Raw genomic sequence first — 140,147 nt, 5'->3', positions numbered from 1 at the left:
TACACCTAGAGAAATTCCACTGGATTTCACAAAAGTTCACTTGTATTATATATTGAAACTTCCTAATTTCTACCAGGTACTGCAAACCCCAGGAAAAGCCCAAATTATTCCTTTCCATCAAGCAAGCTCCACTCCTGATATGCGTGTAAGGGAGGAGTGCAGACGTGTCAGGGCAAAGGGGTCCTTCTGGGTTGTGTCCTCTCCTCCATGGTGAGGATATCCTTCCAGCATGAGCCAGCAGCTGTCAGCTGGGTGAGGTTCCCATGGGAGAAGATTCTTCTCACCATCCTCTGCTTCTAGAGGGTTGACCCTTGGCTGAAGCAGCACTTCTGCCTCCTGGCAGTGTTGGGAGCGGCTGGAGCCATGGCCAGAGACTCCAAAACACAAAGGGATGGAAATGGGTTTGTTCTGGGCTCTGGGAAGGTCAGGGTTGGTTGGCAAATGTAGAGGTGCTCACCTCATGCAGGTCAACAAGGACTTCCTGCAACCCCTAGATGTGAAGGTCAGCCCTGAAATCCAGTGGATCTGAAAGCAGGAGAGGGAGCAGCCTCTTTGATTCACAAGGTGAGAGTTGAGAGAAGACTTTGGCATTCCAGACTTTGTTATCTCTTCCTCTCCGCTGCAGTTCATGAGCCTTGAGCTGGTTTTGGTATGTGTGACCCTGGTGCCATGAACACAGGTCAAGCACATTATGTTTTTTTAATCTGATTTATACTTTAAAATACTTCGATGAACTGCATCTGGTTTTATTATTAATAGTGGGAGGGGGCTGTTCCTCCAAAGTGTCCAGTGGGGCTTTGGCACTGTTGGCTTCTTTCTGCAGGCAGATTTTTTTCCATGGTCTCCTATCCATGGATGAGGGTTTCTACTTTCAGCCCATTGATGCAGATTTATTTAAAAGTTTGGTGTTTCATTAGCTGCCACAAAGGCTGCGCTGTCCAGGGCTTCCTTGGAGAGTGGATGAGCAGCAGGCTCACGTTGCTCTAGGATTCATGGAATCATGGAACTACAGAATATGCTAAGTTGGAACAGCCCACCAGGATCATTGAGCCCAACTCCTGGTCCCATGCAGGACACCCCAGCAATCCCACTGTGTATAGCCTGGGTTGGGATAGGCCCCAAGGATCATCCAGTTCCAACCCCTTCCCACGGTAGGGACACCTCCCACTTGATTGCAGGCTTAGGAAGGTCACATTGACCCCCTTTTTCCTCTCATCCTGCTCAATGAGCCTGGGGACTCTGACCCAGAGGAGCAGATTCCTTGTGTCCCCCCTACTCCTGTGGTCCCAGTAGGAGTCATCCCAACACGCACCTGAACAGGCTCTCTGAGTGCAGGTGAAACTTCCAGAGCAGCAGAACAGGGCGTTGGCTGCCTAATGGGATGTCCTGTGCAAGCAGCTGCTGCCAGCCCAGAGGGACATCAAGGATGTCTTGGGCAGCTTTGCCTGCTGCTGGTGGCAGTGGCTGGACTCACTGCAGTGGGAACAGGAGCAGGTGGAGCCCGAGCCGAGCCACTCTGAGGAGTTTGTGCAAGAGTTCAGGTGCCACTGAGTGAGGAGAAGCTACCCCTTGGGCAGGAGCTCCAACAGCTGCACTAAGGGGACTCTTGGCTTGGGCTGTATCGATAGACTTCCAAAAAACTGAGATAACAAAGGCTGCGATTCAAGGGCCAAGACTCAAGCAGTTGAAATCCAAAAGGGTGATGTGCAAAAATCTGGGATCCAAAAGGCTGAAATCAAAAAGACGATGCCCAAAAACTGAGATCCAAAAATCTGACACCTGAAATGTTGAGATCCAAGAGCCTGAGATCCAAAAGTTTGAGATCAAAAGGTTGAGATCCAAAAGGATGAGATCCAAAGCACTCTGTTCCCTAAATATCCACTCAAATGAGGTCTCCATTCTTGGAAGGGCCCTTCACTGGTCTCCTCTTTTCCCCACCAGATATGAGCAGGAAGTGCAGATGCACCACTGCTGAGAGTGACTTGGTGTTGCTAAGGAAGGTAAGGAATTGGGATCAATGGAAGGTTTGGGTGCAGAGATCCAAGGGTTTTCCTCTGATCCAATCCTTGCAAGGCAAGGGGCTGGTCTAGAGAATCTTAGAAGTCCTTGGACAGGTGTGGGGTGTGGAAAAACATGCCACCGAGAGAATACTTCATTCTAAACTGGTGGGGTTTTTTTGCTCCTTGTGCTTGAATGATGATGGTTTTTCAGCAAGAACTCTTCAATACTGGATATATTCTTGGGAACCCCTTAGCTGTTGCTGGTCAGGAGATAACTGAGTTTCTCAAAATTTCTTACTCCAAAAATATAATGGAATTGCCTTAGATCCTTGTGTAGGCATAATTTTGACTCCTAAACATCTGGAAACTCTTTAAGGATGTGGAGTGTGTCCATCTGACCAAGGAAGAGCTGGAAGCAAAGGTGGAAACCATAAAACAGGAGATGGAGTTCCTGAAATGTATTTCTGCTCAGGTAGGGATGCTCCTGTCCCAGCTGTTCCTCATGGCAGCTCTTCCTCCCATCTCCTCATTGTCTATATGAATTTGGGCCAGATTAACCAATCAGGCTCTTTTTGGGAATCCCAATCAGGAAGATTTTGAGATCTGAAAAAATAAACCAAACCCCCTTTCAACTCCTGGGCTGTGGCTCAGGTCAGATTCTCCATGGTGGTTTTACTTCCACTGGGATGTGAGATAAGAAATCCAGGGACAGGGATGCTCTGGTGACTTAGGGCTGCTTAGCACAGCTTCTAGGAAAAGTGGGAGCTGGAGAGAAGTCCCTGTGATGCCTCTGTCACTGTGAAAATGGACAACAGCTGAGCCCTGGACAGGGGGGCAGCCTCAGGGCAATAGAGCGCTGGTGTGAGGGTATAGCTTGGAAAAGCAAATCCCAGTTGGAAGCATTGTACTGAGCCAGGGTAGGTCTGGTGACAGCTTCTTAAGCCTCTCACTGTCAGAAATAACAGTGCAAAAGTGGTGGGATTTGGTTCCTTTCTTCAATAAGTGATTTCTGGATCTAATTTTCCCTTCTGATAAACTCTGTGAGTCTCAAAGATGGGAGAATACCCCTGGAACAGAGGTGATGGCATGTACTGGGAATGGGGACTTGTAGGAGAATTGACCATTTTCTGATAGCAGTCTCAGGATCCACAAATCTTTTTCTCTAAACTGAATTTAATTCACTCTGGAAAAAGACTCAAGGCTCCTATCTAAGCCACAAGTATCAACTCCCACCTCTCTCCTTCCTTACTAACAGTTCCAAGAGCTTGAGGAGGAAAAGTGGAGGCACTTCAAGAAGCTGAAGTCCCACCAGCGAGAGATGAAAGAGCTGAGCTTTGTGATCCAGAGGAGGCAATGTAACCTGGAAAACATGAAGGAACAGGTGGGAAGGATGGGATTTAATGTCTGGATCCAATGTGTCACATCCCAAGTTGTGTTTTCTACACCTTTGTGGCATCTATAAAAAAATGGGGACAAATGTTTTAGCAGGGCCTGTGGCAATAGGACGAGGAGTGATAGTTTTAAACTGGGGGAGGGTGGATTTAGATTAGATTTGAGGAAGAAATTCTTCCCTGTGAGGGTGATGAGGTCTTGGAATGGATTTCCCAGAGCAGCTGTGGCTGCCCCACCCCTGGAAGTGTCCAAGGCCAGGTTGGATAGGGCTTGGAGCAGCCTGGGATAGTGGGAGGTGTCCCTGCCCATAGCAGGGGTGGGACTGGATGAGCTTTACTGTCCTTTACCTCCCAAACAATTCCATGATCCCACAATTTCTTTCATCTTTATCAAAGTGAGTTGCCTCACACTGGCTCCATCAGTCTAAGAGAGCTCTTCCCAAAGCTAAGCATGGAAGAAGGATTATCTCCCAGCCTATTTTCTGCTGGATCCTTTTGATTATTGCAAAGAACTAATTGCACCAAATTAGATCATGGGATTAGCTACAGCTCTCAGAAAATTGCTGAAATTGCTTCAGCAGCAATTCTGGCTTCTGACATGGGTTCAAAGCATCCAACGAATGGGTAGAATTATGACTCACCAGTAATTCAGCACCTGTAGAAACTGGTATAATTTCCAGACCATCTAATTCATTATATAGTTTATAACGGGAAGCAATGGGAAACCTTAATTATTAGTTCCAGTTAGGGCAGAATATTGGAATACTCCAAACAAAACTCAAACCCAGTTTAAGACTCTTAAAATAAGCAGATTTTTTTTCTTTTAGAGGTGGGAATGATGAGAAAGAAATCACAAAAAGGCAGGATGCCTCATGTCCCCCCAGAAGGTGTTGTGTTTGCAAACATCACCTGGTGACATTGAGCAGCATGGGGGTCATGCTTTCAGAGATGCCTGGGGGAGGCACAGTGAGCTCCAGAAGGCCAAGGGTGAGCTGGCATGGATGCTGCAGGATTCCCAGGAGCTGTGGAATGCCAAGATAGCCCTGGATATTGAGATTACATTACAAGATTCTGCTGGAGGGTGAAGAGAGCAGGTGGGTTCCACCACAGCCGTGTGTGGGCAGCGCTCAGTCCTTGGGGCCCCTTCAGAGCCCCAGGAGGGGGAAAAGTGCTAGAAATGCTTGTTGCATCATGGATAACCTTGTGACCTCCTTCTCCTCTGGGGTCTGCCTTGGGAACCCTGTTGGAGTATGTAAGTAAGATAAAGGTTTTTAAATTTCCTTACAAAATTAAACCATCTCACTGTGGCTTGGAGGGAAAGGTGAAGAAGGAGGAGGAGGAGGAGGAGGGCTGTGTCCTTCCCATGAATGACTCCCATTATGTTTTCCCACAACAGTGATTTCCATCAGCTCTGGGACTAACCTGGAATGTGGGTCTGGACAGCCCAGAAGATTCAAGTCCTCCTGCAGTGCTGCATCCTCACCCTACAGCATTTGTGCCCCTCATGGAGGATTCAGCTCCAGAAGCGTGGCTGGCTCCGAAGTGAGGAAATTTATCCCTGGTGCTCCTGGCTGCATCCCCAGGAGAGAGGAATTTAGGGCTAGAGCTGGAGACTCAGCCTTTCCAGACACTGGGGCACTTGGGAGGTGTGGGAAGAGCTGGAAGGCTGACAAGAGCATGGGCAGCACTGCTCAGCCATGAGGGATGTGTGGACCAGGGGCGAGGATTTCAACTGGACCACCTTGTCCCAGGAACAGCCAGATCTGAACTTCAGCTGTGAGGGTGGTGACAAGCAGGATTTAAGGGCTAAAGCAGAAAAATGAAAGTCCTGCTCCACTTTTAGTGCTAAAAGTAACCTCAACTCCACCTCAACACAAGGGAGAGGCAGATTGGGTGTGAGAACACTGGAGCATCAGGAAACCACATCAGAAAAGCTCCTCCACTGGGATCACATCAAAAAGGGACACTTGGAACATTAAAAACCCCCAAATCCTTTTGATTTCCACTCTTTCTTTAAAGGGTTGTTGGTTCTGTTGGGACACTTATCATCTTATCACTCAATTCTTGTCACCCTTTTATTTTTCCTTATTAGACCTTTGCTATCTGTGTGCCAAACAATGAGATTTAATCCAGAATCTTTTCCCTAAAGTGTTCTGGGAAGTGTCATCAAAGTCTCTCTGATGTAGCTTTAGGAGACTTAGGAGTTTTGTGGTGGGACACACAGAGTCACGGAGAGGAAGGAAGGATTTTAGTGATGTCCTGGGAATGACTGGTCATGCATGTGCAGGCAGGGAAGCCATAAAGAAAATCTTAATTTAGAATTCCACCTGCTGGAATCAACAAAGATTAATTACTCCACTGGTGCTCCTTGGACACAGATAAATTTCACCAACCTCACTTCTCCTGGGCGGCTTTAAACCTTTTGCTCCTTTTCCAGTAAAATTAATGGAGAGCCAACATGTTACTGTTTGCTTTTAGGCGTTTACCAAAAGTACAGAAATACCCACTCCTTAATTGCACAAGACATATCTAATGATTAGAAGTCTTGATCAAACAGAGGAGGCAGAGCAGTCTGGAGAGGGTCATGGAATCATGGAATGGCTTGGGATGGGAGGAACCTTAAAGTCCATCCAGTTCCACACCCTGCCATGACAAGGGACAACTTCCACTGGACCAGGTGGCTCCAAGCCCCTTCCAGCCTGGCCTTGGAGACTTCCAGGGCTGGGGCAACAGGGATCCAATAATGTAGATCCAGTCTTTGGTTGGTGTAAATTTAAGATATTTTAAGATGATTTGCACCAAATTTGACTCCTACCTGGATTCAAATGGGTGTTCTAAAATGCAGAATTACTTTGTGTTTTTATGTCATGTCTGTCGCAGATGTGATGACAAAACACATTTTTTATAGCTCTTCAAAATCTGCTGGAAGAGGTGATTATGGGGGAAAAAGCCGCATAATGTGCTTGGTTGGTTTTTCAACATCGTTTTCGAGGTCCTATGAATATGACTCAGGCTTTCAAAAAGATCAAATGGGGATCTTTTTGTTTCATTGTACAGTTGAGCAGATTAAAAAAGAAAGCAGAAATGAGTAACATAAATCAACATAAAATTAATAATAAAAAAAGTATTAAAGTGTTTTGTGATTTGACTGATGAAAGACCACAAAAAAGAAATGAACCTGAGGTTGGGCAGATACATTTTACCAAAGGCAAAATTGAGAATAAAGGTCTTTCCTCACCAAAATTATTAGGATTCAGAACTGGAAGAGCTTCCTCTCCCCCCACACTCTCATGTGATACAAAGTTATTTCCCAATCAAATATGAGAAGGACAAAATACGTCAGGTTCAATCATTAATGAAGGAAACCACAAGAAAGATTTGACAAAAAAAGAGCAATCAAACAGGTATAAATATTCATTAGGAGGGCTCTGATTGCCAAAGGTTTCCCACTGGAAACAGACCATCCTCTCATTTTTTATGCAAGAGGAGAATAAATCAGTGCAATGACATGGAATTAGGGTTATTTCTTTGCCTCCAAACTCCCCTATCACAATTTCAAGATGTGATAAGCTAATTTGGCAAGTGTTGAACTTAAACCTGGCCTCTCTGAACATCAGACATTCTGCAGCACCTCCTAAAGCTGCACCAATCCAATCCAATCCAATCCAATCCAATCCAATCCAGTCCAGTCCAGTCCAGTCCAATCCAATCCAATCCAATCCAATCCAATCCAATCCTTTATTTGGGCACTGGACTTTTGGCATAGGAAGGCACGAATATTCTCGTGGCTGAATACACTTCCCACTTTCTACAGGCAGGTCCTTCCTTGGGATGGCTCAGGGAATCTCTTCAACTGGAAAACCATTTCAGATCTTGTGGATTTACAGGGACATTTCTGTAACCTTTTAACAACTGAGGTACTTTTCTCACCTTTTCTAACACTTTTGCTGTGCCAGGCAGTGGGACACCATCCTGGATTCCTGTACATCCCACATTCATTTCCACTGCGGGAGGAAGAAAACAACAGGAGGAAGATCATGATAGGAGGAAGATCAAACCAAGCCTGATCCTTTGTTGGGACCCTGAGCTCTGATGCCTCCAGTCGCAGGATCGGGCGATGCGGCACCGCGAGACGAGTGGATCCAGGAGCGTGGGAGGCTGGGGCTCTCATTAGGACTTCAAAGGTGCTGAAGAAATTTAGTGCCCAAAGGGTGGGACTCATTTCACCTCTCTCAACCTCCCCAAGCAGGCGCCGGAGCCGGTGTCTGGTTGTCTAGACGGCCTCTGGTCTCCAGGAAGAACAGAGGGAAGGAGCTGCAGAGGTGGATTCCTCCCACCTGCCTCCACTGCCTATTTTGGGAGGTGATGAATCACTGTCTGGAGATGCCAGATCTCTTTCCATGAGCCAGAGACGGAGTCTCAAAGAGGAAATTAGAATCTGTGGCCAGGTTGATGGCTAAAGGAAGGAGGAAAGTGCACCAATGCCCAATGTTTGATGAGTTTTATGAGGAATATCCCTTGAAAATTCCAGCTTTGACTCCTCACGTGGATTGTTAATGAGAGGCAAAAACACATGACCAGACTGAATTGCCTTGGATAACTTTGGCTTTAGGATACAAGAGGCTAAACTGCACTAATCAAATAAATCCTCCAACATGTCATTAATAACTTTGACAAGAATCTGCCCAGTCCAAGAAACTGTAAAAATCCATGCTCCAACCGAGTCTTACATGGATCAAATGGCTGTGGCACAGGCAGATTCTTGCCATTGTCCAACCTGACTGTGAGGAGCTCTCAATGGCTAAGGATAATAACAGAGCCCTTTGAGACTATCGCATAAAACACCTTCTGAGAGCTCATCCAGATTCATCTCCAGAGGCAACAAACAAATTAGTGAACGCCACTGTTCCTCTAATGAATTCCCTTTTCGGCAGCACATTCAGGGAGTGAAATGCTGACAAAGGAAGCGATTGCAAGTCGTCAAAATGACTCATCCAATCCCTCATCAAAATATTTTCCTTTTTGATTTCCTCACTTCTTCCTCTCTTTTTTTTTTTTTTTTTGAGTCAAAAAGCTGCAGGTTTTTCTTCAGAGTGCTCTCCCCTTTCCCACATCCATATTCACAAAAACAAATTGGTTATTCTTGAGGTCTTATGTACCACTTATTATTCCTTGGAAAGATCTAAAAGACATTAAATTAAGCTGCCTTCCCACTGGGATCCAGAAGAAACAATAGGAATTTGGCCAACACACACATTTTACCCAATGCTGGGGAACTTTACCCAAGATCTCTTCCCTCTCAGGAACCCAGTGGCTCTCATTAGTTTGGGAACTGGGGCTGCTGCAGTACAGCTGTTTCACAGATGTTTAATTGCAGCCTATGCTGCATTCCAAGTGTCTCCCACACATCCAACTGGGATAATGGGGTGCAGAGTGGGAATGGGGCCCATCTTCAGTCTGATGATGAGGCTGGTTTCCTACACAGGGTTCCGAACAACTGCTCTTCTTTGGAGTCAGATCTGCATTTTGCTTCTGATAAATCTGTTTAGAACTTCAAGGACTGTGGAAGTTCCAAACTGCAGCTTTTGAAGCCTCTCATATTTGTTTAATCTGATATTTCCAACTGTGCTGGCAGCCCAGTTTACACTGTAAGCCTGAACTACTACAAAGGTGTCATCTGAATGCTGTAAATATCTGGAATTACCCCTTTTGGATACAGCAAAAGTAGCAGTTTACACAACTAATTTATACCACTGGCCCCTCAAACTCACAGAAGTTGCAATTACAGGTTCAATTAATGGCTGTGGGGATCCTGGAGCTGCTGTCACATCCCGCAGTTTCCATGTGCATCTTCTTTTCAACCACTTGATGTTAGAAAGTTGCGTGTTTGGAGGAGGTTTGGCATAATTTTTGTCATCCTGACTCTTGGAAAATGTTTTTGGAGGAGGTTAATGAGGATGAAGGAGCATAGAATCTGGGTGCCTCCAGCTGCCATCCCATTGTATAATATGGAGATTCCTCCCAGCATTGCTCCCTTCGAAAGGAAGGACTGAGGGTGTTCAGTTGTTTGAACTATAGTATTCTTTTTTCTCCCAAACACTTCTTCCATGAAGAGCTGAAAGAGCCCTTTTGTTTTGACTTTCCAGCTGCCAGTTTGGAGAAGGCCTGGAGAGGTTTCCTGCCTCACCTCCTTGGGCTGGTGATTAGGAGAGAGAGGGACTCATCTCCCCAGTGTGAGTCAGAGCCTTCCTTGTTGTCCAGCCTAATCTACTCATTAAGACTTCCTCTGTTGATGCAGAAAGCCCAGCCCCTGCGGAGAGCAAATTGCCCCCATTCCCCTGAGCACAGCCCCGGGGACCCCTTGCCTTGGAGCTGTCTCCCCAAGTCTCAAGAACATGTCTGGCAAAGTCACCCAAATTCAGCCGCCACTTGGTGAATGGGGCGGATCTCGCCAAGCTGGAACAGACTATTGTTCCTTTTTTGTTCCCTGTAGAGACTTCCAGGTGGCAAGTCTGAAAGGTCTCTGACACCCAGCCTTGGGAGAAGCTCCAGAATAGTGAAAGCCAAAGAATTAACTGTCACAAATACGAACTTCCAGCATAATTCTAGAAAAAATGGTCACTGATGGCACAGAACATACATCTGTGAGCAAACAGAAATATGTCACAGATCCGGGATGAAACCTGATCTGCTTCACTGGTGTTTCAGGGGAGATCATTGTGAAATGCTGCACATTCACAGGCTTCTGCACATTCCCAGAATTCCCAGAATTCTGTGATTTTGTGCATGTAACTGGGAGATATTTTGAGTCCTTGCATAAAAATCCAGACCTTAAGCTCAGTGAATTTACTGGTGTTTCAGATACAGAAATGATCCATTATGACACAACTTCCAGTGTTTGTTTTTCTACAGTTGACTTTCTTCTTTTATTTTTCCTTTGAGTTCCTTTTCCGCACCCAAAATTGTGAAATTACTCCCACAAAGTGCAAGTCCGCAAAACATCCCATCACACACAGCCCTATGAGACACAAAACCCCAAACGACACACTGCAAACAAATCACAAAGAGTTCTTCAAAAATGTTCCTAAACTATAATTAGCACTAAGTTAGGGGAACACTTCAAACCGTAATGTATTCGAAGGCAACTTGCAAACAGAGCACTTTTAGATTCCTTTTTAGTTCCTCAGTAGTTACTATTTGCTGGGCTGGTTTGCATTTTGAGGAGCATTTATTGCTGCCAGGCAAACCAAACCCTTAAGTACTTAAATTACCGTCCTGATCCTATCAAGGCCAGCTTCCCAAAATATATATAAGGGACAGCATCCCCGCGTCTCTCCAGTGGGATTCCTGTTCCTATCCTGCACCAGAGCAGCCCCATAACTTTGCTATTCCACCTTCAAATAAGCCACAATGAGCAGGCAGGCACCGACGGTGAGATCTGTCCTGGGACGAAGAGGCTTCAGTTCAGCCTCGGAGATCTGCGGCCGCAGCTACGCCGCGTCCGCCAGCCAGCCGGTGCGCTGCGGCGCCTACAGCAGCAGGAGCGTCTGCAACCTGGGCGGCAGCAGGAGGATCTCCTATGTCAACGGGGGCTGCGGCACCCCCTGCTTTGGGGAGATGGGGTTCGGGGGCATGGGTTACGGGAATGCTGCAGGAGGAAGGATTGGCCTGTGCGGCCCCCGGGGATACAGCATCGTGCGGGGGTACCCCGAGCGCAAGGCTGATGGCATCCAAGGGATCTGCATCGACGAGCGGCTGCTGAAGCCCCTCTGCGTCGGGGTGGACCCGCTGGAACATGAGATACGCTGCCAGGAGAAGGAGCAGATCAAGACCCTCAACACGCAGTTTGCCTGTTTCATTGACAAGGTGAGTGCAGACCTGCTCCAGAATTGCTCTCCCTCGAGGAAAACAAAACCTGACCGACCCCCTCCCAAACACATCTTGTGCCACAAGTCCATCGACCTCCTCCAAAGCCCCAGTCCAGCTCTGCCATGAATCACTGAGCTGGGTCCACACAGGGGTCCAGCTTTCCACAGAGAATTTTAAGATAATTCTAACAATTTTTAATAACTAATAATAATTTTAAGACTATGTTGATCCAGACTGGGATTTTTTTAATGGGGCTCATTTCAGCCCTGTCCCTTCTCTCGTATTCCATGGCCTTTGAAACATGGTCATGGTTGCACTGGAATTTCTTGCAGGTGTTTCCTCTTGGACAGTCTCAGTTCAAATTGGATTTCTTGCCGCAGCTTAGGTGGAAGTTACAGCCCTGACAGGTTCATCTTTCTGTCCTGTGTTAAAAAATTCAAATAATTCCCTCTCTTTGGCTTTAAATATAGTGAAAGTTCCAAAAACTTTCCCAAAGGCAAACGTGGTTAATCTTGATCCAGACATGTGAAGGTTAGAGATGAAATCTGATCTGTCACTCAAGGATCCCTTTGTAGAAAAGGCAGAGACAAAGCAGTTTCACTATCTGGGGACTCGATTTTATCCTAAAATACATCAGAGGCACCACCTGGAGTTTTGTTCCTAATACTTCTTAAGAAATGCAGATTTAGACACCAGGCTCCTGGATTTCTAAATAATGTAGACATGGGACTCTTTGATTTCTAAATAATGTAGACATGGCATTTAGATTTCTAAATAATTTACATGTCTGAATTCTAGATTTTGAAATAATTCAGACTTGTGGCATAAAGATCTCTTAATAAGGGCAGTTAACTTTCAGATCATGGTGCCGTCTCATCTCTCACTTCCTGAAAATCCCATTCCTGCACCTGTGGTTAAGAGCAGAGAGTTAAACAGGTGTTGAGTCCCTGCCTTCATCTCTTTACTTGAAGAATTTCTATCTTTTGCCTTCAGGTTCGATTCCTGGAACAGCAGAACAAAGTGCTGGAGACCAAGTGGGGCCTCCTGCAGCAATATGTGCTGCCAAAAAAAGGGAAAAACCTGGAACTGTACTTCGAGAATTACATCTGTGACCTGCGGAAGCGCCTGGACTGTTTGCTGTGTGAAAAGCAGAAACTGGGCAGTGAAGAATGTGCCACAAGCCAGCTGGTGGAGGAGTTCAAGTGCAAGTAAGGACCTTCTGAGCTCCTCTAGCTGGTGGCGTTTTGCTTTTCTGGTTCATCTTGGGCAACTCCTCTTAGACTTGTGGCATGTCCCTTCTGGGAGTGCCACATTCTTCTGTCTCACTGGCAAGCTTTTTGCATTGGTAATGTTGGTTGTTGTTGCTCATGAAGAAGCTTCTGATCTTGAGATGGTTTAATGTTGGTCTCCAGACACTGATCTGGCAGTGCCTGGTGGCAGTCCCAGCATGAGAGAGTTGTCATTTTTACCTGGTGGTTATTGTCATTTATACCTGAAATTATTATAATTTATACCTGATGGTTGATGTCTGAGTGTCTGAGCATTTTTCATTCCTCAGTCCTTTTTTCCTCCTTTTCCAATAGGTATGAAGAGGAAATCAACAGGCGCACAACTGTGGAGAATGAATTTGTGGCACTCAAAAAGGTGAGAAGCTCAAACGACATGAATAGTTTTACCTGTAGTAGATTTTTTTGAGGCAAAACTTGGCTGAAATAGTTAATTATTAGCAAAAACCCACAAAAGTGTTATGATGAATTGGAGGGAGACTTGGAAAGAGGCACAGGGTTGGGAAAAGAGGCAAGTAGAAAGTAAAAATAATGCCTACTCAAAATTTACATCATCACCACTACAGCACCAGTTTTGTTGCCTCAAAAACATTCCTGAAGTGTGGGAGGGGGACAGAGAAGGACAGGTCACACCAGAACACCAGGTTATTTCTGTCTGTCTCTCCACATCCTTTATTCTTGGACATCAGAAAAGCAGGAATCATTTGAAGAATATTAAAAAATTGTGTTTAAATACTCATTAGTCAGTTGTGGGTTTGTTCTTGCGTCCTAAGTGATAAATCAACTAATTCCTGTAAGTCATGTTGGAATGGTTTCGTTTTCCTTTAGGAGGCACCAGGATATCCTGACTCACCCTCTCACACCTTTCTTCTCTTGCAATCTTGTTGAGACACATTTCTGTCTTGTTGGTGTTGCCTCTGTGTGTTTCTCCAACATTTACAGCCAGGCTTGGGCTGGAATGTGTGTGTCTCTCCCCTTGCAGGATGCAGACTGCATCTTCTTAAACAAGGAAGAGCTGGAGGTGAAGGTGGATCTGTTAAGGAGGCAGCTTGAGCTGCTGAAATGTGTGTTTGAGGAGGTGAGTTCCTCTGGTACATCCTGAGACTTCGGTGGTCCTGTCTTATCCTTCAGGTGCTCCAAATTTCTACTGCTTGAAACTCCTCTGGGATGTATCTCATACAAAGCCCTGAATAACTAAAAGCATTAAAGTACAAGGTTGATATAACATTAACATGATTATGTTGGAGATAGGGTGTTTCCCCCTTCCTTCATGCAGCTCCAGGTAGGAATTGGCTGTGTCCTAACTCTACCCTGGAGAAAAGATGAGTCCGTCTCATTCCTCTGGATTGCAGCTGCCTGATTAGAGCTGGAGCAACTCCCAGCTCAGTCCTGTCATTAAATCACTCAGGCAGCAGGAGATGAGAGGATACCAAGGGTTAAGTCACTCCAATTCCTTGCCCTTGATGTGGACAGAATTGCTGCAGGTCAGCACGTAGGTCAGCAGTCACAGGTGGCAACTCATCCTGCCGCAGGATTTTCTGCTGAGCCATCCTGAGGGATATTTCTTGACTTGTTCTATCCCTCAGCCACTCGGTGTCCCAGCCTTTCCCTCCCTGCAGAGCCTGAGAGGTGAGAAGAGCTGACAAAGCCCTTCCCACCCCGCAGGAAAGGGCCCAGGTCGATCGCCAGCTCTGTGACACCTCGGTCATCGTCAAGATGGACAACAACCGAGACCTGGACATGGAAAGCATCATCAAGAACGTCGAGTGCTGGTACCAGGAGATTGCCCAGAAGAGCAAAGAAGAAGTTGATGCTTTCTACCAGACCAGGGTGAGTAAGAGGCCAGCTGGGTTTGTGCCTGGCAATGTCACAGGCCAAAAGTGACGATTGTCCCATTTCTTGGTTCCAGTTTCAGGAGCTGCAGGATAAGAGAGGGAAATTCTGCCATGACCTGCAGAGCAACAAGTGTGAGATTTCAGAGCTGACCCGGATGATCCAGAAGCTGCAGTGTGAGCTGGAGAGCGTCAAGAAGCAGGTAGGAGATGTTTCCAGAGAAGCAGGACAGCTCAGACACAGGGCAAGGTGATGCATTGATCTTTGGAAGACTTTACATCTGCTCTAGGCCCTGGCTGGAAAGTGAAAAGTGGGTGGGGAGGTGGGATGCTGGTGGTTTTTCCCTGTTTGCAATTGGAAGAGCAGATTTATCCAAACCCAAAGTGTCCAAAAACTAGGATAAGAAGTTTTGCAGACACCTACACTGCTGTCCTCCCCTGACAGGTCTCCTGCCTGCAAACCTCCATTTGTGACGTTGAGCAGCGTGGGGATTGTGCCCTCAAAGATGCTCGGGAAAAGCATGTTGAGCTGCAGAACGCTCTGCAGAAGGCCAAGGATGAGCTGGCCTGCATGCTGCGGGACTATCAGGAGCTGCTCAATGTCAAGCTGGCCCTGGACATCGAGATTGCCACCTACAAGACTCTGCTCGAGGGTGAAGAGAGCAGGTTGGTGTCACGTTTCCCTCCTGTGTATCTGAGGCCATAGCAGTTCCTGCTCCCAAATGAATTCTACCTCCAAGGTCTCCCCAGGCTGACAGAAACTGGACCTGGAGAGGTGCCTGGAGGCCATGAAGGCCACATGGGTGCCAGCAAAAACAGTTCCTGTCCTAGGGATAGTGAGGCATGTTGCAACAAGGGACTAAGTGGTCTGGATTGTGGCTGGAAGTTGTGAGTAATGTGCGTTTCTCTTTTCTCCCCACAGGATATGTGTGGGGAACCCTGTGAGCGTGTGTAAGTAACTTCACATTTTCATGAAGATTTCTTGTTTTAGGAGAGATACCTTTGGGAGCGACATTATCTGTCTGCCCCAGGTCTCTGCCTCCCTTTTCCAGTTCTGGAAAGTTTAGCCTCAGAAATCTCAAATACCTTTTTTAAAAAACCCAGATTTTGGAGTGAGGGGAGAAGGTCAAACTCTTTTCTACCCTTGGAGGCAACAGGGAGATGTCCTGGGGACCATGGGATATGTACTGAACCTGGGAGGCACCAGCAACATGGGAAGGGGGAGGATCCATGAGGGGATGTATTGGGACACGGGGGAGGAGTAGGAAGGAACAGGGGCTCAGACACATTAGACAAATCCGGAGGAAATCAGGTTTGGTTGGTTCTGTCACTCAAGAAACAATGTGCCTTATGGAAGTTGTCCAGTTTTCCGCCCTAACTGACTCCCATGGGCTCTGTTGCAGCTGTGGTCAGCAGTGGCTACAACATCCCTGATGACTGCGGGATGATGGCCAACGGGGCCGTGTGTGGCTACGGCTCCCTGGGCAGGCGGGCCGGCCGCCACAGCTCCCAGAGCGGCGGGTTCAGCTCCCGCAGCGCTGGCATCCACCCCAAGAGAGTCCTCAGCTCCGTGGCCAAGCAGTGCATCCCAGAGGTGTTTTGCCAGGCTGGAGGGGTCAGCTGCAAAGCCGGGGGGTTCAGCTCCCGCAGCGGGGGGTACCCAGCCCGCACCGTGGTCAGCGCTGGGAGCGCAGGCATGAATGCCAGGATGGGGCCCTGCCAGCCTGGACAAGTGCTCAGCTTTGGGAACCAGGGCTGCGTCATCCGGCAGCTGGCGGGGCCCCCCGTCGTTGTGTCCAGCAGCCCTGAGGTCGTGGGGTGCAACAACGGCGTGGTGGGGAATTTTGGGGTTGTCAGAGACCCCTGTGTGGTCCCATAGGACAGCGGCGCTCAGACGCGCCGGCCCCGTGCCGACACGTGCAGGGTGATTCCTTTGCTCCTTAGTAGCAACATTTGTCACCAAACCCTTCCCACATTTATTAGCCACAGATTTATCCCCTCGAGCTGTGTTTTCAGAAACCCCAAGCCTAAAGACCCCTCTAGAAATTTCTCCTGCAGGTGCTCAGCACAGTGTGATTTCTGAATCCTTACTTTAGGTTGTCACAGCTTTAAGGGTTTGTTTGTTGCGCCACTTCCTCCTCTGTCTTTTCCCATAACAAGCAGATTAATTAACAATATTCCCCCCCTCCAAGAGCCCTCTTTTTTCTTCCAGCTCCTCCCAAAGCATTTCAGAAAAGAGAGTGAGGATTTAACTGCTTAACCTTCCCAGGAGATGCTGCAAAGAGCAGACTCCCTCTATTTTTATCTGATCTTTTTTTGTCCAAGAAAACCCTGCACTGCAAATTTATGCTTAAATCTGAAACAAAGCAATTTTCAAAGCACCTGCTGGTTACTTCACAGCCATCAGCTTTTTTTTTTGTGTGTGGAATTGGCTTGTGGATGAACACATAGTACTTTTGTTTGCTTCTGCATGTTGGGGTGGCTGGCTCAAGGAGTGCTAATTTTTAGAAGAGATCACCCCCTTCCTTTTCCATCCCCCCAGAATGCCAAGGGAAGTTACTGGTGCATAAATTGTCCATGTTGACATGTTGACAAATGGAGCTGTTCCCACTGACTGCTCAAACTTCCCAGCTTCTCACTGTGTCCTCAATAAACTGCTTTGAAAGGCCATCTTTTGTCTCTCAATTTTTCCATAGATGGTATTTAAAGAAACTACAAAATATGTGAAAAAATACTCTGGGGAGAATAAGAACCAAAGAGACCTTTGGATTGATTCTCTGTGGGCAGTTTGGGACACCTTGGGGCTCAGGTGTCACTGGGGGTAACTGTGGTTTATTTATCTCCTCATAGCATGTCATGTAAGGTATTTTATAGACCAATTAACAATTGATGTCAAAGATTTCTAGAAACCTCCAAAACAATCCTGACCACCACATGGTAGTGCTTTCCAGCCTGTTGCAACCTCCAAACAATGTATTTGGTCCTTTCAAGTCAGAGCAGCTGAATGAAGATGAATTCAGCACTGCCCTTCTGGGCTCACAGGTCTGGTGATCAGGGCTGTGGGACCAGAGACGTGTTTCAGACACAAAAACTTGGCTTTAGTGGCTTTGGTGATGACAAAGTGTTCTTTGAACTGTGTGACTTAAAAGGCACTGAGATCTCTTGGCCATAGTGAAGTGGGATTGACTTTGCCCTGGTTTTGGAGTCTTCCATGTTGAGCTCAGTAGGGTTGCTGGGGATTTATTTCTCAGAAAAAATGGCATTTCCACGGGGTGATTCATCCAGCCAAACACAGGTGCATAATTGAGCATGAAATGTTTGGAGCTTGAGGCTGTCTGCACCAATGAGATCCATCCTGGCTCTGGAGGCAGCCCCGGGCAGGGGGATTAACCCAAACATGGGTGTCCCATGCCAGGCGCCTGCAAATTCCCAGGAATCCTCCCTGCCTCTCCCTGCCGGACTTGCAGACGTTATTATCACAGGGAATTTCTTCCTGTCTCCAGCCCAGGAAGAATTACAGGCCACGCAGCCCCAGTAATCTCTCCACTCTCACAGGGCAACATTCTAATTGCAGCCTGAAAAAAGGGGACAATTAAAGGGCGAGGTGGGGAAGAAGATCAGCACCTTTGGTGAACGGCAGGGGATGTAATTTCTGTGCTGAGAGTGGAAAATGCTTCATCCAGCTCTGACCAGCTGCGGGCAGACCCTGGTAGGGTGAGGTGGATGCTTGTCCTTCACCTGTGTCCTCTCTCCAACAAGGAATCTGAGTTCAGCAGTTTCAATTTTAATCGTCTCCAAGTAGATGGGATGGAGCCCACCTCAGTGAGGAATTCTGCACCTGAGCTTGCTTCATTTACCACTTGCAAATGGAATTTGGAAATAGGAGTCCCTCTCATCAGGTAGCTTCCATTAATTGTGTGAACATCATGGATTCGTAGTGTGGTGTCCAGATGTCACTCAGCTTTGGCCAAGTGTTCAGGAAACTCTGCAGCTCCAAATTTGGGTCTTGTGTCTGTGAGGAGACCTCGCCATCCCTTTACAATCCATACCCAGCATGATTGGTCTTTGCTTTGTGCTAAGGTCCCTTTCTGTTGGGTTTTGCTAAAAAGATGGCTTCTTGAAGAAGAGGAGAGGGAGGAAGCCCTGCTTTGGAGCTGGGGTTTGGTCCTTACCTGGTTGACCTGACCCATTGCTCTTCCCCTACATTCTCTGCCTTTACAGCCTGGAAAAACAGGAACTGGCTTTGCAAGGCATTCCCAGCTCAGAGGGGTGGGGGCCTGGCAAGCCCCAGGATTTCCAGAGCTTTCCTCCTAACCATTAAAGTCAGACACTGAGGCAGCCCCAGGTGAGAAAGGACTCGAGCCTGGTCTGTCCCTGCGGGGCCTTGGGCTGAGCTCAGACAGAAGCCTGAAATATTCGGAGCATTACCAAGGGTGACTCTTCCCGTTCCTGACTGAGGAAGCAGGAGGTGACTGCCTAATTTCAGAGGAATAATTAACTTTTACTGGCCTGAATAATAGAGAGAAGAAAGGGAGGTGATCCTGCCTCACCCAAAACAAGGGTAGCTCCTTTCCTCCTCCTCCTCCTGGAGCCAACACCCAAATATTCTGAGCCATATTAGCAAAACAAAGAGGGAAATGAAGGCTGCATTTATTTTTCTCTCTCTGGCTACAGCTCTTAAAAATTTTATATCAGGAGAAAAGGGAAAAGGTTAATCTCAAATGGTTTTCAAACCATTCATTAAAGATGTAAAACAAGCTCAAAATTCTCTCCTGGCAAGGCATTGCCACCTTCTCAATATTATTATTGTGTTATAATCTTGGGGATTGTTTTGACTTTATTATTTTTATTTCCTTTTTAGTCTTAAGGAGTGTTTTGACTATTTTTCCCTTCCTTTTCAATAGCAACAAGTTCGTTATAACTTGGGGAGCTGGAATTTCAATTAAAAATAGTCAAAGAAAACACATTGATACTGGAGCAATGTCTCCATTAAGTTCTTCTAGCAAGAAAAATAAATATTTAGAAATATCATTCCAGGAATTTTATTCTATTAAATGTCTTTGGTTTGGTTGACTAATTTAATAAAATTAATATCATCCAAACCAAACCCAGGACACCAAACCAAAGCCTACCATGGCTGAGGAGATGAAGAGAATGGGCAGAAGAAAATCCATCCAGGCTGAGTGCATGGTCCAGGTCTCTTCATCATCCAGGGGACACATGGACCAGTCAGAGGGCTCCCCCTCCGAAAAACAAATGTGTGCTGCCAGAAGAGCAGCATGAGGAGAGGGGAGACTCTCCTCCTGCATCAGACCCCTCCCCACCCTTCCTAACAAGCATCTTACAGTTCAACCATCCTGAGCAGGGTGGGAAAATTCTGCCATGAATTAATTTTTAAAACAGGAGAGATTCATGGCACCAACCCACCCAACTTGAGCTTAATTTATAGCCTGGAGAGGTGAGGGTTGGGCCTGGCACAGGTTACTGAGAGAAGCTGTGGCTGCCCCATCCCTGGAAGTTCCAAGGCCAGGCTAGACAAGGCTTGGAGCAACCTGCAGTGGGATGGGCTTTAAGATCCTTCAGTGGGGTTCTTCTTCTCCCACATCATCTCTCTGCACTGATTGCACCAAGAGTGGAATGTAGGAAGAGGAGGAAGAGGCGGGACTCTGACAGGAACAGAGAGAAAGTAATCTCCCAGAAAATCATCTCCCAGAAAATCTTCTCCCAGAAAATCATCTCCCAGAAGTCCTGGCCACAACGTGTCCCTGCAGCACAAGGCAGGAACAGCAGCACAGCTGCAGCCACAGCAGGAAGAACACCCATCCCGGTAAATAGTTGAGCTGGTAATTAACCCCAGCAGAATGAATGGAACAAGGAAATACTCTCTGAGCCAAGGCTGTCATTTAAGCTTTTCCACTTGCTCATTATTCCCCTGTGTAAGAGTTACCAAAATGTTTTTTTTGTGTCAAAAGCTGACACCAACCATCACAGGCCAAACAAAACCAGGCAGGTTCAAGAGACATTTCTTCCATCCAGTCTGGATAAGGAATCCAAGATAAGGAACATTTTCTTATGTCTGCCACTAGACAGGCTCCTTCCCTGGCCTCTGCCCCTTCCTTCTCTCATGACCTGGAACAAGGTAAAGATGCTGAACCTCTGCACTTTAGCATTGAATGAGGAGTTTTTCAAGCCTTTTAGCTCAGGAGCAGCAGAAAAGGGAAAACCAAACTCATCCAGCCTTTGAATCAACAGCAACAGCAAAAATTGGATCAGATTTACAGGAACATGAAGCCTCTTTGGCCTCTGTGGAGATGGTGGTGGTGGAGCACATCAGCAGGAGGCAAGAGGGACTCGAGGGGAGGCTTGGCTTTATCAATCTCAGAATCCGGGGAGTGCAGAGATTTGGTGTTCTGGCAGCAGAGAAGTTGGAGGATGAATCCTGGTCATGGTGATACCCGTTGCTCCCACTCTGCAAAAAAATTAAATAGCTGAAGCACGAGCAGAGATCCTGGGATGAATCACCTGGGACTGTGAGAGAGATATAGAAATCTCAGGAGCAAATCTGCCTCCTTTGCTGACAATGTAGGAGTGGGATTTTTGCTTTACTCCATGGTGAATTCCTTACAGAGTCGAACTAGCAAGTTCCTAGTCACACCACAATGATTTGGTTTGGAATATCTCAGTTTATACCAAATCAACTTGTGCCATTTCAGATTTGATTTTAGGTGTTAACAAAAGGTTTAAATGTCTCAGAAGTAGTTCCTGGAGGACAGAAGGTAACTGGTGAGTTCCCATCCCTGGAGGTGTCCAAGGAATGACTGGACATGGCCTTCATAGCTCTGGTGTGGGTGACAAGCTGGGGATCACAGGTTGGACTCAGTGATTCTGGAAATCTTCTCTAGTCTCAGTGATTCTGGATTCTGTGGAGGGGATGCAGATTTATGATATCTTTTAACCAGGGAATGATTATCAGGAATAATCTGGCCTTTGTTTTCGGCTATCCAATTATCAGTCTGTTTCCAGCTCCTGGGAAGTCCAGTGGTTTTGTTTCCCCTTTCTGACCCCAAATGAGATGTCTGTTCTCCTGAGACATTGCTTTCTATTAATTAACAAACACACCATCTACTACACCCATTACTCCATTGCTGCTAGAACCAAATGGGGGACTTGTAGCTGCACTGATGGGAAATCCAAGTTTGGATTTTCAGTCTGCAGCCCCAGGGAGGTGGGAAAAAACAAGACCCAAAGAACCTGAAACAGAGCAGATTGTGGATAGATAGGTAAGAAATTAGTCCCTAATTAGTTCCTCCTGCACTCATTCCTTGCAGTCAGATGGCTCCACAATCCACACTTTATTCTGAAGCAAGTTGTTCCCTGTGATGTGGTCAGTGTTACTAATGGGAGGGAGGGGGAAGGTTTGGTCAGAGATCTGAGTTGTGAAGGGGTGGATCAGGGCAGGACTCAGATATTCCAGGTCTGTGGCCCAGGTTTAGCATGTGGGGAGGATTCTCCACCTCCTTGGATAAAGCAAAGAGGGATCATGCAGGGATTTTTTCTCTTCTGCTTAACACAGCTTCCCTTTTAGGTGGTTTCAGTGAAAATCCCTTTTTTTTTTTTTTTGATTCTTCAGTCCTGGAACATGGGGAACATTGTACCTATTTCTTTGGTGGGCAAACCAAACATCTGGGTAAATTCTGACCTAATTTTAAAAGGTTCAGGGTTTCTTTTCTACAACCATGAAACCTTCTCAGGAAATTTGCTCTTCCCAGAGCATAGACGAGCAGATTTATCACTGTAAGAGTTGGACTTGGTGATCCTTTTGAGTCCCTTCAAACTGAGAATATTCTGTGATTCTGTGATGCCTCCTCTCCACTTTTTCCAGGTCTGTGTCATTGAGGTGGCTTGAGGAAGCTCCTGACCACAGACAACACCCTCCACAAATCTGCTCAGAAGAAAGGAGAGGAACCTGTGCCCCTGCCAGCCATGCAAAGCAGCCAAGCATGAACCAGTGTCACTGGTCCTGCCCTGGCTCTGGGAGCTGGATGGTGCCCTGGGGCTGGGGGAGGCAGGAGCTGGGGTTGCTGAGATGGGTTTGAAGAGCAGAAATCCCTCCCTTTCTGTCCATAGGGAAATGCAGGTTGGATTTGCTTTTTTTTCTTGAAACACCCTTGTGTTCAGCACAGCCTGGTTTGGTGGTGACAGAGCTGGGCTGTGTTACCCACCAAGGTTTATGGGCTGGCTCTATATGGGAGCAAAAATACCACCAATATTCTTCACGGTTCAGGTGGGGAATCCTCTGTCTGCACCCAGTGCTTACTGGCCATTGCCCAGCACAGCAGGGGGATTTATTAATTTTTGGGATTAAAGGAGGCTTTGGTGGTTTCTTCTGCACTGAATCATCCCAGTCTGGGCTGTAGCTGCAGAAGGGAGACTCCCATTAGATAATTAGTTCTGCATTTCCCCAAAACTGATGCAAATGAGGGGGATTCACTCTGGATGGCAGCTTTTTTACAACCTTTAGGCACAAGGTTTGTGATGCCTCCATTGCTGTGAAAATGGACAATTTCTGGGATACAGGCCCTGTCAGAAATCAAAGGGCACAGCCCAGAGTAGGCTTAGAGACTTGGAACCATAAAGGAAGGAGGAATCAATTACTGAATATTGTTGCACAAGAGCACTTCTGGTTCTGGAGGAGCCCAGATGTTGATCTGGGATAAGGAATGAAACGGGACCTCTGCCAGCTGCCTTGAATGGGTTGTTCTGTACGACAAAAATTAAATTGGCAGTTGCTATGTGAATAAAGTAAGGGGAAAGAAGGGAAAGGATAAAAACCTTTCAGATTTCAAGGTTCTTATTCAATTTTGGGGTCAAAGAATGAGGATTCAGGGTAAAGGAGTGAACTGTGCATCCAAGACCTCTGGATTCAGCGTGGTGGCCAACAGGCTGCTCTGCAGAGCTCTGTGTGTGACAGTGATGAGGGTTTGGGTGGGAAGGAGGTGCTAAACCCGCCGGTGACAGGCACTTATGCCAAACCCAGTAGCAATCTCAGAAGACACGAGTCCCCTTTATCATGGACTCTTGGAGTGACTTGAAAGGAGCTGCTCAAAGGGGCAGTGATGTTTTGGGGACAGCCCAAGGTCTTTGTCAGCCCTTAATGAAATGAGGCTGAGGAAGCCACAGCTGTCGTGCTCAGTAATTAAAGGGAAAGTAAAGCCTCCCGTCTGTGCTTTGGGAGCAGCCTGCCTGCAGACAGGATCAGGAAGGCTAAGCTGAGCAGTGACAGCATTGCAAAAACGCCTGGGAGGAAAAAAAACATGGAATGATTTCCAGGTGAAGCCAAGGAGGAGCTTGGAATACCAGGGGTGCAATTATTGGGATGCCTTGAACACCAAGCTGGCATTGGATCATCGAGATTTCCACATGCAAACCATTCTGCATGGGGAACAAGAGACGCAGGTGCTTCACCCTCCCTGGGATCACACGCAGTGCCCAGCAGGTGGATTTCCCCATGGGATATTAAGGGGAAAAAAATCAACCACATAATAACAAGAACAAAGGGAATAACAAGGCCAAACACTGATGTGTGTTTGCTGCTCTGAGAAATTGCCCTGGAGTTCCCCCAGTGAATGTCCCTAGTGTGTCTATCCTGCCAAGCCAAGGGGGAAGGGGGAACCTGAATCACTTGGGATCACCCAGGTGCTGAGCTGGAAATAAAAATGTGAATTTCTAAGATCCTACTCAGCACAGTTTTCCCAGAAAAGTGTAGGTTTACCTAAAGTGCTTTCTTTGATCCTCTAACAGAACATGTCCAGAGAGTCCTGTTGGCAGGAAATAGACATTCATGGAATGGTTTGGGTTGGAAGGAACCTGCAAAATCATCTAATGCTACCCCTGCCATAGGCAGGGACACCTTCCACCCTCCCAGGCTGCTCCACACTCTGTCCAACCTGGCCTTGGACCCTCACAAGGAGGAATTTCTTCCCAGACCTTGCCCTCTGCCAGTGGAAAGCCATTACCCCCTGTCCAGGCACTCCAGGCCCTTGTCCAAAGTCCCTCTCCTGCTCTCTTGGAGCCCATTTAGGTACTGGAAGGGGCTCCAAGATCTCCCTGGATCCTTCTTTTCTCCAGTCTGACCCACATATGCATCCAGTGCCACCCCCACCTGGGCAGGGACACCTCCCATTCTCCCAGGCTGCTCCAAGCCCTGTCCAACCTGGCCTTGGACACTTCCAGGGATGGGGCAGCCCCAGCTGCTCTGGGCAACTTGTGCCAGGGTCTCCCCACCCTCACAGGGAAGAATTTTTTCCTGATAGCTAATCTCCACTTTCTTTCAGTGGGAAGCCATTCCCCCTTGTCCTGGCACTCCAAATAGTCTCTCTGTATGTTCCTTGTTGTCTCCTTTGGGCCCTGGAAGGCCACAATTAGGTCACCCCAGAGCCTTCTCTTCCGCAGGCTGAACAATCCCAATTCTCTCAACCTTTCCTCACAGCAGCTGCTCCATCCCTTTAATCATCTCTGTGGCCTCCCCTGGCCTCTCTCCAGTAGCTCCATGTCCTGCCTGAGCTGGCTCCCAGGGCTGTGGCAGCTCTGCAGGTGGGGTCTCACCTGAGCAGGGCACAGTAGAAGAACTGCCCCCCTTGCCTGCTGCCCACGATGGGGTCTCAGCCCAGGACAGGATTCACAGGAGGATTTTCCATTCCCATTTCTCTGTGCTGTTTCTCGGCTTTCTTTTCCAGTCACTCAGTGCTGGGTTTTCCTGCAGCCCAGCTTCCCAAGCCTGGTGCCAACAGATGGGCCCCAGCTGGATTTCAAAGCTAGCATGGGCCATGAAAGGAAGAGTTTCCCAAAACAGGAGATTTAGGTCAAGCAGGGAAGGAATCTCCATCAGATGCAATGAAATCAAAGTGTGCCTTTGCACCTCCAAAGGAAGCTGCGGCTGTCCCTTCCCTGGGAGTGTCCAAGGCCAGGTTGGGTGAGCTTGGAGGAACCTGGGATAGTGGGAAGGTGTCCCTGCCCATGGCAGGGGGCAGAACAAGATGAGCTTTAAGGTCTCTTCCACCCAAACCATCCTGTGGTTCCGTGATTCCACAGCCTTGCTCAGTGGGGGAGGGATCATCACTCCAGAGGTGCCGTGACTGTTGCTTTGCTGCATCTCCAGGAACGTGTGGTTTTGTGGCAATTCAGGGTGTTAATCTCTGGAAATGGAGGTTCCAACCCTGCAGGCTTTGATGAGCCAGGGAAATAAAGAGTGCAGAGCCCAAAGTTCCATCTGGCTGCTCCAGGGCAATGGGGCTTTAGGGAACATTGGAGCAGGTGCTCCTGAGTATTAGGGCTGCAATGGAGGTGGTTGCCAACTCCTCCAGGACAAATCCTTTATCTCCACTTATTTCAGTGGAGAAACCCTCACACACAGCACACACACTGAGCTGCCACCGCTGGGGTGACACATTGAGGTTTTCTGCACGTTGGTGACAAAATGAATCACAAAAGTGACTCCAACCATTCATTAAGGTAATAGGTACATCCTCCAGAAGCTCAGCTTTCTGTCATCTCCTTAATCTGAGTGTCCATCTGGGAAGTTTAATGAATAGGAGCTCACCACACCATTGTTATTTCTCCTGCTTCGAATTTGTTCCTTTATTTTGCTGAGGCAGCTGTGGAAGATAAGAACTTCTGCTCTGGGATCACCCTCCATGGGCCCTGCTGACTCGTCTCCAGGTTCTCCTGCAATGGTGGCTTTATAAAACAATCTTTTCCTTGATGATCCCAAGGTCGCTCATTGGCTATTCAATGGTCTCTCTCTTCAACTTGGTGCCTGGTTTTTAGGCATCTGAATTTACGTAAAGGACTCCCACACTGGAAGTGTTTTTATTTATTGGTGATCTCACCTGTGGAGTTGTTTTTACATGGCCTGTGAGAGGCTTTGTTCTCTAACCAATGCCTCTCCTTTGTCCTTCTTCACTTTTAAATTCAGCCCAGAGATCGTTTTGCTGATAAAATCTCAGAGTTCTCTGCTGTGCTGCCAGCAAACAGCATGAAATGTTTGTGCATAATCTCCACTTCGCTTTTGCTTTAAAGAAAACTCTAAAATGAAAGTTTGCAAAATTGACTCTGTTACCTCAAGCACAGAGCAGCTCCTCCCTGTGGTACTGCAGATACTGGTGTGACACACAGACAGATTTCCAGACATATCGATGGGAACTAGTTGAAATTCTAGTTGAAGTTCTGAGGCTGAATTTCCCTCGTCCCACACTCTCCCCTTTCACTCAGCTGCTGGAAGGCACCTCCAGATTCCCCAGCTGGCTCTGTGTATGAAGGAACACATTTTCTGGTTAAAACTATCTGTACCACAGAAGAGACAAGACAGTTATCCTGTGAAACAGCACAGCCCTATTTCCCACCTCCACATCTGATGCACTCTCCATGGGAGATTTTTTGCCAACCTTTCCCCAAAAAACTCATCCAGTGGACACCTTGTGTCTTTGGGGGGCTCCTTCTCTCCAGTGCTCCTTTCTGGCTGTTTTGCTTTCATCCCGACACCACCACTCTGATCCCACCCCATTACATAGAGCCCTTGTGGTCCCTCAGCCCCAAGCACTGGCACAAAGTTGTCTGAATGATGTCAAAATACCTCACAAATTCCTGTGCAAAGGAGAAATGTTACAAAGAAAGGGGTGGACACTTGTGGTGGTTGGTATGAAACCTCTTTGTCTCTTGCAAAAGGTGGCTCCATGTGTTCCTTGTGTGAGACATCACCTTGAGGGGGGACATTTTATGGAATGGAGTATCCTGAGTTAGAAAGGACAGGCCCAAATCATCAGTCCAGCTCCTGACCCTGTACAAGACATGCGAAAAATCCCAAAAATCATGTGCCTGATCTCTGGCTCATGGACATCCAGTCCTGGAGCTCTGGCAGGCTTGGGCCCATGACCATTCCCTAGAGAACTTGTTCCATGCCTGACCACCCTCTGCAGGCAGAACCTTTTCCCAATATCCAACCTGACCCTCTTGACACAGCTCCAGCTGTTCCCTGGTCCTGTCCCTGCTCACAGAGAGCTGAGATTAGAGTTGCCCCTTGAGATGAAGATGCAGCCCCTGATGAGTCTTCCCTCAGTCTCCTCCACGCTGACTTCGTGTGGCCCCTCCAGACCCTTCCCCATTCCCATGTCCTCCTTTGGACCCTCTCCAACATCTTTATGTCTTCCTTATACTGTGGCACCCAAATCTGTCCCCCAAATGGAAGTGATGCTGCCTCAGCCCAGAGCAAAGCAGGACAATCCTCTGGTCTGGCTTGACTAGGCTGGGCCTGGTGCCACCAAGAGGTGGTGTCCCTCCTGGCTGCCAGGGGACACAGGTGGATCCTATTCCCTCATTTTGTTCTCTGAGCAGACTGTCACAACACCCCAACACTGGTGATGGGACCACAGGGGTCACCTACAGTCCAGCAGAAGGAAGGGTGAAGTTTTGGGAATGTTGTGCCTGGAAACACCTCAAATGCAAGCAGTATACATGGGCAGGAATGAGGGAACAGCCTGGAAGGAACCTCAGGAACTCTTTTCCATCTCTTTGCCCCAAAGCATCATAAATGGATGGGGACAACTGAGGCTGAGGGCGAGGAGCAGCTGTGGAGCAAGGTTACTGGTTCCCAGTTTCAGACCATCATCTCTACCCCTGTCCCCACTAATCCCTGTCTGCTTTGATGTGGGAGCCGAATCAAGCTGCACTTAAGAGATGGGGAACAGCCACATTTGGAGAGCAGGACCAGCAAAACCAGTGGGAGGTGTCCTGGGGGCCTCATTAACCCTTTTAATGGTGACTTTGTGTCCCTTCCACAGGGAGCCACAAAAACTGCCCAGCCTGCAGGGAGGGAGGGAGCACACCACCAGCACCAGCCCTGGCAGTCCTGTTTTTCAAGGAGAGGGTCTTAAAAAGAGCTTTTCTCACTGGAACAAAGCAGACTCGGGAGGCTGTTGGATGTTTTTTTCATCCAGAGTCCCAACAATAGCTTGGAAATGGCCCCAGGCTCTCCCTGTCTGCAGGGGTGGCATAGCAGGTCCCAGTTTAGTAGGTGCTTAAGCAGAATGAATTTATCTGGGCACATGTAAATCTCAAAGGTTCTAAAGTCTCATGAAAGCTGCCACAGCTCAAGGAATGTTTAGGGCCAAGCAGCTCAGGGGTTTCCCCTGTAAACCTGGGTGGAAGCTGTAGGTTTAAATCAAAGATGAATCCCTGAGAGAAGCGGTTTCATATCCTCCTTGGAAGGTCGGGTCTCTCTCTGCCAACACAATCTCACCCACAACTAGCCAGGACAAAGTGTGGACACATGAAAAGGTCTCAAGGAAGACGACCAGTGCATGAAAACCATAGCAAACCTTCTCTTAAGCCCAAAACCCATCGGAGTCCTTCCTGCTTTGAAGTTGGTGGAACCTCCACCATGTGACTCTGAACTGGCTTTGTGAAAGCTCAGCAGCTGCAAACCACAGGTGCTGCCCTGGACTGACTTCCTCTGATGTGCAAGGCTGGGCACCTGGAAAAGCCACTTCTTAGGGACAGGAGCAGGAGCCAGAGGTTGAAGATCAGGTTTGTTGTGGAGGAACAGCCCGACAACTCTTCATACACAAGAAGGGATCTCAGGGCTTGCAGCTGGTGGAGCATGATAGTCCCCTGAGCAGCATTTTCTCTGTTTTCCAACAAACCCAGGGGTTTGGAGAGTCTAGAGCCATGAAAGGTGCGTCATCCATGTGGTACAAGACACTCCATGGTGGCTGAGAAGGGATACAGGGCATAACTGGGACCTGACCCCAGCCAGATGCAGATTTCTTACAGCTGGAAAAACTGGAGAGTTGTCCTCAAGGGAAAAGGGCCATGTCTTTCTGGCCATGAAGAGGAGATGCAGTCTGTCTGTGGTCCTGCTGGGCAGCAGAGCTTGGAGCAGCAGCTGCTCCCGATCCCTCAGCTGTGCAGGGCTGAGCCCCATGGAAAGCAGGGCTGGAGCCTGGCTTCTCCCTCTTTTAGGCTCACCCGTGGTTGTGCCAGCCTAAAAAAGTTCATGAAGGTCATGTCTGGACCTCCCTAAGGGCTCAGTGATGCTTTGTCCTACCTGTGAACACCCTGTCCCCAGGCAGTGCTCCATGTTTGGCTTTACACACCCAGAGTCTTCTCCAGGGATTACACCAATGCTTTGGCTCAAAATAAAACTCATCTCCAAAATATTTCTTCTATTTTCACTTGCATGCAAGAGGTCTCAGTGTCTGGGTTACCGCGAAGGGACATGAAGGATGTGGTGCCCAAAAGCTCATTTGATTTCTCCAGCTATCTGTAAATGAGAGTAGTCTGGGATAGTGAAGGATGTTTCTGGCCACAACTGGGAGTTGGAATGAATTTTATGGTCCCTTCCAACCCAAACCATTCCATGATTCCACGATTCTATGAAAGTACATCTCATTGCAAGATGTGCATCTGTGTATATTTAGACCAACATAGCTATAATGGAACAACTACATGATTATAATTAAATATAGTAACTTTTTCATTTCAATCCATTATGAGATCTGTTTAAAAAAATAAAAAATAAAAAAGGAAAGATCCTTCCAGGAAATACTCCACAAATATTCTAAATATCCTGATTCTTCTTCCTGACTTGCTGTGCATTTCACATTGACAACAGCACTGAGTCCTCCTAAACCAGTTAATTTTGCCCCAGCAAAGATGTAAAGATTTCTCAGGGCAAGCTCTGCAATCCCTTTTGTTTCTGTGATTAGACCCCTTTTTTAAGGCAAAAAAGGAACTTTGTTTCCAAGCAAATTCAAAAATATTTTTAAGAATTTTAATCAAGATGGGACGATGCCTTCTCATTACCAGATACTACTGGATAGATTTAAAGTCAAAAGGGTGTGTCAAGGGGTGACTAGGCAAAACCTTCACTCCAGCTGACATATCTCAGCCTGCTTGTAACACTTCCCTTCTTTGTAACTTCTCCTGTTCTCATAAATCTGCTGTGCGCCCCGGTCCCATGTTTGAACTTTAGCACTTTCCCTGGGCATATAACTCAATAATAAATCACTCATTTCCCAGAAATGCCTTATCTTTAATTTCAGGTCTGCTAAGGGGCAGTGGAAGCCTCGTTGGGCTGTGGCACTGTTTGTCTAGAGAAGCTGTGGCTGCCCCTTCCCTGGAAGTGTCCAAGGCCAAGCTGGATGAGGCTTGGAACACGCTGGGGCAGTGGAAGGTGTCCCTGCTCACGACAGAGGGTGGAATGAGATGAGCTTTAAGGTCCCTCCTGGGCCAGATCATTCCATGATTTCACGATTCTGTGAACCCCCAGTTTCCCAGAGCATCCTCCCCATGACCAAACTCATCCTCAGTACCACCTCACACGACTCCTGCTCCATCCATACGGAAACCACCAACCCATCCTGACGGTCAGCACCCGAATTCCCTCCAAGAGCCACAGCCGTCCCCACAAGAGGAAGGAATAAATGCTTACGAGAGCGCTCCCAACACCGTCAGTGCTGAGCCGGGATGGATCCGCCTTCCCTCTCCCTGTCAGCAGCGGTCATTGCTCAAGAGCCCGCCCGGAGCTGGCCGTGGACCCTGGAAGGGGCGGCATCCCCACGACATTTTGCAGGAGGTCCTGAAACGTAATTAAACACTGTGGTGAAACCAAACCGTAAACAAGCCATGAATAAAAACCCCTTGAATTATTTTGCTAAACTATAATTACACAATAAGGAAGCAGATTAATTAAGTAAAATATAAGTCCTGAAACTGAAGCTTGCAAGCAAAGCAGTTTATTTTAATTTCCACATTATTTCATATGAGATAGAAGTGTTTGCTGTGGGTTTAAAATGTTGGAAGCCATTCCTTGCTGCCAGGCAGACCAAACCCAGTGGATAAATTAAATTTTTGCATCTGAGGCACCTCCTGAAATGTATATAAGGAGAAGGGCTCTGCCTCAGAGGAGCTAAAGGAGATCACCTTCTTCCAGCCCCTGCTCCTCTCTTGCTCCTCCGCGTCGCTGTCACTGCCCACCCACCCCAGCCACCATGAGCCGACAGTGCTACACCTCCGGCTCCATCCTGGGAAGACGAGGCTTTTCCTCGGCATCCGCCGTCTGCGCCCTGGGCAGGGCTAACAGCAGCTCGGCCTCCGTCTGCCAGCCCGTGGGACGGAGGTGTGGGATCGGTGGCTTCAGCAGCCGCAGTGTCTGTGACCTGGGCAGAGGGCAGAGGATTTCCTTCGGGGGCAGCTGCCGCAGCGGCGTCTACGGTGGTGCCGGCGTCGGGCGCTGCGGTGTCGCGTACGGCGGGGGCCGCTTCGGCACCGTCGTGGGCTTTGGGAACTGTGCGAGCTTCGGGGGCCTGGGCAGCTACAGAGGCCTGGGGGATGGCGTGGCCATGGGGGGCTACGGCAGTGGCATCGGCATTGGCCTCGGCGGAGGGAGGTCCGAGGGGATCCGCGGCGTCAGCATCCACCCAGAGCTCCTCAAGCCCCTGTGCGTGGGCGTGGACCCCGAGGAGTGCCAAGTGCGGACCCACGAGAAGGAGCAGATCAAGAACCTCAACAACCAGTTTGCCTGTTTTATCGACAAGGTGAGACCCTGCTTTCCCTGCCCCATGTCCCTCGGCTCTGAAGGGTGCATCTCCCCAGAGACAACATAGGGAGATATTTCCCCTGGTGCCCCAGTATTTAGGGTTTCTTATGAGCCACGCTGGTCCTGGCCTGGACACCCTCTGGATTTTGGCCTTTCACCAAGGCAACACCACCAGTGTTGTACCTTGGGATGGTCACCAACCTGCTAAAGGGGTCAGGACCACTCCAGGGATCCTTTATCCAACCCTGTGAGTGATGAGATGAAGCACTGAAGGATAGGGAATTTAATTTCAAGTGTATAATCTGATGTTGTTCTCACTAATCTATAAGCTCCAAAGGACTTCTGCATTCTTAAAATAGTTTGTGTTTCATGAAGGTGATGTGGAATGATGAATTTAGCTAAAATGGGAGGAACTAGTTCAATTTCTCTGTCCTTCCACTCTGTGAACAAAACGATTTTGTGATTTCCTAAAAAGATGTAATTTATCATTGTTTTCATGGCTACATTTAAGGGTTTTCATGACTGTTTAGAGAGCTGTTATGGGAAAAAAATTCCAAACAGCAAAGAAAATCTGCTCTGTCTGATGTGATCTTGATTTTCCTGGAGAGTTGTTCTGCAACCGGAAAAACTGAATCCACCCAGGAGCAGCAACTCCTGCTTTTTCCCATTTGTAAAATGACTTATTCATGACCCATCGAGCTCCTAGAGAGCCCTTTAATCTAGAAGTGGAAAGGCATGATAAGTATCCACGATTGGAGTTTAAATCAGATACATCCAAATGAGGTCCTGGATGGAGCTTTTAGTGCTGAGAAAGACTTTTTACTGCCCTGGGCCCATGGGGAGGCCGAGGATCCAGTTCTGGGGGAGGAGTGGAGGTGTCTGGCTGAGCAAGCGTTGGCTGAACCCAGGCTTGGCCTCCACACAGACGGAAGGCACTGATGTTGCTCAGCCTGAGATTCGAGTCCTGGGTGGGACCAGTTTAGCTCAGAGAAGATGCTGGTCCCACTCAACCCTCTGAGACAGCAGCACCTGACCATTTGCAATTCAGATTTGATTTTCACTTTTCCCTTTGGGAAGTACAGAAACCCTGGGACAGGAGAGCCTGACCCTCCCATCTCTTCCCTGCCCAGGTGCGGCTGCTGGAGCAGCAGAACAAGGTGCTGACCACCAAGTGGGAGCTGCTGCAGCAGTATGTGCTCCCAGCATCCCGGAGAAACTTGGAGCCTGTATTTGAGAACTTCATCTGCAACCTGAGGAAGCAGCTGGAGTGTGTGATGGGGGAGCGAGAGCGGCTGGAGAATGAGGAGCGGTGCCTGCGGGACCTGGTTCAGGAGTTCAAGTGCAAGTAAGTCACACGCAGGGAAGTGCGGACGCGGATGTTGCTGGCTTGGGTGGGGTCCCTGAGTATGAATCTAAGGAAATTGCACTGGATGGGTCAACAAACTGGGACACAGGGCAAGGCACCGCAGCACTGGGCAAATTTCCTGCACTGGGCATCCATTGCTGCACTGGAGATGGACTGGGAGAGGTTTTCAAGCCCAGTTTCCTTAGGGAGCAGGATTGGAAACCACTCTGCCTCCTGCACACCCCTTGTGGTTTGCTGTATCAAATCTCCCCCACCACCTGTGCCTCTGTTTTCCCCAGTGGCATCCATTCCCACAAAACAAACAAAACCCTCAGCCAATTTTCTCCACCCCGCTCTTTACCCACATCATGCTGGGATTCATTCTCTCTTCCCAGAGGGAATGTGGGAGTTGTTTTTTTTAATTCAAGCTGTAGATACTCCTTAATATCTCCTCATGTGCTCTGCTGAGCCACAAACCAGGTCAGTGGATCAACTTTCCCCAGAGTTCACCATCTCAGGTGTTTTTTTCTTGCTGAGCCACCACTGAGCAGGTCCAACTCACAGAATCAGCATCTTGTGAAAGTTCTTTCAGGTCCCAATTACTGATTCATTATGCCCTGACTGTGCTCCCCACTGCACCCTGGAGTTTCACAGGTTGCTCAAGCTCCTGAACTTCCCCTCGAGCATTTTGGCCAGTCTCCCCATAAACACTCTGAGCACAGTCCTGGATGCTCTGGAAAAACATCTCACAAAGCAGAAGGGCTGGAAGCAGCAACCCAAGCTTCCAGCTTTGCATTTCTGGTGGTTTGGCTGGATTTTCTGTCCTCTGACTCCAGCCACCCAAACCACTGGCATTGCTAAAACTGCTGAGTAAAACACAGAGAGGGGGTAAGAAACAGCAATGAAGCAAAAATAATGATAAAAAATGAGGTGCAAAGTGAAATCTCATTTCCCACAGTCTGCACTGGGCTGTTGGGTGATGGAGATGGGACCCCCAGGGCTCAGCATCCCCCTGCTCTACTTTCCTGCAGGTATGAGGATGAGATCAACAAGCGCACGGCAGCGGAGAATGAGTTCGTGGTGCTCAAAAAGGTGAGCCAGGGCCAGAAAAAGGTGGGCAAACCCTGGGCATGGGGTCAGTGGGAGAAGTGGGGGGTCCTGGCACCATGGCACGGCGTGATGCCCCAAAATTGAAGCAACCTAATGAATCTGGAGGGCCCCCCTGAGGTTTTGAGCACATGAAGCCCAAACCCACATAGTGCTAAGGGCTGGAAATAGTGGGGTTTTCTCCTAATCTAAAGAAAACCTGGCATTTGCCACAATCATTCCTTCACCTCTTTTCACCAAATTCCTGGTATCTCTCCAGGATGTGGACTGTCTCTACCTGACCAAGGAGGAGCTGGAGGTGAGGGTGGGTCTCCTGAGACAGCAGCTGGAGTTCCTGAAGTGCATCTACGCTGAGGTAAGAGCTCCTGGCCCAATCTGCTCCCTGGGCGGAGGCATCACCTCCTGCCCTCCCCACCCAAGTCTTACAGCAAGAATGCATCAGAAAAGGTGTCTTTTCTGAAAATCCTGCAATTGCATCCCAAAACTGTGTGTCTTTTAGATGTATTTGACAACAATGCTGTCACACCTACTTTGGGAAGGCAAAGGGTGTCTTGGTTGCTACATTGCTGCCCACAAGGGGAGGAATATTTTGTCTGAGAACCTCTCAAATTCTAAAACAAACCATCCCTGGTCTGGCCAAATGCTTCTAGCACCTTTTTTTTCTTTTGCATACACACCTTTTTGAGTAAAACCCTCTCAGTGGGGGTCTGTGGGGCTCAAAGAACGTGAGGATTCCCAATCCAGGGATTGGATTACACAGCCAGGAATGCAGAAGTGGCTTGTTTCACTAGGACTCCCCACCCTCCCTTAGGGAACTGCACGCAGCCATCCCATGTTGTGCCACCAAAACAGGTCCTAGCTGCCAGGTCTTGCTGGACACGAGTTGCCCAACTGGAAAACCCCGTGTTGGGAGTTCAGGGGAGAACCTCCTCCAACCAGACCCCCCTTGCTGGGGTTGCTGCTGGCCTGGCTGGGGCTGGTTGAGGGAATGGAAGTGATGCTCTGGTCCTGCAGGAGAGGGCTCAGCTGGACTGTCAGCTGTGTGACACCTCTGTCATCGTGCAAATGGACAACAGCCGGGACCTGGACATGGAGGGCATCATCAAAAGTGTGGAGTGCTGCTATGAGGAGATTGCCCAGAAGAGCAAGGCCGAGGTGGAGGCTTTCTACCAAACTAGGGTGAGTATTCCATGAGTTTCTCTGGCAGACCATTTCTGAGACCATTCCCATCCTGCATGATGCAACTTTAGCCCGCCTCACACTGTGTATTAGCTTCAGTTTGCTTAAGACAGTTGTACCAAAAAAAACCCCCAAACACAAACCAACCTTAAAAGTGTGGTTTGAGACATTTCAGTACGAGCAGAACAGATCAGAGTGTTCAGAGATGTCCCCTTTGTGCACTCTGGGGAGCATCATTACTTCCCAAAGGGCAAACCATAGAACCCCAAGGCTGGAAAAGTCCTCCAAGATCACCAAGTCCAGGACTCCCCTGAGACTCTCACCTTATCCAGGCTGAGGCCATGTCTGGGTGGTGCCCTGGGGACATTGACCCCGGTGCAGCTGCAGAGATTTCCAGCTTCCCAGGAAGGTGGGGGCCCTGGGAAGGGGGATTTGGGTGCATTGACATCATCCCCTTCCCGTGCAACAGCTGGAGGAACTCCACAGCAGCCGGGGCAAGTTCTGTGATGACCTGAGGAACAACCAGAGTGAGATTGCCGAGCTCAACAGGATGATCCAGAAGCTGCAGTGTGAGTCGGACAATGTGAAGAAACAGGTAAGACCAAGGGATGGATCCACCTTGGAGTGCAGCTCCTCCATCAAAGGGCATCGTCCTACCTGCTCCCACCCTGTGGAGCTGCAAAGAACCCCCTTCCCCAGATTAGGTCTATTTTAACTTCTCATCTGCTGCTCATGCACACAAAAAAGCAGATTTATTTCTCATTTTGCCAATAAGAAGTTCAGGGGTTTGGCGGTACCAGAATAAGTATTTGCTGTGGGCTCCTACCAGGCTGCAGCCAACAGATCCCATTCCCTTCCTCCCAAATAGCTTTGCCACTACAAATCCAGCCTAAATCTTGGCTCTCTGGCATTTCCTAGCTGAGGAATATATGAGCAACGCTGTGGAGATACCCCTTAATATCACCCTTGACTGCCCTCTTGCCCAGAGGAATTGTGCCTGGAAGTGTCCAAGGCCAGGCTGGATGTGGTTTGGAGCAGCCCGGGCTAGTGGAAGGTGTCCCTGCCCACGGCAGGAGATGGGATTGGATGGGCTTTACCTTGACTGAAGCTTTGTGGAAATGTCCTCCTGTGGCTGTCCCCAGATCTCAGCCCTGCAGACAGCCATCTGTGATGCCGAGCAACGAGGAGACTGCGCCCTCAAGGATGCCCGGCAGAAGCTGGTTGACCTGCAGACAGCTCTGCAGCAGGCCAAGGACAAGATGGCCTGTCTGCTCAGGGACTACCAGGAGCTGCTCAATGTCAAGCTGGCCCTGGACATTGAGATTGCCACGTACAGGACGCTGCTGGAGGGAGAAGAGAGCAGGTAGGAGCAGCCCAGGATGCACCTTGTAAGGATGCTCACCAAAACACAACGGGAGGAGAAAGAAATGCTGCACCCAGGGCTGCAGAGGGGAGCAGGGTCCCTTTTCCCTCCCACGGGGTGCGGAGGGGATCATGCTCTCATCCAAAAAGAGGATGGGATGTTAGCGTCACCGTGGAATTAGGGACCCAACCCTGCAGTGCTTTGGTGGGCAAGTGCCTCTCAGCAAGGTGCCCTTAAAGAGCTGAAGGACATGTCAGGTTTCTAAGGAGGCAGTGGCTGGGCTCTATTTGCCTGTGAATTTGAGGAATATGCCCCTAAATACATCTCTGAAACGTTTCTTTCCTTTACAGGATATGCACCGGCAACCCTGTGAGCGTAGGTGAGTTAATGAACCCCGTCTTCATTTCCTTACAAGCTTTTAAAGTTCGTAACGCTCCTTTTAAGCCGGGTTTTGGCTGCTCTGGGCGTGACCGAGCCTGTTTCTCTCCCGCAGCCGTGGTCAGCGGCGGGGGCACGGTCGGGGAGTGCCGATCCCTGTCTGGAATCGGAGGCAAATGCACCGTGAAGAGCGGAGGGGCCGGCGCGGGGCTGGGCATGGTCTCGTCCTTCGGCAACGCCGGGTTCAGCACCCGGAGCGTGGATTGTGTCCCCAAGGTCGGGGCGGGATTCGGGGCCAGAAGCGCGGTCAGCTGCGTGGGGAGGGAGGTGCTCACCGGGGTGGACGGGGTCCAGTGCGCCGCCGGGATGGGCAACCTGGGCAACCTGGGCAACCTGGGCAGCGTGGTGTGCGCGGGGGTGGAGCAGTGCGGGCCCGGGCCCGTGATCATCCCCGGGGCCCCGGGGGTCTGCGGGAACAGGTTCAGCACAGCCGTGCGCGTCGTCAGGACGACCCGGTAGAGAGTGGCGGGGCCCGAGACGGCAGATTTTATAATAATCAGCATTTCTGCAATAAAACAGTATTCCCCCTCCCTCTGACAGCCACAGGGATCACACAACCATGCGCTAGGACATTGCTCTGCCTAAACCCTTAGCCTGACAAAACCCACCCTCTCCCTGATGTCTTGCTTGGGGGAAACTGCCCCCTGCCCTCCTCAGCCAGGTGAGATTTTAATTTCAGAGACCATCCCTGTCTCCACTCATCATCTTGGCTTTTCAGTCACCCTTCCCTGCGTGACCCCTTTCCAGCAAAGACGTCTAATGCAGGTATTGCAAAAGGCTGAAAAATTTTGCCATCCCAACTTCAGAGAGAGAAGCCACAATTTAATTGTCCAAGACAAAGCTGCAGCTGTAATTTACTTCTTTAATTAGAAAATCCAATTTTTCCTGTTTACAAGAGGGTTGATAATGCTTATGCAAATTGGTCCAGGTTGCTACATTGCGTTTGGTAGAGCAGATTTTAATTACACCCCAACGAGCACCTTATATTTCTGTAGTTAAATGCATGTGTTGTTTTTCCTGTGTGCAATAGGCGGAGTTAAAGCTTTTCATGTGTAAGTGAACAGAGTTATTACCCTTCGCTTACTCCAGACTTTCAGCTGTACCTTCAATAAACTCCATGCATAATTGATGCTGCACTGCCTGGGCTTTATTTCCCTGCCTCATACTGCAAATAATAGAAATTTCCTCAAACCTGAATCTCCAAATGGGTGGAGTTTGGAGCTTCAAGAAGGTTTTGTCTGCTCTCCTTCCTGAAGCACCTTTGCATACCTTTATTCCATCCACTGATTAGTGTGGCCACAAGGAAGTCTGGAAAGGAGGCTATTTAACCATCCATAGGTATGCAGTTTGCTTGTGATCTCTCACAGTGTCTGGGATCTCTGGAGATGGAACAAAAAGTTAGCCAGGCCCTTCTTTAAGGAAATCAGTGAGAACCAGTTTAAGGAGGAACAGGAAAATAATCCCACACCACACCCTTGAAGCCCTCTCACAAGAGTGGGTTGATTCTAGAATAAAGTAGAAGCAAAGTGCAGTTTCGCAAAAGGAAGCACCAGGGGCTTCTTCCTCAACCACCACCTTCCTTAAAATATAGGAACTCCCACAAAGAGCAGGGTCTGGAGATGTGGCTAGACATGTCCCTCCATCATCCCTTCCAGGGAGGGAAAACCCTGTCTCACAATTTTTGGAAACTGTGATTTAGGAGAAATCACATCGTCCTCTCCTTTTGCTCTGTGAGGTTCATAGAATCATGGAATATCCTGAGTGGGAAGGGACCCACAATGATCATCAAATCCCAATCCTGGCCCTGCACAGGACACCCCAAAAGTCCCACCAGATGCTTGAGTGTTGTCCCAACACTCCTGGACTTCTGCAGGGCTCCCAGTTCCCCTGGACAGTAACCCCCTGATGGGTCTCTATAACTGGGAGGGTCTTGCCATGGTGACAACTCAGCCCAGCTGGATGGACAGCTGAAATCACAGGAAAGCAAACCAGCCCTGCAGCTCCTCCCTTCCTGCAGCTGCCCAGGGTACAGCCAATGGCCCCTGAGCCAGCTCTGCATCACCCTTGGAGAAATCCCTGTGTCCAGCCTGGAGCAGCACAGGGTGTGGGCCGGTTCATGTGCCCATGAAAGGCTCACCAAGAACCAGGGGCTGGAATTTATCCCCCATTTCCCACTCTGCTTCCAAGGCTTCCCTGCTGACTCACGGACTCTTTCCCTTGACCTCTCCAGGGCTGGAGGATGAGCTCAGCCCCCATCCCAGACCCTGTCCTTGCTGGTGGCATGGGGAGGAACCCAGCGTGGGATGAGTTCTGGCCTCTGCTGCTCTCCCAGCATGGGGCATTCTGGCTCCCCTCGTGCTGTATTGGATGTGATCAACAGGGAGCAGAGCACTAATTCTGCTTTAATAAATGCCACAGTTCGCCGGGGGGTGATGAAAGCCAAGTAGGTCAGCCCTTGGTGAGAAAGCAAAACTTACTCTGCTAAAGATGTTTTTGGAAACATTGTCTTCATCTTTTCTGCTCCATGAACACGGCTCAGGCTCCATCTCATTTCTATGTAAATACCAAGCAGAAACACCCAAAACAAGAAGCTTCCAGTGCCCCAACAGCTCATAATTTATGTTGATCATCTCCCTGCAAAGCAATACCTGAACACCAAACACCAGCCAGCTCCCCAGGGAGCAAAAGCAGTCTGGCAGCTCTTGCATTTCTGGGAAAAAACCTTTAATCATCCCTGTCCTCGACTCCCAGCTATTGCAAAAGTCATGTTCGCTGCTGCCTGCTTGAAGATGTTCATGTAGATCAGGGAATTTTGGAGAGAAAAAAGCCAGGAATGTGGGTTTGGGGTGGATGGAGGTCAAATCCTGCACAGTGTAAATCTGGACAGACCCTTTTGTAAATAGAGTCCAAAACTATGAATTAATGGAATGGTTGGGTTAGAAGGATATAAACCGTGTCATTCCACCCCCTGCCAGGGAAAGCTTCCACTATCCCAGGTTGCTCCAAGCTCCATTCAGCCTGGCCTTGGACCCTTTGAGGGATGGGGCAGCCACAACTTCTCTGGGAAATCCATTGCAGGGTCTCCTCACCCTCACAGGGAGGAATTTCTTCCATATATTTTACTTAGACTTTCCCTCTTTCAGCTTCAGCCCAGAGCCCGGCAGAGTGGATCTAAACAGACATGAAAATGCCACATCTGGCTCTGGGTTTGGAGCCCCAACCTTTGTGGAGGATCCACACCACCAAGCAGCCCAGGAGGGAAAGGGAGGGTTTTTCAGGTGGCCTTTGTGTCGTTCACATACCCTGTGGATAACGAGCCGAGGGGAGAAGAGTGTGGGAGCCTGAAGTGACAATTCCCTCTTTCTTCTTGGCAGCCCCACCTTTAATCCCATTACATTCATTCAGCTCTAACATCTGATCTGAACCCGTTCTTCAGCTTCAGGACAAGTTGCCTTTACTGGGGTCAAGGAACCATGAAGACAAAATCTCATTTTCCCATCGCACCCTGGCTTTGAATTTTATGCAAATCATGGAGGCAATGGATGCTCATGAATTTCAAGTGACATTCCAGGTTCAGACCTACATTTTCCAAAAAGAAACAAGCTGACCTGCACCATCTTGGAATAATTTCTCACTGCAAAGGGAAATTCTCTTTCAGTGCCCCAGCTCTCCCATTCGAGCCTGCCCAGCAGCATTTCTCCAAGGATAATCAGATATTTGGTCTTCTGTATTCAGTAGCACCTGTTTAAGTGTTCTTCCAGAGATGCCAGAGGGATTTTAGCTCCTTAATGGTTTTGTAGCTCTGGGGCACAGGGATGTGTTTTGAAAGGCAAGTAGAGTCCTGTCCTGTAAATATATTTAAGCTCCAGTCCTGCAGAATTCAGGCAAAGCCACCTGGGCAGCCCCATGCCAAAAAACAGCTGAGGTCTGACATGCAAGGGATAAAATACTCTCAACACTGCAGTTCCACAAAGTCTGAGATGCCATAAAGTGTCACCACACCATGTTGAATTTATCTTTTTTCCCAAGGACTCCAGGAAGTAAAATAAGGAGAATTTGTGGGAGTATTTTTCATCCTGGGTAAATCTGCTTTTGGCAGCATTTTGGATGTAAGGTTCAAAGGTCTTTAAAAGAAATCAGAGCTAGAGAGAGCCAGAAACTCAGGACTGACTACGTCCTAAAGTGGCTAAATGACATCAATCCACAGAGCTGGGCAGAGAGTTTTTGAGAAAATCTGCCTCTTTTTTTGAAATTGTTTTTAGGTGAAGATAAAAACACGTCAATCACATCATCAGCCGGCTGGAGAAATCACAACACAGCCTCTGCATGGAATGGAGTTGTCCTCTGGAAATGCAAATATCCAGAGGAAAAGCCTAGAAAGCCTGCCATAGGCCAAATAATGAATTTAAATGGGCAAAATTTGATCTCTGGAAAGGTGAAAGAGGAAAACTTGATCAGGACCTCTTTGTCAAGTCATCCCAAAGAGATGGTCCCTGCCACCTGAGTAGGAGCAGCAAACTGGATAAATTAGAGCCCCAAAAGGGATGTCGGGTTTCATGAACATCAAGCTGCCTTCTGCCTTCTGGTGAAGAAACCCCGTGAATAATTTTTGTTCAGATTGAACCATTTTGTTCTCACTGTCTTTCACTTGAGTTAGTCCAGAGGACTCTCCACTGATCTCTGTGTTGATGTGCTGCATCTTTTAAGTAGAATTTGGAATCTAAGACATTATTTCTGGCTTTGTAACATTTTAAAAATTATTTTCTTTCACAATAAGGAAATTATAGAATCATGCAAGCCCAGAATGGTTTGGAAGGAATCTCAAAGACCATCTCATTCCATTCTCCCCACAGGCAGGGACATCTTGCATTAACCCAGGTTGCTCCAAGCCCCTTGCAACCTGGCCTTGGACACTTCCAGGGTTAGGCAAAGTAATAGAAAATAAACTAATGCATCTCTGTGAGGAGACAGAGGTTTTGCACCAGGCTGAGCTCTCCCTGCCAGAAACCTGGGTGTTAGATAACTCTTCCAGCTGAGCAGATCCAGCCCCAGGAGGCGTGTTTGGGTGCAATCAGGGTTTAACAAGTCTCAGGGAGACAGCTGCCTCCTGGAACGTCAAAACCATGAAGGCACTAAATTGATCACTGGACTTCCATGCAGCCAAGCCCAGATCCCTGGGGGATAAAAGGGGCACCTGTATTCCCTTTCCTCAGAGAGCTGCAGAGTCTCTCTGGCTGTGCGGGGCCCTTCTCTGCCGCCGCGATGAACCGGGCGCTCAGCATGAGGGCAGGAGGGGGAGGCCGATCCTACAGCGCTGCCTCGGCCATAATCCCAAGCAGCAACAGGGCTGGCTTTAGCTCTGTGTCTGTGGCACGATCAGGAGGAGGAGGAGGAGGCTTTGGGAGGCTCATTGGAGGAGGTGGTGGCGGCGCTTCTGGCGGTGGCGGAGGTTTTGGCAGCAGGAGCCTCTACAACCTTGGTGGCAGCAAGAGGATTTCCATCGGGGTTGGAAGCAGCTTCCGAGCTGCTTTTGGAAGCGGAGCTGCTGGTGGCTCTGGCCTGGGAGGTGGTGGTGGAGGGGGTGGCTGTGGGCTTGGCAGTGGTGGAGCTGGTGGTGGGTTTGGGCTGGGGCTTGGTGGTGGAGGAGGTGGGTTTGGTGGTGGTGGAGCTGGTGGTGGCCTTGGGCTGGGGCTGGGTGCTGGAGGTGGTGGATTTGGCTTTGGTGGAGGTGCTGGTGGGCTTGGCTATGGTGGTGGCCATGGAGGTGGTGGAGGGTTTGGCTTTGGTGGACTGGGGGGGCTGGGAGGATTCCCTGCAGGGCTTGGTGGCGGCAGGAACCCCGCAGGATTTTCTGGGGGCCCGTCTGGAGTGGGTACAATCCAAGAAGTGACTGTAAACCAGAGTCTCCTGGCACCACTGAACCTGGAGATAGATCCAAACATCCAACAGGTGCGGAAAGATGAGAAGGAGCAAATCAAGACCCTCAACAACAAATTTGCTTCTTTCATTGACAAGGTGAGACTTCATTGGGTGCTGTGGATCTGTGATAGAGGGGGAGTGAGGATCTAGTAGGCACCAAAATATGACTTTAGAGATATCCAGTCTTTCACACATTTCCTCCCTGCATGTCTTTGTTAATTCTCTCAAACAATAATGTCCTTCCGAACATTGACAGTGCAGAAAACAAGACAAGAAAATTGTAGTAATGGGATTAGATCCAGGTTTTGTGCCTGAGAAATAACACAGATCATTTGAAATGGCATAAGTCACTTTTGGATCTAGGTCTAGTGGCTCAACCCAACTCAACTCTCTGGGCAATCACAGCTGATGTCTTGGTCTTTGTTGTTTATTGCCTGCAAGACAAAATCCTTTTTATATTGACTCAATTGACTCAACCACTCAGGTCCTTCCTCAGCTTTTAATTGGATAAATATGTTGTATGTGTGAGCAAAAGGAAGGGCAATTAAGCAATTTTAGCATTAGTACTCAGACCTTGGCTTTAATGAAGAAAGATATGTATCTTACAAAGAAAGGAACCCCCGAGGGTGTGAAAGAAGAACTTCATCGTGCGATGAAGAATGACCTGAACCCAAATTTTCTTCCCATTGCTTGTTGGCTTCCAAAATCAAATTACCTCTGAAGACAACTGTCCACTAAGGGTTGATTTGCTCAGCTACAGGTTGGGCTAACATAGCTCTGGATAATCCAGAGGATATTCTCAGTTTGGAAACTCTCACTTCAGGAATCCTTTGGCTCCTGCCGTGCATCACTGCCAGTGTTCAGTATTGGCTGTCAGCTCACAGGTATCTTCTACCTAAGCCTCTTCTGCTTCCCAACGCTCAGGTTCGCTTCCTGGAGCAGCAGAACAAGGTGCTGGAGACCAAATGGACCCTTCTGCAGGAGCAGGGCCAAAAAAACAATTCCGGCAAGAGCAACTTGGACCCGCTGTTTGAGGCCTACATCAACAACCTGCGGCGGCAGCTGGCCAACCTGCTCAACGAGCGGGGACGCATGGACGGGGAGCTGAAGAACATGCAGGACCTCGTGGAGGACTTCAAAAACAAGTAAGTGTGAAATGGGGTGTAAATGGTTCAGCTGAGCATTGAGCAGCAGGAGTTTTCACCCAGAGGGTGGTCAGGCACTGAACAGGCTCCCCAGGGAATGGTCATGGTCCCAAGGCTACCAGAGCTCCAGGAGGGTTTGGACAATGCTCTCAGGCACAGGGTGGGGTGGGTGGGGTGTCCTGTGCAGGGCCAGGAGTTGGACTCAAGGATCCTCATGGGTCCCTTCCAACTCAGCTGAATCTGTGATTCTGTAATACTATAATTCTAGGATTCTGTGATTCTATAATTCTATGATTCTGTGGTTCTATGATTCTGTAATTCCATGATTCTATGATTCATGTCAAAAATTTCAATTTCTGAAAGCCATACATCCAGGCTGAAGTATTAACGGAAATTTCTCTAGGAAAGGGTGAAAAGTGTCTCCAGTTTGTGCTGCAACCCTTAACATAGAACATCACTAATCACCTCCAACAGCCCCTGCTCAGAGGTATCTCTCCCTGCAGGACTCATTTTCCTCAACAGCACCAAAAAAGGTCCATCGACATTTTTCCCATCGAAAAAATGGAGATTCAGCCAGGACATAGCACCTTGTGATAGCTGTTGCAAAGGAAAATCCTCTAAACCAGCTTTACCTTCCTTGCTCCATCTGCATTAAGTCAAAAAGGTCCTTTCAGCCTTTTGAGAAAGGGTAATCTCACACATTGGAGCTGGACAGTTCCCAGGAAGCTGATTTGGAGGTGCCACTCTCAGTCCAGATCACTTTGCAGTCCTGCCTGGACAACTGTTCTGCTTCTCAAGGTCTGATGCAGCACCTCTTTCCCTTTATCCCTGTAGATATGAAGAGGAAATCAACCGGCGCACGGCAGCAGAGAATGAATTTGTGGTGCTCAAGAAGGTGGGTGAGACAGGAGGTGCTGCAGATACTGAGCCAACCCCAATCATTGCACAAACTGGGAATATCCTGAGGGATGGGAGATCTCATGGAGCTCTATCCTCATCCTTTAGAACAGTTTTAAATCACCATTTGATAGTGTTGTTGCGGGAAAGGAATGGAGTAGCTTGTAGGAAGGAAGCAAAATCTCCCGCCACTCTGGTCCCACAACACACACAGGTGCAAAACATGTAGAGACGAAGGGGATCAGTCATGCTTGGGAATCCCAGGTACCGAGGCCAAAGAGCCTCCTTATCCACTTCCAAATTACACATAGCACTTTTCTGGGGCAAGAGATGCTGTCTTGATGCTCTTCCAGAGGGATGTACCAAGCACAGCTTCTCTACCAGGCAGCAGAGAAAGGGGCAGCCTCATCTCCAGGCTTGGCCGTTTCTTGGCTGTGCCAAGGAACTTCTTCTTGGCTGAGAAGAGGATCCAGGTGCCACAGGTGTCCCTACAGCTGTTCTTTTCCAGGATGTGGATGCCGCTTACATGAACAAGGTGGAGCTGGAGGCCAAGGTGGACGCCCTAAGTGATGAACTCAACTTCCTTCGAGCGCTCTACGAGGCGGTACAGACAAATCCCCGATTCCTGTCCTGCCGTTGTCCTTGGCTGGGGAATGCCACCACTCTGAGGGCTGGGAGAGGTAAGTGCAGCTCCCATGTGCTTCCCACAGGAGCTGGCCCAGCTCAGCGCCCAAGTGTCCGACACTGCTGTCATCCTGTCCATGGACAACAACCGGGACCTGGACCTGAGCAGCATCATTGCCGAAGTCAAAGCTCAGTACGAGGACATCGCCAACCGGAGCCGCGCCGAGGCCGAGGCTTGGTACCAAACCAAGGTGAGCTGACCCATAACGCCACATGAAATCCCTGCTACCCCTAAGAGGGGCTATTTGAGCCATGTCTCCTCCAGCCAGACAACTCAGACGGTTCAGGTTACATCTTCCTTCTCACCTCAGTTTGAGGAGCTGCAGGCCACGGCTGGGAAACACGGTGATGACCTGCGCAACACGAAGGGTGAAATCTCAGAGCTCAACCGGCTCATCCAGAGGATCCGCTCCGAGATAGAGAACACAAGGAACCAGGTAGGAATGACAAAAGGAGCCAACAGAGCCCATTCTGTTTTCCCTCAACACCACAGCTCAGCTTTGCTGATCAGGGACCTTTCCAGCCTCGTTAAATGGGTTGAATTCCCTCCTGAAAGAGGCTTCACACTGTAAAATGTAACTATTAAGTCATTCTTGCCAGCCTGGCCTTTCAACTCCTGCCATGTTAGCTCAGCTGGAACATTTTCCATGAACATCCCAGCCAGAATGGGTTTCTTCCTTGGGTGACTCTCACCCAAAGGGAAGACCAGCTTTCCAAGCCCCCCCATCCCTTGCAGTGTGCCACCCTGCAGACAGCCATCGGAGACTCAGAGGAGCGCGGGGAGATGGCCCTCAAGGATGCCAAGGCAAAGATGATTGACCTGGAAGACGCCCTGCAGAAAGCCAAGGCTGACATGGCCCGGCAGCTCCGGGAGTACCAGGAGCTCATGAACGTCAAGCTGGCCCTGGACATCGAGATTGCGACCTACAGGAAGCTGCTGGAGGGCGAGGAGAGCAGGTGGGAGCAAAATCCTTGTAGGGATAATAGTAACTATCACTTTTCCCATCAGAGACTGGTTCCTCTGCCTGTATCCATAATTTTGCTCTAATCTTCTCTAATCCCCCAACAGGCTCAGTGGGGAGGGACTGAACCCCATCAGCTACTGTAAGTATCACAGTTCTGGATCCCAAACTCTGGCTTTTAGAGTAGGGCCTGAGAGAAACTGTGGGGAAAGGGAAATTTTTCCCCACATAAAACTTTTGGAGCCCTCCACTGTCATTATGGGCTTGCACAGGGGATGGAAGTTGGGTTCAAGTCCTGTGGGTCAAGGTCCTGATGATGGTACTTCCTGGAACTGGGTGACTCCCCAGAGAAGCTGTAGCTGTCCCTTCCCTGGAAGTGTCCAAGTCCAGGTTGGACAGGGTGGGGGAAGCAACCTGAGATAATGGAAGGAGTCCCTGCCCACAGCAGGAGCAGGGATGGGATGATTTTTATGGCCCTTTCCAGCCCAGCCCATCCCATGATTTCATGGGATGTCAAGCAGATGTCCAACCCTCTGGTTGCTTTTCCTTGCAGCCGTCATCAGCTCCAGCTCTGGCATTGCTGGTGGAGCTGGCTTAGGAGGAGGATTTGGTGGACTGAGCCTGAGTGGAGGAGGCGGCGGAAGTGGTTTTGGCCTTGGAGGAGGTGGTGGAAGCAGCTTTGGTCTTGGAGGAGGTGTTGGAAATGGTTTTGGCCTTGGAGGAGGCGGCGGGAGCAGTTTCGGTCTTGGAGCTGGCGGTGGAGGAGGAGGAGGAAGCTACAGTTTTGGAAGCGGAGGAGGACTCGGACTCGGGGCTGGAGGTGGTCTTGGAGGTGGATTTGGAGCAGGGAGTGGTCTGGGCACTGCTGGCAGCTACAGCCATGCCGGGGGTGGCAGCAGCACCCTGAGCACCAGTGGAGGGAATTTCAGCTCTGGAAGTGCAAAAGGCACCAACCCAGGTGTGAAAATTGTCTCCAAAACCTCCTCCAGCAAAAAGAGCATAAAAAGCCAAAGCCTGAAGAATGCCACAGAGCCCGAGTAAAGCCAAGCCCAGACCCTCCTCTGTTCCTCCTGCCTACCATTCTCCCCCACCTCCACCCTTCCAGCTGCCCCTGCCCTGCTCCTGCTCTGTAGTTCTCACACATTTGGATCTCGGGTCAAGAAAAGCAGCGGAACACACAGAAACCAGAGCTCTCCAAGTCCCTGGAACAGGAATTAAAGGAAAACACAGGCCCAAGTGATTGTTCTGAATGGGGGATTGGTTTGTTTTCCGTTTGTGTTTAATAAGGCCAAACATTTTGTGATTGTGGCCACCCACAGCCATCAGCTAAAACAGGGCAAATAGCAGGGAAAGTTTTAGCTCAGTTCTGGCTTCTTCATCACAGAAGCCCAGGGACGGGCTGGGAATGTGTGTTTAGCTCATCCTGCTTTGCCTTCACTGCTGGAATGAGACCAACTCACTCCTTCACAAGAGAAGCTCATCTGCATCAGAGGTCTGGGTTATTTTTCTGCTGTCTAGAAATACCGCTGGAGGCTACTCAAAGATCCCGGGCAGTGGCTTGTAATGTCCCTCTTAAAATTTTCTTCATTCTGAGTCACTCTGGTGAGATGGTAAATCCCTCTTTCCTACATTTACAGCCAAGTTTTGAAAAATATGATTCTTCCAGATATTGTCAGGTTTTGCTGCTGAGTCAGCTCAGGCACTTGAGCCTGACTAGGGATCAAGAGCACTAATGTTGGAGCAGCAACCTGAGGTCCCTCCACCCACAGATGAGAATTCAGTGTGCCACGATCTTATCAAAAAGCTTTTCCCAAATCACTCTCCCGTTCCTGTCCTTTCTCTTCTTAAATGAGTTTTCCCACAGTGACTCTTACATGTAACTTTGGGGGTAGTTTTTGTCAGAGGATTCATCAGTGATTGATCCAGAACCTATGAAAAAGGGCTTGTTTTCTAAATTACCAGATTTTTAAAATTCTAAATAATGTCTGACACAATGAGTCCTTCAAGAGCAAGATCAATGCTTGCTGTTAAATGGGGTTTCTGTCCTGTCCCATGCAAGGTGTTGCTGGAATGTCTTCAAAAATTCCCAAATCCTCCAGCAATCCAAGTCTTGCTGTCCTTCCCCATGGCCTTGGTCCCAGCAGGTTGGGAAAGTCTGAGACTGCGAAAATCACGCCAGAAAAAGCTGCCTGAAGGGCCATGTCCACAGCTCCGGGGGAATTCCAGCATCTCTTCTCTGTGTGGGTTCCTCTGCTACAAGAAAGACCTTTGGGAAACTGGGAAGTGCAGCAGTTCCAGCCCAGAGTGTGGGAAACAAGGCAGTCGAGAGCAGGATCCCAAAGGAACTCCAGCATCCCAAATCTATATTCCCCTTTTCTGGTGGAATTTACCCCTCTAGCCTTCCACTGTGTCTTATTTTTGGAAAGCACCATTAAAAAAGAAAATTGCAGCTTTTTATACTTCCGTAATAGTGATGCAACTTCATATTTCCCTTCCTCTCTCTGTTTGGAATATGTCCAATAAAACCAGATTGTAATTTATTTGTTCTTTTTATTTATCTTTTTATTCTAAACCAGAACCTGCAATACAAAATATTTCCAACCTTCATCAGAATGAGCTGGAGGCATATTTTCTTTACTTCCAGGGAAATGCTTTGAAATTATGATTAAATTATAATGAAAATGTTGAGATTGGTTGTCCCAAAATAAATTGAAGAATTAGAAAAAACTGGAGGAGGAAGAGGAGGAAGAGAAGGAGGGTGAAGGTTTATCCATAAGTGACAAGATAATTTATCATCATTCCTTAATTTACCTAGGTCAATCCAAACTATTTTCTTCCATGGAAGGGAGGGTTTGGGGCAGCCAGACAAAACCTCTGGATTCAATTTTTTCTTTCTTAAAAAGCCAGAGCAAGCCCAAGTGTCTGCAGGGCTCTTGGGGAGGCCTTATCTGGAAGATCTGGGTTTGTGATGGGTGCTGGAACACAGCAACAGCACTGATGCAGATATTTCAGTCAATCATTGCAAAAGGAGAATAAAACTAAGAAAAAGTGAAGAAAAAACCCTCAGCCAAACGTTATTGCAAAGCCCTTATTGAATTTCAAAGGTTCAGATTTTTTGCTCTGCCCTGACCTTGCAACATCCTGGCCCTGCATAACTCCGGGCAGAACTTGGGAAGGAGCAGGAACAGGGGAAGGAGCAGGAGCAGACATGCCAGCGTGTCCTGGCAAGTTCAAAGGAGATGCTTCAGCAAAACCTTGCTCAAACCCAGGTGCACCAAAACACAGCAACATCTCATCCCCTTTGCCCAGGAAATCAAAGGAGCCTCAGTGAAAGACTAAATCCAGGGCTAAACCCAGACTCAGAGTCCCAGAACCCTGGAATAGCTGGGGTTGGAAGGGCCCTCTGGAGCTCATACAGTCCAACCCCCCGCCAAGGTACAGACACCTGGAGCAGGTGACACTGGAGGGCGTCCAGGTGGGCTTGGAATGGCTCCAGAAAGGGACAATCCATGCCCTCCCAGGGCAGCTTTTCCAGGACTTTGCCACCTCCATGGAAAGAAGTTCTTCCTCATGCTGGGGTGGAATTTCTTGTGTTCTGGTGTATGGCCATGATTCCTCCCTGCCCAGGGAGGTGGTAGACTGGCCGTCCCTAAAGGTGTCCAGGGGATGATTGGATGTGGCACACAGTGCTCTGGGCTGGTGATGAGGTGGGGATGGGCACAGATGGGATTTGATGATCCCAGAGGTCTGTTCCCACCTCAGGGATTCTGGGATCCTTGTCCTGTTGCTGGGCACCACTGAACAGTCTGACACCATCCTCTTTCCACTCCTTGGAGATGTTCACATGGATTGATGAGAGACCCTCTCAAATGAGATATTTTTATGGATATTTGGACATTCTTATGATTGTTGGGATCCTCTCTCAGTCTCCTCTTCTCCAGACTGACCACTTCCAGCTCCTGCCATTTCTCCTCATCAAAGATGCTCCAGACCTTTCATCACCTTTGTGGCTTCCACTGGACCCTCTCCAGGAGCTCCTTATCCTTCTGGAACTGTAGAGTCCAGAGCAGAACACAACTCTCCAGATGTGGCCCCACCAGGGCCAAGTAGAGGGGCAGGATCCCCTCCCTGACCCCCTGGCCATGCTTTTCCCAAGGCATCCCAGGATTCCACTGGGAATTCCATTCCTTCTGTCATGAGCACTGCTGGCTCATGTCATCCTTGCCTGTCATCCACCAAGACTCCTCAGTCTCTGCTGTCCAGAGGATGTTGCAGACAGGCAAAAAAACCCAGTGAAGGTTAAAAATAGACTCTGAGTCACCTCGAATTCTGACCTCGCCAAATTGCACAGGTTGGGTGCGAGGATTTAACACAGCTCATGACAACCCAACCTTAACCAACCTGGTGAGTTTTTAACATCATTTTTCCAGTCCCTTCTGAAAAAAAGAGCAAATCAGAGCTCCAAGGCAGCTGAGCTCCTGCAGACAGGAGCCCTGTTCCTCCTCCCCTTTCTCTGCAGTGCCCTCACCCCCCAGAGAACCCCCCATGACATGTCCTGCCTCTCCACAGGGAACTGTCCCACCAGAGGGGCCAACACAGCCCCCCTGCAGCCCTGAGCACCTTCAGTGGGACACTGCATGTGAGTGACACAAACCGAGACAGAAAAGTGTGAGGGACTGAGAGATTCTGCAAGAATTTTCCTTGTTTTGGTGCCTTAACCATCCTTTGCTTTGCTCTTCCAGATCCTTTGTAATAGTCAACTTAATTGCCATCGTCTGCAGCAACAGGCTTTCCTAGAAGAGTTGGGGAAGTAATGATTCCCTTCCACATGAATCCTTTCCCTCTGCTTTAATTAAAACCTGTGCTCCTGTTCCCAGGTGTGACTTTGCATAAGCAATTTGGGAGTCAAAGGCAAGTTCCGTGCCTAGTCCCCGTCCACAGGCTCCTGGCACAGTTGTGCCAGTTCACATGGGCAGGCATAGGAAAGCAAATCTCCACGGATCTGCCATGCTTGGAACAGAGTTTATTTATTTTCAGTATCTCTGTGTTATTTTCAGCGCCCAGAGGTCTCATGGCTTAGGTTGCTGCCACTGTGAAATCAGGAGCTGCTGGGTTTGGATGGAGCTAGGGGTGAAGTTTTCCCAGCAAAACGCTGCGTTTCCAGCAGGATATTCCCACATCTCCACTCCCGGGGTGAGAGCACCCCCTTGCTACAGCCCAGCCGCCTCCCAGTCGCGGGAGGGATTTTGGATCAGCCCATCCAGGGACCGGCTCCAATCGCGCCCACGGTGACTCACTATCGGAATCGGGAGGGCTCCAAGGAGATGGGAGTTGGGAGTGCTGCTGTTTTCTGATTGCAAGGAGACAAAACCCAACCAAACCAAACCCAACCAAACCCCTCTGCTCAGGCTCTTTCAAGTTCCCAGACAGAAAAAAAGCAGTGGTTGGAAACACATCAACACAAACAAGCTCTGAGACGCAGCCGATCTGCTCAAACTCCTCCTTTTGGATTGAGCTCCTGCACTTTTTGCTCACGTAGATGAATTTGGGAATTTTTTTGGTTGAGCTGCTCGGGGTCTCATCTCTCTGTCTTTCACTATTACTTCACCTGGCCAAGGTGGGCAGCCTTGGCCAGTGGGCAGAATCCAGTTCATGAAAGTATTTGGGGAGGTATTTTGAGTGGGAATGAGGGGATTTCTTCTCCTGTATCTCATGTCCAGCTCTTCACGGACACAAGAGAAGGATCCCTGGCTCTGAAGCCTTTACACAACCCAGACTCATTGTGGGGGTTGAAACTCCTGCACAAGGGTTCACCCAGAAGCAACATCAAGAGGCAAAAGCTATTTTAGAAAGTTTTTCCAACTGTGTGATCTCAGTGGAGTGAAGGAGGGGCTGGGAAGGAACGTGGGTGAATTCCCCTCCACAGAACATCTTTTAGAGCCAGCAATAACCTGGAAACTGTTGGATAAATATAAGGAGGGGGTGGAGGGAGGCAGAAATAGTGATAAAAATACCACTTCAGATAGAGATTTTGAACCCTGAGCCTCACAAGGAGGTACTATAGAACCACAATAATTTCGGGCAGCTTTTTAGTAGTATTTTATAAGTCTATATTAAGGAAAGTACTATTTAATCTATTTTGATGTGATTTTGGAAAAACACTTACTTGCTGTCTTTCAAAATTGTGTTAACTAATGCCTTGGTTGCCCCTGAAATGAGGGGAGATGATTTTTGGTAAGATCCCAGGAAATACTGCCATGACACAACTTCCACTCAGCTCATCTCCTCAAGCCCATGACCACTTCAATACAGAAAAGAAAAAAATCAAACTTGAATCTTAAAAAAAAAAGCACAATGTCAGCAGTGATCATTAAAACCACCTTCAGAGCCAACTTTCCCAAGCCGACAACAGGACATGCATGGCCAGTTGCAGAGCTGGAAACCTTGGAAAAGCCCCTATTTTTCTTGCCTATCCAACATGTTAAACCTGAAAATGCGACTTGCAAAATCTTCGCTTTGCTCAAGCGAGCAAGTCCTTGCCTGAGGGAAAGCGGCTCCCAGGGTCTTGGGAATCATGTTGCATCCTGCCCTTAGCGCAGACCTCGTCCCATTCAATGCTAATTCCATGACTCAGAGCGGCGGCTTTGGTGGAGGGGGGAGCTCCCTCTTGCCGTTACTTTCCTGCCTGCAAACAATGCATTTTTCAGCGCCTCGCCGTAGCCGAGGTGTGTTTGACAAGGCAAGTTGCTGCAAGGCACGTCAAGTTCTGAATTCCCGTGCCAAGTTTTCCAAGCAGATAAAAGAGGAGGCTCCCAAGCTCTCCCATTACAGGGGTTTCTGTCTCCATTGCCCTCTGCTCTTTTCCTGCTGCGCAGCCTTTTTTTGTTTTCCTCTCTCCTACTCTTTGTCTTCCCAACTGAACCAGCCATGAGCCGTATCTCTTTCAGATCATCTACTGGAGGGGGCATGAGGGGCTTTAGCTCAGGCTCTGCTATCGTAGGAGGTGGTGGCGGTGGGACCAGGAGCAGTTTTAGCTCTGTCTCTGTCTCCAGAGTTGGAGGAGGAAGAGCTGGAGGTGGAGGAGGCTTTGCAGCTGGCGGAGGCTTCGGCAGCAGAAGTCTCTATAACTTGGGTGGAAGCAAAAGAATTTCCTACAGCTCGGTCGGTGGAGGTCTACGGAGCGGAGCCGGGGGCGGATACGGCTTCAGTCTTGGCTATGGTGGCGGAGCAGGTGCTGGCTTTGGCTTAGGAGGAGCCGGTGGTGGCGGTGGCTACGGGCTGGGAAGTGGATTTGGGCTGGCAGGGCCCGGATTTGGTGGCCGAGGTGGCCCCGGGTTCCCTGTTTGCCCACCTGGTGGCATCCACGAAGTGACTGTCAACCAGAGCCTCCTGGCACCCCTCAAGCTGGATATCGATCCGGAAATCCAGAAGGTGCGAACACAGGAGAGGGAGCAGATCAAGACCCTCAACAACAAATTTGCCTCCTTCATTGACAAGGTGAGAGTTTGGTCCGAACCATCAAACCACACATACTATCAGTTGCCTCGGGAAAAAACCTTCAGGAAGAAACTTCATTTGGATTTAGGGACTTGCCTGAACTGATCGCAGCTGACAAACAACATGGGCTTGGCTGAAAACTAAGAACTGTTTTATGTTTCCTCTTAGCAAGGATGAGTTTTTCAGCACCTTTATATTACTGACAAAGTAATTCTCTCTCTTTCCTGTAAAAACAATCCTGGGGTGGATGACTCTTCTCCTCTTCTCAATGGGATACAACCAGTTTAAACCAGTAAGGTGTGCTGAACATCTACTAGGGGGAGAAACATTAAACTTGCAAGTACGGGTGTTTGGCCTGATTAAAACTCCTGAAAAAATCTTGCTAAACATCTCCAGAAGCTTCTAATACTTTTAAGAATCCAATGCCCTAAACTGGGACACTCCTAATAATTCCCTTCTGATTGTCCCAACATCTCTGGACCTTTTCTGTTGGTGATCCCACTTTTTCCTGGCAGTCGTGAGGTTTTCCACACATGTCCCTGGTTTTGTTTCTCCCCAGGTGCGCTTTTTGGAGCAGCAGAACAAGGTGCTGGAGACCAAGTGGACCCTCCTCCAAGAGCAGGGTCACACTGTCACCAGGAAATCCCTGGAGCCCATTTTCGAAGCCTACATCAACAACCTCCGGCGGCAGCTCGACAGCCTGGTGGGAGAGAGGGGCCGGCTGGACTCTGAGCTCCGCAGCATGCAGGACATGGTGGAAGACTTCAAGAACAAGTAAGGGATCCCACTCTGAAGCGTGAGTTGTCCCAGCCAAGAAAATCTGGGCTGGTGCTCATTCCTGCTGGTGCACACTTGGTGTTTGATCTGGGTTCCTCTTCCCAGCATAAAACGTGTTCCCAGAATTACCCTTTGTTACTTTACATTTATCACAGGCAAGATCAGTGTTTAGCACAGAATTCCTGGGGAACTGTGCTCCAGTACAACAGAGGTCACAGTCTGATCCCTGGAGTCTCCTGAAATAATAGACCAGGAGACAAAAAATTAGTAAATTAGTAAATTGTGAGGATAATAGACAGGCAAAACTAGAATGAAATGCAGCCAACAAACTTCCAGCTCCAAAATCCCTCATTTCCCATTCTGTGAAGGAAATTCCAGCCTTTCTAGAGGTCCCAGGTGACCTGGGAGTGCTCAGGCTCACTCAGCTCCCATCACCTGGAAGATGATCAGCCCTTTGCTAAAAATTTCCCTGGGTAGGGCATTAACCTCCTGCTGGGATCCAGTGCAAGGGGGATGGATCATTCTCAGGACACGCCAGACAGCACCTGCTGCCTGGAGGGGATTTTTGGGGGAGGCCATTGACTTTTATTTGGCTGAGAACCTATGTCCCTTCTTGAACCAGTCCTGGCTGCAAATTTGAGAATCACCCTGCAGGGCTGGAATATGTTAATATTAGGTAGTTAAGCATGGGAAGAGACAGATTTTTTGGGGGAGGAACTGGGAAGACAACACTTAGATCCAACAGGAGGGACTGGCAGAGCTGCTGGTGTGGTTTTGGGTGCTTTTGAGGTCGTGAAATGTGTTCCAGGATTTTTGGAAATACTGGTTAGGCCCCAAATGATCAATTCTACAGTCTGGATTTCAGAGCTACCTCTTGAAAAAGAGAACACATTTTAAATCTACAGTTTGTTCCCAGTCCACTGGCTTATTCCTACCTCTTCCCTTGTCCAGCAAGAGATCTGGCTGCAGGGAAAACTCTGCCAATATTGGTGAGAGGACTGGCACGAATCTGCCTTTGAAAGCCAGCTTTTGCCTCAATAGCCTGCATGTTTTGTCTACTTTCTAGCCAAGCCCTGCCCTGATTATCTGATGAGAGAATGTTGCTCAGAGCCATAGAAAGTTCCACAGAACCACTGTCAGAGCTGTAATGATCCCCTCTTGCACAACCATGGAGTTTTTTGTTTTAATTAAATGCTGCAGTGGGTTCTTCAGAGCCATTAGCATTATTATAATATCAAATACCAAATGATTGCTTTATTATACATTTGTAGGCATTGCAGTGCAGCTTTGTTGAAAGTCTTTTGCATAACTTTGCTTGGAGCGAAGGTCACCAGGAATGGCTGCTCCTGCTTCCTGCCAAAACGGGCTCTGAATCTGCACATTTATGTATGAGCTTGACTTTATGGGCAGTGATTAAAATATATTAATTTAACTGGGACTACTCATACCATGGAGTCCCACAGTTCAAAGACAGTAATATTTGCTCTGCGTCTGCTCTGGATAAACATGTGGGAGTAGGGAATATATCCATGAGCCACAACTGATGATTTGGGAATGGGGTGCTCCCACCTCTTCATTCCGTCCAACCCACCTCACTCTTTTATCCCGGCAGATATGAAGATGAAATCAATCGGCGTACAGGTGCTGAGAACGAGTTCGTGGTTCTCAAGAAGGTGACTGGGGTGGGAATTATGGGCCAGGAAATGTAATTAACTCACCTTGCAGAGTTCAAGAAAGACTTGGTGGGAGTTGGGGTCCTGCACCCACATGGCTGGGTCAAGCTGGGAGATCAGCATATCCTGGGTTGGGTCCTCCTGAGGCCGGGAATAGGCACAACCTTCTCTGTGCCAACAGAGCTGCCCTGTCTCTTGTGGCTCAGCACAACTCAGTCTCTGGTCACATCCTTGTGAGTCAGAGCTTTGCCTTCTGCCCAAGAACCTGGTTCTGGCTCACAGTCAATGTCCAACATTACATTAAAAAAATACCTTGGTCACAGGGACATAAAATGAGCCAAAGGAACTGCTGGTAGTGGCACAGGTTGCCCAGCAAAGCTGTGGCTGCCCCATGCTTGGAAGAATCCAAGGCAGTATGTTCTGTGGAAGATGTCTCTGCTCATGGCAGGGGTGGGAATTGGATGAGATTTCAGGTCCCTTCCAACCCAAATCATTCCATGATTCCATGATTCTATGAATAACAGACTTTGAAGTGCACACAGTCCCATTGGTGTCCTGAAGCCCCTTTGTGTTCTGGTTTCATCAGAAACCATTGGTATCTTCTCTTTAGGACGTGGATGGTGCCTACATGAACAAGGTTGAGCTCCAGGGCAAGGCCGATGCGCTGGCAGAGGAAATCAACTTCCTGAGAGCTCTGTATGAAGCGGTGAGTGGTTCCTGGAGAGCATCCCCCAGCTCCTGCCCCATGGATCCCACACCCAGGGCTCTACGGGTCCAGAGGAGAAGGCGGTCCCTGCCTTTTGGAAATGATTATGCAGAAATAAGTTACAAAATGGAGACAGAGTAGGGGAAATGCAAGAAAACATCTTTGCAGAGAGGACTCCCAAATCACCTCATCTCTGTGGTTTCCGTCATGGACACCAGACCATCAACTTAATTTTTTGTATCTTTTGCAGGAGTTGTCCCAGATGCAGCAGCAAGTGTCTGACACCTCCGTGGTTCTGTCCATGGACAACAACCGGAACCTGGACCTCAACAGCATCATCGCCGAGGTCAAGGCGCAGTACGAGGACATCGCCAACCGCAGCCGCGCCGAGGCCGAGGCTTGGTACCAGAACAAGGTGGGTAACCAGGGTGACAGACTGACTTCTGTGGTCAGAAATGATCAGAAATTATTTCCCATCATCTGAGGGAAGACAGGGATGAGATGGTCAAAAGTTTTGATTATGGGCTCATAGAGTCACTGGCAGAACTGGCCTTAAACACTTCCCCTTCCAGGTTCTTGTAGGTGACAACACCTAGGTCCCCTGTGCCATGAGGCACTGCCTTCCCAGCAGATATTGAGAGTTAAGGGCAAGTGCCATTATTCCATGGACAGATTTCAGAGGAATCTTGTTGCCCTAATCCTCATCCAGACCTGCACTTTGTCCCCTGAAGTCCCCTCAACCTTCCCTGAGCTCCGAGTGCTCACAAGTGCTCTCCTCCTTTCCCTGCACTAGTATGAGGAGCTCCAGGTCTCTGCTGGCAGACACGGGGATGACCTGAGGAACACCAAGATTGAGATTTCAGAGATCAACCGGATGGTCCAGAGGCTGCGGAATGAGATCGACAGCGTGAAGAAACAGGTAGGAGGGGGATAGTCCTGAGAGGGAGAGCAGGAGATGGGTGGGAGGTGATGGTGGTCAGGCTCAGTAGGAAGAGTCAGGTCCCATCAGGAGCCCTCAATACCATCCTGGGGGCCACCAGCCACTGTCCACAACCCCCCAGCAACAGAACAAGGTGGGTACCCAGGGTGACAGATTGATTTCTGTGGTCAGAAATGATCAGTGGTTTGGGGAACCCAAATGAAAGAACTGCCTGTTCTCCCCACTCCCAGTGTGCCAACCTCCAAGCAGCCATTGCTGAGGCTGAGGAGCGTGGGGAAATGGCCCTCAAGGACGCCAAGGCCAAGCTGACTGAGCTGGAGGATGCCCTGCAGAAAGCCAAGGCTGACCTGGCCCGGCAGCTCCGGGAGTACCAGGAGCTCATGAACGTCAAGCTGGCCCTGGACATCGAGATTGCGACCTACAGGAAGCTGCTGGAGGGCGAGGAGAGCAGGTGAGGACACGCAGACCTGCTGTGTGCTGATCAGGGACCATCTCCTTGGGGTCAAACAGCTCTTCCAAGGGGCTGAAGCACCAGGGCAGACAGACAGATGGTTGAAATTATGAACTTTGTAGGCAAAGTTTTGTTTCTTCAGCTCTTGGTGCTTGATACTAATAAAAATGAGCACTGTCACCTTTCACCTGTAACACAGACACACCCGCCCTACTGAAGGCCATGCACTCCTAATTAGATGGTCCCACAGATGAAGTTTTGGCATTATTGCTCACTTTTCCCTTTCCCGACAGGCTTGCTGGAGAAGGAGTCGGAGCTGTCAGTGTCTGTGAGTATCACCTCCCTTCCACCTCTTCCTATCCCCCTCCTTCCACCTCTTTGTACCTGCCTCCCTTCCACCTCTTCCCACCCACCCCTCCCCAAGGGGGTGACGCTGCAGATCTCCCCCCCTCGGGGGTCCAGTTGTCCCCTCACACGGCTGCTCCTGCTTCCTTCCAGCCGTGGTCAGCAGCTCCAGCGGGATGGGCTACGGCGGCGGGAGCTGCGTGGGTATGGGCGGGGGGCTCGGCATGGGCGGCGGCGGCAGCAGCAGCTACACCATGAGCAGCAGCGGCTTCGGAGGCGGCAGCGGCGGCTTCGGAGGCAGCGGAGGCTTCGGAGGCGGCAGCGGAGGCTTCGGCGGGGGGCTCAGCTATGGCGGAGGCAGCTCCTTCAGCTCTGGGAGCAGCCGGGGCATCAGCTCCAGCACGGGAGGCAGTGTCAGGATCGTTTCCAAGACCACCACCAGCAAAAAGACCATCAGATAAGGCTGGCAAGCACACGGCCGTCAGCAATTCCGGCCTCCTGCCCTGCAGATCATGGTGTAAATAGCTGCGCTAGAGCCTCTCCTTCCTCCGTCCTTCACCTCTGGGGCAGCGCGGGGGGGACCAGGGCCCCTCCGTGAACTCTGGAACACCTTTGGCTGAAGCACAGGTTGTAACAGGTCACTGGCTGGGCTTTCACCCCGTGGTGCCCCTCTGTCAGCAAGCCCTTGGTCTCTCCTCAAAGTCAGGCGTTCAAAGGGAAATGGAAGCACTATGGAGCAGGGACAACCATTTCGTTCATCCCGTTCCAAGGGTGAATCACAGCCTTGTGCAACCACAGTCCCAGGTCCTCAGCAGTGAAAACACCTCCAAGAGGCTCTAAAAGCCTCTGCCCCCCAATACATGTTACAACCTCCAAAGGTTTTGTCTGCAATTCAAGGTTTCTTCCAGCCCCTTCTGTTTTCTCCGGCACTTGTGGGAAAGGTTTTTGCTTTGTGTGTATAAGATTTCTAACTACAGCCTCCTCACTTCCCTGCCTAACATACTGTAAGGTCCAATAAAAGAGCATTTGTCATTTTTAAGCTCTGCTGGGTTTTGGCTTTTCTTCCCTCCTCCTGCTGTGGGTGTTGGTCTGTGCTGTGTCCCTGCTGCACTGGTGACACCCTGAGGGCAGTTCCTGAGACATAATCGGCTCCTTGAGGAAACAAAATTCAGTTTTAGGACTTGGGCTCTGGGACAAGTCGGGGCAAATGGAAAGGAGGGTGAGATGAGCAACCTTGTCTATGGGAGGTGCCCCTGCCCATGGCATGTGGGTGGAACTGGATGGGCTTTAAGGTCTCTTCCAACCCAAACCATTCCATGATTCTATGGATGGAGAACCGAGGCACAGGGAGGAAAAGCTGTGTCAGAGCCAAAAGCTGGATGAAGCCCCCTGCAGTGATTGACTGAAAAGTTGCCCTTTCTGCCTATCACTGCAGGAGGAAGGAAGTGCAGGGAAGTGTGGAAAAGGAAGGGAATTCCCAAGGGTTTATTTGGAATTCATGGGCTGGCTCATGCAGGGCATGGCTCAGCCATTAGTTCGTACAAGCAGTAGTAAATTGTACATCAGAGGAGCCCACCTCTGGCACTATGGCAAGGACACAGCAAGACTGGCACACAGCAGGAAAGGCCTGGAGCAGGTGGGAATTGCCCTGGTTGGGAAGAGCAGCTGCAGGAGCAGGCAAAGGGCACGGCACCCAAAATCTGCACACACACCATTTGCACTGAGGTTTCTCTGGGATGTGCAAATATCCCATGAAACATCCTGGCTGCTCCTCTGCAAGGGCAGTTTCAGGGCCTCAGGTTCATTTGGAGTGAACCCAAGGTCTGCCAAGGTGCCCACAGCGCTTCACTTTCCCAATTCCCACCCAGCCACCCAGGGGGTTTCCATGACCTGCCTGGCTGGGGGGTTTCAGCCGAGATCTCACACCAGCCCCAGGCTCCCTCCTGTGGCTCCACAGGCATCTCCTGATCCCACTTCCTGCCAGTGCCAGGTGTGGATCCCGGCAGGAATGGGGCAGCACCAGGCAAGGTGGGAATCCAGCCCCCATGGCAGGACAAGAACCATGGACAAGGAAAGAGCCAGGGCAGAAGGGGGGCAGATGAGGAAGGACCCACAGCCCTTTGGGATGCTGGTCCCAGAAGAGGATGGTCAGTGCCCATCAACCCATCCCTCAATCCCTGCAACCTCCAGCCAGGCGTGGAGAGGAGAGGGGCCGTAAGCTGTGTCTGCCAGGAAAAGCCCTCTGTGCAACATTCCAGAGCAGCTTCCCTGGGAAAAGCCTCCAAGGTCCCACACCAACGGGACCCCCTCGTCCATCACCTGGCGCAGGTGTGAGAGTCCTGGCCAAGCCAGCCAAGCATCTCCAGCAGGTGGGGACCCAGAGCAGTGAAAGGGATGGTCCCGCCTATGGTGGGATGAACATCCCGAGGCTCCACTCCAGCAGCTGGGAAGGGCCATGGAATGATGTCTTGGGAAAGCTGGGACAGCCCATTTGCACCAGAGGAGGTTTTATGGTGGGTGAATGGTTGGGCTCTATGAACTGAAGAGTTTTACCCACTTTTCAAGCATCTGGCCTTGTTCCTTAAACTGATTTAAGGGAATGGGGACAAGCTCCCAGAGCTGAGGTGGTGGTTGGAGGCAGAGCAGCCCAATTTGTTGGGTTTTATCATTGAAAATGTAAAATCTAATGGTTTCTGATTTTTAACCCAAGTTGCACAGCACGTTGGACCATTGGCCATGTCAACACATGGGTCCACCACCAATGAACCCTCCACGAAACCTCTTTGCCAAATCCTTACCCATCCCCATGGCACCAGGACAGCTCCTGAGCTTCCCTGAGCCAGTGCTGGGTCTGTCTCCTGCATGCTGAGGGTGAGGATGCAGCCAAAAAAGCCCTGAGCAGCTCTGTGTGTTTTCTGTTTCCAGTGGAGTGTTCTAAGAGCCCATCCTGGCACATCTTCTTTGTGAATTTGCAGAGCAGATGCAAAAAGCTGTATTCAGCTTCCATCCTCCTGATTTGCAGAGACCAGAAAAATTTGACACACTCAAGTCAAACGTGACACATGATTTTAGCTGCCACCAAAACACCAGGTGAAACATTTTCTGAAACCCAACATTTAATTTCAACCTTTCCTATGGGAATGATCCTGTCCCGAAACACTGAACCAATTCCCCTTAACAATTCCCAAATGAAACTTTGCAGCTTTTTTGACTCAAAAGCAGAATTTCCATCAAAGAAAATTATTTTAATTTGCAAATTGTTTATTTGCACAGGCTGTAAATGAAACAAGACACAAAATGCCTGCAGGGAAGGCAACACAAGGTGCAGCAAATCCAGAGTGGAACAATATTCCCAGCTGCCATCTGCTCAGTTGGAGCAATATCCTGCTGCCCAAAGCAGTTGGAGGTCAGGAATGGAACCAATCCCTTGGGACAGCTGAGTGATAAATAAACACAAGGCCCCATGGAATCACTGCCCTGTGATTGGATCCACTTTACAGGACACATGGATAATCCTTGTTTATCTTCCCAGCTCCTTGTGTTGATCCAGGTTGGTTTTAACAGGGAGAAATTAAACTCCACACCAGCACTGTGGATCTTCAGAAGGAAAACCAAAGGAAAACCAAGCCAGGAGCAGGATGGAGCTGAGGGACATGGAATGTGCGCAGAGCTTGCCAAAACTGTGGGACTCCCCAGCAACACCATCTCAAGGGCTCTGTGTTCTTTACCAAGAGAAAAGATGTGCCCCAGGGCAGGAGAAAGGATGGGATAGGACAAATACCCTGTGACCACCATCAGCCTTTGGAGTTTACATTTTCATGTGGGGTCACAGCCCCAGCAGACCAGCCCAGAGCAGGGGACTTTCCAAAGGCATTACACGGAGATGTTGGGGATCCAGGTTCCTTCAGAGGCCACTAGCCAGGCACCAGAACAGGATAAAGGAGGTACCAGACCCCTCCAAAAGTCTGAGGGTCCTTCAAGATGCAGCAGACCCCAGGGAGAACAAGCCCTGCCAGGCATGTGCCAGGCAGCAGTGATGGAGCTGAAGTTCTTTGCAAAGCCTGGAGTGCACCCAGAGTCTCTGTGCTGGCACAGAAAACAATTATCTGGGGAAAGCAGGTCACACCTACACTTCAAAGTCACCCAGGAGTTGGAGCTGACTGGCCTCCAGATACTGCTGGGAACAGGCTCAAAGGACCCAGCACACGGCAACACCTATGGGAAAAGTTCTGAGGAGCTCGTCCTAATTCATCCCTTGGGGAAATGGGATTCATGGACACTCACCTCCCACCCAGGAGGTCTCAGAGGGGCCTGGCCCCACAGCACAGGGATGCTCTGAGTTCAGTGGTCTCCTGTGGAAAAACCTCAGTCTTGCTGGTCTTCATTAACGTGGGATGAAATAGTAAATTACGCCCGAAATGAGTCGGGTTTGAATTTAGCTTGGAAGCCCAAGTTTAACCCAAAGGCTTTAATTTAAGAAATTAACCTAAATTACAGCCTTGACTTTGCTGATAATTAAACTGAGATTAGGTAGCACAGGTGAACCAACGCAAGGTACTTTGACATGCTCTTGTTTTACAAATATGGTTATTTTTGCAAACAAAACACAGAGAGGAACATCCAAAAATTTTAGCCAGAGAAGTTTCATCAGATGAAGGATTCTGAGGTGGATTCTGGACAGGAGCAGCGGAGTAGAGGGATGGAGAAGAGGTGATGAAAAGCTGTTGGAGCCATCCCTGCTTGCTAAACCGCAAGAAAATGGCTCAGATTTCTCACTAAAGGGGCTGGAGTTGCATTTCTTGCCCTGGCAGAGGCAGAACTCCCTAATCTCAAAGGAGAAGTTTTTACCTTGACAGCAGCATGGTGCCAGATGCAAATTCAGCCAAGACTTTACTCCCAGGTTTACAGCATTTGTAAATGTTCTCCTGCCTCCCGCTCTGGGCTTGCAGCGACTGCTCATCCTGGTGGAAGGAAACGAGGAGGGGGAGGGAAGGGAGCTCCAGAGCCTGCCCAGCCTGTCTCACACCAGAGGGGCTCTGGCCCAGAGGGACCTGCCCAGACACAGCTCCTGAGGTGGGATAAGGAGGAAAAACTCCCGAGCAGGGGGCGAGCTCCAGCACCATCCCCTGGAACCTCTGTATCAGGAGGTCCCTGCACCAGAGCAGCAAATCCATTCCATGTCTGGAGCTGCAGGAGCATGGGAGACACACCCCCAGGAGCTACCTGGAAACTCTGTGTTTCATCAACAGAACAGGGTGGGGACCCCCCTTTCCATCAGCCCATTCCCCAAACCTGTAGCTACAGCTCCTTGTGCTCCCAGTTCTGCCTTTTGTAATTACCTCTGAAATTCCTTCCGGATGAGTGACGACCACATCACCTCCACCCTGGCAGAACATGGAATGGAAAGAAATTAATTCCTTCTCAGTTGCTTGGAGGAGTTGCATTATTACTACTGTTATTAACCATGGGCTCCAACGCACTTGGTGGATTCCTTAGCCAAAAAAAGACAAGTTTTAGATGCAAAGGGAGCCTGAGGGGAAAAAGGAAAGCACTGACACATCCCACTGGGAGAACTGGGGGAGCTTTGCTCTGCACTCCCGGACTCCCCACGTTGTGTATCTCCCTGGGGAGGGAGGATCTGCCTTTTGGTGCTGATCTCCACTGGAAAAATTAGAATAAAACTCCTTTCAGGTACTCAGAGCTAGGGGAGATGGAGAGAGCTGAGAGAGTATTCCCAAAGGAACCATGGGCTGGCAGCTTCCAGCTGCTCTTGAATGTCTTATGGTCATGGAGTGGTTTGGGTGGGAAGGGACTTTAAAGCCCATCCCACCCCTGCCATGGGCAGGGACACCTTCCACTGTCCCAGCCTGCTCCAGCCTTGGACACTTCCAGGAAGAGGGCAGCCACAGCTGCTCTGGGCACCCTGTGCCAGGGCCTCGCCACCCTCACAGGGAAGAATTTCTTCTCAATATCCAACCTAATTTTCCCCTCTTTTGGTTGGAAAACTTTCTGCCTGAGACTGGAATCCAGCATGTGGGAATGAATCTCATGACCTCAAGTCCTGATATCTGTCTGTTGGTGGCCAAAGCCCCCAAACTGATCAATAATCCTTTCAAAAATGCCCTTTGGACACAGACTTTGCTTCCAATCTGTTTGCCTCCAGCTCCCAGGGGTGCAGAGTCAGACCCAGTGATGTGGCCTCACTGTACAAAACCTGCAGGATTCAGCCCTTCCGTGCAATAAAATCTCAGTCTGGCAATAAACACAAAACCAACCTGAAAAACCCTGCCTAAAACGAACATTGAATTTAAAACCTCCACTGCAAACTTCACCTCTCAGACAGTTGGGAAACAACAGGGACACAAAAATTTCTGGGAGTTTTCTGCACTTGGATAAGTCAGCAGGCAGGGGCAGATGGAAGCACAACTGCCCCCACCATGGTGATTTTTCATTATTTCATTGATTCCTCATTATTCTATTATTCCTGTGCTGCAGCAGTAGCTGCTCTGGCCTGCAGCCAGCACAAGGGAAAGCTGCTCAGGGGTATCCATTTACAATTTCAACCTTTTGTATAAATAAAATTATATACAAATCCTGTTTTCCTGAACAACACAAAACACCACAAGCACTTTTTGTCCCTCAAAATTAATTATTTTTTACATTTTTACCTTTTATTTTTACTCAAACCACCTGTTAAATGCAAAGGGCTGTGCTGGAACCTGTGGTGGGAAAGACCCAGGATATCCTAGAGTGTCCTAGGGCAGAGGGAATCCTGCACTTTTCAGTGGATTTCAGCAGGCAGGATCACACTTCCAGATGTGCTGAAAGAGCCGATTAAATCCTTGGGAAATGACAATGTGTTTATTAAGTGTGCATTGGGAACAGCCCTGGAGCGCTCCATTTCCACAGAGCCAGTGGAGTCAAGGCAGTTCCCATTCCCACAATCTTTCCTCCTATGTATACATTTCTGAGTTGTTTGCTTGTTTGTTTTCATCCTGCTAAAATAAAGTCCAAACCCGAGGTGGCAGCACGTGTTTGTGACAGAGCTCAGTGGCAGCTGTCAAAATCCACACAGGAACAAAAAGATCTTGTCAAAATATTCCATTTTTATTCACATAATTATATTTTTTAAGACAGTGGAATAAGCCTGGATAAGCAGGATTTCCAGCAGGATTTCCAGCAGGATTTCCAGAGGGCCCTGAGCTTTTTAGGGATGGGAGCAAAACTCTGCTGATTTCTTTGGTGGCTCCATGTGGTCCATGGAATCACAGGATGGTTTGGATGGGAAGAGACCTTAAAGATCATCTAGTCCCATGGACAGGGACACCTTCCACAGACCAGGTTGCTCCAAATACCATTTGACCCAGCCTTGGACACTTCCAGGGATGGGGAGTCCCCAACCTCTCTGGGCAAATTTCACAAGAACCTTATCACAAAGATGTCCCAAAACTCCAGGATAAAACAGTTGACCGCAGGGCTGGCTGTGGAACTGGCACCGGTCCCACTCCTAAGCACAAGGATTGAAACTTTCCCAAGCACTGCTTGTGAACAAAAGGGGCGAAAGCAATCCCGAGGGATGAAGTTTTCCAATGACAGAGGTGTTGAGTGACAGGCACTTGAGCGGTGTTTTGCTGCCAGTGCCCAGCATGACTCATCAGCACTTTCCAGCTTTGAAATGGGGACGAGTCTGGCTGTCTACAAAGACCGGCAACAGTTATTCCCAAACAATTCCCTGTTGCTGAGAACCTGGGCTGTATTATTTCAGCAGGGCGTGTGTGCAGAGTGAGTTCACTCTCCAGAATGCTGTTGGACATGCCAAGCCTAATTCATCAGAAAGATGATCCACCTCATCCAACCCATCCCAGACTCATACATGCATAAAAGGGCTCTCCCCAGCTCTTGCAGAGCACAGGTTCACCTCTCTCCTTTCCCTCCTACTCCTTGCTCCAGGCCAGCAGCTTTGCTCCTTTATTCTAGCTGCAGCATCCACCCCAATCCAAAAGGCCCAGCAATGTCTCGCCAGTCCACCGTGAGGATTCAGAGGGGGAGAAGTGGCTTCAGTGCTGCTTCTGCCATGGTCCCCAACACGTGCCGGACCAGCTTCAGCTCCTGCTCCGTCACCCGCCTGGGCAGCTGCAATGCTGGCAGTGGCTTTGCCAGGGTCGGGGGGGGCTTTGGAAGCAAAAGCCTCTACAACGTTGGTGGCTGCAAGAAGATCTCCGTGGCTGGAAGGGGTGGCAGCTTCTATGGCTCAGCAGGGTTTGGTGGTGGCGCCGGGAGTGTGTACGGGGGCGGCTTTGGTGTTCCAGCCAACCTTGGCTATGGATACGGGGCCTTTGGGGGTGGCCCTGGATTCCCCGCTGGGGGCATCCATGAAGTCTCCATCAATCAGAGCCTTCTGAAACCACTCAACTTGGAGATTGACCCTAACATCCAAAGGATCCGAAAAGAGGAGAAGGAACAAATCAAAACCCTCAACAACAAATTTGCCTCCTTCATTGACAAGGTGAGATCTGAACTTTCCTAAATATCTGATTTTTTTAACAGGGACACTTTTCTGCTTGATGAGGACAAAAGCTGATCAAGGAGGAATAGAAGTGAGAAATAAGACTGAAGATGCCCTGGAAGCTCCAGGGAATGGCACCTGTTCCATAGCGGTTGCCATGAATTAATCATCCAGTGTTTGAGTTCCTCCTCATTTGCTGCTCCCACATCTCACAGGCAGTGGGGAAAGAAATCTCCAGAGGAGAAACCCACCCTTCTGGAGACTTTAGGCTGAGCATTTCAGGAGCCTCGGGAACAGCTTTGTAGATGATCTAATGAATTCCAGAAACCCACCTAAAATGACCAAGAAATTGGCACAAGGGAGAAGCAGTTTCTCAATGCTTGAATTCTCTCAAAGGCATTTTAATCTGTCACCAAATTTTGATTTTTAGTTCAAAATATCAAAATCTGATCCAAATCTGTCTATCCACCATATTTCACTGATGCACAAGAACATCTGCTCAGCTCCTGCTCTGGTCAAGCTGCTCCTCTGGGGTTTCAAAGAAAACACCTGCAATATTTTGGACATTCACTGGGGTAGGGGAGCTCTACAGAAGGGAAGGAGAAGCAGCACCTTAACAATGTCATTTTAATTAAGAGCAAGTCCTGCTTTGCTTCTTATTTGATTTTGCTCACACTTTTCACACAAAATTCCTGTACCTGATCTCAATTTAAACAATGAATGAAAAGCCAGAAAATCAAGGGCTGTTCTAGAGTTTCTAACACTGAACAGGGTCCCTGTAGCCAAATCTCCCAACAGATGAGAGGCTGGCTCTGAAAACCAGCTGGAAGGAGCATTTTACCCTCTCAGCCACTTCTGAGACCCTCCCATTTGCAGGGAAATTCTCCCCATCTCTGTTCTTTCAAAGCACCTTCAGGATATTTCTCCTTGCAGGTCCGATTCCTTGAGCAACAAAACAAAGTGCTGGAAACCAAGTGGAGTTTGCTGCAGGAGCAGGGAATGAAAACAGTGAGGAACAACCTAGAGCCGCTTTTCGAGACCTACATCAACAACCTGCGGGTGCAGCTGAACTCCTTGCTGAGCGACAAGGGGAGGCTGGAGGGAGAACTCGTCAACACCCAGTACCTGGTCGAGGACTTCAAGAAGAAGTAAGTCTTGAGCTAATGCTCTACTCACCTGTGCAGGCGCAGCTTTTCTCCTCTCAACATCCTTAAACCAGCTGAGGTATCCAGGAGAGTCTGGGATCCTGGAATTCCCGGCAATGACATTTTCTCAAAGAGAAATTTTCCCAGTAACGGAGTAACAGATCCAAGTACGCCAACATTTAGGGAATAATTTGGAGCATGATCAAAGACTTATTAACTAAATTACCTACTGAGAGGGAAAAATTACACAGTAGGTCTGAAAGTTTCAGAGCAGCACATTTAATTTGCTTAAAACAGCAGAAGGAGGATGACTAATGGCCAGAAATAAGTAAAAAGTAATGGATTTGTTAGAATTGTTTTGATGTACTTGTTTTAATTGGTTCAGCTCCTGGTGTCTCATTGAGGGAAAAGAGCATTGTATGCAAAATGCTCTGAAGGAAATTCATTCCGGCAAACTCAAATCTTTCTGTTACCTGCCCAAACAAAAATTCGCTGTGCTATCCTCCTTTAGGTATGAAGATGAGATCAACAGAAGGACCATTGCAGAGAACGAATTTGTGACGCTCAAGAAGGTGAGAGCAAATTCCAGGGCACTGTGGGATGGCTCATTGTAGAGCTCTGATCACCCACTCAGTCACAAATCCACCCATTACAATTCCAATCCCTTTACTTTGATTATGGTTTCTCCCCTGTACTGTTATCACAATGCATGTTCCTGATTTACTGATAGGGGTGTAAACCACCCAAGAATCTCTCATCCCCCAGGATGTAGATGCTTCCTACATGAACAAGGTGGAACTCCAAGCCAGGGCAGATGCACTGAGTGAAGAAATTAATTTCCTGAGAGCACTTTACGAAGCAGTGAGTACAACCAGCTCCAAAACATCTTGGCCCTCAGTGAAGACTTCTCTCCCTCCGGGAGATGCTAAATCCTTCCCCTCAGTTGAGGTGCACCAACACCTGAGCTGTTCAGATAACAATCTGTAACAGCCTCTCCCAGGTCTGCAGCTCACCTGGAAGGGTGAAAAGGCATCTCCCAAGGGGATTACCTCATTCCCTGTACTCTTTGCAGGAGCTGTCCCAGATGCAGACCCAGATCTCTGACACCTCTGTGGTCCTCACCATGGACAACAACCGGAACCTGGACCTGGACAGCATCATCTCTGAGGTCAAGGCGCAGTATGAGGACATTGCCAACCGGAGCCGTGCTGAGGCCGAGTCCTGGTACCAGACCAAGGTGAAGGATCTGGGGTTTCCATGCTCTTATCTTCATATCTTGTCTGGAACAGATAAGGACCGACTCTTCCAAGAAAACTTTCCCAGCTGTTGATCTGGGCTGGAGGAGGGACTCTCCAGGCTCCTGGTAATTCCAAAAATGGTGGATTTTGCCTTGACTGGTTGTTCCTCTCTGTGACAGTACGAGGAGCTGCAGGCCACGGCTGGCAGGCATGGGGATGACCTCCGGAACACCAAGCAGGAGATCTCGGAGCTCAACCGCCACGTCCAGCGGCTCCGATCTGAGATTGACAGCGTGAAGAAACAGGTAAAGGGCAGCAAACCCCACTTTTAACCAATTTACCCCCAGACTTGCAAGGAAGAGGAAGGAAAAGGTTAGAGCTACTTGAGCAGTTCTGCTCAGCTTGACACTTTTTCATTAAAAAAAAACCTGTCACTAAAACTCCTGGAGCTGATAGTGCTGGGATAAAACCTTGTGATTGCAGGGGAGGTAAAGAAAAACCTGGATCTGGGGTGGGGACTTTGAGCAGAGCTTTGTGTTCCATAGTGTGCAAACCTGAAAGCTGCCATCGCCGACGCCGAGGAGCGCGGGGAGCTGACCCTCAAGGACGCCAGGGCCAAACTGGCCGAGCTGGAGGATGCCCTGCAACAGGCCAAGGCTGACCTGGCCCGGCAGCTCCGGGAGTACCAGGAGCTCATGAACGTCAAGCTGGCCCTGGACATTGAGATTGCGACCTACAGGAAGCTGCTGGAGGGCGAGGAGTGCAGGTTGGTGGGAAGCATCCAGCCCTGGGGCTGGGGATGGCACAGAAGAAGCTCAGCATTTCTGGAATGCTAAACAGGGGGCACAGAGTGGGGAGATTTTCCCAGATAATGGAAATAACAAAAATGTGTGAATTATGCTGTGATTTTATTTTTCTCCCCAAAGGCCTCTGGGAAATGTATCTTATTGTTCTCCCCCCCGCCCCCCCTCCCCAATATCAACAGACTTCTAATCTTCTTCCTTGTGTTCCATCCCTGAACAGGCTGGCTGGAGATGGGGTCCCGGTGAATATCTGTAAGTCTAAAATATAAGAATTACCTTATTTAAACATTCCTGTGTCTCTACACCAAGAAGCCAATGCCTGGAGATACTGAAACATTTCCTTCTCCTCCTTGCAGCTGTCACCAGAACAACAGTGGGAACAGGATACGGAGGAGGGAGCAACCTCAGCATGGGAGGGGGGATCTGCAATTTGGGGAACAGCTTCAACTGTGGGAGCGTTCCCGGGGTGAGCAGCACCACCCTCGGAGCTGGCAGCAGCTCCAGCATGAAGTTTGTCTCCAGCTCCTCCACCAGAAGAAGTTACAGGAGCTAAAATTCTCCCTCCAGTCACCGCCACGTACCATAAAACACCAAAACTGGTCCTTTACTGGAGCGTGGCGGGGTGAGCACAACCAGGGCCACCTGCACCCCAAGTCCTGTCCCACAGGAGCCTTACTTTAGGAACTCTCTCTCAGCTGTGTTGTCTTGCACACATCCTGTTGGGCTCAGCCCTGGAACCTGAGTCTCACTGGGTTAAATTTGCAGCTCGCTTGCCCCAGCTCAGCAATTTTTTTGGCCGGATTTTGTATATAAAATGTGTCCCATGACTGTTTGTCTCTCTTCACTTTCTGGAGTTTGTCTAATAAAAATGCACATGTAATTTATTCTATTTTGTAGTCCTTTTAATTAAAGAGGTGCAAGAGCACATGCAAATGCAGGTAACAAGAACTTTCCCTCAGGCCCTGACCAGTTAAAGGCTCAGATTTTTGCTCCTCACTCAGATTTACTGAATTTTACTGTCAGCAGCCAGAACACCCCAGACCAGCAGAACCTCAGAGGGAGGTTTGGTGCTGATTTCGACATTCCCTCCCCACTGTGCAGGGAAAACACCTGGAAGACAAACACCAGGACACGCCAAGGCAGGAGTCAGGCATAGGGGAAAAGGTCTGAGCTTCATTTACTTCCAGCTCCCAGCCAATCGAGCATCCAAGAGCCTGGATCCTGGGGGTGGGATCCCAGTGCCAGGTGTGTGATGTACTTGCATAAACCTCAAACAAGAGGGAATTAACTCCCAGGGGAGCCAGAGCAACCCCCTGGCCTGTTCAGGTGAATCATCCCTCCTAAACCCCTGGTGTCACCCACGCCTTGGAGCCAGCTGTGCCAACATCTGCCTGAGCAGGCTGAGAGCCCTCCCTGGCTCAGGGTCCTGGTGCTGATGTTCCCTCCCCTCTAACCACACAGAGGGGCAGGATCAGGTCCACACTCTGGTCAGTAAGAATTATGAACCAGATATGGTCCCACACTGAATTAAATATCACTAGTCCAGTAGCTATTAAAAAATCCAAGAAAGGGATTTCTTTCACTGTTGAAAAGTGAAAGTCTTCATGATCCAGTGTTTCTTCAGGTTCTTAGGATATGTTGGAGGCAAGGTCTTGTTTTGAGAAGGTGGAAGAAAAAACAGAGGAGGTGTAAGGCTTTCAGATGTGGGTCTGACTAATTGGGAGAATTTAATGGAGAAGCAAAAGCAGAGAAACATCTGCAGCGACAGATCTCACTGCTGGAAGGTCACTTGAATTAGCAGTTATGACTGGAAAAAACAAGCCAGCCCTAACTCCCTGGATTTTAATAGGTTCAAGTAATGAGTAGAGGGGCCCTCTTAAGAAAATACTCATGGATTTGGGGAAATAGTGCTGGAATGACTGACTGATTCAGGGTTTCCTTCAGGACAAGTAGTTTCCCATCATTTTCTAGGATGCCCTGTGCTCTGCATGTGTACCCCTGAGGAAATCTCCTTCCTGAAATCTTGCAGGCTTGGTTGTGGGTCCCCACTCCTGCTCCACCAGCTCTCTCAGCAGCCTCCAGGGAAGGAGCAATACCCTCCCTCCCTCCCTCAGAAGAGCAGCCTGGGCCAGGTCAGCCAATGGCCTTCCTTCTGCTGCCCAAACACACCCGCTCTAACCACGAGGATATGGGATTGTACACTCCCAGAATCCCTGAGGTTGGAAAAGCCCTCCCAGTTTTTGGAATCCAACCTGTGCAATCCCCACCTTTTAACCCAGCCCAGAGCACCAAGTGCCATCTCCAGTCCTTCCTTGGACACCTCCAGGATGGAGACTCCAAACCTCCCTGGGCAGCCCTGCCAATGCCCATGGAGAAATTCCTACTGATGTCACAGAAACACAGAATGATGAGGTTGGAAGAGACCTCTGAGATCATCAAGCCCAACCTGTGCCCTAACACCTCAACCAGACTTTAGCACCAAGTGCCACGTCCAGTCTTTTTTTAAACACATCCAGAGATGGTGATTCTACCACCTCCCTGGGAAGAGCATTCCAGTATTTTATTATTCTTTCAGTGAAAAATTTCTTCCTAATATCCAACCTAAACCTCCCCTGGCACAGTCTGAGGCTGCTTCCTCTTGCCCTGTTGCTCCCTTGGAGCAGAGCCTGACTCTCCCCTGGCTGCCCTCTCCAGTTAGGGAGTTGTGCAGAGCCAGAAGATCCCCCCTGAGCCTCCTTTTCTCCAGGCTGAGCCCCCAGGCCCTTCAGGAGCTCTCCAGATCCCTCCCTGGTGCTCCAGCCCTTCCCCAGTTCCACTCCCATCTCTGGACACACTGCAGCCCCTCATGTTGTGAGGGGTCACTACATGGGGCATGCTGGAGTCTTGGAGAGCCCACCACCAAAAAACAGCTGGGGAGTGGGAAGGATGTGGAGGGAATTTTATGAACAATGTTCTCAGACCTTTTCTTTCTGTGAAAACTGTCCGTGTTCCACAGAATCATCAGGGTTGGAAGAGACCTGCAGGAGGACCCAGTCCAGCTGCCAGCCCAGCACTCCCATGACCACCCTAAACCCAAATGTGCCAAATCACCCTGGTCAGGAAATATCAGAATCTGGCTCAGGAGAGAGTTTCCATCATCTTGACACCAGCCTTTGCTCCCACATCCAACAGGGACATCAGAAGGTGCTCCCCACTGCATCCACACCTGGGTCACAGCACAGAGAGTACAAAGCCTGTCCTCCAGCCCAGGAAATGCCAGGGCCAGAATATCTGTTCTTCTAGGGCATCACACTTCTGGATACTCAACCAACCTATAGCTGTCCTTGCTGAAGAGCAGGGCCCCGGTCCCCAGGCTGTCACCTCCTGCATCCCATCAGATTGCAGCCATGGCCTGGGGCTGGTATTCCAGCAGGAAAAGATGATCCCCAGTAATTCCAGCCCAGCCCAGATCAAAGCCTTAGTCATAATGACATGGATGGTGCTGGCACTCAGGGGCCTGGATTTGCAGTGTGTGGAGGGAGCTGATTGCAGGTTGGTGCCCATAAGGATTTTACAGAGTTTTTTAGGACAGCCCGAGGCTCAGTCACAGGAGCTCCTCTCTCTTAAAAACGGCTGCTTGTTGTAACACACAGGAGCTGAAACACTCCCAAGACAGCTATTGTCATTCCAGGGCGTGTAATGCAAATGTTACAAGAACAGAGAGAAAAAAAGAAATAAAAATAAAAAAGCTTGACTGAAAGGCAAAAAGAGATTATGGGAAACTGCCCATTTTCCTCCTGAGACCTTCTGGTCACATTGACTCTTTTGTTCAGCTACCAGGTGTGCCAGGACAAGCTCCTGAAAGATGCGCTTGCAATCATCCCTGTGCCTGGACATGGGTAGGGAAAGCTGTGGATTGTCACTGTTGAGTAAGAAATGACACAGGCTCACCAGAAGGCTGATTGGTATAACATGTGGTTTATTTTGGATTGCTTTTTTTTTTTTTAAGTTGTTTTGATTTAGGTGAACTTGATTGGTTATTTAATTAATATATTTCACTTGGTTGGTTAATTAACAAGATGCCCTTCTTATAAATAAACTTTGAGAAAAACGTGAAAACAGAGTAAGAAAACAACACCTGCAGGTATAAGTAGTTATCATTGTTATCTGAAATCTTTCAGGCTGACTCTGGGAAACTTGTTTAGTTCTCTTGCTCTCTGACCAGACTGTCACATCCTCAATGGATTCCCAGAAATTCTCTGTGGGAGGGCTGCCACCTCCTCCAAGGAATGGGTGCTGAGCTGAGCCCCTGACAAACCCCAGGGGCTGCAGGGGCTGGGAAAAGCATGCCCACCCCTGGGTACCCAGACAAGGCACCAGGAGATTCTTGGGAGCATCTTGCCTGCTCTAGGACAATTCCCTGTGTGCCAGAGCCAAGATGCCGTGTCCTTCTCCAGGGAAATGCCCTGTTTGGCTTTTCCTGGAAGCCACAGGGGGTAGGAGGGAAGAGAGGCCTCTGTGAGCAATGTCCTAAGTGCTGAATTTCCTGATGAGTAAGAGGGGAAAAACAACAGGCATGGGGAGGGCAGCCTGGTAGCACCATGTAAAGACAAGGTCGTCCCATGAGTCAGGAAACAGATGAAAAATCTGCGCAGGTGAAGCCCTGAGAAATTGCCGAGTCAGGGTTTGTGGCATCACAGATGATAGAAACTCCCTTCTGGAGCAGGTTCTGATATGTCACCATCTATTGTCAGTCCAAATCAGGGTGATTTGGCACATTTGGGGACATGGTTTAGGGTGGTCATGGGAGTGCTGGGCTGGCAGCTGGACTGGGTCCTTCTGCAGGTCTCTTCCAACCCTGATGATTCTGTGGAACATGGACAGTTTTCACAGAAATAAAAGGTCTGAGAACACCGTTCATAAAATTCCCTCCACATCCTTCCCACTCCCCAGCTGTTTTTTGGTGGTGGGTTCTCCAAGACTCTCCCATCACCCCCCTGGCCCTCCCTCCATCACCTCTTTTCCTCTCCTGTACCAGTTGTGCTTAAAAGAATTCTCATTTAGGCATGAGAACAAGAGAACAGCTCCCATCATGTTGGGACCTGAGGTGCTGTTGCCCCTCTGGAGTTTGTTCAGAACCACAACCCATGATCAGGGACTTCTCAGAGCTCAGACCCTGCATCAGGAGCCAACGTTCCAAAATCGAACAAATGAACCTTACACAAACAGAGTTGATTCATCCGTGGACTGGAGATGAGCAAGCACTTGCCCAACAAGGAACTATCTCCTGCTGCAGTGGAAGGAGGGAGTGGGAAAGGGGTGGCTGCAAACAGGAGCTGAGAAGCCACTATTGAGGTTTTCTCAGATATTTCAACACAAAAAAAATGCAACCTCTGCCCTTTTTTGAAAGCTCCATGGGTGCTCATGGTGAACTCACTGTGGGTGTGCCAGGCCCAGTTAATCAGAGGGATAAGCATCACACTGGAGCCATCCCCACCTCAGGAGGGTATAAAGGGCCAGTCCCAGGCTGGGGGAGCACAGCTTCACCTTCAGCCACTTCCTCTCATTCCTTTATTCCTTGGATCACTCCTGGCAGCCATGTCCCGCCAGTGCACCGTGAGGAGCCAGGCCAGAAGGAACTTCAGCACTGCTTCTGCCTGCATCCCAAATGCCAGCAGCTCCAGACTCTGCCTGCGCCCTGCACCCCAAGCTGGGAGCTGCGGGGCCACCACTGGCTATGGAAGGTTCACTGGAGGGTTTGGAAGCAGGAGCCTCTACAACCTTGGTGAATGCCAGAGGATCTCCATAGCTGGAAGAGGTGGTGGTGTCTCCTACGGACCTGCAGGTTTTGGTGCTGGCACTGGGATCTCCTATGGGTTTGGTGGTGCAGCTGCTGGTCCGTTTGGGTTTGGTGGCCCTGGATTCCCTGCGGTCCCAGTTGGGGGCATCCATGAAGTATCAGTCAACCAGAGCCTTCTGAAGCCACTCAACCTGGAGATTGACCCCTATATCCAGAGTATCCGTAAGAATGAGAAGGATCAGATTCAAACCCTCAACAATAAATTTGCCTCCTTCATTGACAAGGTGAGACCTGAGATTCCTGGTTATGCTGTGGTGATTCTTTGGTGGGGAAGCACAAACAAGGGTGAATTATATCTTTAGTCGCAATTTTGCTGCTCCTGTACAGTTCTAAAATCCCAGCAGCCTGGGAACAAATCCCTGAGGGTTTCCAGCTTTGAGACCATTTATGTTTCAGGAATGCTGCAGTGAGACCAGAAAACAGGGACAAAGTGGTGGTACTGGATGTAGGAAAGCAGAGTTGGGAAAGAGAGCAGGAGTGTTTAAATTGTCAGTTGTTCCTGAAGGGCTGAGACCTCCCACCTTCCAGCAAGTGAATCCTTGCAGGATGTGCCTCACATCTCCAAGGAAAAACCATCCTAAAACACCCTTCTCTCTCCAGGTCCGATTCCTTGAACAACAGAACAAGGTCCTGGAGACCAAGTGGGCCCTTCTGCAAGAACAGGGGAAAAAAACAGTGAAAAATACCATTGAGCCCCTCTTTGAAACCTACCTGAACAACCTCAGGAAGCACCTGAGCAGCCTAATGACAGACAAGGAGAACCTGCGAGGGGAGCTGAGCAAGATGCAGAGCATTGCTGAGGACTTCAAGAACAAGTGAGTCTGTTCATGGTCTGCCTGGGCCTGGGTGGGCTGCAACAGATGCAGAAAATGAGGGGGAAAAGCCTTTTTGCTGAGTTAATCCTCTGAGAAAAGCCTGGGTTTAATACAAGATATGGCAGAAAAGTAACAGGCAGAAAATCACAGGTGCAAAAAGACCAAGGTGCAGAACTGTACATACAAAAAGAAAAAAAAAAAAATAGAGGCTGGTCCTGAAAATATGAAATAATTTAAAAACAAGCCTAGATCACCCCTCCACCTTCATTCCACAGATATGAAGAGGAGATCAACAAGCACGCAGACGTCGAGACTGAGTTTGTGACCCTGAAGAAGGTAGGTGCCTGCCCACGTGGCCTCCTAGCCCTGCAAGAAACCCCTTCTCCAGCTTTTTCTCTGCTTCTCTGAAACTCACCTCATTCTGGTGATGTGTTTCCTCTCCCAGGAGGTGGACACTGCCTACCTGGACAAGACACAGCTGGAGGCCAGGCTGGATTCACTCACAGATGAGATCGACTTCCTCAGAGCCCTCTACGAAGCTGTGAGCACCAGAGTTTATATCCATCTCCCAGTCCTTGCCTTCCTTTCCCATTTCAGAGCCTCAGGGCTGATTATTTTCCCCTCTGTTGCACTAAATAATTCAGTGTTTTTTCCATTTCACATTTCTGCATGAAGCTGTCTTGGAAAAATCCTTTTGTTCACCTGGCTCTCACCTCTAACCCTGGGGCTTTCCATCCTCCGAGCAACACTTGGGTTGTGACTCTCGGGAGTATTTGCTGCTTTTGCAGGAACTGTCCCAGATACAGAGCCAGATCTCTGACACCTCTGTTGTCCTGACCATGGACAACAACCGGAGCCTTGACATGGACAGCATCATTGCCGAGGTCAAGGCGCAGTACGAGGACATCGCCAACCGGAGTCGCACTGAGGCCGAGTCCTGGTACCAATCCAGGGTAAGCACCTGGGGAGGTTTCTGCAAAGGGAAAACCACCCTCCTGTCCCCAAATTCCTCTGGGGAGGAGGGTCCCACTGTAATTTTGAAACACAGAATATCTTCAGATTTAATAACCCCATAACATTGGAAAGTGTTAATTTGGGATTGGGAACACGCACACATTTTTGAACACGCAAACACCCACAAACCTACACTCTGCTGGGCTCTAAATCCAGCTTATTTTCCTTTGACTGGTTCTTCCTCTCTGTGACAGTACGAGGAGCTGCAGGCCACGGCTGGCAGGCATGGGGATGACCTCCGGAACACCAAGCAGGAGATCTCGGAGCTCAACCGCCACATCCAGCGGCTCCGATCCGAGATTGAAAGCGTGAAAAAACAGGTAAAGGACACCACCAGTGCATCAAACATAACCTTTGCTGTGATCTGACATCTGAGTTGCCCAGGGAATAAAAGTAAAACCAACCAAGGGAGTTCTGCTGGATCAAGAATGAACATGACTGGATTTAAACCAGAGCAGTGACATCACCCAGAGTTACTCAGTGTAGTATCAATGACCGCAAGGAGATTCTGAGAGTTGTGGAGGTAAATCCAGATCGTGACCTGGCTCAGAACATGGATAAGTTCAATGAATTGAATTCAATTCATGGATCAGTGATGGTTAAGATCACACCTATTGATGTTGAGCCAAACATCAGACCTGGGATCGGGACCTCAGAATACAAAGAGCTGGAATATGCTCTCGATAAGGAACCAAAATCTGGATTTTCCCCTGCAGGTCACTGCGTTGCAGACATCCATCACCGATGCAGAACAACGTGGGGAGGTGGCCCTCAAGGATGCCAGGACCAAGCTGGAGGAGCTGGAGACAGCCCTGCATAAAGCCAAGGCTGACCTGGCCCAGCAGCTCCGGGAATACCAGGAGCTCATGAACGTCAAGCTGGCCCTGGACATTGAGATCGTGACTTACAGGAAGCTGCTGGAGGGTGAGGAGTGCAGGTGGGTGAGACTTTATATCCCATTTTCAGAGGTGCAATGGAGTTAAGCACCCTGGTCAGGTTTAGGCCCACATTCAGACCTGAAAGCTGTTTAAAGACCAGTGAGTGCCCATGAAGAGGAGCTGTTTGGGAACAGCAGCCTTTCATACAAACTTCCCACCTTTCAAAAATATTCAAAGGAAATTTTCCTGCCTTTGTGAGCAGGTCCTGCTTATGGGTTCCCTTTGAAGTCTCACTGGCTCTCTTTTGCACCCTGACAGGCTCTCTGGGGAAGGTGCTGGCTCAGTGAACATCTGTAAGTAACTTTTAGAGACATTTAGCACTTTCTAGATCTACCTCCCACCCCTGTTCAGAGCCTATCCCACTCTTCCACTGCCTGTGGATTCCTCTCATGATGGTGTTTTCCCCTGGCAGCTGTGACCAGAAGCAATTCAGGAACAGGATATGGAAGCATGAACTGCCTGAGCTCCAGTGGTGAGGCTGGAGGTGTGCTCTGTGCTGGAATGGGAATCGGCTCCATCTCTGGATGTGGATACGGCACAGGTGGCTCTTGCATGGTCGGAGGCAGCAGCTCCAGCTTCAAGTCCATCTCCACTGGCTCTTCCACCAGGAGATATTACTGAGGAACTGAGTGCAGGGCCCAGTGCCACCAGTGCCAAGGCTTCTCTTGGGTCCAATCCTCATCCAGCTCCTTCAAAAGATTTCAAAATCAAACCCGTGTGTCTTTAGTTATATAAAAGATGCTGTGCTCCTGTTTGTCCTTTGACCCTCAACATTCCTCTTTTCCCAGTGTTTGTCTAATAAAAGGCATGTGGAATTAATTATGTTGCATCCTTTTTTTAATTCCAATTCTTTTATCTTACCTTGTGGCAAAGGGTGGTTGGTGCAGCACAGTAACTTTGCTGCTTTGAAGGTAAAAAAGACACATCCAAGTTGAGATATCTCCTTCCTCTCCAACTCATGGACCTCATATCCAACAGGAATAAAACATTTGGATGTTTCACTACCATGAGGATGGGAAGATATGTACCTTTCCTACTTGGCACAAGAGAAAGTTCTCCTGTCTTAATTCCTATTAATTCCATCTCAGCCTTTTATGCCACAGTAGATGTGCCCAAGCCTCTGCCATCAAAGGGGATGAGTCATGGAGGGATATAAATCTGTTTTTCCCACGAAAATGAGTGCTGCAGCTCATGTGATCTGTACATACATCTGCAGGGACTGATAAAACACCTCCACTGCCATTACCATAATTAGAAATGGAAAACAACCATTAAACCCCCAAAGTAACCCTCTTTGGGAGGAATAATTTCCCCAGAGGAGGTTGTGAGACAGTGAAACACCCTCAAGGCACTGGAAAGGAAGTAGCTTGTCCTCTTCAGCACCTGCCCATCTTTCTCCAGCCTCTCCGGTCCACATCCCACTGGCAGCAGCAGAACTGGAGTTTGGTTTGTTATTTAAGCACCGTCCAGCATCAAAGCTCCACCCAGAGCTACAAGGATGGGGAAGGGTCTGCAGGGGCCACACAAGGAGAGCTGAGGGTTGGTTTGTCCTCCTTGGAAAAGAGGAGACTGAGGTGAAACTCCTTGGGGGCTGCAGCTTCATGCTGAGGGACAGCTCCGGTCTCTGCTCTGGGGACCAGGGACAGGACCCAGAGAGTGACTGGAGTTTTGTCAGAGGAGGTTTAGGGTGGATATCAGGAAAGGTTCTCCCCAGATTGTGCTGGGGCACGGAACAGGCTCCCGAGGGAATGGTGTGATGGTTTCATCGTTGGAGCCACCAAGGGAGTGAGTTTTATTGAGCAGAGCTGCTGAGAGCTTCCTCTGTGCCTGATAAAACCAATCAGTGAGTCATTCTGAATATTGACACTTGTTAACCACTAGAAAGCTGACCACGCCTCTGTAAACACACACGTTGAAAATGAAAAATCCTGGGAATTCTCTTTTCTCTTCTGACCTGAAAGCAGGTAACGAGGGCAGCCCAGAGCCCTGTCTTGGCTGGGCCGGGCTGAGCGGGCCCGGCGGTGGGGCCGGACCCTTCCCGGGGAGCCCGGCGGGCCCCATCGGCTGCCGGGCAGGGAGCGGGGCCGCGGGGCCGAGGCCGGGCCGTGGCTGCGGTTGTGAACATCAGGGCGCTGCTGAGCTCTGCCCTGCCACCAGCCAGGCTGAGCCGGGTTCCCTGGGCCCCAGGAGCAGCCCTGGGCCGGGCCAAGATTCTCCCACCATTGACGTCCACCTGCAGCCGCCGGGCAGGGAGGGGAGGCTGCGGGGCCGGGGCCAGGCTGGGCCGTGGCTGTGGTTGTGAACATCAGGCCCCTACTAAGCTCTGCCTTGCCACCAGCCCAGGCTGAGCCAGGTTTGCCAGGCCCCAGGAGCAGCCCTGGGCCAGGCTGGGCCAGCCAAGATTCTCCCACCATTGAGGTCCACCGGCAACCACCGGGCAGGCAGGGGAGGCTGCGGGGCCGAGGCCAGGCTGGGCCGTGGCTGTGGGTGCAAACATCTGGCTACTTCTAAGCTCTGCCTGCCACCAGCCCAGGCTGAGCCGGGTTCCTGGGCCCCAGGAGCAGCCCTGGGCTGGGCCGGCTCTGCCAAGATTCTGCCGCCATTGGATACATCCAATTAATTCATCCATTAATTCATCCTCAACCGCCGGGCAGGGGAGGAGAAGCCATCGGCCCGGCCGTGCTGCTGCTGTGTTCTGGCCTGGCTGCTGAGATCCTGGCTCTCCCCCAGCGCAGCTGCCAAAGAAATCTCTACCGTAAATGGCTCCCCAGCTCCACAACTGCACAGAAATCACGTAGCCATCTGCAGGCCTGAGTGAGATATTAACTCTTTCAGTACACAGGTGAGACCGACAGACATCAATCCTGCCTCGGGTGAGAGAAAAGAACAGAGTGAGAACATGTAGAGGAACAACATGAAGACACCAAGGTCAGTGAAGAAGGGGTCAAGTTCCAGATGGGAGGGATGACGAGAAGCCTTGATCTTGGGGCTGAAATCCTTTTGTACTATCTGGGCACCAGATACCAAACCTGTGAGCTATGGAGAAAGATGTAATTGATATACCAGACTCTTTTTCCCTGTAACTCATTGAAAAAGTATGAGGAGATTAAGTGTTCAAATTGTAGGTATGAACAAAGGCCTCCATGCTAAAGTAAGCAGATGTTAAAGTAGCTGTGATTCCATGAGAAGTCTGAACAGAGAGAGAGGGAAGAGTGATGAAGACCCTCTGCCCCATGGAAAGAAGACCTCTGTTCTCAGGGATGAAGATGATCTCAGAGATAGATAAAGAGATCCTTTGCTCTTGAACAGCTCATCCTTAAAATAGTACCCCATAAGTTGACATGACACATAAACACAGCTGTGGGAAAGCTGTGAAAGATGGGAGGGACTTTGCGATCGCAGATTCCCGGAGGGCTGCTTTTCGTGGAAATTAAAAACCATGAGAGAACTGTTTCCTTGTGGAAAAGTCTCCACAACATTAACAAGAGGAACTTCTCTCCCTAAGTGAACTGAAGAAAGATTGTTCTAGAAGTGATAAACTGACTGAATTGTTTCTGTACATTGTTAGTATGAAATAAAAAGTTGTAAGGGGGAGGAGAAGTGTTCTAAACATTTTATTCTGATTCTTATCATTCTTTCTTTTAGTTACTGATAATAAAGCTCTCTTTACACCCTTTTAATGGTTTGAGCCTGCTTTGCCTTCCTCCTAATCCTATCTCACAGCAGGAGATAAGTATATTCTAGTGGTTCCACTGGCCAATGCTAGACCCACCACATTAATTGGTGCTTTGGCCAGGAAATCTCAAATTGGTGAACCAAAACCAGTACAAATGGTGACAGCCCCAAGGCTGCCAGAGCTCCAGAAGCATTTAGACAATGCCCTTTGGCACAGGGTGAGATTTCAGGGTGTCTGTGCAGGGCCAGGCATTGGATTTGATGGTCCCTGTGGGTGCCTTCCAGCCCAGGACATTCTGTGACTCATCTGATGAGCAGGACTTTCACACCTCAGGCATTTTTCTCTTAGGGGACCCTGGATTTTCAGAATTCTCATTTCAGAATTCTGGGCTCCCAGAAAGGCACTGGTGTCTCCCACATCTCTACCTTTACCAGTAGCACCTCAGTGCAGGTGAGGTTCTGCCTGGAAAGCTCAGGATTGCAGACCAAGACAGGAAGTTCTTGCCTGGATCAGCACGGGTTGTCACTACCCCACAATGGCTGGAAATCTGGGGGCAGAGTCAGGATTTCTCTTTAGCAAAGCACATCAAACTGGCATTTTCCCAATCTCTGGATTCCCTCTTGCGGCAACTTCAGTCTCATCACCTTCAAACGAAACAGGAACCACTTTAACTAAGCTAAAACCAAGCCCAAAGGCAACTTGTGGATGGAAACAGATTTTTTTTTGCCCCACCAGTAATCTCCTCTTTGAAAAACAGCTTAGAAAGTACGGGTTGGAAAGTTTTACGAGCTGTCTCTGCCAGCCTGTGGCATTAGAGCTGGTGGGGGTGACTGGGCACCAGATACCAAACCTGTGAGCTCACTCCTTTGAGCTGTGGTCAAGCCCAGTTCTCCAAAAGCATAAAAGGCTGAGAAGACTCCTGATCCCAACTCCCAAAGATTCCTGCTCCTCTGCCACCTCACCTCATTGTCCTCCTTCAGTGTTTGGTCTCTTGGAGTTGGTGCTGCTCCGTCACGGCGCCCGTCCAGCGCAGCAGCCACAGCTCTGTGTCCTTGTCCCATGGCTCTGCTGGAGGCACGGGAGGGGCAGAGAAGCCTTCAGCAGGAGGAGCCCTCACAGCCTCGGGGGACCACGAGGATGGCCATGAGGGAGCTGCCAGACCAGGATACAGCCCCAGGGCAGGAGGCAGAGCTGGAGGAGCAGGGCTTGAATGTGGCCCTGGAGGGATCCAGAAGGTCATGGTCTATAGCTGCATTGGGAACCCCGACGAAGGATGAATGATGAGGAGGACTCCATCTTATCAGAAGGTTAATTAATTACTTTATTATACTATATTATTCTATACATCTAAAACCGAATCTGCCAAGCACCCAACTGCACACACTGCACTGAATTTTGTGACTGTCATCCAACAGTCCCGACACATACAGACGCTTGGCCCTGATAGGCCAAGGAAACAAAACACCATCACTTTGGGTAAGCAATCTCCATATTGCATTCTACTATTCACAAGCACAGGCAAAGCAAATGATAAGAATTGTTTTTCCTTTCTCTGAGCTTCAGAGAATGTGAAACCCAGAAATATTCTTGGGAAGAATTGTGCCTTGCTTTTCTCTGTGAAATGTGGCTACAATGGTCAACCAGCGTCTCTTGGTGCCCCTGCACCTGGAGATTGACCCCAACATGCAGCAGCTGCAGCAGGAGGACAAGGAGCAGATTAAATCCTTCAACAACTAATTTGCCTCCTTCATCAACAAGGTGAGGCATGTTCTTCTCCTCCAGCTCTGGCATTACCTGGAGATGGAGTCACGAACTTCTCAATGTCAGAAATGTAGTTTTAAATCATTAAAGCAGAGTTAAGGATTTTGTGCAGGACTTTGTTCCATATCCAGACTGTACATATAGATCTTTTTGACAACCCAAACACAGAGTAAAATATTTCTCCAGGTTTCCTTGCAGCTGAGTATTTCTCCTGGCTCCCAAATCCTCCCACCAACGACCTTTTGGTGACATGCCCATCAAATCATGCTTCAAATTACAGAAAACATTTGCAACCTCCGCCATATTAAACTTCCATTTCATGAAAAGCAAGGCAAATTTTGAGTTGAGGATCCTGAATTATTTATATTGTTCTGATGGCTTTCAGATGCAGTTCCTGGAGCAACAAAACAAAGTTCTGGAGACCAAATGGAGCCTCTTGAAAGGCCAGAAAATTGTGCAGAATAACCTGGAGCCCATGTTTGAGTTGTACATCAGCAACATGGGGCAGCAGCTGGAGGCTCTGGGAGGGGAGAGGCTGCAGCTCAGCTCCAAGCTCAAGGCCATGCAGGACATGATGGAGGACATAAGGTCAGGTAGGCAACGCCCATAGAAAGACCTGTCCAGTTTTACTTCACTCTGTTCTTCCTGCATCATTGAAAAGGTCCAAGACAGCCCAAAAAACGCGACCTCAGAATCATGGAAAGGTTTGGATGGGAAGGGACATTAAAGATATCTCATCCCACCCCCTGCCATGGGCAGGGACACCTCCCACTGTCCCAGGCTGCTCCAAGCCCCATCCAACCTGGCCTTGGACACTCCCAGGTATGGGGCAGCAACAGCTTCCAGGGAAATCCATTCCAGAGCCTCCCAACCCTCACAGGGAGGAATTCCTTCCCAATTTTCCATCCATCCCTCCCTCTGGCTGTGGGAAGCCATTCCCTGTGTCTTTTCCCCCTATCCTTTGTCCCAAGTCCTTCTCCAGCTCTCCTGGAGTCCCTTTGGGCACTGGAAGGGGCTCCAAGGTCTCCCTGGAGCTCTGTGTTTTGCTTGAATTCCTTGGAGCTGCATCTCAGTGCTTGATGCTGAGATGCCCAGCGTGGAGCCACCCCAGCCAGGAGCATCCATGGAATCAGAAGATCCCAGAATGGTTTTGGTTGAAGGGACCTCAGAGCTCATCCCATCCCACCCCTGCCATGGGAAGGGACACCTTCCACTCTCCCAGGCTGCTTTAAGCCCCGTCCAACCCGCCTTGGACACTGCCAGGGATCCAGGGGAAGCCACAGCTGCTCCAGGAATTCCCCACCTCCAGGGCCTCCCCACCTTCAAAGGGAGGAATTTCTTCCCAATATCCCATTTAAATCTCCCCTCTTTAGTTTAAAACTAAATCAGAATTTGTTTGACATATTGGATAGTTTGAGCACTTTGGATGGTGAGGAGTTACCTCCCACCCCACAGAAAGTCACCAGGATCATGCGCCCAAGTTTCAGCTCAGCAACTCTTTGGGCTCTTGGGGGCAGGAGTTTCCTCTCTCCTCCACTCTTTGCACTTCAGGAAAACATCCATCCAGTATTTGTGTCTGCTCCCATGGCCATGAGGGATCTGCTGGGAATGGATGTGAATAAATGAGGAGGTTAAATTGTCAGTGTGGAACCAGAAAATTGAGATGTGGGAGTGACATGCTCATCCCTGCTCCCAACAAGGGCACATGCATCCTGCCTGAACCCTCTGATCTCCTTTCCCAGGAAATCACATGCCTGCCACTCTGTGCTACCTCTCCCAACAGGAAAAGTTCCTTCCAGCCCCAAAGCAGCATTGAAACATCCTTGACTGCCCTGGGGAAGGAAATCAGCCCGCACATGAAATCCTTGGACAGTCAAATGAGAGAAGCAGTTTAGACTTTAGAGCTCTGCTTGTGTCTGACAAAGTGGCAAATATTCCTTTGGGATCAGTGGATTCTGGGGTGAAGCTCAATGGCATCACACAAGTTGCTGGGCAGGGACCATCCTCTTGCATCTACACCTACAAAAGGACTTTGGGCTCTTGCCCCGATTCCTGGGAATTTGTTCTTCCCACCTTTGACTATTTTAAACTTTTTGGATCACAAATTTTCTTCCTAATATGGGAACTGGAGTGACATGATCTTTAAGGTCCCTTCCAACCCAAACCTCTGATTCCTCTGGGCCAAACATTAATCCAGCAACTAGAAAACAGACATTAAATTTTCTCTTCTGCATGGCCAAGAGCTTTGAGACCCACAAATGGATGCAAAGCTAGGGCTCTGCTTAATGGAAATTATTTTCAGGGATGGATATTCCTGATGGGAATAAATCTTACCCCATGAAAGGGCCAGGAGAGGCCAATGGTTTATTACCTGCACGGACTCCTTCCTTTGAACTCCTCTCTTTCTCTCTTTCATCTCCCCCATTTAAGCATTCCATTGGAGCTGGGCATGGGTCCAGGCTCCTGCTGGGTTTTGACCTTTCCCAAAAGCGTGGCCTTGACTCTCCCTGCCCTGGCCACCCCCCGCCCTCCTCCCCAGCCATCCCGCAGATCCTGGCTCTCCTGACTAACCAGGTGTGGTGATGAGCTCACCCCTGGCTCCACCCTGAACATTTCGGGAGCACAAGGCTCCCATTCACGGGATAAAAGGTGCCTTTGATGAGGGCCCTCAGCTTTTCTAGATGGCCCCTCCCACCCTCCAGCCCAGGGGTGCTGCCTTTTCCATCAAAATCAGTGACACAGAAGCAGAAACAATAAAGCTCCATCAAGGACTCTGTTCCAGCACGGCTCCCTCCAAAAATCTGTGTATTGTTGGTAAACGCCCGCAGCAAGAGACCCTTTGGTCTCTCCTCATGTGAAGAGGGGGTTTGCACAGGGCAGAGGCTCTGAAGGGGTTCTGAGCTCTCCCTCCCCAGAGGTACCAGGAGATCAACAAGCACATGACAGCAGAGAACAACTTTGTCGTGTTCAAGAAGGTGAGGAGGCACCACCCCCAAAGCAGGGACAGCCTTGGAAAGGCAAACAACATTCAAATCACCCTTTGTAGCCAGCAGTGCCAGGCCCAGAACAGGGGGCACAGGTGGAGTCGTCCCAGGAAGCAGAAACACCTGGCTGTGCCAGTGGAGCAGTGTGGGGCTGTAATTTTTCCTTGTTTCAGGTCCCTCATCCCAAACTCAGGAGTGTCCCACAGATCCCACTGATCTGGCCCCCCAGATCAACTCTGGGTCATCCAGACCTTGCCCCTTCACCAGATACTCTGCCAGTCCTCAGCGTTTCTGTGTCCAATCTCAGCATCCACAGCCCCTGCAGGAGACACAGTAAGAAGCTTCTGCTGTTTCAAGTATTGTACAAAATATCTGTCTGGCAGGAAAAGAGAAATTCAGTGGTGTGACGTTGTTTGGATCCATGGACATCCTACCTCCTCCCCTCCCAAAAAAAAAGGTGGAGGTGGGAAATCACTCTTGGCTCTGTTTAAAGGTGCAGAGATCAAGAAACCCTTCATTTTTGGTTTGAATATTAAATTTCAGTTCTTAATTTAATCTGAAACTCCAAAGGTTTGTGTTAGATACAAAGACTTCACCCAATGACCCAGAGAAGGTCTGGTCCAAGCTCCATTGTCACCATTCCAGCATGTGGATGCTTCCAAAGTGGATCAGGGGACCAAGGTGGATCAGGGGACCAAGGTGGATGCCCTGACAGATGAGATAAACTTCCTGAGAGCCCTCTACGAAGCTGTAAGAGTATCCCAAATTTTCCAGTCTGCTGTTCCCCCATTTTTCCAATCTCCAGAGGGTCAAAGAGCCCAAGAGCTGGTCAGTGTGATCAATGAGTAATGTGATGGTTGACTCTCACAATTAAAAGGTCAAATATCATGTACATGTGTTAAGAAAAGTTTTATAGATTCATAGTTATGTTTTATTGCATTGTTATCAGGGGACAGCCTGGGTTTGGGACATTTGGGAGGGCTGCCTCGTTACCATGGCAACACCTGACCTCCAATCAGGATTTAAGGCAGTGAACTCCACCACTGGACAGCAAAGAAGGAGTCGATGGACAGAACTTTGGGAGAGGCAAGAGGGTTACAAGGTGAAACCTCCATTGTGTGGGTGACCACATGGTGGAGAAAATCCTCTGCTGCTCCCAGCGCCGTAATATTTTCCCTATTTCCTCTTCTGTTGTATTTTTGATAAGGTTTAATAAACCTTTCTAAATTTTTGGAAGTGAGTAGCCTCTCTCACATCACTGCTGCAGCTCCTCCCCAACTGTCTTCTACACCTCAGCTCAGGACAAACAAACAGCAAAACATTTGGGACAGAAAATGAATCTGTTTGACTTATAGCAGCTGTCCCAGATGCAGACCCAGATCTCTGACACCTCGGCGGTGCTGTCCATGGACAACAGCCAGAACCTGGACCTGGACAGCATCATCGCCGAGGTCAAGGCACAGGACGAGGACATCGCCAGCTGGAGCCGTGCTGAGGCTGAGTCCTGGTACCAGAGCAAGGTGAGGAGGGGCAAACAAACAGGGAGATTTTTGTTTAGCATTTCCCAAAGACTGATTTATACTGGAGAGAACAAGCAGCGAGGACAGGGGAGAAAGGAGTAAAATGAAGTGGATTTGGAGAGAGTTCAAATAGTTCCTCGGAGAGGTTTGGCAGTTGGACTTGATGATCTTAAAGGTCCTTCCCAACCTTCCATGATTCTTCACGACTCTGTGGGAAAATGCTGCTTTGATAATGAGATGGAGGAGCAGAAGGACACAGAAGGAGAAAGCTCAAGGGGATGAGTGTGACAAGACCTGGTGAAGAGAGGATCAGAGCAGGGCCAGTCTCTGCCTGTCCCCCGTGTCACCTCCCTGCCCACCCAGCATGAGGAGCTGCAGCTCTCGGCCGGCTGGCACGGGGATGACCTCCAGAACACCAGGGTGGGGATCTCAGAGATGAACCTCCTGGTCCAGTGGCTCCACTCAGACATGGACAGTGTGAAGGGGCAGGCACAGGACCTCCCCAGACGTGGGGCACTTCTGTCTCCACCCTTGGTTGGAAGGGGCCTGGAAACCAGGATCCAGACCCATCACATGGCTACTGGACTTGTTGCCCGCAGGTGGCCGGGCTGCAGATGGCCATCACTGAGGCAGAGCAGCACAGGGACATCGCCCTCAAGGATGCCAGGGCCAGGCTGCAGAAACTGGAGGCCACTCTGCAGAAAGCCAAGTCTTACCTTGGGAATACCAGGAGCTCATGAACATCAAGCTGGTCCTGAACACTGAGATCGGGACTTATATGAAGAGTGAGGAGAGCAGGTGGGAACTCCCCCTGCAAACCAAATCACATCGAAATCCAAAAACATTCTCACCTTTGCATTGCAAGGAGGTGAAAGTGTCACAAAATTTTGCAGAGGAAATTCGCCCCCATCCTACACAGTAACAGGTGTCATTCCAGATCCTCTTGTATACTCCCCATCAGACCCAGCCCTCACTGGGTCTCTTTTCCAAGGTCCTTGGTGCTAAAATATTGCTTGAAATTATCCTTATAAGGAAAATACCCTGGCTTCTCCATACTCTCTTTCTTCCAGGCTGTCTGGAGAAGGTGTTGGTGCCGTGAATATTTGTAAGTAATCCATATCACAGACAATATATAAAGTGATTCCTTTATTGTACCTGAAACTGAGGTTAAGACAAGGAAGATGTAGCTTGTAGTTATCTGCCCAAAAATTAATAAATTTTTCCAGCCCTTTAGGTAAGACCAGGGAGGCCAAACAGCCTGAGACACATTTTCCTTGACCAGATTTGAACTTGAAGGGATTTGTACATTGAGATTGTCCCTTGGGAGACTCAGATGCCTCAGGCCAGGAAGAAAAGCCAGAGAATATGATGTGGGAAATTCAGTCAGTGATAGACCGTCCAAGAAATAACTGGAATGTGTGAAACTAAAGCTTGAAATTCCTTTGTACTCTTCCAACAAACCCTGTGCCCCTGCTTTCCCCTGGCAGTCGTGGTCTTATCTGGGAGCAGCCACAAAGGTGGGAACATTCTGGGTCTGGGAGCAGGTTTCAACAGCAGCCTTGGAATGGGGGGATTCAGCTCTGGAGCAGGAAGCAGCTCCAGCGTGAGGTTTGTGTCTAAAAGCACCACCCAGGAAAGCCCCTGGAGCTGAGCAACTCACCTGGAGGACTGGAGGACGGGAAGGCAAGCAGCACCTTCCCCTGCTTTGGAATCATCTCAGAATGGCACAAAGCCTTGGAATCATCTCAGAATCCCTGCTTGTCGCTTTGCCATTGAGGGAAAACCTTCCCAGCACTATTTCTTGGCTTGGGAGCCTCCCTCTCCCCATACAAACAATTCCCCTGCATATCCCTCCCCCAGCTGGCAAGTGCAGCTTGTCAGTGAATAATCAGCTGTCTCATTAACGAGTCTCATTAATGAGTCTCATTAACGTCAGAGCTCAGCGAGCACCTTCCCAGAGCTCCGGTGCCAATCCAGAGGAGGGGCAAGAATTATGTTTACCTCTGGAAGCAGAGCCTGTTCTTTCACCTGCCCAGGAATCCAGGAGAGTTGAGCCCATAGTGCTCCCTCCCATCTACTCCTCCCTCACTCCCCAAATTCTTAAGAAATGGAAAACAAAACATCTTCCCACGGGCAGTTTCTCCATTCCCCAATTCCTCTGGCATTGCTGGCTCACTCCAGTGCTCTCCTACATCCCAAACTTCAACCTTAATTTTCCATAGGTGAAAGTGCTCTCTCTAATGTTCCATTAATTCCTCACCCACCCAGGAGGGATCATTTTAAGCCCAAAGCTCACATAATGCACAGGTGTCCCAGCAGAAAATCGTTCACCTTTTTAGAAGCTTGAGAGAGGTTAGAAACAGGGAAAAAAGGGAGTAAGAAAGGGGGGGAAAAAAAGAAGAAACAGCAATTGTTGAACGCAAACCATAAATTTTACATAACTTGGAAAAACATCTCTGGTTAAACACCTTCAGGTATAGAGGTATAGCTTTTTTGGTTTTGTTTTTTTTTTTTTTAAAGGGGAGGGGAGAGAGGCAAAGAAAAGGGTTGGGAAATTCTGTGCCAAAATGTAGACCAGCTCATTCCTCCCATTTTCTTCTCCTGCAGAACTTTTTTATATTAATTTTTTGAAATCTCTTTAATAAACTGCAATCAAACAATGAGCAGTACGGGGTTTCTGTGCAACCACGAAATCCCCCTGCAAGAGCAATTTTAGAGTAATTTTACAACATTTGGCCTCATCACCAGCTGCTCAGAGCCTTCCCATTTCCCACTCCACCCTGTCTTGATTTGAGAAGAGAAGGAACACTGGAGCATTGGGAGATCCCAAAGCAGCACCTTGAGAGGTGTTCCACAATTAACAGCCAACAGAGACTAGAAGGTGGGGCTGGTTTCACCTGGCCATGAACACCACCATGCCAACCAGCCAAAGAGCAAAAAGAAGATTTGGGGTCAAAAGTTGTTTCCCAGGAGCATTTCCCCCCCTCCATGGACTGAGAGCACCTTGAGCAGTCCCTGGAGATGCCAGAAGAGCAGGAATGCTCCAAGAGGTTTTTAAAACCAAGGAAGATGGATCCCAAGGATCAGAGCTAAACTTTTGGAAAGGCTCATTCCCGATGAGGGAAAGCAGCCAGGCTTTATCTACATTCCCTGTCTGGAGCAGCTGGCAGAGCCACCAGGCCAGGAGTTACCAAGGATGTGATTCCAGGGCAGGGAGAAGCTCCCAGGCCGAGGTTTGGGCCGGGTCAGTCCAAGAGACGGGACTCCCCCACATCTGGGGAGGTCCTGTGCCTGCACCTTCACACTGTCCATGTCTGAGTGGAGCCACTGGACCAGGAGGTTCATCTCTGAGATCCCCACCCTGGTGTTCTGGAGGTCATCCCCGTGCCAGCCGGCTGAGAGCTGCAGCTCCTCATGCTGGGTGGGCAGGGAGGTGACACGGGGGACAGGCAGAGACTGGCCCTGCTCTGATCCTCTCTTCACCAGGACTTGTCACACTCATCCCCTTGAGCTTTCTCCTTCTGCTCCTCCATCTCATTATCAAAGCAGCATTTTCCCACAGAGTCGTGAAGAATCATGGAAGGTTGGGAAGGACCTTTAAGATCATCAAGTCCAACTGCCAAACCTCTCCAAGGAACTATTTGAACTCTCTCCAAATTCACTTCATTTTACTCCTTTCTCCCCTGTCCTCGCTGCTTGTTCTCTCCAGTATAAATCAGTCTTTGGGAAATGCTAAACAAAAATCTCCCTGTTTGTTTGCCCCTCCTCACCTTGCTCTGGTACCAGGACTCAGCCTGAGCACGGCTCCAGCTGGCGATGTCCTCGTCCTGTGCCTTGACCTCGGCGATGATGCTGTCCAGGTCCAGGTTCTGGCTGTTGTCCATGGACAGCACCGCCGAGGTGTCAGAGATCTGGGTCTGCATCTGGGACAGCTGCTATAAGTCAAACAGATTCATTCTCTGTCCCAAATGTTTTGCTGTTTGTTTGTCCTGAGCTGAGGTGTAGAAGACAGTTGGGGAGGAGCTGCAGCAGTGATGTGAGAGAGGCTACTCACTTCCAAAAATTTAGAAAGGTTTATTAAACCTTATCAAAAATAAAACAGAAGACTGACTAGGGAAAATATTACGGTGCTGGGAGCAGCAGAGGATTTTTTCCACCATGTGGTCACCCACACAATGGAGGTTTCACCTTGTAACCCTCTTGCCTCTCCCAAAGTTCTGTCCATCGACTCCTTCTTTGCTGTCCAGTGGTGGAGTTCACTGCCTTAAATCCTGATTGGAGGTCAGGTGTTGCCATGGTAACGAGCCAGCCCTCCCAAATGTCCCAAACCCAGGCTGTCCCCTGATAACAATGCAATAAAACATAACTATGAATCTATAAAACTTCTCTTAACACATGTACATGATATTTGACCTTTTAATTGTGAGAGTCAATCATCACAGGCTGCATCAGCCCAGCTCCACAATTAAACACCCAGAGACAATGAGCCAAACTCACTCCTTCCACTTCCCAGGAGATGCCAACTCACCCAGGGCCCAGCCAGGGAAATGGTGAACTCCCTGAGCTCCTTTTAGCCTGGATCCCAAAGAAAGAGCTCAGCTCCCAGAGCTCCCACACAGCTTCACCCTGCAACACTGGGTGGCTTTTGGGGTTACGTGCAGGAACTTCTCCATGGAGCAGAACATGTTCCCAGGCCATGGGAATGCCAAGAAAATCACATAAAAGCACTTCTGGGAAAGGGATTTACAGGGCTAAGCCTTATTCTGTTGCAGCCAAAGAAATTAAGTGTTCCCACCCATGGCACAGAGCCCTGTTGATATTCCAGCAAGGAAGGGACTGAAAATCACCAGTTTCATGTCTCCTGGAAAGATTTACCCACCTTTCCTGCAGTTTTGTCACACTGAACCCACCTCTTTCACTGAAAAATAAATAGATGTACAGGCCAAACTGGGATTTGCCCAACAATTCCAGCAGAAAAGAATGCCCAGGTCTGATTTTCCTGGCAGCAATTCCCCATGGAAGACACTCTGCAAGTGATGAGAGGTGTTACTCCATGGATCTTTGGGATGGCAAAGGCTGCCCAAGGATCAGGATATGCTCCAGGTGCTCGTGGGTGACTTCCACCAGCAGCTGCTGGGGTTGGGCATTTGGAGGTGGAAGAGGAGGGTTAGATTAATGTTCCTGTTTAATCAGGGAATATCCTGAGCTGGATCATCAAGTCCAACTCCTGGCCCTGCCCAGGACAATTCCAAGGATCCCACCATGTGTTTAAGCTGAATAATGAGGAGCAAAGTGATGTTATTTCCTCCCCTTGCAGGTATGAGGAGCAACCCCCCCAACACCTGTGCAGAAGAGGAGCTTATTGGGCTCACAGCTCTTTCAACCAAATAAAACATTTATTCCAGACTTTTAGGGAGAACAACAGCCAGTGTTGGCAGTAGGAAGGTGAGGCCTCTCCCTCTCTGGAGGTCCCTCTCTAGAGTGACCTAAAGGTCAATTTTTGGGGAGATTTTAATAAAAAAGAGTAGAATCCCACATTAAGTGGATCAACTTTAGCAGAATGTGTTAATTTAGGATATTTGGAAACCCCAGCTGGCCCAAACCTTTCCTCCTCCTCTCTGTGTTCAGTGACATTCATCATCTTCCTGAGAGAATAAGGGAGTAAAAGGCTTAAACAGCATAGGGAAATGTGTGTCCTTCAAGAGAGCAGCCCTGGGAATTTGTAACCTCATTATCTGCTTTAAACATTTTGCTTTTTCATTCCCCAAACCCTTTAAGTGTTCCAGGACACATGGATTGTGCCTCTGTGAGCAAAGCTGAGCTGAAAGCCAAGGTGGAGTGCTTCATCCAAGGTCACTGAAGAGCTTCTGTAAAGTGGTAACAGTTTATCCTTTGCTCTTCCTCCCTGCCATGTCCCTTCAGGGGCCCTGTGAAACTGGGCTCCCACAACCCATCACTAAATCCCAGAGATTTTTGGTGTTCCAAGCGTATGTCAGTCGATTACTCCGCATTTCAAAGGCATTACTCCTGCACTATTTGGGCAATATCCCAAGGAATCTGTTCCAACCTGATGGGGAAGAGAGACGCTAACAGCTTCATTCCTCAGATTTCCAAATTTGTATTAAAAAGCCTTTTTAAAGGTCAATATTCCCAGCCCCTGCTGGGTTTCCCTGTCTGTGACACATCCTCTGCCCACTTCTTGCTGCTGCTGAGTCACTCATGTCCCCAGAAACAAAGGTTTGGCCTTAAAGCTCCAGATCTGGGACTACAGCCCCAAAATCCCACCAAGGGTTTGATCAGTGACTCATCTCCTCACTCTGTCTGTATTCCTCATGTTCCTGCTCTCCTTGATGAGAAGATCCACTGGAATGACAGCAGCTCCTTGGACAGAAAGACTGCAGTTGTGGAGGTGATCCCTGGAACAGGGAACCACCAAAGCCCAGGAAAGGATGGCTCAGAACACTGAGGTGCCCATTGCAATCCCAAACTGCGGTTTTCCAAACCTCTTACAGAGCATGGGAACAATAAAGGCAGTTCTGATGGGACTAGGATGAGCTGCGCCTCCCAAGCTCACAGTGACCTGAGCAGTGAGTGAGGGGGCTGGTACAGCCAGTGACTGAGCTACCACCAGTTGTAACATCAGTGGGGACACAGCAGAGACCATCACCTCTGGAACTGCAGGAAATCCCACTGAGACCCCACCTCCCAGCATGTGACACTTTCCAAATCATTTTCCAAAGCACTTGCCAGCATTTATTCCAGGCATTTGAGGACCCAAATGCCTCTCCAATCAAAAGATCCTAAACCCCCAGGGTTTTCCCCAAGTGGGAGACCTCCCATGAATGAAGATGAGGTTTTGTGCAGCCTCAGGTCTCATGCAGCTACAGGCTCAGCCACAGCTGCATTGGGCACCTTTGCCACCCCGGCCAAGATAAACTGGAACATTCCCCATCATTGGAATTGTCCAAGGCCAGGCTGGATGGGGCTTGGAGTAACCTGGGATAGTGGAAGGTACCCATGGCAGGACTGGAACAGGATGAGCCTTAAGGTCCCTCCTAACCCAAACCATTCCATGATTCCACAATTCTATCTGGCTTAACTCTATCTGGCAAAACATTTCCGGTTTGGGTGGGGTTCCTTTGACAACATTTCCAACACATATCCTGCTGCATTGGAGAAGCTGCAGCTTCACCCACTGCCACTTCCTCCTCCGGGATCAGACCCCTTGTTGGGTTGGGTTTTTTCTTTCCTTTTCTTTCCTTGTTACTTGTGGATTTTTTTCCCATTGAGTTGCTAAGAAGCACCCATGACTGGGTGCTTGGGATGGTGGGAGGGGGAACTCCTCTGGTTTTTGGGAGTTTCTCTGGGGGAGACAGAGCTACCAAGAGAATGTGGGGCAGATAAAAACGATGGGGTTGGGGGCAGCTGCTCTCTTGCTCTTTGGCATCAGAGGAGGATGGCCAGGCTGTCGCTTACTGCGAGGAGAATTCCCCAGCACCACTGGAGCTCAGCCCTGAGGGACCGATCACCATCTGCTCATGTGCCCTGGGAATACTGAACCTCGTGTGCCCTGGGAATCCTGAACCTCATGTGCCCCAGGAATCCTGAACCTCGTGTGCCCTGGGAATCCTGAACCTCGTGTGCCCCGGGAATCCTGAACCTCATGTGCCCTGGGAATCCTGAACCTCGTGTGCCCCGGGAATCCTGAACCTCATGTGCCCTGGGAATCCTGAACCTCGTGTGCCCTGGGAATCCTGAACCTCGTGTGCCCCAGGAATCCTGAACCTCATGTGCCCTGGGAATCCTGAACTTTGTGTGCCCCAGGAATCCTGAACTTCGTGTGCCCCAGGAATTGATCTGTTCATGGGCCCTGGGAATTCTGAACCTTGTGTGCCCTGGGAATTGATCTGTTCATGTGCCCTGGGAATCCTGAACTTAGTGTTCCCCGGGAATCCTGAACCTCATGTGCCCCAGGAATCCTGAACCTCACGTGCCCCGGGAATTGATCTGTTCCTGTGCCCCAGGAATCCTGAACTCCACCTCTCCCTCCCTGCTGGGAGCTGCACTGCCGCTGTTCCATCCCCACTGTTTTCTTGGGTACTACTCTGAATTTTCCCCACGCTGTAGCTGCACCCTGCTGCCTTTCCAGTACGTCCCCACAGTTCCAGTTACCCCAAGACTTCTGATACATCTCCCCCACCAGTCCCAGATTTTTGCTCATTCCTGCCAGCTGTGACGGTAACTGCACCACAGGGGAGAGTTCCTGCAGTTGAGAGGAGGGACCAGGTCCCTGGTTCTGTTTGTTGTCAATGCCATAGTTGTTGTTTTGTTTGCCTTGCTATACATCCTAGTAAAGAACTGTTATTCCTATTCCCATATCTTTGCCTGAGAGCCCCCTAATTTCAAAATTCCAATAATTCAGAGGGAGGGGGTTTACATTCTCCATTCCAAGGGAGGCTTTTCCGCCTTCCCTAGCAGACACCTGTCTTGTAAACCAAGACATCCTTGCAGATCCCCACCCACAACCCCTCCATCAGATTCCTGCCCCACAGCACTCCAAGGCCTGGCTGTGTTAGTTGGCTCATCCAAAGCAGAAAGAATTCCCAATTTCCACAGAAAACACAGAGAAAGGAGCTGCAGCCAGAGAGTGGCAAAACACAACCAAAATCTGGAGCAACACAAGGACTGAGGACAACCATGAGGTTAACTCAGGGTCTTCTCCTGCCCAGATCCCCTCAGGAAGTCCAAGAGCCCTGGAGCCGGAGCATCCAAGAGCTCCCAAATACCTTCAACAAAGCTGGGGATTGTGGCTCTAATCCCAACCAACCATGGGACAGGGAAGAGGAAAGAAACACATGGAACAAAATCAAACTCTCCATCTGAAACATCCATCTTTTCCCTACAAAACACCACCCTTCCACACAGGGACATGACTCCAACACCATCTGGTCCTTCCAGGGATCCCACACACGCAGGAGCAGCAGGAAGAACCCAATCCCAACACCCCGAGGGCACAATGTAAGAGGGGAAAGCCCTGCCCCAAACCAAGTGGGACCAACCATCAAGTGAGGGATGAGGAGATGCTGCTTTGCCAAGGATTTGGCCAATGAGTGCCTAGAAGAAGCCACCACATTCCAAGTGTTGGCTTCAGTTTAAACTAATCAGCAATTTCCTCAAATTAATGAATGTGTTGGAAAACACCCAGATCAGTAAACTGCAGGAAAATCACCTTGAGAAATAGATTTGGCCCTGAAGATATTTCCTGGCATTAAAATGCAGCATTCTAACTTTTTCTAGTAGAACCAACAACAAAATGGTCATTTACCCTTGACCTGCCAGCCAGACTTTATTAATTCCCAGTAAATGTCCATTTATTGCTGAGAGTTTTATTAACTGGCAGGTTGAGTCACTCTTTCCTTCAAATCTCTAGCTTGAAAGCAGAGGGGCCAGCAAAAAATTAGGATCTCCTTGGATGAAAAGCATTTTACAGCTTCAAAATCTCAATTTTAGTTCATCCAACCAGTAAAAAAGAGGAATTTTCATCTGAAAATAATTCACCTGACCCAAATTCCCTAACTTTTTTTTGTCCTTACACAAGGCCTGACTATGGCCCCTGTGTCTTTAAATCATTCCTCAAACCTGAATAGGACAGACCGGGTGCCGCTCTGGCTGCCAAGCACAAGAAACGTCAATTAGTCCCCATTCTTCACATCACAAACATTTTGTGGAGGTTTTGTGCAGCCTCACCCCATTTGCCACAAATAAAAGGAAAAGGTGCTCTGCAGAGGGAACTCACCCAGGAATCTGCTTCCAGCACCCGCCCCTGTCCCAGCACTTGCCGTGTCCTGCTGCTCCTGCTGCATCGGCTGCGGCCGTGCTGAAGGGAATTTTGACTCTTCCTCCATAGCTGTTCCCAGGAACTGGTGTGGTTTCAGCACTGCCCTGTGTCCCTGGGGTGTTCTGGGCTGCTCCAGCAGCAGAAACTGTGATGGTTCATGGTCAGGGCCCAGAAGGGCTGGTGGAAGTTGTCCTGCAAGACGTGGACACGGTTTTGGTGCAACCAAAGCAGGGTTTGGCTACAGCGGTGCCAACTTTGGTTCCAGGCTGGGCAGAGCCTCCTAGCCCTGCACCATCACCCTCATCACCCCCTAAACCATCTCCCCCTGCACCATCACCCTGTGAGCCATCACACCCTGAACCATCACCATCACCCCCATCACCATCATCCCCTGAACCATCACACCCTGAACCATCGCCCCCATCACCACCACCCCAATCACCATCGTCACTATCACCATCAGACCCTGAACCATCACCACGACCACCATCACCACGACCACCATCACCCCCATCACCATCACCATGACCACCATCACCCCCATCACCATCATCCCCTGAACCATCACACCCTGAACCATCGCCCCCATCACCACCACCCCAATCACCATCGTCACCATCACACCCTGAACCATCACCACGACCACCATCACCACCATCACCACCTCAGAGCTGCTGCTCTGCCCAGAGCTCCATCCCAGTGTGCAGATGGTGAAGTACCAAGAGCAGTAGCAGCTCAAGACCATCAACAATGAATTTGCTTCACTCACTGACCAGGTGAGCTGAGAACCTCCCCCAGCTCCAGTTCCCAGGGTCTGGAGCCCAAGGGAGGTGCTGGGCATGGACAGGGCATGGAAAGGGCATGGAAAGACCATGGAAAAGGCACAGAATCCTGGCAGGACAACTCATTAGAGACATCAAGGGAACTTGCACAAGCTGTCAGGGGACAACCTTGGGATTTACGAGGCCTCAGTGTGCAGGCACTGCTGCTCTGACCTCTGGGCCTGACTGGGGCAGGGAACAAGCTAAAACCAGTTCCAGCTGCCCTCCAGTCTCAGCTCTCCCTGCACAGCCCAAATTTGTTGCAGAGCTGGTTTTGAGAATGTCTTTGCTTTTTTTGTGCTTTTCCACACGGGTGCCCCCAAACAAAAGCTGCTGGATTGGGAAACTCTGTCGGGTGTGCCAAGAGCAGGAACACATCCCACTGCCGGGCATCAGCACTTTGCCATGAGTTACCTGGGAAAAAAGCCACAGGGATCATCCAGTCCCACCCCCGGCACTGCACAGGCTCCTCAAAATCCCACCCCGTGCCCAAGGGCATTGTCCAAACATCCCTGGAGCTCTGGCAACCTTGGGGCTGTGACCATTCCCTGGGGAGCCAGTTCAGAGCCCAGCCGCCCTCTGGGGAAGAGCCTTTCCTGATATCCAGCTTGACCCTCCCCTGGCACAGCTCCAGCCATTCCCTGGGTCCTGTCCTTGGTCCCCAGAGCAGGGATTGGAGCTGTCCCTTGGGCTGAAGCTGCAATCCCTGAGGAGTCTCACCTCAGTTTCATCTTCCCCAAATAAACCTCAGCTGCTCCTCATGGGGGCCCTCCAGGCCATTCACCATCTTCACAATCTTCCCATTTCCATTTTCCTTTCTGAGATTCAGGTTTGGATCCTGGAGCAGCAGAAGGTGCTGGAGATCAAGTGCAGCTTCCTGCAGAGTCACAGAGCAGCATAAGAGCCATGCTCAGGGTGTTTATCTGGAATTTGAGGGAGAAACTGGGAGCCTTCAGCAGCAGCAGAGCCCAGTTACAAACACTGAGAGTAGCAATGCAGGGTTGGGAAACCAACAGGAAAATGTAAAAACCAGAGAAATGCAACTTCAGAGCTCAAAATGTTGCTTGAAATTTGTGAACAGGCAGAAATACTGGACTTTTTGGGGCAGCAAATGGTTCCCAGAGAACTCGTAGGTGAAGATTAAATAGATTCACCTCCAGTAGATCCCCATGGTGGAGCTGAAGAAGATGGAAAGATCTCCCAGGATCTCAGTACAGAAAGTAGCACCCACATTTACAGACACAGGGAAGAAGCAGAATATTCCTCTTCCACATTTTCTTTCCCTCCTTCCTGACTCAGAAATTCAGATTTCCAAGTATTCAGCAGCTATTTGAGGTCACACAAAAGCAGTTCTGCAGCAGAAACCTCTCTGAAAACACATTGGTTTTCCCACGGGCTACAAAACAAGAGTAAGGTATCCCAAAACACTGTCCAGGGAGAGGGAAAAAAATCAGAGTTTCATTTGTTTCACTTGTGCCCTGAAGGAACTCAAAGAATGAAGGAATTCTGCTGAACTCCAGCAAAACCTACCATTTTCCCACACAGGCCCAGGCATGAGCAGAGCCTGCAGACACATGCCCAGGAGGAGCTGCTTGTCCTAAGGAAGGTGAGCAAGGGACTCACCAGCTGTACTTTCCCCATCTGGGTCGGGTTTTTGGGTGGTTGTGGTGGCCTCTTTCCCCAAGGCAGCATAGGAAACAAGTACCAGCAGAAGCTGGGTTTGCTCAAACTCCAGTCAGAGCCCAGATGCCAGGAGCCAGAGCACGGCCATGGCACTGACCCTGAGGGCAGCCCCAAGTCCGCTCTCCCTCCTCAAATTCCTCTTTCCATCCCCAAAAGCATCTCCAGAACACAGAGAGAGTTCTCTTGGCCAAAGCGGAGCAGGACGCCAAGGTGCAAAGGCTGAAAGAAGAAGGTGGGTATCAAGCTGGGTATCAGGAAAGGCTCTTCCCCAGAGGGTGGTTGGGCTCTGAAGTGGCTCCCCAGGGAATGGTCACAGCCCCAAGGCTGCCAGAGCTCCAGGAATGTTTGGACAACGCCCTTGGGCACAGGGTGGGATTTTGAGGAGCCTGTGCCAGGGTATCGCCAGCCAGGGTCTCTGTACAAATCACGAACAGGACGGGACTGCTGAGGAACATGTCTCAGGCTGTTTATTCTCCAGCATCAGTCTCACTACATGGTTATGACAATGGGAAGATGCCAGCAGCTCACGTCCTCTGCAGCAAAGAACTCAATGATACAACTCACTCAGAAGTTTTTTGACCAATCACACAAAGCAAAAGCATATTGACGGTAGTTCTATCCAACCCTTATAAGCACACGTACCTTTGGTTAAAACAATGCTTGCTTATTTCAAATACAATACCTGCTTGTAAGCATTAAAATACAATGCATAGAGCTCCATTATTAAGCTGAGAACTTCCTAATATCTTACTAGATATAATTTTCTGCAGCTTAGGGAGTTATTCTAGACAAGCGTTAATACACAGACTGTGGTTGTATTTGTCCTTACTTTTTTACTTTTTACATAATTTTTCTGCTGATCTGTCTCATGGCTATTGCTTAGCTCTAATCACAGTTCTGCTGTCTCTGGGGTCTGCCTTTTGCAGCTTTCCCAAAACCCTCACCAGCGGTTGGACTGGATGATCCCTGTGGGTCGTTCCCGGTATCCCATGGCAAAGTGCTGATGCCCTGGCAGTGGGATGTGTTCCTGCTCTTGCCACACCCAGCAGAGTTTCCCAATTCCTGAGAATGTTCTACAGAGAGCTGAGAGGCTTCCCCAGGGCTCCAGCAGTAATTCCCATTTCCCAGCTGGATTTAGAAGCTGGTTATCCTGGGGAAGCAGGGCGTGGCCCAGGGCTCACGGTGTTTCATTGTGAAATGGTCACCACGAAGGGGGACCCAGCTGGACATCGAGGGTGGCACCAGTCTGGGGCTGGACTGGGAACACAGCAGGCACAGCCCCTGTCCCCAGCAGGAGCTCCACTGGCTGCAGGTCCCAGACACTTCTGTGAGGGGCAGCAGCCCAGATCCACAGCTGGATGGAAACACCCAGGATCAGGGCCCAGCACAGGGACATTGTCTGCAGGAGCTGGGCACGAGCCCAGGCCTGGCAGGAAAACAAAGAACACCTGGAAAGGGTGGGGTGGGGCCCCCCTCTCTTCAGGCCAACTTTAACCCCACAGAAACACCCTCCCCTCCCTGATCTGCTCCGGTGTAACTCAAGATGTGTTTGGGGATATGCAATGACACCTTTTGAGCTGTCTATGGGACAAGGAGCAGCCTTAAGTAGAGGGTTGGAAGGTTTAGATGGACTATTGGGAAGAAATTCCTCCCTGTGAGGGTGGGGAGGCCCTGGGATGGATTTCCCAGGCAGCTGTGGGTGCCCCTGGATCCCTGGCAGTGCCCAAGGCCAGGCTGGACAGGGCTGGGAGCACCTGGGACAGTGGGAGGTGTCCCTGCCATGGCAGGGGTGAGACAGGATGAGCCTCCAACCCAAACCACTCCATGGCTGGGATTTTATCTGGAGGAGATGGAGAGTCCCTGCAGGCAGCAACCCAGGACAGCTGGGCTGGCACAGATGGTCCAGAGACCGGAGGGAGAAATCAGGATCACCAAGGGCCAGGTGAGAAATTGTGAGCCAAGGACCAAGTGAGGAGCTGGGAACACAATGGGCCAGGTGAGCACAGCCAGTGTGGGAATCTCTACAGGGAGGGCAGATTTGCTGCTCCTGAGAATTCCACAGCCACCTGTCCTGTACTGGAGCAACTTGTAATCCAGGAGGAAGAAGGGCTACAATCCCACTCGTCCCTCCCATTAAAACCAGATTCCATTTCAGCCCTGAGCTCAAACCATGACTCTGAACAAACTCCCCCCATCCCTCTGCCAGGACTCCAGGCTGGCCAAATCCAGCCAGGACTGAGCTGTGCAGGCAGAAAACCACAAAGCCTGCCCCCAGAGCCAGGGCAGGCTCCACACCTGCCAGGAAGGTGATTCCTGCATATTTCCCAGAGCTCCTGAGCACCCAGGGCAGCACAAAGAACTTGGCTGAGACTGGACATGCAGCTAAAAGGGAGACTTTAATAAACGACTCATGAGAGACATAAAAAGTGTAAAAATCCAACCCAAAACCCAATGCCAGGACAGGGCTGAACATCAACATAAAAACTGGGAGCAGGTCCTTGGAGTTAGGTCCCTAAAAATTCTTCCTACTGCAGTAACAACAATTTCCCTGGCATGTTGAAGACCCATTTTGGCAGGAACAAGGAGTTTTTGGAATGGGGCATCAACCAAACCCTCACTGCAGGAGACTCCAGATATCACTAAATATCCTTAAATAGGGAGCTGTAAACAGAGACACCCAAAAATAGGGAATTTATCTCCCAATTCAGTGGGGGACATGGAATTTGAAGCAGTTTTAGATCCCTCAAGCTTTGGGCTTCATTTAAAGAGAGGGCAAGGGTTTAGGAGGTTCTTGAGGAGTTATTTTGCTACAAGGAGCCTGAAATCCATTTGTCAGTGCTGCCTTTGGTCAGAAACAGCTTCAGTCACAGGAGAATGTTGTACCCCAACCCTGAGCCCATTTCCAAAGAAAATAAGGGGAGACCCAAGCCTGTTTTTTTCCTGGTATATTTAAAAAACCCAAACCAGAGTGAGCCCTCAGCAGGGGCTGAGGACCCTGAGGGATTGGAGTCTTCCAACTCCTGTTAAAAGGGAGAGAATCTTCTGGTCTTTTGCAGAGCACAGCAGAAATGTGGGATTTGCCTTTCCAAGGGTGAAATCCAGCCCGGAGCAGGGGGTACCAAGCAGAAGGGTAACAGCAGGGATACCCCACCTGCATCCCGGGATAAATTTCACCCCACAGGCTTGATCCTGCTCCCAGAGGAATGGCTGAACTGCAGGAGTGCAGGATCAAGCCCAGCAGGGCAGGGGCAGGGCCTCAGCACGGCAGGTGTTTTGCAGCCAATTCATCCTGCAAAAGGCTCCAAAACTTTTCTTTCCATGGCTTCCCTCAGGTGCTGGGAATGCCAAGCTCCCTTCTTGGAGTTACTTCCTGACGCTCCTGCGGCTGGACGAGGTGGTGGTGATGGTGTAGGATTTGGTGGAGCCCCCAGAGGAGAAGCCGAGCGCTCCGCTGCCCATTCCTGCTCCCAGGCTGAGGCCTCCTCCGATCCCTGTTCCCAGGAACCCGCTGGAGCTGGAATATCCACCCCCACCGCTGGAGCTGACCACGGCTGCGTGGGAGAGGAGCAAAGTGAGCACCTGGAACCCCCACCCAGCACCCCCAGGAAAGGCTCCCATGGGATCACGGAATGGGATGGGTGGGAAGAACATTCAAGCCCATCCAGTGCCCCCCCTGCCACGGGCAGCGACACCTTCCACTGTCCCAGGCTGCTCCAAGACCTGTCCATCCTGGCCTTGGGCACTGCCAGGGATGGGGCACCTTCTTGGAAATCCATTCCAGGGCTTCCCCACCCTCACAGGTGGGGAATATCCCAGTATTCCCATCTAAATCCCATCCCATCTATTCCCTTCCCAATATCCCATCTAAACCTCTCCTTTTCCAGTTTAAAGTCCTTCCTTCTTGTCTTGTCACTCCATCACCCAGCCTGGCTCAGCATCCCCTGAGCTAGGAGAACTCATGGAGAACCCCTAGAAATTCCATGGAGGATCCCATTTCACAAACACACTCAGCTCATCTCCTGGTGCCCCAAAGCTGTGGGAATGCATTTCCCAATTCCCAGCAGGAATTAAGTGGTTGAAAAGCAGAGCCACTGGTTTGGAGCATCCCTGAGAGAGCAGCTCCTGCCCAAGGTCTGGGCCAGGTGAGGATCCAACACTTCCCAAGCTGGAAAAGCACTCTCTGCCATCACCTGTGCAGCAGTTCCCAACCCCGGGAATGCCTTTTCCATTAGAGCTTTTCTATCCATACAAAAATGGGAGGAAAGGAAGATCACTGCTGCCCCAAGTGCAATTTCATCCAGGTGAGTTGGAGCTGGGCTTGGGATGGAGCCCCAGCACTACCCCCAGCCTGAGGGTGCTCCCACTAAGGAGGGGCTGAACTGGGTGAACTGGGACACTCTGGGCCCCCTTTTCCATGGGTTTAGAATGAGGTGGAACCGCAACAAACAACAAAATCCACTCACAGATGTTGACGTTGCCAACTCCATCCCCAGCCAGCCTGAAAAGACAAAGGCAAGGGGAGGGATTAAACTCAGCTTTCCTTGGTCCTGGGGCTTGAGGAGGAGGACAGAGGCAGGGAGTTACTACTCCAAGTGTACCTGATCCAGGGAGGATCCCTGGACCCTCCAGGGCTTTGTTCCAGCTCTGCCTTTCCCAACTCTGTTATCACAGAGCACAGAGGTTCTGTCCTAATCCCACAGGGATTTCCACTTGGAAATGTTCTGCCACAGCATCAAACATGATGGAAACCAATTTTTTCCTTCTTTGCTTATTTCTCCCAGGTTTGTTTTTTTTTTTTTTTTCCCAGAATCTGCCAGTTTAGCTCTTCAGCCAAAGCATTTCCAGGACCAGAACTGTTTTTCAAAGGTTTCCCTGTCTGCATTTCCTTGTGGAAATCGGAATTGGGCTCTCACAGTGTCCCCAGGCAAAGGGAGCAAAGGGCTCCCAGGATCCTTCCCAGAGGGAGCCCAGGGAATCTTTGCTCACCAATCCCCCCAGGTGTCCTCACCTGCTCTCCTCGCCCTCCAGCAGCTTCCTGTAGGTCGCAATCTCGATGTCCAGGGCCAGCTTGACGTTCATGAGCTCCTGGTACTCCCGGAGCTGCCGGGCCATGTCAGCCTTGGCTTTCTGCAGAGCAGCTTCCAGCTCCTCCAGCTTGGCCCTGGCATCCTTGAGGGCCAACTCCCCGCGCTCCTCAGCCTCGGCCACGGCTGCCTCCAGCTTCGCTCGCTGCAGGGACAGAGCGGCCACGTCAGGGGGCTCCTGATCCTTGCAAGAGGATCCTGGCCTCCAAACCCTGGCTCTGCTGCCCAGACCCCCTTTGTGGATCTGGAGCTCAACTGGGACCTCATCCCTACCTGGTTTCTTGGGCACTGGATGGAGATAGAAACTCTCAAGGTCTCCCAGAAGACCAAGTTTCTCTCCATTGGCTACACTTTTTTCAGGTGATCCTCAGCTTCCCAGTGCCCCACATCCCACAGATCCCTTGGGGTTCAGGAAAGCTCAGGTTTCTCTGCTAATTTGCCCCAGTTTTTTGGACCTGGGCAGGCTCTGGCTGAGATGTGGGCAGGTGTGGGCTGGAGCACACCTGGAGCTACAAAGACCGAGACCCACCCCAAGACCAGCCCTGTGGACCCCAGGGAACCCCCAGCTGTGCCCCCACAGCTCCCAGACCCACCCCAAGACCAGCCCTGTGGACCCCAGGGAACCCCCAGCTGTGCCCCCACAGCTCCCAAACACCCATGTCTGGCACAAAGGGCTCCCCAGAGGCTCTGTGCTCCCATCCATTGTCCAAGGGAGCCCCACCAGGACAGCTCTTGGCTGGTGCCAGAGCTTCCCTGCCCTGAAACCAAATAATCCGGGATGAATCACCAGGTTTCTCTGGAGCCTTGGGAGCTCCAGGCCAGGCCTAAGCCACAGCCCTGATAAAGTGATAAGACCTCAGTGAAAGCAAACAGAGCTCCCCAAATCTCTGTGTGTGCCCAAACATGGTCAATGATCCCAGGAAAAGGAGGCCACGAGGGTTGTGTGGGGGCCCCTCTGTGTCCCAGGGGGGATTTCCACTCGTCCTCTCCCAAATCCACCTTCCTGGCAGGATCGCCCTGCTCCCAACGCTCCCTCTCCCCCAGCAGAAGTGAAATCCTTCAGGATGAGGAGTGCAGCACCCCAGAATGGCTCTTACAGAATGTGGAATTGCGAAGGCTGGAAAAGATCTCCAAAATAACCAAGTTTGAGGGGTTGTGTGACACCCAGACCCCTGAAACGTCCCTAACATCACAGAATGCCCAGAGCTGGAAGGGACCCACAAGGACCATCATGGCTCAGCATGTGACAACCCTAAAAATCCCACTAACCCTGAAATTCAACACTTCAGTGTTATCCAAAGGTTCCTGGAGCTCTGACAGCCTTGGGGCTGTGACCATTCCCTGGGGAGCCCCTGTTCCAGACATCCTCTGGGGGAAGAAGCTTTTCCCAATATCCAAAGTGACCCTCCCCAGACCCAGCTCCAGCCACTCCCTCAATGCCGTCCCCAGTCCCCAGAGGGATCAGAGCCAGATCCCAGCTCTGAGGCCAGAGAAGGACAGGAGAGGGGCAGCTCCTCACCTGGGCCTTGGCACTCTCGATCTCCCCCTGGATCCTCTGGATGACCCTGTTGATCTCCGTGATCTCATTCTTGGTGTTCCTCAGGTCATCCCCGTGTTTCCCGGCTGTCACCTGCAGCGCCTCATACTGGGACAGAGCATTGGGACACAGAGTGATGGGGTGAGGATGGCAGGAAATGAGTGGGATAGAGCCCTCCCCCCACATGGCACAGGGGATACAGGAGCTGACAGAGCTGCAGATCATGGAATCATGAAATGGTTTGGTTTGGAAAGGACATTAAAGCCCATTCAGTGTCACCCCTGCCATGGGCAGGGACACCTTCCACTGTGCCAGGGTACTCAAAGCCCCATCCAACCCGGCCTTGGACGCTTCCAGGGATGGGGCAGCAATAGCTTCCCTGGGAAATCCATTCCAGGGCCTCCCCGCACTCACAGGGAATTCCTTCCCGTTATCCCATCCATCCCTGCCCTTTTGCACAGGAAAGCCATTCCTTGTGTCTCATCACTCCAGGCCCCCTCCAGCTCTCCTGGAGCCCCTTTGGGCACTGGAAGGGGCGCCAAGGTGTCCCTGGGTGCTTGTCCCCCCCAGAGCTCACCTTGCTCTGGTACCAGGACTCGGCCTCGGCGCGGCTGCGGTTGGCGATCTCCTCGTACTGCGCCTTCACCTCGGCGATGATGCTGTCCAGGTCCAGGTTCCGGCTGTTGTCCATGGACAGCACCACCGAGGTGTCAGAGATCTGGGCCTGCAGCTCGTTCAGCTCCTGCAGGAAAACCAAGCCCATTCATCAGTGAGGTTTCAGGGCCCTTCTTTTGGAGGCCAATTAAAGAGAGAATCCAAGGAGAGAGAAGGGAAAGGGATGCAGGTAAGAATTCCATCAAAATAATTATTAATGAGGAGGGAAGCAACCTTGCAAAGCACAGAGCAACAACCAACAGCAGAGCTGGAGCTGTTTATCCCTACTTTGGCAGCAGGGCTGCTTATTCCACTGTTATCCCATTCCTTAGACAACAACCCAGCCAGCTGCAGAACCTGGAGGGGCCAAATTCCAGCACCTCTGTCAAGGATGTGCGTCCAGCTCAGGTAATCCCTGCTCTTGCAAACAATGGGGAGGAGGAAGGAGCCTGGAACAAGTAGCTTTCCTTCATTACTGTCACACAGCACCACCTCCCCCAGCCACTCATTTTCCTTTTTTTCATACCAACAGCATCTCAAATACAATGTCTGCAGTCCATCCATCCCACATCCCACACAGGGAGAAATCTATGTGACAATCCACAGAATTCAGAGGAATCACTTCAATTGCAGGCACAGTTTTGCTCATGGAAGGAAAGACTCCATGAATCCATCACCTTCCCCATGTTCATTTTCCCAGCCAGCATTCCCTGTTCTCCCCCTCTGAAGGAGCAGAAGGGTCCTCACCGCCTCATGGAAAGCCCTCAGGAAGTTGATCTCATCTGTCAGAGCATCCACCTTGGCCTCCAGCTCCACTTTGTTCATGTAGGCAGCATCCACATCCTGGAAAAACGAGGAATAAGCCATTGAGATTGTGTGAGCCCACCCAACCTCTGGTGGCTTCCAAAGGAGAGTTCTCCAAACCAGCTCCAGGTGTCCCAGTGGACACCTCTCCCAGGGGTCCCAGGTGCCTGAACATCATCTCCCAGGGCACTGATCACTGCTGGAGTGCACATCCTGAGAGTCCTGGGGATCCCTTGGATCCCTGTTTGCAAGTTCAGTGTCAGGCTGGACACAGAGACCTCGGGAAAGATCCCAAAGAAAGACCTGGCGTCATTTCCAATACCCCTGGGACCCAACAGCTCTTCCCTGTATGTGTGGGCACCTCAAGGCCTCCCCTGAGCTGCCTTTGGATGGAATTCTGCCCCTCAGAGCTTCACCAGAGCTGGAGTAAACTGTGAGTAGGGCAAAGAGTAAACTGTGAGTAGGGGCAAACAGGGGGAAGGGCTGCCCACACTGATGATCAATCCCAGGGAAGAGCCGTGCCTGCCCCCTGGAAGTGTCCAAAGGGGCTTGGAGCACCCTGGGCCCATGGAAGGTGTCCCTGCCCGTGGCAGGGGGAAAATGGGATGGACTTAAAGGTCCCTTTCCACCCAGCCTGTGTGAGGATTCCCTGACCCACGATGATATTCACCTTCTTGAGCACCACAAACTCATTCTCGGCTGCCGTGCGCTTGTTGATCTCATCTTCGTACCTGCCAAAAAAAAGGGATTTCTGTGAAGTTAGAGCCTGGATAAAAGGAAAAAACATCCCAGTGAAAGGTTATCCCAGTTCTCCTCTATATCCCTCCATTTCTTGGGAGCCAACCCAGCACTTCCCCAGGGCCGGTGCACCAGCAGTGTCTGCTCTGGATGAGCTGTTCCACCACCACCACCTGAAAAGCATCCCCTCCCTGCTCCCCCATAACCCTTAAAATTCCCTCTGCTCCAGAAGATTTCTGCTCCTCCTCTGGGGAGGGCCCAGGCTGTGCATCCATTTTGTCACCAACCCTTCAGGGAGCAAATTCAAAGCAGAAGTGACACAAACAGATTGCACAAACTCCTCTGGGCTGCTCCCAGCACCTGCTAGAGCTGCTTCCACTCTGCACTTCCCTACTCCAGACTGTTGGCAACCTTTTGCAGGTGTTGAACACGTGGCACTGTTCTGGGAAGAGCCAAAGGTAATTAATTACCCTCATTCTCCTCCAAAGCCTCACCAAATTCCAGTCTTGGTGACTCCTGTTCTTTAGGTGTTCACCCTCAAATAGGAGCTCACCTGGAAATCTCCAGGGGTTCTCCTAAAGGTCTCCAGCAGATAAAAGTCCCTCTCCACAGGTTTTACAGGCCCACCACTCATCTGCAAACCTGGATCTTGGAGCCCACCTGAACCTGTCAGTGCACTCCCAACCCTGCCCAAACATCCAGCCCCAACCTGCTCTGGGCATCTGGGAATCCTGAACACCATCCAAGGAACAGAGCAGGAAGCACTTTGGCTGTTTGGGAATCGTTGCCAGGCTCTTTATTTACATGGGCTCTGCCTGGCCAAAGCTGGAATTTGCCTTCCAAAGCAGGAGCTGCTTCACCTGCCCAGCCTCCCCCTCCTGCTCTGACCTGAAATGGTGCCCATCCACACCAGGATCAATGGACGCCGCCCCTCTGGAGGTCACTGAGCTGCCAGTGCAATTCCAGGGGAATAAATCCCGGGAAGTGACGCAGAGGCGCCACCTCCGCACACCAGGGATCAGCAGAGAGGTAAAAACACTGAACTCCTCCAGAATGGATCATCACATTCCTCATTTCCTTGGGGGCAGCTCCACCAAGATGGTCAAGGAGCTGGTAAAGCATGGAATCTTGGAATGATTTGGGTCTGTAGAGACCATAAAGCCCATCCCATTCCAGCCATGCCACGACAGGCACAGCTTCTGCTATCCCAGGCTGCTCCAAGTCCTCTCCAACCTGACCCTGGGCACTTTCAGGGATGGGGCAGCCACTGCTTCTCTGGGAAATCCATTCCAGGGTTCCCCCACCTCCCACAGGGAGGAATTTATTCCTGAATTGTCCAATACTGTCCCAACAGCCCTCTGAAAGCCCAGGACACTCACTCCTTGGAACTGAGTCCCATGGGCAGCATGACCCCAGCTGGCTCCACACCCTCTCCCACTACAATTCCTGAGTTAGGGGCTGGTGTCAACCCTGGAGCCTTTCCTCCTCAAAATATTACCTGGGAATTCCTGTGGAAACCAAACCTATGGAAAAAAAGGCCACAGGCACCCCCAGAGCACACCATGGTTTAGGTTCTCCATCTATAATTGAGATTTTCTCCATATAAACGGGGAGCAGCAGGTGCTGCACTCTAGTTCCTGCATCCTCACTGCCTCAGCTCCTAATTCCTGCTTCCCTTCCATTAGCACACAGAGGGTTTGGCTTTCCATGGATCTGTGGCCTAAAGAAATAAATCCATGAGATTAGGGCTGAATCCATGGGAAATGTAACTAAACTTTGGGGTTTAATCCCTTTGGCTGCAAACCAGCTCCTTGCAGAGATTCCAAGGCTGACTGTGGATGGAATAACCAGGCAGGGCTGGGGGCAGCATCATTCCCAAGCAGCTCTTTGGGAATCTCTGGGGTATTGACCCTCCCTAAACACACCCTGGGGATTATCAGCTCTGTTTGTTTGCAGTTCCTGCCTGATCCAGTTTGCCAGCTCCGTCCTATTCTTCCCTTTTCAGAGGCATTTCCCGGCTGGGCTGGGCCGGGCTGGGACAAAGGCCACCTTTCTTCTGGGGCTCCTCCCAGGTGACACTGAAAAGTCAGTGAAAAATTGCAGGGCAGCTGCTCCATTTTCTGCTCAGGGAATCAGCCAGGAGCTCCTGTGGAACTTTCGGGGCTCCAGCCACCCCAAAGAGCCACTTCTGACCCTGAGGAGGCCCTAAAGCTCCACCTCCAACCCAGGGAGGCCCCAGAATGTCACCCTCAGCCCTGAGGAGGCCCCAAAATGCCACTTCCAAGCCTGAGGAGGCCCCAAAGCAAAGCCAAGAGGGTGGAGGCACCTGCCCATGTAGGAACAAGGTGCCAGAAACAACAAGCAAGAAAAATCCAGGCAGCTTCCCTGGACTAAACACCTCATTCCTGGCCAGAAAACATCTTCCCCCAGCAGGGGAGCTGGGGACATCTGTGCCCAGCTAAACACCTGGACTCAACACCTCATTCCAGGCCAGAAAACATCTCCTCCCTGGCAGGAGAGCCAGGGACATCCACGCCCAGCCCAGCTCCATGCTGGCCCGGCCAACAGCTCCACCACCCCGACAGGGGGACACTGATACTTTACTTGGTCTTGAAGTCCTCCACGAGGTCCTGCATGTTCTTGAGCTCTCCCTCGAGGCGCCCCTTGTCCGCCAGCAGCCCGTCCAGCTGCCGCCGCAGGTTGCTGATGTAGGTCTCGAACATGGGAGCGATGTTGCTCCGCGTCGTCTTCTGCTCCTGGAGGAGGCTCCACTTGGTCTCCAGCATCTTGTTCTGCTGCTCCAGGAAGCGCACCTGGGAGGGAGCACAGGGGTCATTAGGGATGGTGGGAGAGAGGGGAGCTGACAGTGCAGGGGATGGAAGGACTGGGATGCAGGTGGGAATCCTAGCCCAGGAGTTTGGGTGTTTGTAGGAAGCACCAGAGGAGGGTCATGGAGACCATGCTGAGGAGCTTGGCTGCCCTGGGACCTGGTTTGTGACTTTGAGGCTTTGGAGGAATTAAAGAAAAGCAGATTCTGCTGGGCTGACACTTGACAGAAACCTGCCCCAGACATCAAACCCTCAGATTGCTCCAACTCCAGGGCTGGATTCCTCACATTTCGGGGATTCCAGAGCAAGATTTACACAAGGTTAGTTAGTGCAAGAGAGCCAAGATGTGCAGGGCAGCATAAACACCCAGGGCAGGCTCTGGTTCCATCTGCTCTCCTGGGACAGTCTCTCATTCCATCTGCTCTCCTGGGACAACTCCCTCCAGGAGCCTCTCCCTCCCCAGATTTGGTGCTGGGGTGGGGGTGCAAAGCCTGCACCCCCATTTGGGCAATCCCAGCTAAGTCAGGGCTGCAAAGGCAGCCCGAGTAAGGCAACCTGTTCTGTTGGCATCGTCAGCAGGGCTTTAACACATCGAATAATAAGAATTATTTGATTGCAGTAGGCACATCCCACCACGTTCTCCAGGACCGATCCTCACTCCATTCGTGATTAAACCAGTTTTGGGTCCCACCAACTGTTCAGCACCCCTAGAGCTCAGAGCCAGTCCAAGCCCTCACCTTGTCAATGAAGGAGGCGAATTTGTTGTTCAGGGTCTTGATCTGCTCCTTCTCCTCCTTGCGGACCCTCTGGATGCTGGGGTCGATCTCCAGGTTGAGGGGCGTCAGGAGGCTCTGGTTGACGGTGACCTCCTGGATGCCGCCGGGGCTGAGGCTGCCCCCGAAGCCGGCTCCCCCATAGCCGTATCCCGAGCGGACGCTGAAGGAGCTGCCCCCTCCCAGGCTGATCCTCTTGCTGGCCGAGCCCAGGCTGTAGAGGCTGGCGCTGCCGAAGCCGCCGGCGCGGCCGAGCCCGGAGCTGCGGCCGGAGGACACGGAGCTGACCCGCACCTGGCTCAGCGCTGGCCCGGCGGCCGAGCGGGAGCTGAAGGTCACCGAGCGGGACATGCTGCTCCGAGGGACGGCGCGGGGGTGTCTCGCTCTGGCAAAGCTCAGGAGGCTGCGCTGGAGCCCAGCGGAATGAGAGCGCTCCCGCTGCCTCCCCTTTTATCCGTTAGAAAAGCTGGGCTTGGCCCAAGGGCACCGCGGGGATCAGTTTACCGTCGGAGCTGGGTGTGCCTGGCTGCATTCCCACCCTCCAGCGGAGGAGGGAAGGGCCGCAGGGAAGGGACAGGACACACCTGGCGCCGTGTCCCCGCTCCGCTCCTCCGCCACCTGTGCGCTGAACCCCGAGCCCTGCTCCCCGTCCCTGCGGATCCCCCTGCCCGGACGGGTGTTGCAATGGGCAGGGGGGCACGGGGAATACACACGCACGGATTTGGAAGTGCTGCAGGCGGGTTCTCCCCTGGGCACGGCCCAAAGCTGATAAAGGGGCCCCGGCGCCAGGTCCTGGCTGTTTAATATAAACCAGGGCCCTGTCAGCAGTACCTTGAGCCTGCCTGCCCAGGGGGATATGTTTGCCCTTCCCTCTCCTGCTAATCCCTCAAATAAACCCTTAAAACCGAGGTGGGTTAGGAGGGTTGCATCCCACCCCACATTTAGTCCGCACTCAAAAGGAGACAGGATTAAAATCCTGCCTCAGTGTTCTGGGTCCCTGCTTGAATTTTTGGAGTTCTATGAAGAAAAAGCAGAGAAAAAATTGGGTTTCAGGGTTTTCACCATTTCCAAATAGTTCCAGAGGGCCTCAACCCTTCACTATCAGGTCGTAAATTCCCCAGGAGATTTCAAAGTCTGGCCTGAAAGTGTCACCCTTCAGCTTTTCTGTCCCCAGGACAGGGAGATAAGGCTGCAAACTCAGCCTGCTCAAAATCCACCATCCTGCTCTGGGGGAAGAGGAGAAGCCTGGCTGCTGCAGGGAAATTTTCTTTTTAAAGAGAGAGAAGGGGGAATTTGATCCAGGAAGAGAGAGATGGGGCAGGACTCGTGCAGGATTCCTGCCAGCCCTGCACCTGGCTTGGCTCCCACCATCGCAGGTTGGACTCGATGATCTCAGAGGTCTTTTCCAGCCTAATTGATCCTGGGATTATAAAAACAATCCATCGAATGTAAACGAAGTGCAGTGTAACAGACATGCCCTGAGCTTCCCCTGGGGCTGGACAGGACAGGGATCTATCCATCCATCCATCCATCCATCCATCCATCCATCCATCCATCCATCCATCCATCCATCCATGCACAGCTGGGAATGGGGCACTGTCAGCCCCACACAGCCAGGCTGGAACAGTGCTGGGATGTCCTGAGAAAGCAGGGCTGGAAGCAGAGTGTGGGACTGATGCTCAGGCAACAATTGCCACCCTCTCTGGCTGTTAGCAGGCTGGATTGCAGCCTGATCACCACACAGGGACTTCTACACACTTCTACAAGAGGCACGGGAGGAGCAATCCAGGCAGGTGAATCCCAACCTTTGGCCACAAAGGCAAAGCTGCTCCCAGCAGCCTCCAGGAATCCCAGTTTGGCACTGGGGAGCTGGACTTCACCCTGGATTTGGGTGAGCCTGCCTTCAGCCCAGCTCCAGCCCTCCTTCCCTGCACCACGAGCAATCCAGTGGGAGCAGGAGCCTCATCCCCTGCTTGCTGCTCCCAGTTTTGCTCCCTTCCCCCCCTGCCAGGTCGATATTCCCCGTTTGAGCCCAGGCTGAAGCCACGTGGCCACCAGAGGTATCCCAGGGTTTGTTGTGTTGTTGTTCCATGGCAACCCGGGGTTGTTCCACAACTGCTCCGACCGGTAAATTCCTCCAGCCCTAGTGAGTGACCCCAGGCACTGGGGTTTGGTGACACCGAGCTCACTTTTGACTTTTTGGGGAAGTGATTTCCCTGCCTGCCATGCTGGGAGTCACATTCCCCCTAGCCCTGCACACCTAGGGCTGCTCCAACACTCCCAGAGCAGCCAAACCCCAAAAACAACCAATCTCTCCATGAACCCTTGGGAAAACAAGCCAGGCTTGCAATTCCAGCTGGAAAGAGCCAACCCCCCCACCAAAATAAACTCAAATGTTGTAATGGAAGAGGAAAACCTTTGCAGGTGAGTGAAATTGAAATTATGTGTTGGGAATGTGTTCTTGTGGGGTTTCACAGCTCCTGTGTTATCCCAGGGGATCCCTCCTGCTGCCTGCCTGGATTTCCGTGTTTGGACTGAAAGCTTTTGGGAGCAGGAGCGTCCATTGGTTGTGTTTGCACAGGCCCTGCTGGTGGTTCCTGATCCAAAGGGCTCTGGCCCTGGATCCCACATCTACTGTTCAAATACTTCCCAATGCCTGCATGGGGTCATGGCTGGGGGATGGATTCGGGATACTGGGATCAATCTCAGGGAGCAGGAGGTTCTGAGGGATGGAAAGAAACTTCCAGGGTGGGGCTGTCAGAATCCCAGGATGATGGAGGCTGGAAATGCCCTCCCAGAACACGGAGTCCAAGCTGTGAACAATCCCCACCAGAGCCCTGAGCGCCACATTCTTAGGATATCTTGAGGGATGGGGACTCCACCGCTGGAGTGCCTGGCCAGCCTCTCCCTGGAAAAATTCCTCATGACATCCCAAGAAATTCTCCTGACATCCAATGGCACTGCCAAGCTCTTATTCCTGCGAAACCCACCCAAAATCAATGGGAACACAACAGCACTTTTCCCAAGATCCCAAAGATCTCCCCACATTGGGAACCCAGATCCCCTTCCAGGATCAAAGCAACCTCATTAACCAAAATTTCCAGCTGATCATAATCCTGTGAGTAGAGACTGGTCAGAGGGTACTTGTTCTCCTGCATCCCAAAGGCAGGTGTTGGATGTCACCAGGCAGGAGTTGGCCTTGATGATCCTTGGGATCCAGCTCAGGATATTCCACCACTGGAGGATTATCAGGATGAGGTTTATCAGGTTTATCAGGATTTTATGGGTTCCAGGCCCATTTCCTGTGTCACTGGGCCATAAAGTCAATGGAATGACGCAGTTCCAGCCCAGAGCCCGGCGACAGGGAGTGCCTTTCCAGCCTAGCAACAGCTGCTGATCCACAGGGATTGTCTGTCCCAAAGGTTGGTGCCTCCCTCCCGGCAGCGCCTGGGGCCCTGTGTCCCATTGGATGTCCCTTCAACGCTGCCTGCTTTTGTTTTCTGGCTCTGCCCAAGCACTGCAGCCATTCCTGTGAGCCTGACACAGGAACCATGGAATGGTTTGGGTTGGAAGGACCTCAGGGTTTATCCACTGCAGTCCCCTGGCCTGGACAGGGACACCTTCCACCATCCCAGTCACAGCCTCCAGCTTTATCCCACACAAACAGAATGGGCCAAAATCCTCACATTCCATGACGTGGCTTTTCTGAGGCCCTGAATTCCCTGCCGTGGCCTCTCCAAGCTCCAGAGCCTTTGGCAGAGGCCAGTGGGTTGTTCAGGCTGCAACTTCCCATGGATTTACACATGGAAACCTCATTTTCCTCCCCACTTTTCCAGCCCTGCAGCGGGACAGGAATCAGGGCTCTGCCAGAGGCAGCCAGGTCCAGGCTCACCCAAACAGCTCCAAGGCTTCCAGGAACTCCTCATCCAGGCATTCCTCATCCAGGCATTCCTCATCCAGGAACTCCTCATCAGGCATTCCTCATCCAGGCATTCCTCATCTAGGAACTCCTCATCAGGCATTCCTCATCCAGGAACTCCTCATCCAGGCATTCCTCATCCAGGCATTCCTCATCCAGGAACTCCTCATCCAGGCATTCCTCATCCAGGCATTCCTCATCAGGCATTCCTCATCCAGGCATTCCTCATCCAGGCATTCCTCCCGCTGCAACACAGCAAGACCCAAATATGAATTACCACAGGGACCAGTAGGAACAGAATCATGGGATCATGGAATCATAAAATGGTTCAGGTGGGAAGGGTCCTTAAAGCTCCTCCAGTGACACCCCTGTTGTGGGCAGGGACACCTCCCACTCTCCCAGGCTGCTCCAAGCCCTCTCCAACCTGGCCTTGGGCACATCCAGGGATGGGACAGCCACAGCTGCCATGGGAAATCCATTCCAGGACCTCCCCACCCTCACAGGGAGGAAATTTTTCTAAATCATTCTTCATTCTCCAAGAGCCCCCAAGGCCCCTCGGGGTGCCCAGGGCACTGTCTCAGCTTGCCTGGGGTGACAGATCCAGCTCTGTGCTCCCAAGGCTTCCCACAAGCTCCTAATTCCCTCCAGGAGCTGCATTTCACCTCTGCTCTGGCTCTGCCCACCCTGCTGAGGCTGGGAACTTCTTGGCTCGGCTCTTGGCCACTCCTGGAAGCTGCTGGCCATGAAATCCATCTCTGGGAAACAGCTCTTGGAGCTCAGAGTTGCCCACACTTATCCTGTTTGCTGCAACCCAAAAGGGCTATCAGCCAAAATCCTAAATGTTTGGATACACCACAAAAACAGTCACCAGCACTGCCAGCAGCTGGGACCAGGGACAGGACCCAGGGAGCAGCTGGAGCTGGGCCAGGGAGGGTCAGGTTGGATACTGGGAAAAGGTTCCTCACCCAGAGGTGCTGGCACTGCCCAGGCTCCCCAGGAAGGGTCACGGCCCTGAGGCTGCCAGAGCTCCAGGAGCCTTTGGACAGTGTGCTCAGGATCAGGATTCTGGGACTGGGGGGATTTTGGGGTGTCCTGTGCAGAGGCAGGAGTTGGAATCTATGATCCTCATGAGTCCCTTCTATCTCAGGTTTTTCCATGATTCGTTGAACAACTTGGACCCCCCCAAGGAGTTCTTCCTGCTGGAATCTCTCCCTCCAGCCCCTTCCAGGTGCTCAGTGCAGGGATGGGGCTGCCTTTCCCCCATGGATGGAGCCCCACATTCCTCCTGCCCTCTTTACAGAGGAGCTTTTCCACCCCCACTGCCCTGCCCACTGCCAGGAGCTCCTGGACACACCAGAAACCCAGCCCAGACTGAGATCCTCCTTCCCAGGGATCCTTCCCAGGGATCCTTCCCAGGGATCCCTCCCAGGGCCATGGAACGTGGCCTCACACATGGGGAAGGTGTCCCAGGTGGGAATCCTTAAAATCACAGGATTTTGGGAAAGCTGCAAAAGGCAGGCCTCAGCAACAGCAGAACTGATTGGAGCCAAGCAGTAGCCATAAGATTTGTCAGCAGAAAAATTATATAAGAAACAGAAAAGTAAGGACAAATGGAACAATGGTCTGTGTATTAATGCTTGTCTAGAATAACTCCCCAAGCTATAGAAAAGAATCTCTAGCGAGATATTAGGAAGTTCTCAGCTTAATAATGGAGCTCTGTGCATTGTATTTTAATGCTTACAAGCAGGTATTGTATTTGAAATAAGCAAGCATTGTTTTAACCAAAGGTACGTGTGCTTATAAGGGTTGGATAGAACTACTGTCAATGTGCTTTTGCTTTGTGTGATTGGTCAAAAAACTTTTAAGTGAGTTGTATCATTGAGTTCTTTGTTTGCTGCTGAGAACATGAGCTGCTGGCATCTTCCCATTGTCATAACCATGTAGTGAGACTGATGCTGGAAAATAAACAGCCTGAGACACGTTCCTCAGCAGTCCCGTCCTGTTCCTGATTTGTACAGAGACCCCCTGCCAGCAACACCAGTATCCCAGCTGTGCACTTTCCCCCTCTCCAGCTCATTGGACAAAGACCTAAAGCTGTTTTTTCCCCTTTTCCCCAAATTACAAACCTTGTGATTAAGAAAACCTGAAGGAATACGGATAAATATAGGTATAATTATGGATAATCATCATCACCTGGATAATTTTGGCATGAAAGTTGAGAGTCCCTCCCACAGCCAAAGCCTTAAGGAAAAACAAACAAACAAAGAAATTAAAACTTCAGTTCTCAGTGCTGGGTGAAACTGCCAGTTCTGGGAATGCTGGGCTCAGGTTTTCTGGAAAAGACACATCTCAGGAGAGGAGGGAAAACTCCTGGTCTCTCCTCAAAATTCCATCTGACTTTGGTCTGCTCAGGTTCCAGGGGATGATCTGGTGGAAACTGCAAATCCTCCCAGGGACAGAGCAGATTCCAGACACCCTGAGCTCAGAATCCCAGAATCCCAGAGGTGGGAAAAGCCCTCCCAGACTGGCGAGTCCCAGCTGTGCCCCATCCCCACCTTGTCACCAGCCCAGAGCCCTGAGTGCCACATCCAGTCCTTCCTTGGACACCTCCAGGGATGGGCACTCCAAACATCCCTGGGCAGCCCTGGCCAAGGGCCAGCCACTCTTCCCATGGGAAAATCCCTCCTGATGTCCCCCCTGCCCCTCCCCAGCCCAGCCTGAGCCATTCCCTCCCCTCCTGCCCCTGTTCCCTTGGGAGCAGAGCCTGACACTGCCCTGGCTGTCCCCTCCTGTCAGGAGCTGTGCAGAGCCAGAAGGTCCCCCCTGAGCCTCCTTTTCTCCAGGCTGCGTCCCCCAGGTCTCTCAAGGGTTCTCCAGACCCTTCCCTGCTGCCCTAGCCCCTTTCCCAGGCCTGTTCTCCTCTCTGAATTCACCCCAGCCCCTCAGGGTCTTTATGAAGGGACACAATCCAGGCTGATCTGCCCCAAAACCCAGAACCATTAGGAAATTCTCTTTTCTCCATCCATATTTCTCCAGGTGACCTTCCCAAGGTGAGGATGCTCCTGGACCACCCCTGATGGTTCTATGTCCCCACCACTCCCTGGCTGGATTTGTCCCTCCTGGGATCCCACACGGCCTCAGCAGCTCCTCCCATGTCCCTGCTCCCGGTAGCTCCAAGCTCAGGTGGCCTTTCCTGAGCAGATGGAACTGTGGGGTCACTCTGTGGAACACCAGTTCATGGGAGCTGGAATAAACCCAGGATGGCAGAGCTCAGGGTTATTGCAGTGTCTGGGGCCCGAGTCCTGCCCAGGCCAGAGGGAACAGAGCAAGGAGGGAGCGGATCCAGCAGAGTCCTCCCAAAAATGCTCTTATCAAAGCCCTCTTTCCTCTCCTTGGGCAGTCCCTGACATGAAACACCTTTCCAGCAGTGGATCCCATTTCTGAATCCAGGAGGGATCCTGGAAGGGTCTCACTCCCCCTGGAACGCTCAACTCCCATCAGCAGGCATCCCAATTCCCTTTGTGCAGCCCTTGGCAAAGGGAATGGGGGCAAGGACCTGGGGTCTCAACATCTCCCACAGAGTCCAGAGCCATGGATGGAGCAGCTCCTCACCCTCTGCCACCAGGAGAGAATTCCAGGGTCTTTGGCAAAATCAAAGATTTGTTGCCCATGGAAAAGGAACTCAGAGATAAACTGTCCTGCAGGAAGGACGTGGGAAAGGCAGGAGTAGGACTGGCGTCATCTCCCTCACTCCCCAAACACCGAGTCACCAACATGTGGCTCCGAAAATTACTTGGAATCTTGGAAAAACTCCATCATTCTCAGGGCAAACTGTCCTCATGCTCCAGAGGGGGGACAGGATCAGCCAGAATTCCAGGGGTGGCACCCCTGTATCCAGGAGGATGAGAGATGACCAAGGGTTTGTCCGCCCCAGATGTTTTCTCTGTATTTCTTGTATTTCTATGTGTTTCTTAAGTACCTCTGGAATTTAAGAGATTAGACTGGTCACACTGGGAGGCTGAAGCACCTTCCCAAAGCAGCCCCAAGCTGCCAGCCCAGAGCCCCCTTTGGGGCAGGAGAAGGAGCAGGAGAGCAGAGGGGCTGGGGAAGGAGCGACGCCTCCGCCCCGTGAGTCACTGGCGGCACTGGAGGGATGGGAGCTGAGCAAACAAAGAACATTTTACAAGGGTTTTACAGCTGCTGTAACCCCTGAGTTATCCCTGCCTCCGAGGGGCCAGCCCAGCTCAGGGGGTTCTCCCAGCTAGGGAGAACTGAGCTCCCAAATCTGGGATTTTGGCCTTCCCGCCTGTAACCCCAGTCAGGGATTTTATCTCAGCATTTTTATCTCAGCAGCAGGAGCTGCTCCAGCAGACTGAGCCCAGAGATGACAGTCGGAAGCTTCCAGAAGGAAGGTGCCATTCCCTCCTTTGCTCTGGTCTTCTCTGGGGTGGAGACCTGGAAGCAGGAAGGACAGTGGGAGCAAAGGGCAGGATTGCAGCCTTGGAGCTGCTGCAGCCCAGCCCTGGTGCTGATGGAGCAGAGGGTGGGGCCCGTCTGTCTGTCTGTCTGTCTCAGGCCCCTCCTAATCAATGCACTCAGCGCTGACAACAATAATTACAATTATAATTGTAATGATAATTGTCTAGGACCCGCCCACACTGCCGAGGACATCAATGCCACCCTGGGAGGGGAGGGATGAGCAGGGCCAGCATTCCACGGAGCAGGGGCCACACCTGGAACCCTCCTCCAGCCCCTGCTCCTCACACCCACAGCCACCTGCACCCCAAACCCAGCTCCAGCCTCCAGCTCCACCTGCAGCACTTCCCATCTCCCAGGGGAGGAGAGGCTCAGCAGGAAAAGGAGACAGGGAAAAACAGTGCCAGGAACAAGAACAGCTCTCCACTATGCCCCTGGTCCCTGGCAGTGCCCAGGCCAGGCTGGACCGTGGGAGGTGTCCCTGCCATGGCAGGGGTGGCACTGGGTGGGCTTCAGTGTTCCTCCCACCTGAACCACTCCATAATTCCATGCTGAGAATGTTTCCTGCTTGCACTCCGTGGGCTCCAGAGGTCCTCAGTGCGGGGAAGAGCTTCTGCCACCCAAAAACGGAGGTGAAACAGCCCCTCCAAGGCAGGATGAGCTCCCTGAGTGCTCTGGGTGTGACTCAGCACCTCAGAATCTGAGCCCAGGAGTTAAAACTCGGGGTGACTCAGCCCTGGTCTCTGACTTTACAGGGATTACAGGATGGCCCTGGCACACGTCACACACGTGGGGACAGCCACAGGCCTGGGGCCACGTCAGCTCAGGCTGCCAGGGCCAGGAGCAGTGGAGCAGCAGGAGGCTCCTGCCTCTGCCCCTGGGTGCTGGCTGGGGCCTGAGCCTCATCCCGGGCTGCAGACCCACCCAGGCACAGACTCAGTGCCAACTCCCCTCCCAGATGCACCGGGAGGGGTGGCAGCTCCAGGAATCCCCCAGCCCCAAGAGTGCTCCTCTGCAGGAATTCCAGAGCTGGGGCTCAGCCCCTGTCCTGGTTTAGGGCAAATCTGGGAGAAAACCTCCAAAGGGGCCCCTCCAGAAAGCAAACCCACACGGCCCCTCTCCCTACCCGGTTTGGGAAGGATTCCTCGGAGAGAAGTGGAAAGAACCTGTTTATTGAACAGGCACAGCACCCCCAGCACACAAAATGAACAATACTGGATGACAGCACTCTGAAAAAGATGACAAATTCAGAAAGTCTCTCCTGGGGTGGTCACTCTGTTATCAGTCCCTGGGGCAGCTGCTGCAGCCACAAGGTGCAAACTCTCGGTGTTTCCCAGGTCCCAGCCCAGAGCAGGCTCGAGTGCTTCCAAGAAAGGGAAAGGAAAAGCTGACCAGGGAAAAATTCAGACTGCTTAGCTAAACTAACTAATGAGCAGAAGCAAGAGCAAAGCAGGAGCAAGAGCAAAGCCAAAAGCAAAAGCAGCACTGTGCACTGCCCTGTCTGTGTGTCCCACCGGCCGTGGGGGAGCAGCTGATAGCAAAACAAAAACAAAACATTCGCTCTTCAGAGCCAGTCTTGAAGGCACAGAACAAACTATCCAGCATAAACAGAACACAGGAATGGGGATACAAGCATCCTAACGTCACCCTAGGACAGCCCCTCTCCCCCCTGCACCGCAGCATTGGAGATTTGGGAAAATGTCTCCATGGAAAAGCTCTCCAGCCCTGGCACAGCTGCCCCGGGCAGTGTTCAAAGAGAGAGTGGATGTGGCACTTGGGGACACAGTTTGTGGGCACTGGATCCAAGGCTGATCTTGGAGGTCTTTCCAACCACAACAATTCTATGATTCCATGATTTAATGTAGCAGACACTGAGATGGCCAAGGCCCCATGGAGGATGTAAGCCAAGAGATAGAGAAATGCTGAGTCAGAACAGCTAAGCCTGGAGTCTTCACTTAGGTCCTCTGGCCCAGCTTGTCTCTCTGTGACCCTATAGGCTAGTTTCCCTTACAATTGGTCAGTTTTCAATCCCTCCTAACCCTATATAAGCAGCCACCCTGGCCCATTCTGGGAGAGGAGCTGCTGTCGGAACCCTTCGCGAATCCCTGCAAATAAAATAAATAAATCGTGGAATTTCCAAGGCCGCCTTCTCCTCTCTCTCTGTCTGCTCTGTGGATGCCACTGAGGCCAGCATCTTAGTGAGCAAATAGCTGAAATTATAAAAGAGCTGAAATTATAAAAGAGCTGAAAATCACTAAGAGCTGATAATCACTGAGCTCGCTAAGGTGTCAGGCTATAGGGCATTTTGGGTTTGGACACTCGGCCTGCTGAAGGCTGAGCTGCCCAGCCCGAGGCTGCTCACCTGAGGAGCCCTGGACTCATCTCACTATCCAGCTAGAAGAGGCCCAGTGGTGGTACACAATTCAGGAAGCAGGACAAGGCACCACAGGGATGCTGTGGTGAGGTTTGGCCATCCCAAACACCTGCTGTACACAACCAAAAGGGGAAAAGTGGGAGATGGATACAATTCCCATAAGTGGCCAGGAAAAAATGGGAAAAAATAGACCTTTTTCCTGGTGATTTGGGCCCTGGAAACTGCAGGCACGAGGCCCTGGTTCTGCAGCTGAGGTGCTGCCACCCTGAGCCCACCAGAAATTGTCCCTCAGTTTGTCCCCACACAGCTCCTGCCTCCAGCAGTGGCACCATCCCCTCTCCCATTCCCACCATCTCCTGCTCCCAGCTTGTGGGTGAGCCCAAATCCTCACAGGGAAAATAACCCATGCCCAGGGATACCCCACCCCTAAAGTTCATGCAGCTACACAGATTTTGGGAGAGGAGCCGCTGCAGGCTGGGATTTCTCTGACCACAAATTCCCAAACTGGGGCAAAAGGATGTTCCTGCAAAAAACTGTCACTGGGATGTCACAGGCCCTTTTTTATCCCAAAAAAACCCTGATCACAGGGTATTTAATGCACAGAACCTGTTGCAAAACAGGGAGCTGGCTCCTAAACCTCCCACAGCTCCAGAGGAGCCAGAAGCCACAGCAGCAGCTCCTTCTTTGTGCTCCAGCACCTGGGAGTGACAGCCAGAGCAAACAAAAGCCTCATTAAAGTGACACAAGAGCCGTCGGGATCGGGGCTGGATCTGGGCGCTGTTGAAGGGAATGAAGTCATTGACTCCGCCGGGGATTGGGAAACACCGAGCTGTAAATCCTCCCGTGCCTCTCATTCCTGCGTTTTTATTAGCGGGACCTTGGGAAAGGAGAAGCCATTTGCCAAAGTAACAGGACTGGTTGTTGCAGAGGGAACTGGGAAGCTCCAGGCTGCCAGAACAGCCCAGGGTGAGGAGGATGGACCCCAGAAAGAGCTGGAGATTCATGGAATGGTTTGGGTTGGAAGGGACATTAAAGCTCATCCAGTGCCACCCCCTGCCGTGGCAAGGGGACCCCTCCCACTGTCCCAGGCTGCTCCAAGCCCTGGCCAGCCTGGCTCTGGACACTTCCAGTGACCCAGGGGAGACCATTGCTAGTCTTTGGGGTCATTTCAGGTGAGAAAAGAGGGTTTGGAGATGAAGCAGAGCCCCCTCAGCACCCCCTTCAGCAGGGGAGGGCGTCCTGCCCCTCTGCCCCGCTCAGGTGAGACCCCACCTGCAGAGCTGCTCTAGGGCAGGGGGGCACTGGGTGGCCTTTAATGTCCCTTCTCACTCGAACCATTGCAGGACTCCAGTGTTTGACCCCATCAGGGAGACGCTGCCGGGGCACTTCCAGCCCCCAGAGCTGGATCCACTCGCCCACCCCACGGCACAGCCACGACCACCCAACCCCTTTGCAGAGCCAGGAGCATCCCAGCAGGAATGGGGGACGGTACACCTGGCTTTAGCCCTGTTTAGGGCTTTTCTTTCAACACCTGAAATTTCCTGGAAGCTCCGTGAGCCGAAGCTCAGCTGAGAGGGAACCAAAGGCTGCAGCTGCCCTGGGCAGGTCCCGGCCGGCCCAGCCCCCGGGGACATTCCTGCGCTCTGACGCCTGCTCGGGGCTGAGTTTCACCCAGAAATCAGAAAGAGCCTGCTCTGAGATTCCAGGAGAAAGCAGGGAAGGGAAGTGGACGGCTCTAGGCAGGCACAGAAAGCAGGGAAAAGAGGAGGTGGGAGTGGGACACGAGAAGGGAGAGGAGAAGGAATAAGTGAAGGTAAGAGATGGAATAATGAAGTGAGAGAAGGAGCAGGGACGGAAAGGTGCCCGGGAAGGTGGCAGAGCTCCCCCAGCCACCCCCCAAAGCAGGGTACACAAATCCCCCCAGCCTGGCATCGAATTCTCCCCTTCCCAGCCCCCACAGCCCGATCCCAGCACGGGGCAGGGCAGAAGGGGAGGAAGGGCTGCAGGGTCCCCTCCGTGCCCACCTCCTGTCCCTGCAGTGTCCCCCACCTCCTGTCCCTGCAGTGTCCCCCACCCCTGTCCCTGCAGTGTCCCCTCCGTGCCCACCTCCTGTCCCTGCAGTGTCCCCCACCCCTGTCCCTGCAGTGTCCCCCACCCCTGTCCCTGCAGTGTCCCCTCCGTGCCCACCTCCTGTCCCTGCAGTGTCCCCTCCGTGCCCACCTCCTGTCCCTGCAGTGTTCCCCCTCCGTGCCCACCTGGGGCTGGGCACTGCCCTTCGAGGGCCATGGAGCTCCCTCAGCCCCTCTGTCCCACCCTGGCATGGCCTGGACTTGTCCCCAGCCCAGCCCCTGCCCTTCCCCAGAGGGACCTGCGCAGAGGGAACAGAGCAGAGCTGAAGGAAGGGACTCCCAAAGCCCCCAGCCCAAACTGGGCAGTGCCCAGTCCCAAACTGGAACCTCCAAGCCCAGCCCCCAGCAGAGCAGGAAACACCTGCCCTGCCCAGCCAAACTGAATAAAACAAACCAAACCACACATTTCACAAAATAAATCCTCTCCTTCTTTTGTTTCTTTAAACCTGAGCTGACCTTGGGGAGGCTCCAGCAGCACAACCAGGAGCTGCTCTGCCCTGACTCAGTGTGGCCACAACACTGACCATTCCCTGTCCCACCATGGCCACAGCGCTGACCATTCCCTGTCCCACAGCACTGACCATTCCCTGTCACACAGCACTGACCATTCCCTGTCCCAATGTGGCCACAGCACTGACCACTCCCTGTCCCACAGCACTGACCATTCCCTGTCCCACAGCCCTGACCACTCCCTGTCCCACAGCACTGACCACTCCCTGTCCCACCATTAGGCACAGCACTGACCATTCCCTGTCACACCATGGCCACAGCACTGACCACTCCCTGTCCCACAGCACTGACCATTCCCTGTCCCACAGCACTGACCACTCCCTGTCCCACAGCACTGACCATGCCCTGTCCCACAGCACTGACCATTCCCTGTCCCACAGCACTGACCATTCCCAGCCGTGTGTGACCAGCCTGGCACAGCTCCCACTCCAGGGGAGATTCCCCTTCCAGGGGCAGCTGCCCTACCTGGCTCCTGCTCAGCCCCTCATTCCCTCCAGAGCTCCTCCAGTCCTGCTCTCCCTCCTCACTCAGACCCCTGGGGGCTGATTTCCAATTTATTCCTCATCAATAAACACCAATTACTTGGGGAGCCTTGATTAAGAAATGATTCCACTCTGCCTGAACACACTGAGCCAATAACCCTGGGAGCTCCAGGTGCTGGCAAAAACCTCCAGCATGTCCAGGGAGCAGTTACAGATTTCCCAGGGGGTTGAAGCACCTTCAAGGCTCCCTGTGATGGTTTAAATCTCCCTGTTCCCAGCCCCTCAGCCCCCCAAAAAACCACACACACATCTGGACACATCTGGAGTGGGAGATCCTGGGCTCACTCTGCATGCAATCACAGCAGGATTCAGGATTCACCACAGCAGGCTGTGAGCACACGGGAGCTGTGCACTCCCAATGGCACAGGGGGCACAGAGCAGCTCAGCTGGATGGGACAGGACCCTCCCTCCCCTTCTCCACCCTCTCCCCACCTTCCTTTGTCCCTGTCCCTTTCCAGCAGGATTCCTGTGCAGCCAGGAAGGCTCCCTGGTTTGGGGAGCAGCCCATCCCAGACGGAACCAAATACCTGGCCAAGGAGGAGCACCGAGAACATCAGGAAGGGCAGGACCTGCCTGAGTCAGCCCAGCCTCTCCCGGGGCAGGGGCAGGAATGAGGGGCAGGTGCTGAGCTGGGGACAGGTCCTCCCTTCTCTGGGAAAGAGGAGCCACAGGATCCTTCCCTACAAACACCAAAAATGCCCAGGAGCAGCACCACAGGCACTGAAACCAGGGTCCCCCAGAGTGTCTCCCCTCCACGGGACTCCCCTGGGCCCTCTGCTCACCAGGTGGGCCAACAGGAGCTTCAGCCTTGAAAGGAGAGGCTGAATTCTCTTCCAACACATCCCATGTCACCTGCAAGTCAAACCCATCCTGCTGGAAGGACACAGAGCTTGGAAAACCCTCATCCATCTCAGAGCAGAGCAGCTCCAGTGATCCCAGTGAAAAAATGGGTTCCATGCTGCTTGTCCAAGAATTAAAGGCAGTTTTCATCCTGAACCATCATCCTTCTGCACCTTTCTGTGGCAGAGGGATTTTGGGCCCATCTCCAGCATCTAATCCTGGAATTGTGGAATGGTTTGGGTGGGAAGGGGCCTCAAAGCTCATCCCATTCCACCCCCTTCCACTATTGATGGTGCTCCAAGCCCTATCCTTGGACACTTCCAGGGATGGGGAGGATGTGGGACACAGGACACGATGCTGTGCAGGAACTGGGAACCAAAAGGCATCAAGATCCCTCTGGATCCCATCACCTGGAGAGGCTTCCTGTGCCACAGTGCACTGGAGATGGTCTTGGAGCCAAGCTTGTTGTTCCCATGGGCTGGACCAAGGTTTGGAAACTTCATTTCATGGAAGAAAAAGGATGAGGGAAAGAATTGATCCTTGGAGGAGAAAGGAGCAGGGATTGGTGCTCAGACAGGTGGGATGACCTGGGATCATGAAAGATCCCACCAGGATCAGAGCAGACCCTGCTCCCAGGCCCTACAGCACCAAAGGACCCTCATTCCACCTGCACCTGCTTCCCTCAGAGGGATCCAGATTTCCCAGGGCTGTCCCGAGTGCCCTCAGCACCTCCAGCAGCCCCAAGGCCAAGGGTGACCCTGACCTGGTGCCTGTTGGGATCCTGTCTGTGCCTGCAGCCACAGAGCCATCAGAGAAGCCCACCAGGAAGGGGTCATGTCACCCACAGAGCGGGAGCAACGAGCTGTGGCTGCTCCCAGACAGGAATTTGGGCTTAATCATTAAAATAAACCCTCAGGATTACTGTGAGAAATCCTGCCAAAGACCCACTGAGTGAGTGACCTGGTGTTCAAATGCATGGAAAGAATGTTTTGGGAAGGTGGACATGGGAAAACCCCCTGTTCCTGGCAATATGCTGCAATTCCACCTGAAGGAAAGGTCAACCCCACAGGAACAGGTCCCCTTCCCTGGGAAGTCCTTCCCAAACTACAGCTGCTCCTCAGCAGATATTTCTTGTCAGAGCACAGATCCAACCTCTCCTTCCCTCACCTCCCTTGGAAGAGAAACTCCAGCGTGGAGCAGACCCAGAGCAGCAAAGCAGCAGCTTTCCCACAAAATGGAAATTGGGATGGCAGAGAAGACCATCCCCCTTCCCAGGGATGCCACAAAGCATGGCACAGACGGGAGCTCTTCTTTCCCAGGCTTCACAGGAGAAATGGAGCAAAAACAGGAAACCACCTCCAGGGTGGGTTTGTACCAAACAGGGATTTGAGGGTGGGACACCAGAGCTCATTGAAATTCCCAGAGCTTTTGTATCTCCAGCTTTTATAGGGCTTTTGGGCAATGGGAATGGGGCAGTCAAGGATGGACTTGGGCACCTGAGATCCACCTCAGGTCCGGAGGTTTTGAGGGTCTCTGGTGCTGCCAGAGCAGATGAATGAATAACCTCAGCACTCTTGGACCCCACTCCAAGGGGTCTCAAAACCAGGCCTATCCTCCCTAAACCCGACCCATCTTCCCTAAAGCTGGACCTACAATTTCTTAAAACAGATTTATCCTCCCTAAAACCAGACCTATTTTCCATAAACTAGACCTAACATCCCTGAACCCAGATCTATTATGCATAAACTAGACCTAACATCCCTAAAACCAGACCTATCCTCTCTAAAACACCCGAGCACCAGACCCCTTCATGCTGTGCCCATGTAGAGCAGGAGCAGCTCCAGTCACGCCAAGATTGGGATCCATTTCCCAACTCCTTCTTTAGCCAATTCAGACTCTTTATGGTTTGAAATCCTCCTGTATTAAAAAAAAAAAAAAAAAGAAAAGAAAAGAAAAGGAAAAAAAAAAATGAAAGAAAGTATCACTTTTCCTTCCTGAAAATTTGGGCTGGAAAGCAGCCAGGGGCTGATGCCGGCTCTGTGTGCCAAGTCTCTGTGCAGAGCTGTGCCTGGAGCAGTCCTTCCCAAGCCCGGCACCTCCAATTCCTTTCCTCACCTTTTAAGGATGAGGGAGGCAGCCGCTGGGGGCCGGAATTACCTGGGAGGGTTTGTTTTTGCTGTCAGGGCCTGAGTCCTCCTCACACAAACAAGCTTCTGAAGAAAGGAAGGAACAGACAGAGGAGGGAATAAGAAGAAAAAAAAACCAACAACATTAAAAAAAAAAAAAGAAAAAAAAAAGAGCCAACAGGTTGATCTGGATTTCCATCCATCAAGGGTTCCACCCTCCTCCGTTTAATGAACATCGCAGAACAGGTGCTTGGAATTCATTAGCAGCCCACAAGCCCGGCAGACGGAACCGCGCCGGCCCCGCCGCGCTGCCGCTCCTCTCTCGGAGGCAGCAGCAGCCGCAAACCTTCAGCCCTGCCTGCCTTTCCCTCCCCCGGAGCCAGCCCGGCCATGACCAACCCCAGCTCTGCCTTCTCCAGCGGCTCGCTGTGCTCCGCCGAGGCGGCGGCGAGGATGAGCCGCGGCCGAGCCGCCGGCAGCCCGAGCCCGGAGCGCCGCAGCCCCGAGGGCGGCACCAGCGACGGGCACGGCTCGCTGGGCAGCGACGGGCACGGCTCCCTGGGCAGCGGCTCCCTGGGCAGCCTGCGCCGCTCGCCCTTCCCCGGCGAGGGGAGGCTGCCGCCCCCCGTGCGCCTGGACATCGACACCGAGTTCCAGGCCGTGCGGCAGCAGGAGAAGGAGGACATCAAAGTGCTCAACAACCAGTTCGTGACCCTGATCGAGAAGGTAGGGACAGCTCCTGGCTGGGGTGGGGAGGGGCTCTGGGGACCCACCGGGGTCTGCAGCAACCCCGGCCAGGCTGGCACATCCGGATAATTAGTTATTAGCCCAATTAATTATTCCTTCCGAGCTCTCTGTCTAACGAGGGTTGGGGAGCATCCCTGGGGGAGCTGTGGCCGGGGCTGTGCCTGTCACACGGGGCAGCTCCTGAGGATCCCCAGAGCAGCCCCGGCAGGGGCACCGTGGGCAGGAGACACCGTGGACGGGAGGCCTTGGCTCCCAGAGTGGCCAAACAGCCACGGGCAGTGACGCCGAGTATGGCGGCAGCTCCAATTCCGGCTGCTGAAGCGAGCTGGAAACTCATCCCTGGAAACTCATCCCTGGAAACTCATCCCCACCTCCACCTGGGCAGCACGGGGGGCCAGGGGATCCCCCAGCCGCTGCCTCCGAGCTTCTGAGGAGAGGGGCCAAGAAAGTGCTGCTTTCATCTCTGCGGAGCCGGGAGAAGCAGAAGTTTCTCCAAGGAAAACAACTCCCAGAGCAGGCAGGTTCCTGCAGAGCCCTGCTCCGTAAACAGATGTAATCTCTGGGATTGCTTCATGCAGCTCTCCCTGCCAACCTCCAGCAGCCTGGGATTGATTCACTTCAACTCTGCGAGGACCTGAATTCACGCTGGGAAGGAGGAGCCGTGGGAACATCGGCGGTGGGTCTCTCCAAGGGGACAGTTGTGGCCAGACACGGCTGGCAGTGTCAGCAGGGCCCAGCCTGGCTCTGGGGATGGGCACAGCCTCCCCCTGTGAGCCTGTCCAAGATTGTGGCACTGGGAATTTGGACAGCACCTGGTGTGGGAAACACCCAGACAGTAGAGGCTGGAATTTGGACTGTCCAGGTGGAGAGGCTGGGGTTTGCTGGGCCCTCAGAGCAGGGATGGGAGGAAGGGAAAGGCACAAAACCCCACGTGCCTGAGCCAGGCCTGTTCCCTGGCACCAGGGAGGGAAGAGCCGAGAGTTCCAGGTTTCCCGACAAACCCAACCCAGCGACCTCCTGATCCATGTGGATCCTGGCACGGGGGCTCAGGGACACAAACACCCCCTGGGCCCAGGTCTCCGACTGCAGCTCCTGAGCTCCTTTGAAGGCTTCAAGAGCTGCATCAAGTGGCAGCTTTAGGTGCCTGCCCCAGGCCCTCATTCCAGAGGAAGGGAATGACACTTCCTTGTCAAAGAGAACCTGGCTTTATAATCAGGGATTCAGATGTTCTCGATCCCCAGCAGGTGATTCCAGGGATAATTGCCCACACAGCTACAGGAGTTTGGTGCTGGGGGTTTTCCAGCTGTTACACATCTGCTGGTTTTTATTTTCCAGACAGATATAAAAGAAGACAGGGAAACGCCAAGGCCTCAAGCCCCTGGTTGAGGCTCTGCCTTTATCCCAAACAGCCCAGAGGGGAGGGTCTGCAAGGACCAAACTTTGGCCACTTGTGTGTTCAGGCATGAAATTCCAGGGAATGAGGCCAAATCTGGCTGATCCCTCTGCAAAGCTCCTGCAAAGGCTCTGCAAGGGGGGATTTCCACTGAGGGGGACATTGCAGGAGTCACAGAATCATGGAATGGTTTGGGTCACGAGGGACCTTTAGGATCATCCAGTTCCAAGCAGATGTTGGAAGCCAAGATGGAACCAGTTGAGTGCAGGGATGATTTGCTAACAGGAACGTGAGGGATAAAAGGAGCAGCTGAGAATTACAAAGGAGGTCAGGAATTAATTAAAGGTCAAAGATGGACCTGGAACAACAGCCAACACAATCCATTCTCATCCCAGGAGGGAAGGGTGAAGTCTGTAAGAGTGAGACCTGGAACATCCCAACACTCCCATCCCTTCTGCCGGAAGCTCCCAAGCACTGGAATGGTTCTGCTTTGCTTGGCTGCTCCCTCTGTTCAGACAAGAAGGATTTGGAGAAAGATGGTGCCACATCTGGGTGAGCAGCTGGAATTCTGCCTCTTCTTTGGACCCCGGGCCAAGGCTGGAGGTCCGATGGCCCCTGTCCCCAGTGCTCCCAGTGCTCCCAGTGCTCCCAGTGCTCCGGGCATGGCATCGGCCCTGAGTCATCCCGGAACGCAACACGGGAAACTTGGAGGCAGCTCTGGCATCTCCAGCCAAAACGTGACTGGGGCTGCTCCCAGAGGTAGCAATTAGCCAATTAATTGGAGTTGGCCAAGAGCTTTGAAGATGAGAACTGTTAAACTTGGAGTGTTACTGGTGAGATTGGGAATATTGGGAAAGAGGAGCAGGTTCCTCAAAGGCGGGCGGTGGAAGGGCAGCGTTGTCCTCTCAGAGCCAGCACAGGGAGCTCACCTGGAGTCTGTAATTACCTGGGATGTTCTCCAGAGCTTTGTCTGAGCTGCTCTGCAATAAACCTGATTCATTCCCTGAACCTCTCCATGCTGTAATCCCTTGCAATCCAGAGGGTTCCCTCTCTTTGTGTTCTCTGGGGTAGGAAATCTGCCCTTCCTTGACCCTGGACATCCCTGCCTGACCTGGGGTGGATCTGCAGCCTTGGCTTCACCGAGCTGGATTCAACACCTGGATCTGGTGATGCTGGAGGTGTTTCCAGGAGCCCATTGTCACACCAAAAGGGACAGAACTGACCATTCCTATTGTCAGTGACTCCTTTATCCTGATATCACTGTGTTTAGCCCAATGTGAACATGTTCATTCCCATGTCACTGTGTTTATGTTGATTTCACCGTGGTCTACTGAGAAATTAATTAGTGGGTAACGTGTAAAACCCCTAGAAGTCCTCTGAAAGAGGGACATGTCCCTGCCAATGCCAAGGGATGAACCTGGGTGATCTTTAAGGTCCCTTCCAACTCAAACCATTCCAAGATTCCATAACCCTCCATCCCCAGGGCTAATTTTTAAGGGATTTCTCATTCTTCCCTGGAAATCTGCTGATTATGAAGGTCTCCAGCACTCCTGCCCTGCCATGCTTTGATTGTGACCCTCAGTGTCACTGACACCTCTGAAACCTCTCCCACAGGTCCAGAGCTTGGAGCAGCAGAACAAGATCCTGACAACCAGGTGGAACTTCCTGAAGGACCAGGACAATTCCCACTCTGACTCGGACATCAAGGCCATCTATGAGCAGTATGTGAGCAAAATGAACCAGGAGATGAAGGCGCTCAACTACGAGCAGGAGAACCTGGAGTCGGAGCTGGCAAAGGTCCTGAGCACCATGGACACCTTCCGGAGCAAGTAGGTGTCCTGTCCCTTGTCCCTTTCCCTTGTCCCTTGTCCCTGCCCCTGCCCCTGTCTGTCCAGACCCGGGGGATTCAGCTGGGAGCAGCCCCGTGGGACTGATTTAACTCAGCCAGCCTGAGATGCCCAGGAATGTATTCCTAGTTTGGTGTGCACAGAAGGATGGATTTAGGATCACAGTGTCTTTCTGGTTAATGAGAGGTGAAAGAAAAGCTGGAACAATGAAATTCCAAGGAGAGCAGGGTCTGAGAGGAGCCTCTGCCAGAGAACAACTCAGGGAATGGCATTGCTGGAGGGACAGCCATGAAAACAGGGAATGTTTATTCTCCACAAAATTAGCACAAGCCAGAACTTTGTCCCCAAAGTGATTTCTGGACCAGGCTGCTCAGTACAAAACACAATGCTCCTGGCTACATGGTGGGAGTTTTGGGGAGCTCTGGGCAGGGCCAGGAGTTGGATTTGACGATCCCTGTGGGTGTCTTCCAACTCAGGATATTCATCCTCACACAACAGGTTAGGAGGGACCTTTAGAATCACCCAGTGCCACCCTTGCCATGGGCAGGGACACCTTCCACTCAAAGCCCTGTCCAACCTTGGGCACTTCCAGGGATCCAGGGGCAGCTACAGGGAAATCCATTCCAGAGCCTCCCCACCCTCACAGGGAGGAATTCCTTCCCAATATCCCACCTATCCCTGCCCTCTGGGAAGCCATTTCCCCCTGTCCTCTGCCTCCATCCCTTGTCCCAGGTTCCTCTCCAGCTCCCCTGGTGTCCCTTGAGACACTGGAAGGGGCTCTAAGTTCTTCCTGGAGCTTTTTCCTCTCCAGGCTCACACACACCCATCACACCCCTGCATGGGCAGGGACGCCTCCCACTCTCCCAGTCTGCTCCAAGCCCCATCCAGTGGCCTTGGACACTTCCAGGGATGGGGCAGCCACAGGGAAATCCATTCCAGGCCCTCCCCACCCTCACAGGGAGGAATTCCTTAGTAAAGCAGGAATATTCTATGCCATGACTGTGGGATCTCTTCCTTTCCCCCTTCACCTGAAGCATTTCTCCCAAACTCTGCTTTGACCAAAAGGTCAAAATTGTGCCCCAGATGGTCCTGACCAAGAATAGGGAGGCAGCCAAAGGTCGGGGAGGTGCAGCTGCCTCTTATCTCTGGGGAGCTTCTCTTATCTCTGGAGAGCTCTGAGATGAGCAGATAAGAGAGAGTAGCTGGGCCATGCCCGGTCACAGGGGAGCAGACAATGCCTCCCTCATTATGGGGCTCATTTGCATCCCACAGGAGAATCCCAAATGAGCTCCTTTCCCTCCCACTGGCACCCAGCACCTTCCTGGAGCTCTGGAGGCTCCCGTGGGGATTTGGGCTGTGCAGAGACTGTCCAACCCAAAGTGCTGCCAAGGGACTGGGGGAGCAGAAATCCCTGCTGGGATCCAAACCCCCTCCTGAGGTGAGGCCCAAGCAGTCTTTGCCCTCTCCAGGGAGTTCAGTCCAAGGATTCTCCAGCTCCTTAAGCCCTGCTCCAGGTGGCTGCAAATTAGGGAAGGGCTGACAGCTCCTTCTAACAGAGACCCAGCAGTGAAATGCCTTAATCAGCTCAGAGCAGGTCGGAATCATGGAATCACTCAGCTTGGAAAAGCCCTTGGAAATCATCAGGTCCATCCATCAACGCCCTGCCATTGTGGTCACTACTGACCCCATGTCCCCAGGTGTCACATCCACACAGTTTTGGACACTTCCAGGGGTGGGGACTCCCTGGGCACCCTGTGCAAGGGCTGGACAACCCTTTCCATAGAAATTTTTCCAAATATCCAACTTAAACCTCCTCTGATGGAACTTGAGGCTGTTTTTCCCTTGCTCCCTGGGAGTGGATCCTGAATCCCACCTGGCTGTCCCCTCCTGTCCGGGAGTTGTGCAGAGCCAGAAGGTCCCCCCCGAGCCTCCTCTTCTCCAGGCTGAGCCCTCCCAGGTCCCTCAGGAGTTCTCCAGACCTTTCCCTGGTGCTCCAGCCCTTCTGAGCTCCATTCCCATCCCTGGACTCCCTGCAGCCCCTCGGGGTCTTTCTTGTGAGGAACCCAAAGCCCAGGATTCCAGGGGCTCAGCAGTGCCAAGGACAGGGACTGTTGGGAGGAATTTGACAGGAATAAGAACCAGGAGTTTGATTCTTCACCTTACACTGAAATCATCCTCCTGGGAATCCTTCAAATGACACCCTGAATTACTTAAAAAGTCCTAAATTCCTATGGGAGGTGCCTGCCTGCTGTTTATTTGGATATTGCAAAGGTTAGGAGCTGCCATCCCTGCAGGGAGCACCTGGCCCTCCCTGCACTCCCTTGAGGAAACAGAATCCCAGCCTGGTTTGGGTGGGAAGGGACCCTGGCATGGACAGGGACACCTTCCCCTCTGCCAGGGTGTCCCCAGCCCTTGGACACTTCAGGGATGGGGCAGCCCCAGTCTGTGCTCAGATCTGCACCCAGGAATGGCTGCAGGAATTCCCAGCTCCCGGCACTCCAGGGTTTCCCAACCTGATTCCTTAGGGAGGAAGGTGCTGCCCAAGGCTGCTCTCCATGGGATTTCTTGTGACTTTCCCAGTGACAATGGGACAGGACACAACTGGGGTGCTTCATCCCTCAAAACTGATTCACAGGGAGAGAATTCCCAGGCCCCATCCAGCCCTGGCCCAGCCCAGGGGCATTTCTGGAGCAAATCTCTGCACAAACCAGGCAAATCCAGGAGGTTTCTTTTCCCCAGGGAATTCTGGGGGAGGAAAAACAAAGAACCAGTTGGATTTCCCACTGGAGTGGTGCCCTCAGCCAGGCTGTGGCATTCTGGATGGAACACCCCAAATCCTGCAGGATGGGAAATGTGCCTGGGGGAGTCCCCCCATGAGGCCCTGAATTCATCCTGAGTCAGGGGCTGCTTCCCAAACCCACCTGGATGGGACTCCCTGGAACACTCCCACCTTCTCCTCAAAGGATTCTGCTATGGACCAGCAATTCCAGAGGGATGGATGGATGGATGGATGGATGGATGGATGGATGGATGGATGGATGATTGATGGATGGATGATTGATGGATGGATGGATGATGGATGGATGGAGGGAGGGAGGGATGGATGGATGGATGATGGATGGATGATGGAGGGATGGATGGAGGGATGGATGGATGGATGGATGGATGGATGGATGGATGGATGGATGATGGATGATGGATGGATGGATGGATGGGTGGAGGGATGGATGGATGGATGGGTGGAGGGATGGATGGATGGATGGGTGGAGGGATGGATGGATGGATGGAGAGGGGACAGGCACATCCAGGAGGGAACACTGGCACATTCAGAAGGGAACAGCCTGCCTGAGAGCTGCTTCCCTGGATTTTGCTCCCTGGAAGGAGCCTGGGGCGAGCAGACGCCGTCTCAAGTGTGCCAAGTGCAGGAAGGGCTGGGTTTGCCCTGCTGCAGTGCCCCGGGATTATCTCCCAGAGATAAAGGCTGGGATGTGCCTGTGGAATGCTCCAGCCCCAGCCCGGGGTGAGTCACGGGCCTGGGAGCGTGGCAGGAGCGCGTTGGGCCGGCTGGGCCAGCTCTGCTCCGCCGGGAGCACAGCTCTGCCAGAGCCGGGGTGGGGACAGACTGGGAGAGACTGGGAGAGACTGGGAGAGACTGGGACACACTGGGACACACTGGGACACACTGGGACACACTGGGACACACTGGGAGAGACTGGGACACACTGGGAGAGACTGGGACAGACTGGGACAGACTGGGACACACTGGGACAGACTGGGAGAGACTGAGAGAGACTGGGACACACTGGGAGAGACTGGGACACACTGGGAGAGATTGGGACACACTGGGAGAGACTGGGACACACTGGGAGAGATTGGGATACACTGGGACAGACTGGGACAGACTGGGACAGACTGGGCACTCTGGAACAGCCTTGGACACACTGGGGCACGCTGGGACTGGGCTGAGTGCAAGGAGGAGGAAGGGGGGCTGCAGACAGGCACTGAGCTGAGCTTGGCACTGAGCTTGGCCCAGCACAGGGGGCTGCAGACAGGCACTGAGCTGAGCTTGGCACTGAGCTTGGCCCAGCACAGGGGGCTGCAGACAGGCACTGAGCTGAGCTTGGCACTGAGCTTGGCCCAGCACAGGGGGCTGCAGACAGGCACTGAGCTGAGCTTGGCCCAGCACAGGGGGCTGCAGACAGGCACTGAGCTGAGCCTGGCACTGAGCTTGGCCCAGCACAGGGGGCTGCAGACAGGCACTGAGCTGAGCTTGGCACTCAGCTTGGCCATTCCAGCCGGGCTGACAGCCCAGGTGAGGAGCACAGACCAGACAGGTAAATCCCATCAGCCCCCGCTGCCCAGCCTTGGAAAAGCAGGGAAGGAGAGGGCGAGTTCAGCACGGAGGGGGAGCCCCAGGAGTGCCCAAAGCTGTGACTGTCACACACCCCTGCCCTCGTGGTCCCCTCGGTGAGGGAGCTGCAGCTCCAGGGAGCTGCTTTGGATAATCCCAGCTCAGCTCCTGAGCACGGCTTCCCCCCTTTCCCAACATCTGTTCCCCTTCCCCAGGCACAGCTCCCCATTTCCACACTTTACACATGGCAGGGAAGGCTCCCAGAAACCTTCTGGCTCCTGAGAACCTTCTGACTGGAGGCACCAGACCCCAGACAGCAGCACACGGACACTCCTGATGTTCCTGTCCTCAGTCCTGTCCTGTTGGGAGATCCCACTTTGCCTCATTCCCAAAGGTCTCAGCTTCCCTAGGTCCATGTGGTGATGTGTCCAAGCAGCACTCAAGGTCTGAGTGCACAGCCTGGGGATGGGGCCACTTTGGGACCTCTTCCACTGA

At 51.0% G+C, this 140,147-nt stretch overlaps 8 protein-coding genes across 8 annotated transcripts in view; 7 read left to right on the top strand and 1 right to left on the bottom strand.

The window, feature by feature from the left end:
• Positions 1-10,801: 10,801 nt before the first annotated feature.
• On the top strand, positions 10,802-16,257 carry LOC311164259 (keratin, type II cytoskeletal 73-like; the record flags this gene model as incomplete). Its single annotated transcript, XM_084223641.1, has 9 exons — positions 10,802-11,257; positions 12,254-12,468; positions 12,844-12,904; positions 13,529-13,624; positions 14,212-14,376; positions 14,456-14,581; positions 14,824-15,044; positions 15,301-15,329; positions 15,782-16,257. 9 exons carry the CDS (start codon positions 10,802-10,804, stop codon positions 16,255-16,257), a joined length of 1,845 nt encoding a protein of 614 aa, XP_084079767.1.
• Positions 16,258-31,423: 15,166 nt separating this feature from the next.
• Positions 31,424-47,608, top strand: LOC311164158 (uncharacterized protein; the record flags this gene model as incomplete). Its single annotated transcript, XM_084223493.1, has 19 exons — positions 31,424-31,969; positions 33,102-33,316; positions 34,348-34,408; positions 34,683-34,778; positions 35,438-35,602; positions 36,072-36,197; positions 36,745-36,965; positions 37,316-37,344; positions 37,459-37,858; positions 39,736-39,846; positions 42,617-43,418; positions 44,247-44,467; positions 45,302-45,362; positions 45,873-45,968; positions 46,075-46,239; positions 46,360-46,485; positions 46,785-47,005; positions 47,118-47,193; positions 47,564-47,608. 19 exons carry the CDS (start codon positions 31,424-31,426, stop codon positions 47,606-47,608), a joined length of 3,783 nt encoding a protein of 1,260 aa, XP_084079619.1.
• Positions 47,609-53,937: 6,329 nt separating this feature from the next.
• LOC311164260 (keratin, type II cytoskeletal 6A-like) lies at positions 53,938-59,860 on the top strand (the record flags this gene model as incomplete). Its single annotated transcript, XM_084223642.1, has 9 exons — positions 53,938-54,507; positions 55,067-55,281; positions 56,897-56,957; positions 57,568-57,663; positions 57,914-58,078; positions 58,457-58,582; positions 58,834-59,054; positions 59,348-59,382; positions 59,553-59,860. 9 exons carry the CDS (start codon positions 53,938-53,940, stop codon positions 59,858-59,860), a joined length of 1,797 nt encoding a protein of 598 aa, XP_084079768.1.
• A 7,550-nt stretch (positions 59,861-67,410) lies between these two features.
• On the top strand, positions 67,411-71,644 carry LOC311164263 (keratin, type II cytoskeletal 75-like; the record flags this gene model as incomplete). The annotated part of the gene is made up of 9 exons (XM_084223645.1): positions 67,411-67,905; positions 68,839-69,053; positions 69,562-69,622; positions 69,816-69,911; positions 70,123-70,287; positions 70,468-70,593; positions 70,834-71,054; positions 71,312-71,343; positions 71,448-71,644. 9 exons carry the CDS (start codon positions 67,411-67,413, stop codon positions 71,642-71,644), a joined length of 1,608 nt encoding a protein of 535 aa, XP_084079771.1.
• Positions 71,645-76,668: 5,024 nt separating this feature from the next.
• On the top strand, positions 76,669-80,318 carry LOC311164157 (keratin, type II cytoskeletal 75-like; the record flags this gene model as incomplete). Its single annotated transcript, XM_084223492.1, has 9 exons — positions 76,669-77,154; positions 77,531-77,745; positions 78,021-78,081; positions 78,191-78,286; positions 78,534-78,698; positions 78,954-79,079; positions 79,476-79,696; positions 79,956-79,990; positions 80,110-80,318. The coding sequence occupies 9 exons, from the start codon at positions 76,669-76,671 to the stop codon at positions 80,316-80,318; spliced, it is 1,614 nt and encodes a 537-aa protein (XP_084079618.1).
• A 4,687-nt stretch (positions 80,319-85,005) lies between these two features.
• On the top strand, positions 85,006-90,378 carry LOC311164156 (keratin, type II cytoskeletal cochleal-like; the record flags this gene model as incomplete). Its single annotated transcript, XM_084223491.1, is given in 8 exon segments — positions 85,006-85,107; positions 85,111-85,131; positions 85,520-85,726; positions 88,050-88,109; positions 88,764-88,868; positions 89,474-89,638; positions 90,002-90,127; positions 90,238-90,378. Coding segments are annotated over 8 exon segments (927 nt in total).
• Positions 90,379-104,367: 13,989 nt separating this feature from the next.
• On the bottom strand, positions 104,368-115,089 carry LOC311164178 (keratin, type II cytoskeletal cochleal). The gene is made up of 9 exons (XM_084223524.1): positions 114,363-115,089; positions 113,402-113,610; positions 110,730-110,790; positions 110,003-110,098; positions 109,179-109,343; positions 108,584-108,709; positions 106,989-107,209; positions 106,444-106,478; positions 104,368-105,531 (listed from the first exon to the last, which is right to left on the bottom strand). Exons 1-9 carry the CDS (start codon positions 114,747-114,749, stop codon positions 105,344-105,346), a joined length of 1,488 nt encoding a protein of 495 aa, XP_084079650.1. The 5' UTR covers positions 114,750-115,089; the 3' UTR covers positions 104,368-105,343.
• A 15,833-nt stretch (positions 115,090-130,922) lies between these two features.
• The window catches only part of KRT80 (keratin 80), an 18,807-nt gene continuing 9,582 nt past the window's right edge, over positions 130,923-140,147 (top strand). Inside the window, exons 1-2 of the mRNA XM_084223525.1 lie at positions 130,923-132,040; positions 135,069-135,283. Coding sequence (XP_084079651.1) covers positions 131,705-132,040; positions 135,069-135,283 — 551 coding nt within the window. The 5' untranslated portion in view covers positions 130,923-131,704. The remainder of the gene's footprint in view (positions 132,041-135,068; positions 135,284-140,147) is intronic.

Source organism: Fringilla coelebs (assembly GCF_963513975.1).
Source record: "Fringilla coelebs genome assembly, chromosome: 30".
Taxonomy (NCBI): Eukaryota; Metazoa; Chordata; class Aves; order Passeriformes; family Fringillidae; genus Fringilla; species Fringilla coelebs.
The sequence above is the reverse complement of the archived record's forward strand: the minus strand, read 5'-3'. Positions and strand labels throughout refer to the sequence as shown.

Bases quoted from the DNA above. Each gene is read 5' to 3' on its own strand.
- LOC311164178 (XM_084223524.1), bottom strand. From the start codon at position 114,749: ATGTCCCGCTCGGTGACCTTCAGCTCCCGCTCGGCCGCCGGGCCAGCG. The intron at 110,791-113,401 runs GTAAAGTATCAG...TTTTTTTGGCAG, and splicing joins GTGGAGGACTTCAAGACCAA to GTACGAAGATGAGATCAACA. The intron at 106,479-106,988 runs GTGAGGACACCT...TTGTCTTTTCAG, and splicing joins CTGGAGGGCGAGGAGAGCAG to GCTGGCTGGGGATGGAGTTG.